This window comes from Myotis myotis, unplaced genomic scaffold (genome assembly GCF_014108235.1).
Source record: "Myotis myotis isolate mMyoMyo1 unplaced genomic scaffold, mMyoMyo1.p scaffold_m19_p_17, whole genome shotgun sequence".
Classification (NCBI taxonomy): domain Eukaryota; kingdom Metazoa; phylum Chordata; class Mammalia; order Chiroptera; family Vespertilionidae; genus Myotis; species Myotis myotis.
Window position 1 is genome coordinate 1,592,656 of NW_023416321.1, and position 135,357 is coordinate 1,728,012.

The 135,357-nt window shown below is 58.0% G+C and overlaps 8 protein-coding genes and 1 long non-coding RNA gene across 27 annotated transcripts in view; 2 read left to right on the forward strand and 7 right to left on the reverse strand.

Annotated features, from left to right (window-relative positions):
* Positions 1 to 4,494: 4,494 nt before the first annotated feature.
* BIRC5 (baculoviral IAP repeat containing 5) lies at positions 4,495 to 10,301 on the reverse strand. The gene is made up of 4 exons (XM_036338854.1): positions 10,114 to 10,301; positions 9,590 to 9,699; positions 7,846 to 7,963; positions 4,495 to 4,824 (listed from the first exon to the last, which is right to left on the reverse strand). The coding sequence occupies exons 1-4, from the start codon at positions 10,222 to 10,224 to the stop codon at positions 4,735 to 4,737; spliced, it is 429 nt and encodes a 142-aa protein (XP_036194747.1). The 5' UTR covers positions 10,225 to 10,301; the 3' UTR covers positions 4,495 to 4,734.
* Positions 10,302 to 11,655: 1,354 nt separating this feature from the next.
* On the reverse strand, positions 11,656 to 24,192 carry AFMID (arylformamidase). The gene is made up of 11 exons (XM_036338847.1): positions 24,059 to 24,192; positions 22,443 to 22,533; positions 15,385 to 15,489; positions 15,224 to 15,272; positions 14,177 to 14,262; positions 14,018 to 14,090; positions 13,757 to 13,854; positions 13,421 to 13,499; positions 13,160 to 13,301; positions 12,846 to 12,950; positions 11,656 to 12,104 (listed from the first exon to the last, which is right to left on the reverse strand). Exons 1-11 carry the CDS (start codon positions 24,116 to 24,118, stop codon positions 12,072 to 12,074), a joined length of 921 nt encoding a protein of 306 aa, XP_036194740.1. The 5' UTR covers positions 24,119 to 24,192; the 3' UTR covers positions 11,656 to 12,071.
* Positions 24,193 to 24,272: 80 nt separating this feature from the next.
* TK1 (thymidine kinase 1) lies at positions 24,273 to 30,901 on the forward strand. 2 transcript variants are annotated; one of them, XM_036338849.1, is made up of 7 exons: positions 24,273 to 24,517; positions 24,627 to 24,658; positions 26,144 to 26,254; positions 27,329 to 27,422; positions 29,466 to 29,555; positions 29,891 to 30,010; positions 30,087 to 30,901. In XM_036338849.1, exons 1-7 carry the CDS (start codon positions 24,455 to 24,457, stop codon positions 30,282 to 30,284), a joined length of 708 nt encoding a protein of 235 aa, XP_036194742.1. In that variant the 5' UTR covers positions 24,273 to 24,454; the 3' UTR covers positions 30,285 to 30,901. The 2 variants fall into 2 exon arrangements, with proteins under 2 accessions (XP_036194742.1, XP_036194743.1); XM_036338850.1 differs by lacking the exons at positions 24,273 to 24,517; positions 24,627 to 24,658 and adding an exon at positions 25,859 to 25,877.
* A 1,869-nt stretch (positions 30,902 to 32,770) lies between these two features.
* On the reverse strand, positions 32,771 to 35,626 carry SYNGR2 (synaptogyrin 2). The gene is made up of 4 exons (XM_036338851.1): positions 35,462 to 35,626; positions 33,586 to 33,823; positions 33,112 to 33,251; positions 32,771 to 33,008 (listed from the first exon to the last, which is right to left on the reverse strand). The coding sequence occupies exons 1-4, from the start codon at positions 35,558 to 35,560 to the stop codon at positions 32,811 to 32,813; spliced, it is 675 nt and encodes a 224-aa protein (XP_036194744.1). The 5' UTR covers positions 35,561 to 35,626; the 3' UTR covers positions 32,771 to 32,810.
* A 962-nt stretch (positions 35,627 to 36,588) lies between these two features.
* Positions 36,589 to 45,143, reverse strand: CUNH17orf99 (chromosome unknown C17orf99 homolog). The gene is made up of 6 exons (XM_036338848.1): positions 44,664 to 45,143; positions 44,264 to 44,296; positions 40,055 to 40,351; positions 38,271 to 38,540; positions 38,047 to 38,143; positions 36,589 to 36,699 (listed from the first exon to the last, which is right to left on the reverse strand). Exons 1-6 carry the CDS (start codon positions 44,698 to 44,700, stop codon positions 36,693 to 36,695), a joined length of 741 nt encoding a protein of 246 aa, XP_036194741.1. The 5' UTR covers positions 44,701 to 45,143; the 3' UTR covers positions 36,589 to 36,692.
* Positions 45,144 to 46,889: 1,746 nt separating this feature from the next.
* TMC8 (transmembrane channel like 8) lies at positions 46,890 to 56,802 on the reverse strand. 8 transcript variants are annotated; one of them, XM_036338837.1, is made up of 17 exons: positions 56,336 to 56,389; positions 55,035 to 55,096; positions 54,362 to 54,624; positions 53,911 to 54,059; positions 53,419 to 53,568; positions 53,150 to 53,235; positions 52,334 to 52,470; positions 51,863 to 52,010; positions 51,362 to 51,532; positions 50,942 to 51,081; positions 49,824 to 49,947; positions 49,372 to 49,469; positions 49,004 to 49,187; positions 48,699 to 48,829; positions 48,404 to 48,562; positions 47,908 to 47,986; positions 46,890 to 47,413 (listed from the first exon to the last, which is right to left on the reverse strand). In XM_036338837.1, the coding sequence occupies exons 3-17, from the start codon at positions 54,499 to 54,501 to the stop codon at positions 47,165 to 47,167; spliced, it is 2,145 nt and encodes a 714-aa protein (XP_036194730.1). In that variant the 5' UTR covers positions 54,502 to 54,624; positions 55,035 to 55,096; positions 56,336 to 56,389; the 3' UTR covers positions 46,890 to 47,164. The 8 variants fall into 8 exon arrangements, 7 of the variants coding, with proteins under 7 accessions (XP_036194730.1, XP_036194726.1, XP_036194728.1 ...); XM_036338833.1 differs by lacking the exons at positions 53,911 to 54,059; positions 56,336 to 56,389 and adding an exon at positions 56,655 to 56,802 and having other exon boundaries at positions 53,150 to 53,232; positions 54,362 to 54,595; XM_036338835.1 differs by lacking the exons at positions 53,911 to 54,059; positions 56,336 to 56,389 and adding an exon at positions 56,655 to 56,802 and having other exon boundaries at positions 48,699 to 48,757; positions 54,362 to 54,595.
* TMC6 (transmembrane channel like 6) lies at positions 56,712 to 69,179 on the forward strand. 9 transcript variants are annotated; one of them, XM_036338823.1, is made up of 23 exons: positions 56,712 to 56,834; positions 57,051 to 57,120; positions 57,537 to 57,639; positions 58,662 to 58,843; positions 58,938 to 59,080; positions 59,173 to 59,268; positions 59,530 to 59,688; positions 60,064 to 60,169; positions 60,256 to 60,343; positions 60,472 to 60,729; positions 60,995 to 61,185; positions 62,253 to 62,397; positions 63,361 to 63,516; positions 63,921 to 64,072; positions 64,164 to 64,245; positions 64,367 to 64,464; positions 65,504 to 65,596; positions 65,808 to 65,883; positions 66,550 to 66,683; positions 66,956 to 67,132; positions 67,222 to 67,300; positions 68,224 to 68,291; positions 68,862 to 69,179. In XM_036338823.1, exons 4-23 carry the CDS (start codon positions 58,800 to 58,802, stop codon positions 68,923 to 68,925), a joined length of 2,409 nt encoding a protein of 802 aa, XP_036194716.1. In that variant the 5' UTR covers positions 56,712 to 56,834; positions 57,051 to 57,120; positions 57,537 to 57,639; positions 58,662 to 58,799; the 3' UTR covers positions 68,926 to 69,179. The 9 variants fall into 9 exon arrangements, with proteins under 9 accessions (XP_036194716.1, XP_036194720.1, XP_036194721.1 ...); XM_036338827.1 differs by having other exon boundaries at positions 58,725 to 58,843; XM_036338828.1 differs by lacking the exon at positions 57,537 to 57,639 and having other exon boundaries at positions 58,725 to 58,843.
* A 2,415-nt stretch (positions 69,180 to 71,594) lies between these two features.
* Positions 71,595 to 117,200, reverse strand: TNRC6C (trinucleotide repeat containing adaptor 6C). Of its 3 annotated transcripts, XM_036338819.1 has the most exons (21): positions 117,033 to 117,197; positions 116,292 to 116,313; positions 109,679 to 110,005; positions 98,651 to 101,242; positions 93,815 to 94,030; positions 91,401 to 91,567; positions 88,756 to 88,836; positions 87,852 to 87,909; positions 87,274 to 87,416; positions 85,731 to 85,880; positions 84,576 to 84,719; positions 83,356 to 83,475; positions 82,665 to 82,748; positions 82,231 to 82,462; positions 81,474 to 81,641; positions 80,101 to 80,292; positions 79,543 to 79,686; positions 77,897 to 78,091; positions 77,398 to 77,468; positions 76,727 to 76,866; positions 71,595 to 74,359 (listed from the first exon to the last, which is right to left on the reverse strand). In XM_036338819.1, exons 1-21 carry the CDS (start codon positions 117,156 to 117,158, stop codon positions 73,999 to 74,001), a joined length of 5,733 nt encoding a protein of 1,910 aa, XP_036194712.1. In that variant the 5' UTR covers positions 117,159 to 117,197; the 3' UTR covers positions 71,595 to 73,998. The 3 variants fall into 3 exon arrangements, with proteins under 3 accessions (XP_036194712.1, XP_036194714.1, XP_036194713.1); XM_036338821.1 differs by lacking the exon at positions 80,101 to 80,292 and having other exon boundaries at positions 117,033 to 117,200; XM_036338820.1 differs by lacking the exon at positions 84,576 to 84,719.
* An 11,904-nt stretch (positions 117,201 to 129,104) lies between these two features.
* LOC118671124 overlaps positions 129,105 to 135,357 on the reverse strand; it is a 9,349-nt gene continuing 3,096 nt past the window's right edge. The window contains exons 1-2 of the long non-coding RNA XR_004972618.1: positions 132,759 to 135,357; positions 129,105 to 129,298 (exon numbers count right to left, since the gene is read on the reverse strand). The exon at positions 132,759 to 135,357 is cut by the window's right edge and continues 3,096 nt beyond it. This is a non-coding gene — a long non-coding RNA (uncharacterized LOC118671124). The remainder of the gene's footprint in view (positions 129,299 to 132,758) is intronic.

A 135,357-nucleotide genomic window follows, 5' to 3' on the forward strand; every position in this document is an offset into this window, starting at 1 on the left:
GATGGTCAGTCACACGGGGCCTCGGGAGCCCCTGCCACTGGAGTGGGAGCTCATTGGCCTGGAGAACACCCACAGCAGCGGGGCCGAGGGGAGGCAGAAGTGAGGCCTCAGAAGCGAGAGACCTGCCTCAAAGCCAGGCCCTGGATCTGACAGGGGGACACTCCCCTGGGTCCCCCGACCCCTCGTAGCCCGCCTGTGCCCACCTGGAATAAGGAGCTTGTGTCTGCAGAAGACGTCTCTGGATGGATGGACACGCACGCACACACGCACGCACACAGCTGTGACGGTGCGGCCCTTGCACTGCTTGTGAGCCACAGGTGCTCATTATCGATTCTGAAAACTTTTTTGTTTTTAGGTGAATCCTCACCTGAGGATATTTTTCCATTGATTTTTAGAGAGTGGAAGGGAGGGGGAGAGACAGAGAAACATGACCAGGACCGGAATCAAGCCTGCAATGAGGTACGTGCCCTTGACCGGAATCAAACCCAGGACCCTGTAGTCTGAAGGCCAGCGCTCTAACCACTGAGCACACCACTAGGGCCTGGGAACTTGAGAGAGAAAAGGCAATTTGCACCCGCGCAAGCTGACTCATCCAGGACGACGGCAGGGCTGCTACAGGGAGTATAATGCTAACTCAGCGACAGGACAGAGCCCCTCAGCCCCCCATTTGGCCCAGTCCCGTGCCCCGGAACTTCCTGTAACCTCTAAAGCAACAGGGGAGACGGGGAGGGGAGACCAAGGCAAGAGAGGCTGCCGTCGCCCCAGCACACACCAGGCTCAGGTAGCCCTGGAACGGGGCGGCTGGGGGCTTCTCCTACCGCACAGTCCCTGGGACCCTTCTCCTCGGTCACCCCGACTTCTCCACCTCCAGGAAAGTGAGCGTCTCAGTCTCTGACCACGCAGCCCAGTGTGGGCTGGCCGCCCATCTCCCGTCCGGCCCTCCAAGCGGCCTCTTCTGCGCCTGCGGCCCGGGAACCAATGCGCCCCACAGCCTCCACTCAATACACCTGCGGCCCAACCCGGCCCCTGCGTGCTAAGCAGCCCCTTCGCCTTCCCCCGCCTCTTCCACACCTGCCGTGCGGGTGCCCACCGGGCCCTGGACATTGCAGACACGCCCAGGGAGCCGCCACACGAGGACAGGACAGGGAGGAGCACGCGTGCACCTCGCCCAGTGCCAGCCTGCACCGCGGACCCAGGCCCTCAGGCCCTCCCGCCCCACCAAGGCCTGGGGGCCCACGAGTCCCGCCAGCAGCGAGGGCCTCTGGCTCTGCCATTTGCTCTGCGGGGAGCTGGGCCTTAGTCTCCCTGTCTGTGAAATGGGTGGGTGGTTAGTATTGTTAAGGCGACTGGCGGATGGGATAAACAGCCACACCTGCCTCTCTCCAATTCCCCCCTCCCCCAAACGGGCAGCTGCTCCACCTGACCCAGGCCCCTAGGACTGGGCAGTGGTGGCCACCAGGGCCGATGGCAGAGGGGCCGCTGAGCACCCCTCCCCACTCCACCACACTCCCCCTCGGGTGCCTGCTGCCTTTGGGACTCACTTTCTGGTCTCCGTTTCCCCAGGAGGCAACCAGTTAGCGCTGACGGACGGCCTACACAGGGCAGGGGAGCCCCACGTCTCCTTGGCCCAGCAAGAGCAGCCTGATTCCTGTCCCATCCCTGCCCAACCAGGACCCCGCCCCAGGATGGGGTGGGAAACCCAGCCCCTCCCCTGCTGGCGGGACTCAGATGACCACAGAGTGCAGGCCGCCAGCTCAGGCTGAGGGCCCGGGCGGCCGCGAGCAGGAGGACCCCGCTGAGCCCCAGGCCCGGGCAAGGGGCCAGCCGAAGCAGATGCCCACGTCCCGCACGTGCCGGGCGCCGTACTGGCAGACCGCTGCCGTGAAGGCCAGGTGCGAGAGGCCGACAGCCTGCCAGCGTCAGGGCGCCTGGGGAGGGGCAGGTGACCACTTGTGTCTGCCAGGCGCCGTCCCTTCCTGCAGGAGGCGGGGCTCAGTCCTCCAACCCCAGGACCTCATCCCACAGAGCCCTGAGCAAACAGCACCCCATACCCGTCCCCCCCCCCCCCCGCGCATGTCCCCTCACATCCCTGCCCCACATCAGCACCCTCCAATATCCCTGCCAGGGTGGGGGACCGGGCCTGCCTTGGAGCCCTGTCTGCCTGGAGGCCACCTTCACAGGACACCGGCCGCCTTGGCCGGGGCTGGAGGAGCTGGACCACCTGCCTCCCTCTGATGCCTGTCCCCATGGTAACCACCCAGTCCTCCCAGTGGCTACTTGTCTGGCGAAGGCTTCCTGACGCCCAGGGTGAGGGGCTCCCCCAGCACCGTCCCAGCCTCCCAGGCTGCTCTGGGGCAGTAGACACGTGCCCCCAGGTGGCCCATGGAGACACAAAGGCGAACCCAAAGGGCACGAGGTAGGCTGGGCGCTGGGTCCCTCGCTCAGGAGCCACCAGCGAACAGGGGCCATGGCGGGTCGAGGCGGTTTCCATGTACGTGTGGGCCCGGTGGGTCAGCTGGTGAGTTCCGGGGACTGAAGGAGGGGGACTGCGCCTAGGACTCACACAGGAGGTCCCACTCCGAGGCGGAGACGTCCAGATTCTTGACGGCAAAGGGGCCGACCAGGGGATGCGCTGTTCCACAGCAGGACACAGCCTGGTGGGCGGGCCTGCCAGGGCCAGAGGGCTGACCGCCCCGAGGCCGCCAGATCCTCTCCTGCTCTCGGAGCTGGGGCTGCCTGGCCTTGGGCCCTCGGGCCCTTTACTCATGTGAGGTACAGGGCGCCCTCAGGACACTCACAGGCTGGGACCCAAAAAGCGTGCGCGTGATGTGGGCTCTCTGACCCCCCCACATGTGCACGCCCACCCACATATGCACACCCACGGCCCACCTGCACACACACACACACGTGCGTGCACACGCACACGTGTGCACACATGCATACACACACGCACAAGTCTGTCTGGTGGATGAAGAGCTGGGTCCTTCCTCCCCAGGCGCTCAGAGGAAGCCACCTCTCTCACACTCATTCACAGCCACAGGCACGAGGGAGAGGGAAGGGGAGGGGGAGGCGGAAGGGAGGGGGAAATGGAGGGCAGGGCCCAGCTGTCTGTCCTCAAGGGGCTGGGGCTGAAGGAGCAGGTGGGGGTGGGAGGCCCCGATGTGGGGAGGCTCACACACTTCTCACAGACACACACACACCTCACTCACCTCTGCACACTCATATTGTCACCTGCACACGTGCTCACAGTCTTAGTCACATACTCACACTGACAGGTGCACGTACACACACTCAGGCCCAGGCTGGCCCCGTGTGTGAGGAGGGCGGCAGTGGGCAGCCCTCCCGCCTGCTGCCTGGGCCGTAGCCACTGCGTGTGGGACCCAGGTGGCCGTCCTACTGCCCGCCTGTGTCAGGCCCTTGCCCCCAGCCCTGGCTGTGCCTGATGGGGTGCAGGGGTGGGAGGCCCGCCTGACCCCCCTGAGAGAAGCCACTTGAGGGCCTCAGCTCCCCACACCTGCCACCTCCACCTGCTCCCACCTCACCCCCAGCCCCTTCTTGAAGACAGACAGTGGCCTGAGCACCGTGCAGTTGCGGGTGGCTGCCACCTCCGGAAGTACCAGTAGTCGCTGCCCACCACGGCCGCCAGCAGTGCACCCAGGGAGGCGGCCAGCCGGGTCATGGAAGGGTGTCAGTGATTAACTCCTGGCTCCCTCTACTCCCTGACACCCCCTCTCCACCTCACCCCCCATCGCTGCTGCTGGCTCTGCAGCGGCCAGGGCGTGGAGAGGGGGCGCTTGCCAGGTGGCCCACTGGGGGTTTGGGCTCTGGGCAACAGGGGCATGAGCAGTGAGAGGAGGGGTCATTCCCACAGCGGCGAGGGTGTGCTGCGGGTCCCTCTCAAGGGAAGGGGACAGTGGACAAGGCCAGGAGCTGCTCCGTAGGTCTCCTCCTGCCCAGCCGTGGGCGGAGCCGCGCAGGGCAGGGACAGCCCACTGCACTCCTCCCGCTGGAGAGGGCCGGGCACTGGGCGGCCCTGGAAATGCTGTGTCGGGCACTGAGGACCTTTTCCTTGTCTGTTTTGGGGAAATGTTGTAACCTTGTCATGTGCCCATCGGAGGGGACCTTCAACCGACCTCAAAGCAAGAGGCTGGCTTTACCCAAGACGCCAGTCCTCGCATCCCTCCCAGCCCCTCGGGGATCCACTACAGCCCCTCTGCAGCCTTGAAGGTCCTGATGACCAGGTGGGGAGACCCCGAACATACACAGCACAGCCAGGCCTGGCAGGTGAGGGGTCACAGGACTCGCGAAGGGAGAGAAGAGAGCACTGGGACACGGAAATGCACGCCACAGCTTATGATGCAAAAGCATGTGAATCCTCTACTCGTCCAGCAGCAAAGACCTATGATGCGCTCGTATAAATCTCAGGCTGTGAGCCAGAAACCCACGTGCCCACACCCGCCCCCCCCCGCCGCCCCCCCCCCCCCCCCCCCCGGCACCTCCAGGATCCATAAGCCGTGGCGACCAAAGAAAGAGAATCAGCACGGCCCTCAGAACGCCTGGTGCAGACAGGACGCCGTGGCCCCGCTTTCACGAGAAAACACGGCGGCTTCAGTTCTCACTCCACATGGCCAGTGCCTCCTTCCCAAGTCACTGCCACGGCCCACAGGCAGCGGCGACACTGGGGGCCGAGCCTTGGCGACGACGCCCTCCGCGGGACCAGGAGCGCGCGGGGCCTCACTCCATGGCTGCCAGCTGCTCGATGGCACTGCGGACTTTCTTTGCGATTTCTTCAAACTCTTTCTGCTTGTGGTTGGCTTCCTTTGCCTGGAAATAAAGGACAGACTCAGGAGAGTGAAACAGCAGCTTCCAAACCGCACCGTGTGGCTGAGGTCAGCGAGACTGGGGTCCGAGCAGCACCGGCCGGGCTGCCCCGCGAGCCTGGCAGAGCCTCCTCTCGAACACTAGCTTCCCCCGAACACAGCACCTCCGCCTCCCGCCGCCCAGGGCTAGCTTCCAGCCTTCCGCCTGCTCAGCGCTCCCTCCGGAGAGCAAGTGACAACCACATTAGCCCCACCTTAATTTTTTTTTTTAAATATATTTTATTGATTTTTTACAGAGAGGAAGGGAGAGAGATAAAGAGTTAGAAACATCGATGAGAGAGAAACATCGATCAGCTGCCTCCTGCACATCTCCTACTGGGGATGTGCCCGCAACCCAGGTACATGCCCTTGACCGGAATCGAACCTGGGACCTTTCAGTCTGCAGGCCGACGCTCTATCCACTGAGCCAAACCGGTTTCGGCATCCCACCTTAATTTTTAAAAAATGTTTTTATTGATTTCAGAGAGGAAGGGAGGGAGAGAGAGAGAAGCATCAATGATGAAAGAGAATCATTGACTGGCTGCCTCCTGCACGCCCCCTACTGGGGACCGAGCCCACAACCCAGAATTGAACCCGGGACCTTTCAGTCCACAGGCCCACACTCTATCCACTGAGCCAAACCAGCTAGGGCTGCCCTACCTTAATTTTTATTCTCCTTGATTTGTCACATTAAAAAACAAACTCTAACATTTAGAAATTACTTTCTATATGTACTTTTTAAAAAAATGAACTTTAGAGAGGAAGGGAGAGAGGGAGAGAGAGAAAAATAGAGGGAGAGAAAGAGAGAAACACATCAATTGGCTGCCTCCCGAACTCAAACCCGAAGCCTGACCAGGAAGTGAACTGCTCATCTTCTGCTGTACAGGACGAGGCCCCAACTAACTGAGCCACACCAGCTGTGAGGCCCCAACTAACTGAGCCATACCAGCCGTGAGGCCCCAACTAACTGAGCCACACCAGCCGTGTGGCCCCAACTGAGCCACACCAGCCGTGAGGCCCCAACTAACTGAGCCACACCAGCCGTGAGGCCCCAACTAACTGAGCCATACCAGCCGTGAGGCCCCAACTAACTGAGCCACACCAGCCGTGTGGCCCCAACTGAGCCACACCAGCCGTGAGGCCCCAACTAACTGAGCCACACCAGCCGTGAGGCCCCAACTAACTGAGCCACACCAGCCGTGAGGCCCCAACTAACTGAGCCACACCAGCCGTGTGGCTTACTTACTTTAAAATTAAAAGAAAATTTAATTGTGCCCTGGCCTATGTGGCTCAGTTAGTTGGAGTGCCATCTGTCCTTGCACCAAAAGGTCGCAGGTTTGATTCCCAGTGGGGATATACCCTGGTTTCAGGTTCAAACCCCGATCTGGGTGCGTTCAGGAGGCAACCCATCGATGTTTCTCTCTCCCTCTCCCTTCTTTTCTCTCTCTGAAATCAGTGAAAACATATCCTTGAGTAAAGATTAAAAAATAGTAATAATAAACATTCTTTTTAAAGAAAATTTGATTTTAACAATAATACATTGACAAGAACAAGAGAAAACGGCCAATGGTGAGCCTGGTAAGGGACCCGCGCCTGAGCCCTCGCAGACCCTGTGCACACAGGCTGCCATGTCAGCACCACCACACGGAGGCCAGCGCCGTCCGCACACGCTTCCTACCAAAGGGGCGGAAGAAACAACAAGAACCTCCTGTGAGAAACAGTGAAACTGGCCGAGCAACCTGTGCGGCAGCTCCCGCCTGCCCCCCCCCAACCCCTCGCCCCCCCAAAACCCCCCCCCGGGTTTAGGGACCCGAGTCCGCAGAGAAGCAGTTGGTCCGGTGCCCCCGCCTGAAGGTCACCCCCCACGGGCTTGTTCACACTGGCTCCCCTCACGCCACTTCCCCCAAACGGCGGGGGCAGCGAGGCACACGCAGGGCTGTGGGCTGGCCTCGCAGTGACCTGTCCGCCCACCGGCAGCGGCACCTCGTTTAACCGGGTCTCAGGCGCACGGCACCACCAGCACCCGCCCCGCAGCCTGCATCGGTGCAGCGCAGCACAGCGTGTTCTCTGGTTCTCAATAAAACGTCTGATAAACGACTGCCCTGCACTGTGGGGCGCTCACATAACAGGCTTCACACCTGGGTCCAAACAGCCTACAAGGCAGATGAGCCTTAGGGAGCCAGCCCACGTGCGGGCGCACGTACAGCGCAATTGAAACTTCGTGGCCACGCGCAGAAGTCGGTATTTGTGGAGGAGCCGGTATTTTGTGGAAGAGCCACACTCAAGGGGCCAAAGAGCCGCATGTGGCTCGCGAGCCACGGTTTGCCGACCACGGGCCTAGGACATCACAGACTTGAGGGCCGCGGCTTAGCTTAAACTTTCCATCTCTCTTTAAAATATGTAAATTTTAAATGACCCGGAAAGGAATACACCGGCTGGCAGTGGCCACCCCTTATAGGAGCTCATACCGTTTATGACTGAACAGACATAAAACCTCCTGCATCACGGGAAGTGTTCTGCATGACTCGGGAGAACAAACACCCGATGCCCAATAAATGCCGCCCACCCCGCCGGTGCCGACAGCGCCCCCTGGTGGCTTCCTGCTGGGCAGGGCTGTCACCTCCACAACAGCCCCAGCTCTGCCTCTCTCCCGCCTGCGGTCCCTTCAGCCTCACTGGCCGCCCGTCTTCCTCCCGTCTGCTCAGCCACAGCTTTCTCTCGCCTGTCCCCTAACGCCTGTCCCCTAACGCCTGTCCCCTAACGACAAACAAGGCTGGTCTGTCACCGAGAGCCGCCGGCCACCTTCAGCCCGTGCCTGTGTCTGTGCAGCCACCGGGCTAGTGGGCTTTACATCTGTAAACGGGCGTGGAAACAGGGACAACAGAGATGCCATCTCACAGACGCGCTGCCGAGAGGGTGTGGGGCTGGAGGGCTCGGCGTTGCAGACGCCCAGCAGGCCGCTCGGGGCTCTCACCATCACACGTACCACTTTGTTCTTGGCTCTTTCCTTGTCCAGTTTCAGGAATTCACCGAGGGTCAGCTCCTCGAACTGCTTCCTGACGGAAAGGAAGGCGCAGCCCGACGAATGCTTCTTGTGCTCCTCCCTGGGGAGTGACACAGGAGCGGGTCACCGAGGCGGCAGCTCGTCGCCACCGCCTCCCACCCCTCCGTCTGCAGACGCCCCGCTCGCTGGAGAGCAGTGACGTCCCAAGTAGACGGAACCAGGACTAGGTCCCCGGCCACCTCCCCACGCGGCTCAGCGCAGCGCCTTCCCTCTGTGGACGCCCCCTCCCCGCCTCCCCCTTCCCTGATGGAGTCACCCGGAGCCCGGAGCGGTGAGTAGGAAGTGCTACGTGAGTCCAGAGCTGTTACACGTCAGATCCCCGAAAACCCTCAAGGTGTTTTTTGTTTTGTTAATCCTCCCCCGAGACTGCAACGGAGGGATGTGCCTCTGACCGGAATGGAGCCTGTGGCCCTGCAGTCTGGGCTGGTGCCTGCTACCCACTGAGCCAAACGGGCCCAGGGCCTCTAGGGATGCTGTGAAGCAGCCTCATACCCCGGGAACTGTCACATAATCTACAGGTTTGGAATAAGGCCCGCGGGCCAGGCTTCTCCAGGGAAGCAGGCGGGCAGAGCGCCCAGCCCCGAGCCAGGGCCCTGCGGACGAACACACGGCCACAGGAAGTCCAGAGGGTCAGCCCACACTGACAAGGGCATGAAACATCGCCGCGCGTAGGAGACCCACTCCCAGAGCACGCTGGCATTTCCCAGGGCTCCCGGTGTGCCCGCCACGCCACCCCGTCAACACTGGGCCGCGGCCGCAAACACAGTCCCCGGCTCGTCTCCACGGGAAAGGAAAGTGGCGGAAACAGGCGACTCTGCGGGGGAGGTGAGCGCGTGCACTGGCCGGCAGGAGACACTGGGGGCCCCTGAATGCAGACACGGGGTCCCGTCCCCTGCAGAGCGAGCCCCAGCGGGCACGGAGCCCCTCGGAAAGGCTGGTTGGTGGTGTGGGGACCGTAGCACAGTAAGGCTTGAGGTTTAAAACTGAAACAGGCCCTAGCTGGTTTGGCTCAGCGGACAGAGCGTGGGCCTGTGGATTGAAGGGCTCTGGGCTCGATTCCAGTCAAGGGCACATGCCTGGGTTGCAGGCTTGATTCTCTCTCATCATTGATGCTTCTCTCTCTCTCTTTCCCTCTCCCTTCCTCTCTAAAATCAATAAAAACATATTTAAAAAAAGCTCTTGCCCTGACCAGTTTGGCTCAGTGGCTAGAGCCTGTGGACTGAAGAGTCCCAGGTTCCATTCCGGTCAAGGGCACATCGCCAGCAGGGGGCGTGCAGGAGGCAGCTGATCCATGTTTCTCTCACGGATGTTTCTAACTCTCTATCCCTCTCCCTTCCTCTCCGTAAAAAAAATCAATAAAATATATATTTTTTTAAAAAAACTCTGAAACCAGAAAGGCACCTGGGCACCCTGGTCACAACAGGGGCTGCTCCCGGTTCTGTCCAACCTCCAAGGCCTCGGGACCGACGGGAAAAAGCCTCTTCAACACGCACCGAGGGCACCGGCCCCATCAGGCTGCGAGGCGGAGGCGCACAGAGGTTCGTCCACTTGCAACAGCTGCTTGGGCGCAAAATGAGGCCGGAACCGCTCCCGCCCCAAGCGTCCTTCCTGGAAAGGCGGTTTCCCGGCTCCGCGCAGAGCGCAGGGGCGGGCGGCCGGCACTCACAGCGGGTCGTCGTCCGGCTCCCAGCCTTCCAGCTCCTTGAAGCAGAAGAAGCACTGGGCCAGGTCGGGCTCGTTCTCGGTGGGGCAGTGGATGAAGCCGGCCGCGGCCATCTGCAAGGGAAGGCAGGATCGGACCCGCGGCGCGTGCCCTCCGGGAGCCCAGAGGGGTGCCGAGCCCGCGGGGGGGACACCCCGGGAGCCCAGGGGGGGCCGAACCCGCGGGGGAGACACCCCGGGAGCCCAGAGAGGGGCCGAGCCCGCGGGAGGGACACCCCGGGTCCTGGGAGCCCAGAGGGGGGCCGAGCTCGCGGGAGGGACACCCCGAGCCCGGGAGCCCAGGGGGGGCCGAGCCCGCGGGGGGGGACACCCCGGGAGCCCAGGGGGGGCCGAGCCCGCGGGGAGGACACCCCGGGAGCCCAGAGGGGGGCCGAGCCCGCGAGGGGGACACCCCGGGTCCTGGGAGCCCAGAGGGGGGCCGAGCCCGCGGGAGGGGACGGGCCTGGGCCCCCGGGGCCCCCGTCTCACCCGTTCCGGGGTGCAGGCGCAGCCCTCCAGGAAGGGCCAGTTCCTGAACGTGGAGACGCGGTGGTCCTTGAGGTAGAGCTGCCAGGCCGCGGGCAACGACGGGGCACCCATCCCACCGCCACCCCGAGCGGTGCCGCGATTCAAATCGAGCGGTTGGCGTCCGCCGTGAGGCCTGTCGGGAACGCCCAGCTCGGGAGCGGCCCTCGCGGCCTTCTGGGAGTGCGCGGGGCATGCTGGGAGTTGTAGTCCTCCCTCTGCGTGGATTGGCTTCTGCGCCCCGTGCACCTAGCGACCTCGGTCCCGCGTTTGCCGCTTCCCACGCTTAGCAGACTGGTGCGAGCGGAGCTACGGTGGGCTGCAGTCCTCCTAATGGATTTAAGGAGGCGCCGGTCGAGTACATCTGTATGAAGCCCTTTCAGCCTGCAAACTCTGGTTGTCCTTGTGGGTGCCCCACTCCTGGGGCCCCCTAGTGCCAGCTCCCCCTGCCCCCAAGCCAGCTGAGTTGGAATGTGTGCTGAGACCGAGCATCCTCCAGGGAAAAGATGTCCCAGGTGAAATCCAGGGCTCCGCCTCCGCCCTGGCTCAGGGAGCTATGAACTCGGCTCTTACCACGTCTTTTCACTGCGGCTTCTTGGAAGTCTCGAAATGGACCCTTGGAACTGGGTTCCTGCCTTCCCATCAGAAACCCTCCGGAACCAGACATCCCTCCAGGTCCATAGCGGTCCATGCTGCAGCACAGATACTTATTCAGTCAGGCCCCTATGGACGGGCCCTCAGGTTGCTAATTCTGTACCATTATATATAACTAGAGGCTTGGTGCACAAAATTCGTGCACGGGTAGGGTCCTTAGGTCTGGCTGGTGATCAGGGCTGATTGGGGCCTTCCTTCCCCAGCTGCCGGCTGGGGGTGGGGGCCTTCCTTTGTTCTGTGCCGCCCCCTGGTGGTCAGTGCTCGTCATAGTGAGCAGTTGAACTTCCAAGGGGACAGTTTGCATATTAGCCTTTTATTATATAGGATACTGCAGTAAACACTTTGTATGAATAACCTTGTGTTCTGGTACTTTTGCTTCCAGGGGCTAGATTTCTAAAAGTGGATTTTTAGGTCAAATGTGAATTTAAATTTTTAACAAACTCATTGAGCACCACCGGCCAGAGCTAATCAATCATTCTTGAACTGCGAGCTATTCAGAGTGGGGCAGAGAGGTGGTGGGGTGCAGTGGGGGACAGCTGGTTCCCAGGGGACTGCACACTCTCCTGGGGTGGGAGGGTGGGGAGGCAGCGGAAGCTTGTCGACCTGTGGGTGTCACTGTCCTGTCATGGTCAAGGGGTTATCCCGAGGCTAACATTCCAGGGTTTTCAGGGCAGACCCAAATGTCTGGTGGAGCCCAGGACAGAGTGGACAAAGAGTGAAGCAAAAGGCAGACCTGGTGTGGGAATTGCTTGCAAAAGAGCCAGATGGTAATCAATTTAGCTCTGGGGCCATCCAGTCTCTGACCCCACCCAGCTCTGCCCTTGTAGCTCAGACACCACCACGGACAATTCGTAGATGAATGAAGGTATGAATGTACTTATGGATACGGACATTTGAATTTTATATCACTTTTACATGTGACAAAAGACTATTCTTTTCTGATTTGTTTTGAAAGGTGTGTGTCCGGGCATGCAGGGTCGGAGCTGTCGTTTCTGTCTCCTTTCTCAGCAGGCGGTGGGCTCAGACTTGGCATCACGCAGCGTTGCCCTGGGCTGGCCTGTCCCTGCAGCGGCTTGATTCCGACCAGGGCGCGGCCACGGAGACGGGGATCCTGCTCAGAGCAGGGGGAAGACGGGGCTCTTGCCAGGGCAGGTGGACATATGGAGGCTACAGGGCTCCCGGGAAGCGGAGGCTGGTTGGGGGGAGCGGTCCGGCCCTTTGCAGAAGACTCGCAGGTCGGGTGCACGGCGGCTGGGGCTTGGGGCCCATCAGGACTCTTGGAAGATTGTTTTCAGAATAATCTGCAGCAGGAGGAAAAGACAAAGCCCTCGCACGGGAGAGGCTCGGGAGGACGCGATGAGGGAGAGGGCTGCTCAGTGAGTTCCCCACCTCCCGTCGGAAATGTGCTAATGAGGCTCCCGCCTCAAGCCGACTTACCCCCGGGTGTGACCCAGGGGCCAAGAAAGGCTTTGTTTGTAAACCATTGAAAAGAAATCCATAAACATTATTTCGGGATATGTAAACATTATAAAATTTAACAGGGGGATCACTTTGTAAAGTATATTCTTGTCTAACCACTATGCTGTACACCTGACACTAACATAAAGTAATATTGGATGCAACTCTAACTGGAAAATACAATTAAGCCCCGCTGGTGTGGCTCAGTGGTTGAGCATTGACCTATGAACTAGGAGGTCACGGTTCAATCTGGTCAAGGACACAGGCCTGGGTTGTAGCCTCGATCCCAGTAGGGGGTGTGCAGGAGGCAGCCGATCCATAATTCTCTCTCAATCACTGATGTTTCTCTCTCCCTCTTTCTTCCTCTCAGAAATCAATTAAAAATTAAAAATCGAAAGAAAAGAAAATTAAGTGAAGGAGGCAAGTGTGGCACTTGATTCCTATCGCCAGGTCTCCCAGCCTCCTGGGCGACAACCAGCCAGCAGCTGCTCTGCGCTCCCCGCTGCACTCACGCGTAGGGGCTACGGCAGGGGCAGGGGCCACGCACCCCCCCAGCCCCCCACCCGTGAAGGGACACGCCCCACCTGGGTGAGTGCGTAGTCCTGCTGGGTCAGCTTCCAGACCATCTCAAAGTGATCCACGTCCTGGAGGTCTTCGAAGGAGGCTCGCCACCCCGCTCGGCACAGGGTCTGGTGGGAGGAGGGAGCAGGGGAGCGTGTGGCACGGGAGAGCAGAGGGGGGCTCTCACCCCGTGCCTGGCACAGAGCAGGTGCTCACCACGCATCTGCCGAATCGGCGAATTGGCGATGGATGGTCTGGGGCCATTGGGGTGAAATACAGGGCAGGATAGGAGACCGCATGGCCCCGACCTCCAGCCCACGGCAGGCTGCTGGGGTACCTGGTAAAACTCCCTGGACTGCCTGTGGAACTCAGGGCTGTCATGTTGGCCCACGATCACCAGCATGGGGCAGGCTGGACCCCTGGGCTTCGCGGAGGCCGCCTCCAGGTGCCACTGTGGGCTGTTCCTCAGAGCATCCTCCCTGTGCGGGAGGTGGGGGGGGGGGGGTCAGGAGGAGAGGAACCTCACGCTCACCTCACACCCTCCCTGCCTCACCCTGCACCCCTCCTGGGCTCCAGCCAGCGGGGAGCGGGGACTCACGGGGTCAGGTGCAGAGGGGCGTTCACAGAGGTGTTCACGATGGGCTCCAGGTCGTAGATCCCACTCAGCAGGAAGCAGGCTGGGAGGGAGGAACCGCCAGAGGGCCCGTGGCAGCGGGGCCACCCACCCAGACCAAGTCTTGTGCAGGCGCAGTGTGGGCCAGCCCAGGATGGGGGGGCGGGGGGTGGAGATAGAGGGGGAAGGACCAGAATAGGAAACCAAGAAGCAGCAAGCAGGCCCGCTCACAGACTCAAAGCCCCCGGGTCACAGCCAGTGCAGGCCCCCAGCTCAGGCCCCGTGGGGGAGGGGAGGCCAGGCTGCAGGCCCCACGGAAACCTTTGAGGTTGGGCGTGACTCCCCGCTCGGTCCAGTTCACCAGGAGCATCATGGCGGCCAGGTGGGCCCCGGCCGAGTGTCCGCACAGGTACATCCCCCTGGGAGGGCCAGAGCGGAGGCCGCGTCGCTGCTTGTCCTCCGCTCCACGGGCCAGAGGGCAGCTGGGCTGCACGAAGGGGCTGAATGGCTGGACCCAGTGCCCCCCCAGCCCCTCCAGCCCCCCAGCATCATCAGCCAAAGGACACCTGCGGCGACACCCACTCGTTGCACGGAAACCGCTTCTGCACGAAGGCGAGGCTCCGGGCCACCTGGTCCACCATCTGGTCCAGGGTCCCTGTGGGAGACGCGCAGGGCAGGTGCTGTGAGGGCTCCCTCCCCGCAAAGCCCCCCGGCCCCACCCCTGCAGGGCCACCGCCTTACCTTTGGGGGCCAAGGTGTAACCCACTACCACCACCGCCGCTCCCCGCACGGTCAGGGGGCCCGCCATGTAGGCCGACTCCTCTTTACTGCAGAGAGACCAAGAGTGACCCGGGGAGCTCGGCCACCACTGCCCCTGCCCCTCTGAGCCGTGTGGCAGGAGGAGGCAGGCTCTGGGCCTCGTTCCTACAGCGCGACCTAACGCGATTTTCGCCGTAAGTCAGAACCCACCTATGTAAGCACCTACGTCACTCACGTGGAGCACAGACACAGCAGTAATGAAGTGAAACAGGAAAAAAAATGTCAAAGAATGAGAACAATTCCTGACCTTTACTTGTGGTAAATAAATAATACAAAAACATAAAGCACATATGTGCATGCGTTGAAATGACGGAACTTTTTCTTTTTTATAAATAAACTAGAGGCCCGGTGCATGAAAATTCATGCACTGGAGGGGGGTCCCTCAACCCAGCCTGCCCCCTCTCACAGTCTGGGAGCCCTCAGGGGTGGGAGGCAACCCAGCCATCACGGGAAGGCGACGCCCCATCACACCTCTGCTGCTGCCCCTGCCGGCAGTGCAAGCCTCGGCCAGCCCTGGTTACCTGAGCCTTGGGCAGCCCTGGGCGGCTAGGGGGCTGAGGGGACTGGGCACCACCATCTTTGAGGGTGGGGCAGTCAATTAGCATATTCCCTCCTTATTGGCTGTGGGCACCACCATCTTTGTGACGGCACGAGGGTCAATTAGCATATTCCCTCTTATTAGATAGGATGGGAGATAGTGACGTAGTCCGAAGCGATGTACACTGAGTCCGACGTAACCCGAGGACTGTCTATGTGTATATACTCGAGGCCCGAAGCATGAAACTCGTGCAAGAGCAGGCCCTCCTTCCCCCGGCTGCCCGCACCGGCTTCCCTCTGGCACCTGGGACCCGGGCTTCCCTCGCAGCCCCAGCTCCGTCTATTCTAATTGGCATATTACTCCTTTATTATTGTAGTTTTTTTAAAGGTGCCTCTCCCTTTGCCTCTGCTCCTCCCACTCTGCAGACCCACCTTCCGCTCTGCCAGTATCCGCCATGAAGGAACACGAAGAGCGGCAGGGCTGTAAGACAAAGCACGGCGGCTGAGGCCGGCTCCCACCGGCTCCGCGAGACGCCCGGCCCTGCTCACCTTCGGACGCCCCCGCGGGGAAGTAGACGCCCGGCCCTGCTCACCTTCGGACGCCGCCGCGGGGAAGTAGACGTCCAGCGTCTCCCCTTCGCCGGCTCCGTAGGGGATATCCAGCAGGCTCCTCCGTGTGGCCCGGGCCCTCCTGGTGGCTGTCCCGGGAGACGGACAGGGCTGTCAGCGCAGCTCGGGCAGCAGCCGCTCCTATCTTATTTCAGGTGGAAACCTTTTTGCTAAAAGCCTCTTTGCTGCCTGGCCAGTGTGGCTCAGTGGTTGAGCGTCACCCTATGAACCAGGAGGTCACAGTTCAATTCCCAGTCAGGGCACATGACCGGGTTGCGGGCTGGATCCCCAGTAGGGGGTGTGCAGAAGGCAGCCAATCAATGATTCTCTCATCATTGATATTTCTCTCTTTCTCCCTCTCCTTTCCTCTCTGAAATCAATAAAAATATATTTTAATAAAATAAAGCTTCAAGCAACCATTGCTCAGAGAGCCTGCAGGGATCTAACCACTAGAACCAAACCGGCTCCCGGATGTCCACGCGCAGCAGGACATGCCGAGCAGAACGGATGTATTGGGAATTAAGCGCATTTTTTTTTTTAAATATATTTTATTGATTTTTTACAGAGAGGAAGGGAGAGAGATAGAGAGTTAGAAACATCGATGAGAGAGAAACATCTATCAGCTGCCTCCTGCACATCTCCTACTGGGGATGTGCCCGCAACCCAGGTACATGCCCTTGACCGGAATCGAACCCGGGACCTTTCAGTCCGCAGGCTGACGCGCAGGCTGACGCTCTATCCACTGAGCCAAACCGGTTTCGGCGAATTAAGCGCATGTTAATGGATTAGAACCAGGAGGCTTTGTTGAGTGAAGCAATTAGGCTGCACCGAGGCTGAGCTGACCCTGAGAACGTTAGCGCACTCTGCACACGGTTTACATCTGAGAGGGTTTAATGTGTGACCCTCTGCGCTGACTGGGCGTCCGTTTCCAAGATCAGTGGATGCCGTCATTTTTTCCTATGAAGAAATAACAGCCCTTAACCGGTGTGGCTCAGTGGACAGAGCGTCGGCCTGCGGACTCAAGGGTCCCAGGTTCGATTCCGGTCAAGGGCATGTACCTTGGTTGCGGGCACATCCCCAGTGGGGGGTGTGCAGGAGGCAGCTGGTCGATGTTTCTCTCTCATCGATGTTTCTAACTCTCTATCCCTCTCCCTTCCTCTCTGTAAAAAATTCAATAAAATATATTAAAAAAATAATAATAAATAATAATAAAAATAAAAAACAGAGTTTTTTTAAAAAAAGAAAAGAAATAACAGTGATACCATTAAAAAGCACACAAAGGGCTTGTGAGCGAAATGTCCCCGCCCGCCGCCAGGGTGACCATGGTATGAACACAGATATAGGATCTCACTGCCCTTAATCCAAATGGCAGCGTATTAAGTACGTGCTGCCCTGCCTGTTTCACTTAAGATCCCTTGGAGAGCCTGCCCAGTCAGTACACAGAGAGCTTCCTCATTCTTTTCTTTATAAAAAACACACACACAGTTAGTGTCTCGTCCTATGGCTGCCCATTAATTTACCTACACAAGTCACGCCAGCTGCTGGACAAAACCCACATCCTGGTCCATCCTCCTGGCTCCTCCTCCCCCAGCTCATCCTGAATCCCGAGCCGAGCCTCCTCCCCACCCCACTGAGAGCCGCTGGGTCCCCCAGAGTGTGAATGCCCGAGGGCAGGAACACGGGGGGGGGGGGGGGGGCTTCGAGCAAAGGCTTATGACAAACTTCCTCTTGTGAAAAAGCAAAAGTGGGGCTTCTGTTAGTCACACCCAAAGCTGTCTTACAGACAAGCTCCAGGGCCTGGAATCGGGGTCTGTTTGCTGCTGGTCCATGAGTCGGCTTCAGCGTAAGGCGAGAGCCAGCATTTAGAGTAAATGCGTTTTGCGCGCGCATTGGTGGTTCAGTGGTAGAATTCTCTAGAGTAAATGCGTTTTGCTAGAATGGCTTTATCTAGTGAGAGGAAGTAGGGCTTTCAAGCTAAACCTTGTACAGGAATGTTCATAGCAGCACGATTCACAACAGCCAAACGGCGGAACCAGCCCAAACGTCCATCCGTGGCTAAACACGTGCAAAGGGAATGCTCCAGTATGGGGGGACTCCGAAACACCAGACCCAGAATTCCACCTTGTGACTCGATTTGTAAGAACTGCCCGGAACAGGCAAACCCGTAGGGACAGGAAGCAGTTAGTGGTTGCCAGGGGCGAGAGGGGGGGAGGAGATTGGGGAGTAACTGTTTGACAGGTAGGGTTTTTCTTTCCAGAATAATGAAACTGTTTTGGAACTAGAAGTGACTATACTAAGTCTGCTGAAGTGTTAAAATGGTTAAATAGTAAAAATTCTTTAAAATATATTTTTATTGATTTCAAAGAGGAAAGGAGAGGGAGAGAGAGAAACATCAATGATGAGAGAGAATCGTCGATTGGCTGCTCCTGCACGCCCCTGACTGGGGATGGAGCCCACAAGCCAGGCGTATGCTCTGGCCGGGAATCCAAGCGTGACCTCCTGGTCACAGGTCAACGGCAGCCTGGCTAGAAGAGTCAGTTTTATCTGATACGTATTTTACCACAATAACACGACATTAGGGCTTGTGTTGTGCATTCCTTTGTTTTCTTCCCTTCATTTTTCTGGTGCAGAGTAACAAGCCCAGTCTGTAGCCAGTGAAGGCAGGAGGGCTCTGGGAAAACCGGCCAGTTGCGGAGGCTGTCAATCACAAGGCCCCTCCCACCTCGCTGGCGATTGGTCCTCCTGTGGGGAGGCATGGTCTTGGAAGCAGAAGTTTGGAATTCCCATAAGTAGGTTGAGCTTGCTGGAGGAGACAGAGCAGCAGGAATCAGTTCTAACTTATGTATATCATACACACACACACACACACACACACACACACACACACACACACACATACACTAGAGGCCCGGTGCATGAAATTCGTGCGGGGAGAGGGTTGTCCCTCAGCCTGGCCTGTACCCTCTTGCAATCTGGGGGAACATCCCCTTGGAGGATGTTCGACTGCTGGTTTAGGCCCAATCCCGCAGGCATCGGGCCTAAACCAGCAGTTGGACATCCCTCTCACAATCTGGGACCACTGGCTCCTAACTGCTTGCCTGCCTGCCTGCCTGCCTGATCACCCTTAACCACTCTGCCTACCTGCCTGATGCCCCTAACCACTCTGCCTGCCTGGTTGCCCCTAACCACTTGCCTGCCTGCCTGATCACCCCTAACCACTCTGCCTGCCTGCCTGATCGCCCCTAACTGCTCACCTGCCTGCCTGATCTCCCCTAACCACTTGCGTGCCTGCCTGATCTCCCCTAACCACTTGCGTGCCTGCCTGCCTGATCACCCCTAACTGCTCACCTGCCTGCCTGATCGCCCCTAACTGCCTCTGCCTCAGCCCCCGCTGCCGTGGCTTCGTCCGGAAGGATGTCTGAAATGACGTTCAGAAGGTCATTAGGCTGTCCAGTCTAATTAGCATATTATGCTTTTATTATTATAGACTAGAGGCCTGGTGCACAAAATTGTGCACGGGTGGGGTCCCTCAGCCTGGCCTGCGATTGGGACCAATCGGAGCCAGCCAGCGGAGGGGAGGGACCACAAGAGGTTGGCCAGCTGCAGGAGGTTGGCTGTGGGAGCGCACTGACCACCAGGGGGCAGCTCCTGTGTTGAGCATCTGCCCTTTGGTGGTCAGTGCGCATCATAACTACCGGCTGGTCATCTGGTCGTAACAGTTGCTTAGGCTTTTATATATAGAGATTACATGTGTATGGCAGTCTCGGTAAAACAAGTTTAAGATAAATAGTTCTTGCCGAAACCGGTTTGGCTCAGTGGATAGAGCGTCAGCCTGCGGACTGAAAGGTCCCAGGTTCGATTCCGGTCAAGGGCATGTGCCTGGGTTGTGGGCACATCCCCAGTGGGGGATGTGCAGGAGGCAGCTGATCAATGTTTCTCTCTCATCGATGTTTCTAGCTCTCTATCTCTCTCCCTTCCTCTCTGTGGAATATCAATAAAATATATTTAAAAAAAAAAAGATAAATAGTTCTTAAAGCCTCCCTCTGCTCTCTGCCCAGGCTCGCCCGGCCCCAGCGTGGGGGCAGCCAGCCTTTGATGGGGAACGAGGTGACCTACTCATTAGAAGAAACCACCCCCCACTGCCAGCTAATAGGGCGACGCCGTCAGGGTGAATACAGATCAAAAATAAGAAAAAATGAATGAATTCTCCCGGCTGCAAAAGAGGAAAACAGAGTTCACCTCCCTCCCCGTCCTTAGAGCGTTACTTTAGGAACCTTCTGCGGAATTGTAAATCGTTTCTCTACCCCTTTGAGACGTATGGCAGTATTTTAAAAGCTAAGCCAGTCTCCAGCCGGCTTTACAACCTGGGAAACTGTTTCTCAAAGACCCGGGAGGCGTCCCTTTGAAATATCATCACCCGGAAGGACAGCGCCCAGCCTGTGGGTCGCCTGGGGGCAGGAGCCTACCTTCTGCGGGTGCCTGGCTCCAGGTTGCAAAACTACCTCTGGTCATAACGTCACGGGGTGAAGGCAATGCCGGTGCCTCCTTTATCACAGGTGGGTTTTGGCGGGACCAGCGTGCCCTCCGGCTTGAGCACAGCCCCTCCACCTTGAGCACAGGTATGTATGCTCCGGGCGCGGCTGCCTGGCTGTACCTGAGGGTGAGGTTTCCTCTGGCTTTGCAGTCCCCAGCGCTTGCCTGTGATGGGCATCTGCACCCAGCAAAGCGTGCTTTCCTTCTCTTTGTGGGAGGTTTTTCCGGCCCGGCAGGACATTTTCCCTGTCATTTTTCCTGCTTTACATCCCTTTGCTATGTTTTGCTGTCTCCCGTCAGCTTGATTCCAATGAGGCGATCTCCAAGGTTACAGGCGGCACTGATGAGCGTGGGGCACGAAGGCCAGCTGGTGGGCACTCACGGTGCCTTCTGACTGTCATCACGACCGCCCCCCATACACCGCCTGCTCCACTCTGACCCGGAAGCTGTGTTCAGGGGGTCACACACCACCTGCTCTGAGCCTGGGGACCTTTTTTAACCTCGTCATTCAGGGGCTGGCCGGGGGAGGTTACCCTCTTGGGGCGCAGCGTTGGGAGGTGGCACCAAAACACTCAGCAATGGCCCTGGCCGGTGTTGCTCAGAGGGTAGAGCGTCAGCCTGCAGACTGAAGGGTCCCGGGTTCGATTCCCGGTCAAGGGCACATGCCCAGGTTGCGGGATTGATCCCCTGTAGGGGGCGTGCAGGAGGCAGCCGGTCCATGATTCTCTCTCATCATGGATGTTTCTCTCTCTCCTTCTCCCTTCCTCTCTGAAATCAGTAAAAATATATTAAAAAAACAAAAACAAAAAAACACTCAGCAATGAAGACCGTTATGGGCTGAATGTGGGTGCCTCCCCCAAACCCCCCAAATTCATGTTGAAGCCTACCCCCTAATGTGAGGGTATTTGGAGGCGGCCCCTTTGGGAGGTGGTTAGGGTTAGATGAGGGCATGAGGGTGGAGGCCCTGTGATGGGATAAGAGGCCTTATAAGAAGAGAAAGAAAGACGGGAAGTCTCTCTCTCTTTCCTTCTCTCTCTCTCTCTCTCTCTCTCTCTCTCTCTCTCTCCCCCCCCCCCCCCCCATGTGAGGACACATAGCAGGAGGCTGCCTGCAAGCCAGGAAGAGGCCCCTCCCCCGGGAACCAAATTGTCTGGCCCCTGATCGGGGACTTGTCAGCGTCCAGAGCTGCGAGAAATCGATTTCTGCTGTTTAAGCCTCACCAGCCGATGGCACTGTGTTATGGCAGCTTGAGCTGACCAATCATAAGACAAATGATATTTAAATGCAAGATATTTTTTAAATTAAAATTATTTTTTTAAAAAAAATATATTTTATTGATTTTTTACAGAGCGGAAGGGAGAGAGATAGAGCCAGAAACATCGATGAGAGAGAAACATCCATCAGCCACCTCCTGCACATCCCCCACTGGGGATGTGCCCGCAACCCAGGTACATGCCCTTGACCGGAATGGAACCTGGGACCCTTCAGTCCGCAGGCCGACGCTCTATCCACTGAGCCAAACCAGTTTCGGCTTAAATTAAAATTAATACCCAAAGTCCACGATGAACAAAATGTCAGCATTTTAAACAGCAACAGGTTCCACCCCACTCGCCTGGCCTGGCCCGAAGGGAGTGCTCCCCATCTCGGGGCACCTCCAGGCCGGCTGGTGCGTGGGAGCGGGAGGGAGAGGGACACGGGCTGCAAGCTGACCCGGGGCCACGGAGCACGGGGACTAAGGACAGTGTCTGCGGCCACGGCAGCACCGTCGTCTCAGCTCCTGCTACTTATGAGACGACCAGTGACCCCCTCTCCCCCTCGGACGAGTAAGATAGACAAACAGGTTTTCTCCAAACTCAGGCAGGTGGCACTGCGCCCTCAAATATTTACTGAGCAAATAGGAGTATTTGGCTCCCAGCTGGGCTCAGCAGGCAGCTCTGAAGAGCCCAGGACTCAGCTCCACCCGGCTCTGTGGGGACGGAACCAGCCCCCAGCCTGCGCCTCCAGCTGGCACCTCAGGTGGGACAGCCACCACCCAGCTTGGAGGAGTCTGCGCCAACAGCCCATTTTCCCGCGGAGGGAGGTGCTGCCCTTTGCTCACGCTTCCCGCGAAGCCCGCCTCCCCGGAGCGTTGAAACCACAGCCAGCGCTCCGCAAGCCCAGGCCGAGGGGGGACCCAGCTTGGCGTTCACTAGCTTGCAGGTCCCCAAGCCCCGATGTCTTTGACGAAAACAAGACCTTCCTTTGTTCACTCCATCGCCCTGTGCCACCGGGCGTGTGGCCTTAAGGCCTGGCATGGCTGGCAGGGCAGAGGGGCAAGGGGCACGGTTGGCTGGGCCTCCCGCGCTCCCCTGGCACCGGGCCTGGGCGCACCAGGAGGCTTAGGCAGTGCCCGGGCCTTGGGAACTGCCCTGAGCGCTGGCTGGGCAGCGGCTCCACCCCCAGCCCCAGGTTCTGAACCGCTGCCACACGCTAAAGTCCACCCAAGCGGCCGAGAAGCGGTGCCCTGTACCCTCGCTTCCTATCTGTGAGTAGGTCCTCAGGGCTTCCTCTGCTCCGCGGCGGACAGTCCATCTGCTGGGGCTGTACTGCTTCTCCAGCTCCTACGGGACACGACGGGTTCCATTAGACCTCCGGCCGCCACCGTGTGCCCGCCTCCCTCCCGCCTGGGGGCTCCTCTGCCCCAGAACCCCCCCCCCCATCTCAGGCTCCCACAGCGGCCCTCCGCTGCCTGGCTAGCCCTGCCCACCCTACCTCCCCCATCCACCCACCAAATAATCAGGAGCTTCAGATACAGCAAACGGCCATAAAGGGAAGATGAGGCCCCATAAATGTGACCCGATTAACCCCAGCGGCTCAGACCCAGGGAGGCCGGGGAGCTGGGGTGGCCGCCGCAGAGAAAGGGACGTGGAGTTGACCTCCCCCGAGGGTGGGATCTGACGCAGGAGGACACTGCACAGCCGCAAGCACGGAGGTGACAAGGGAGGAAGGAACTGAAGGTCAGCTGTGAGCCGCTGACCGGCCAGCCCGCTAAACGCAGAGGGAGGCCGGGAGCCTGGGGCTGAGGGCCGCGGGCCTTGAACGCCAGGCGAAGATGTTCGGACTCAATCCAGAAAGTAGGAGGAACAGGGGTTTGGGACAAAGGCACAGGGGGACGGGGAAAGGCCGGGCTGGGAAATTCATGGCGAGGCCGTGGGCTCTGGAGTCGGCTGGGTCGGGTGCCCTCCACGCTCCATCACTGACAGGCCGTCTTCCCCTGGACAGTCCTCTGGGGTAAGACTTCACGGGCTCTGGGCCTCAGCTCCCTCATCCCGGTAACGGGCATAGCAACAGCAGCCTCACACGGTCAGAAGTCGTAAGGCGTGTGAACCAATAAGGCGACCACTCAGCTGCGGTGACCGCCTCTTGCTGCTGACAGGGCTGCTGGCCAGGGGTCTTGGGGTCTGAACCCTCTCACCTGCACATGCTATTGTCGAGGGGTGTCTGCAGCCGGCCCGGCACAGCCTGTGACTGCCGCCAGCATCCTCATGGCTATCTTCACGATGGTGACAGTGCAATGGGTTTCTGATGGGCCTCTGATATTGTAGGGGTGTGTGTGTGTGTGACAGAGAGACAGGCACACAGTGGGATTTCGTAGGGGCAGGATCCACACTTATAACTCATCAGATTCTCAGAGGCCTCCCTGGCCAGAAAAAGGGACACTGCCTACCTCACACACGGGAAAGCCAGTTAGGAAATCACAGTCGAATGGTGACCTGACAAGGCCCTGCGCACTGGTAGGTGGTTCTGGCCCGCGCGCACCGCCCTGCACACGGCCTCTCGCACCCTCGGGCGCCTGGCACATCCTTCACTCGCGTTGCATAACCTCAGACTCCGGCGGGACTTCGGCCCGGACTCCGGGGGCTCATGGCTATTCGCGTAGCCAGGGCTTCAGCGATCCCCACCCTTCAAGGGAGGCTCCCCGGCTCACAGAGGCCTGCGGGGGGCGGGGGCGAGAGCCCGGTGCCGGCGCACAGTAGGCCCTCAATGGCGCCCCGGGATGGCCTCGAGGGCTTCTCAGCTCCTGCTGAGAACCTCCACCTGACCATCCTCAGCCCTCAGCCCCGGCCTCTCCTGCCACCCGCCTACCTCTCCCGACATCTTCCTCCAGGGAGCCTCGCCCTTGCGCTCCTCCTGCGGCGCATCCATCCCGTCTCCGCTCGCACCCGCTAGTGCCCGGCGCACCGCTCACCCGGGCGGACGGGGCGGGCGAGGTCAGGAAGGCCACGCCCACCCCGCCCGCCCCGCCCCGCCCCCCACCCCCACCCCCCACCCCACCCCCACCCCCCCCCCCCCCCACCCCGGGACCCGAGCCCCGCGGCACGGCCCGGACCGCCCTGGGGGCGTCTGGCTGCGGATAAATCTCCCGCCAGCTCCGGCCGCGGTGATTGGCCCGGGCGCCGGCGATAAAGGCGGGAGCGCGGGCCCGGCGCGAGTTTCTGCAGCGGCGGCCGGGGCTTCCCTCCCGCGAGCTCCCGCGGCGCCATGAGCTTCAACCTGCCCACCGTGCTGCCCGGCGCCCCCAGCCAGGCCCGCGGGCAGATCCAGGTGCGGGCGCGGCGGGCCTGGCGCGGGGTCCGGGGCGGGAGCGGGGGCGAGATCGGTGCCCCAGCGCCCGTGCGCGGCGGCCCCGAGCTCACCTCTCCTCCTCTCCTAGGTGATTCTCGGACCCATGTTCTCAGGGAAAAGGTAACGGCCTCGCGGGGTGGGGGGTGGTCAGGACCTCCTCCTCCTCTCCCTCCTTCCTCCTCCCCCACCCGGAACACGCCCTCCTCCCCTCCACCCTCCCTGGCCGGTCGCCCTGGCAGGCCCCACCACCGCCAGACCCCGCGAGCCCGCCGGGATGCCTGCCCCTCCCATGCCTCCCTCCCCAGCCCCCCGCCAGATGCCTGCCCCTCCCATGCCTGCCCGCCCCACCCCACCCCCCCGGGATGCCTGCCCCTCCCATGCCTGCCCGCCCCACCCCACCCCCCGGGATGCCTGCCCCTCCCATGCCTCCCGCCCCCCCCCATGCCTGCCCCTCCCATGCCTCCCCCCCCATGCCTGCCCCTCCCATGCCTCCCGCCCCCCCCATGCCTGCCCCTCCCATGCCTCCCCCCCCATGCCTGCCCCTCCCATGCCTCCCGCCCCCCCCATGCCTGCCCCTCCCATGCCTCCCGCCCCCCCATGCCTGCCCCTCCCATGCCTCCCCCCCATGCCTGCCCCTCCCATGCCTCCCCCCCCCATGCCTGCCCCTCCCATGCCTCCCCCCCCATGCCTGCCCCTCCCATGCCTCCCCCCCCCCATGCCTGCCCCTCCCATGCCTCCCTCCCCACCCCACCCCCCGGGATGCCTGCCCCTCCCATGCCTCCCCCCCCCATGCCTGCCCCTCCCATGCCTCCCCCCCCCATGCCTGCCCCTCCCATGCCTCCCGCCCCCCCTCCATGCCTGCCCCTCCCATGCCTCCCTCCCCCCCATGCCTGCCCCTCCCATGCCTCCCGCCCCCCCCATGCCTGCTCGCCCCATGCCTGCTCCCCCCCATGCCCCCCCCTAAAACGTAGTCCTGGAGGAGGCCCTCCTCCCCTGCCCGACAGGCCACCCCTCCTTCCTGAGCCCCGCACTCAGAAGGGGGCGCCAAGTCTTAAAAGCTGCGCCTCTGGGCCTCCTTCCAGGGAGATTTCCTTGGACGCCGAGCGCACTGAGCCTGAGCCCCAAGCCTGCGTCTGCTCCCCCGGGCCCGCTGTGATAGGACCGGAGGAGGTGGGGCTCCTGAGCCCCTCAAAACTCCCTGGCTCTTTTTTTTTTAATGATTTCATTGGTTTTTAGATAGAGGAAGGCAGAGGGAGAGGTAGAAGCATCAATCAGCTGCCTCCTGCACGCCTCCTACTGGGGACCTAGCCGAAACCCGGCATGTGCCCTGACAGACACAGTGGGTGTCTGTGAGCCCAGGGAGGTGGCGGGGCCTGGCCTGGCTGGCGGGTCCTCCCCACTGCCCTCGCCGGTGGGCCTCACTGCCCCCTGCCCGCGGGCCTCACTGCCCCCCTGCCCGCGGGCCTCACTGCCCCCCTGCCCCCGGGCCTCACTGCCCCCCTGCCCGCGGGCCTCACTGCCCCCCTGCCCGCGGGCCTCACTGCCCCCCTGCCCGCGGGCCTCACTGCCCTCGCCGGTGGGCCTCACTGCCCCCTGCCTTTGCAGCACTGAGCTGATGCGGCGGGTCCAGCGCTTCCAGATCGCCCAGTACAAGTGCTTGGTGATCAAATACGCCAAGGACACGCGGTACAGCAGCCAGTTCTCCACGCACGACCGGTCAGTCCGCCCCCTCCTGACACCTCACCTGAGAAGCCCCGTGAAGTTTCACGGCACAGAACATGCTGTCAGAGCCTTCGGTGGGCGGTGGAGCAGGCTGACGCCTGGCATGGAGTGTTCCAGTCGGCAAACTTCTTAGGTTGCCTGGCACGGGAGCCTGGGACGAGGCCTTTCCCGGGGCTCTAGCCCCGTGGTTCTCCACCGGGGGCGATTCTGCCCCCCAGAGTCCATTCAGCAACGCCTGGGAATGTGTTTAGTTTTCACAACTGGAGGGGGGTGCGTGCCTCTGGCATCTGGAGGGCAGAGGGCAGGGGTGCTGCTGGGCATCCTGCAATGCTCAGGGCATAGGGCGGCCCCCACGCCACAAGGACCCGCCACTGTCGCCTGTAGCGCCTGCCAAGGTTGAGAGCCCTGCAGAGGCTGCCAGCTGGTTTTGTTTGGCCTACATTTTGGTTTTTGTTGTTGTTTTTCTTTCTTTTTTTTTTTTTTTAAATATATTTTATTGATTTTTTTACAGAGAGAAAGGGAGAGAGATAGAGAGTTAGAAACATCGATGAGAGAGAGACATCGATCAGCTGCCTCCTGCACACCTCCTACTGGGGATGTGCCCGCAACCCAGGTACATGCCCTTGACCGGAACCGAACCCGGGACCCTTCAGTCCGCAGGCCGACGCTCCATCCACTGAGCCACACCGGCCTCGGCTCTTCCGATTTTTAAATGAAATGAAAACGTTTTGTTGGCTCCTAATGGCACCGTGGGGCCCAGACACTGCCCGAGAGTCATCATGTGCACCCAGGGGCCCCGGGGAGAAGCAGAGAAGCGCTTTACGTGGTTGGCATCGCTAATTTCTAGTCCTGAGCGTGCGGTGAAACGGCGTGTGTAGAATAACCGGTTTTCCGCACACGGGCCTTTCCTCTCCCCAGAGGGCTTTGCGTGGGTGCGGACGTCGCCAAGCTGTAGGCAAACATGGCAGCCTGCCCTGCCAGCAGAGCTGGTGCCAGCGCCGGCCCCTGGTCCTGCCTCTGGTTTGGGTCTCCGGGTGCCCTGGCCTGTTCACCTGCCTCTCTCCCCAGGAACACCATGGAGGCCCTGCCGGCCTGCCTGCTGCGGGACGTGGCCCAGGAGGCCATGGGCGTGGCTGTCATCGGCATCGACGAGGGGCAGTTTGTAAGTTGGCTCGTCCGGGCTCGGCCTTCCTGTGACCCCCCTGACCGCCCCCCTTTCTCATCTTTATCTTGTTCTCTGGGTTCAGCTGGGCAGCGAGTGGTAGGCTTACCCCTTCGCCTTGCTCCTTTGGAGACGCGCCTGCAGGCCTGTAGCCGCTGGGAGGGTTGCGGCCGCCCTGCCTGCAGCTCCCTCTCCCGCCGGCCAGCGGCCAGCGGCTGCCCTCCGCACAGCCTGCCGCAGGGCTTTCGTGTCCATTCCTCCTGGTTTGTTTGGTGTGTCTGACTGTGGGCGCTCGTGGCGTGGTTTCTGGCCGGGAGCCGACTGCCTGTGAGGTTCTCCGGGCACTGAGTCCCCATGTGCTGGGTTTGAAGACTATTTTCCATTTCTGGGATTTCCGGTCAGCTCCTCTTTTATTTTTATTTATTTTTTAAAATATGTTTTTGTTGATTTCAGAGGGAGAGAGAGAATCACTGAGCATTGATCGGCTGCCTCCTGCACGCCCCCCACTGGGGATGGAGCCCGCAACCCGCACATGTGCCCTGACCGGGAATTGAACCGTGACTTCTGGTTCATAGGTCCACCTCAACCCCTGAGCCACGCCGGCTGGGCCAGCTCCTCTTTTATATCTGCTGTGCGTCTGCGTGTAAGAACCTGCATTTCTTTCTAATCGGTGCTGTGCGTGCATCCTGTCCTGACTGCGTTTCTCTTTCGTTCGCATCTCCGTTTAAGGCCTGCCCCGTTTTTCTCTCGGTTTGTCCTACATCTAGCAGATGTGACATACGTGGTGCTGCTCGGTCATGTGCTGTAAATACTTCTTTTTTGTTTAATTTTCACCTGAGGATATTTTCCCATTGATTTTTAGAGAGAGTGGAAGGAAGGAGGGGGGGAGAGAGAGAGAGAGAGAGAGAGAGAGAGAGAGAGAGACATCGATGTGAGAGAGACACATCAATGATGACAGAGAATCATTGCCTGCAACCAAGGTATGTGCCCTTGACCGGCATCGAACTTGGGACCCTTCAGTCTGAGGACTGACGCTCTATCCACTGAGCAACACCGGCCAGGGCTGTCACATCCTTCATTCCTGCCCCTGGTGGCCTTCGTGCCTCGGTGCCAGCATGAGGGCCAGGACGCGGAGCCAGAGGTCGTCAGCTGCCACCTGAGCCAGCCGGCTCTGGGCAAGCTGATGACGGGGTGCACACCTACCTCCTGGCATCCTGGTTTCCCCTTTGGGTTCTCCCCCATTGGACCTTGCTCAGGAGGCAGCTCGCTGCAGGTGGGGGCGGCGGCGGAACCGTACCCGGAACCCCAGTGGGCAAACGCGCCACCATCCTCCTTTCCTACCTTGTCCCTGTACTGCAATTACTTTACAACGAAGCCCCAAATTTACTCAGTACTTTGAAATCCCATTTGAAATGTAACCTGTAGCCTGGCCCGTGTTGAGTGTCCACCTGTGAACCAAGAGGTCACCGGTTTAATTCCCCGGCGAGGGCACAGGCCCTGTTGCAGACTCGATCCCCAGAAGGGGGCGTGCAGGAGGCAGCCGGTCAATGAGTCTCTTATCATTGATGTTTCTATCTCTCTCTCCCTCTCCTTTCCTCTCTGAAATAAAAAAATATATATATATTTTTTAAAATGTAAATCCTTAAAAAAAAAATCAATGGACAAAATATGCTCGCTCCTTGAGTGACGATTAGTTAAAATCCAAACAAAACTAACGGCCATAAGTGAGGTTCCCGGTGGGGGAATGCAACCGACACCTGGGTGCTCCGTCCTTACCTTGGACAGTGGGGAAGTCTTTCCTGGGGCCCAGGGGCGGCGTGTGAGCGGGACAAAGCTTCAGGCAGAAGCACCTGCTCTTCGTGGGCACCAGTGTCGCGAGTGGGGGGCCGAGGTCCCTCTGAGCGTCCTCGGGTGAGGAAGGGCTGTCCTGACGTGTCGGTGTGGACGGCGATGCTGGCCAGTGGCAGGCCTTTCCCGTGGCTCCCGGCAGCTGCTGCTCAGGTAGCATCACTGGGCGCTCACTCCTCCGCCCGTGCTTTCCAGTTCCCGGACATCGTGGAGTTCAGCGAGACCATGGCCAACGCCGGGAAGACGGTCATCGTGGCTGCGCTGGACGGGACCTTCCAGAGGAAGGTAAGGCCCAGGTCTGGGTCCTGGGGTGGGACCCGGAGGGAGGAAGAGGCCTGGCAGGCACAGGTGTGCATGGAGACCGGCAGCCCCGCGAGCCTCCCCTTCTCAGCGGGCGCTCCCTGGATGCCGGCTCTCGCCCGAGCCCAGGCCCTCAGACAAGCCAGCCCAGCTCCCTGGTGTGCCCGGGCATGAGTCCGCCCCAGACTGGGTGCCCTCACGGCAGGGGCTGGCAGGGGGGGGGCGGGGGAGGTCCAGGCAGCTTCCTGGCTCCAGGGCTTGTGAGTCAGAGGATCTGAAAGCCGAGCCGGCCAGGTGAGCACCCCTGCCGCCCCGGCCAGGCCTTCGGGACCGTCCTGCACCTGGTGCCGCTGGCCGAGAGCGTGGTGAAGCTGAACGCCGTGTGCATGGAGTGCTTCCGCGAGGCCGCCTACACCAAGAGGCTGGGCCTGGAGAAGGAGGTAGCCGCCCGCTGTGCCCAGGGGTGGGGGCCCGGGGTGCTGTGCCCGCTCAGTCCAGGACCCTTTGTGTCCCCAGGTCGAGGTGATTGGAGGAGCCGACAAATACCACGCCGTGTGCCGCCTCTGCTACTTCCGGAAGGCGTCGAGTCCGCCCGCCGCGCTGGACGGGGAGGACAAGGAGAACTGCCCGGCGCCGGGGAAGCCGGGGGAGGCTGTGGGCGCCAGGAAGCCCCTGGCCCCTCATCAGACCCTGCAGTGCAGCCCCGCCAACTGAGCCCGGGGTGGCGACCCCTAGCGGACACCTGCCCCGCGTGAGCCGCCTGTCGGAGGAGGAAGCGGGCGGGCGGCTCACGGGCTGTGGAAGCTGTCTGCAGGCCCTTGCCCGCGGTGGTCCGCAGCCCGTTTCCCCCTCTGCCTGCCCACCGGCCTTTCTCAGTTCCCTCCCGGCGGCTGGAGCCGGCCCTGCGCTGCGGCTCTGGTTCTGGCCTGGCAGCCGCGGCTCCTTCTCCTTTGGGGTGCGGAGCAGGCCACAGGCTGTGGTGACATCGGCGGCGCTGGCTTCTTCCCTCTCTGTGGCTTTCGCTGTTGAGTTTCTGTTCTCACCGGCAAGTCCCGGGGCAGCAGCGCGGAGTCTCGCTCCATCCCTGTGCCGGGACCGGGGACGCCGGCTGTGCCTTCTGGCTTCTCCCCGCCGCGAGCCCTCCCTATTCTGGGATCACTTTCTCAGAAGTACAGCATCTGTCACGTGGGTGGCGCTCACCCGGCTGGGGCTCGGGCCCAGGGCTTTGCTGTCTTTTCGGTGGGGGGGGGGGGGCCAGAGGCAGGCCCCTGGGTCTGCTGTTGCCGTGTGTGAAGTTAATGACTAACATTAAAATGTGCTGGTTGCTGGGAGCGCATTTCTCTCGAACCACCTGGAATTCCCCGGGTGCACAGCAGACACTGATGTGATCTGTTGGGGATTTCTTTCCAGATCTTTCTCTAGTTCTGCTGCTCTCAGCCACAGCCTTTCCTGACAGACATGGTGGTGGAGCAGGTCCTACAAGGAACGTTCCCTGTTCTCTCCAGATGGGGTTCGGGACAGAATGGGGTTCGGGACAGAATGGTGAACAGAGGCGCCCGGCCCGAGTTAAAAGAGGAGGCGGCTGCTCAGTGCTGCCAGCTGGGGCTGTGGGGTCAGGTTTTGTTTGTGAAACAGACACTTGGCAATTCAGGAGCCAAGAAAACGAGCTCAGCTGCCCCTGGCGCGCGCCGTGGGTGGGGCGGGGCGGGGGGGGGGTGGGGCGGGCCTGGCTGCAGGGCTGCCCGGGCACGTGGGCTGGGGTCCCGGTTACACTGAGGAGTTGCACACAGCGAGGCTGTAACTCAGAACCCTGTATGTTGTTACTCGGGTTTTGAAATGACTGGGGCCCACTTCTGACAGCTGCCTCTGTCATTGCTCAAGGGGAGCTGCTGCAGGCCCTGGCCTCCCGGGGGCGGGGTGCTGGGTGCCAAGCCTGCCTCTGCCACCTCCTGCCTGGGAAGGGCCTGGAGGGGCTGAGTGCTGTCTGCTGGAGTGGAGGACCCCGGACCCAACCAGGGCGCCCCCCCCCCCGCCACACACACACACACACACACAGGGGAAGGGGCACTGGGAGGGCCAGCTCCTGTGCCTCCACCACAGCTAGCAAGGGCGCAGGCAGCCTGGCCTGGTCCTGTTTGCCAGCTGAGCGCAGCCGCTATTTTAAGGTGCTGATGGAAGGCAGTGTGAGGAATGCGACCCCAGATGGGGAGAGGGCAGGCGCTGGGCGCGCTGGAGGGGCAGCTGGCCACAACCTTGTTCAAAATGCAGGTTCCAGGCCCCCCCCCCCCCCCAGTGGAACTTCTCCCCCTACTGAGGCCAGCCAATGACAGTGGAGATTATGAATGAGAAAAACATTTATTTCATCTCAGAACCAGCCTATCAATCTGGGGGGGTGGGGGGGGGGTGTCTTCCCCAAAAGCTTTCTAATACCTTCAGCACAGCCTGGGGCTGTGGGGACACCCACACCTCCTACCTAAGGCAGAATATTTACATAAAGCTGGGTGTTGTCAGGCAAAGCCCCTCCCTGCTGTGGGGAGGGGCGGGGGGGGGGTGGTAGGAGCAGGGGCAGGAAGTGCTGCCCAGTGGCCCCTGGGTGGGCACCAGCCCTGCCCCATGGCTGGCAGGAGGAAGACCCAGAGGCACTGGCACAGGGGAGTGACCCCAGCCAAGCGAGCAGACCCCATAGCAGCCAGAGGGCTGCCGCCTCAGGGCAGGCAGGGGAGGGTGCCAGCAAGGGACAGTTCCCAGAAGCCTCTGGGAGCGGAGAGGGCACTGAGGTGGGCACTGAGGCAGAGGCGGGCAGACCTGAGTGAGGAGGAAGGGAGAGCCAGCCCCACACCAGCACCAGCAAGTGGGAGCCCCCCGGCCTCATCTTTGGCAGAGAACCCCAACTCCCTGGGGCCCGGCTCCCTGTGGGCTTGGGAAAACGAAGGCACTTATCAGAACAGCATGGCGGCACTTCTAGCTACCGGGCGGGGCTGGGGACCATTAGAAGCAGTGACAAGTGTCTAGCTAAAAACTCTTCTTTAAAAATGCCCTGAGGAGGTGGGTGCTGCCTGGGGCCTGGGCACTCTGGCACGGGAGGCAGGGGCTGTCCAGCTTTGCCTGGGCTCCCACAGGCCCAGTGGGACCAGAGGGGCCGGCAGCCCCTGGAGGCACGCCTTGCGGGCGAGAGGAGTCCAGGACCCAGGGTGGCCCTCCAGGCACCCTCCCGGCCCCGTTACCATCCCCTGCGGCGGCTCAGTACACAACGGGAGGCTGGTAACCCTCGGTGGCCTCCGAGTTCTGAGTGAACGGAGGCTGCTGGTAGCTGTCCACCGGCGGGCCCGGGTAGGAGGCGTAGGCTGTGCTGGGGTCGGGGGTGGGGTCCGCGTAGTTCTGCATAAAGTCGTCCACCCCGGCCTTGTAGCGCTGGTAGGCCAGGGCGGCCAGCAGGCCCTGCAGGGAGGCTGAGGTTGGCTCCTCCACGCCCTCCCCAAGCCCTCCCCTGCCCTTCCCCGAAGACCCCAGGAGCCCGGCCCGCCCCGCCCGGCCCACCTACCCAGGAGAAGATGGAAAAGAAGCTGAAGGTGATGGCCGCTCGGGCTGAGTCCGCTCCCAGCAGCACATCCTTCGGGTTGGTGGCTGCCCACTGGTTGGTAAGGAAGCAGAAACCCACGAACCACAGGAAGGTCCAGAGAGCTGGGGAGGGGCGGGAGGCAGGGTCAGCTCCACAGACCGGGCAGGCAGCTCCCAGAAGCCTCTGGGAGTGGAAAGGGCGCTGAGGCAGACGCCGGGTGGGCACTGGGTGCCATCTCAGGAGGCCTGGCTCCAAGGCCCCATGCTCATCACAGCACCAGCGGGCTTCCGACGGTTAGAAATCTGTGCACGAGCCTGTCTGCTCCAGGGGGACCTCGCGCCTCTTCCTGCCCCTCCTGCAGCTCCAAGCCGCCCTCCCCCCCCCGCCCCACCAGCAATCAGAGACCCCTAGAGCGCCTGGGAACACGGCCGCTTCCATCCACCTCCCGGGAGATACCTGAGAAGAGCAGGTCGCCGATGACCAGGTACTTGCGGTCCACGGCGTTGCTGATCTGGGGGAAGTAGACGTCGACCACGAAGAAGAAGGCGCAGGCCAGGAAGGCCAGCACGCCGATGGCGCTGCCGTAGCGGCAGGCGTCTTCGTTGCGGTTGAAGACGCAGTACCTCTGGTGCGACTCGTGTGTGTTGCTGTAGCCCTCGCCGAAGATGCAGGAGAACACTATCAGGGCGAAGACCTGGGGGCAGGGCGGAGGGCTGAGCGGCGGGCCAGCCCCCAGGGCCACGTGGGGTGGGGGACCCTGTCCTCGCTCCTTAAGGGGGTCAGCATCCAAGCCCCTCTGAACATGGGGGTGAGCTGGTGAGCCAGTTGCCTCCTGAGGCGCGGCCTTCATTCTCACTTCTCCCTTCTCCCCGCCTCTCCAGACCAGAGGACAACACTGCTGCCACCAAGGGGCATGGCGGGTGGCTCCTGGCGGGGGATTCCTGGACCGTGGGCGCAGAAAGGACGGGGAACTCCTGGGAGGGGACCACCCTGCCCCGCTGCCTGTGGGATGGGGATTAGGGGCCATCTGGCCACTTCCACATTCAATGAGTGTTAAACACGACAGGCCACACAACCACAGAAGCTCAGGCCTGGAATCTCACCCCCTGATCACCTGCCTGTCACCCCCCCAGCGCCCACCCGCTGCCTGATGCCCTGAAGGAAGACTCCCCACCTCTCAGCAAAGCCAGGCCACCCCGGCCCCTCCCACTCCCCTCCGCAGGCCGCAGGCCGACCTCCCCGTGTGTCCAGCTTTCTCTCTACAAGAACTTCCTGCCTCTGGCGTCCTGGCCACACCCCCCCAAGAGTGGGTGCTGACCACAGGGTGCTCCAGGCTGGCCTGCACTCAGAGCCCGGAGGTCCTGGGTCCTGGGTGAGCTCCCCAAGGGGTTCCAGTGGGAACAGCCTCCTGTCACCTGGTCTCCGCCCCAAACTTCAAGGCCACCCACCGCCCATCTCGGCAGACGCAGGGCTGTGTGGACACCTGGCTCCCTCTGGGCCGGGCCAGGCCTCCCGCCCCGCCGGCCTGCCTGCCTGCACCGGCCTCTCCGGCTGGTGTCACAAGCCCCGCCCAGGCTGGAGATGAAGCCGGAACTCCGGGATGCTGGGAGCGGGCTGCCAGGCCCGACTCCTGGCACTGCCCTCCGGACCCGCGGGCACCTGCTCCCGGGCTCAGACCCTACCGCCAGGCAGGGAGGGGGCCCGGGCGCCACCAGGGCACCCCAGAAGGTTCCAGTGCCAGACAGATGTGAGCAGGGAGGGCCCGGCCTGCTGCCCGCCCACCTGGCTTCGGGTGCCCGGTGCCCGGGAACAGGGACCCACCCCCACCTTCCACCCCCACTTTCCTGGTGCTGGGGGCTCGCCCGGCTCGGGGGGAAGAGGCACCTGAAGTCACCCGACCGCGGGTGGGGACACAGACCCGCAGGCTCCCCGGCGTGGAAAGGAGATCCTGTTTCGGGGCATCGGGCGCCCCCCCCCCCCCCCGCCCCACGTGGCTCGGGAAAGCCCCTTCCAGGTGAATCCCAGGCGGGAGCCGCGCGGCCCGCCGGCCACCTGTCCTGGAGCTGCCCAGGATCCTCCCGCCGCCAGCGGGGCACCGCCTGCTCCCCAGGCCTCCGGGGAGGGCGCCCGGGCCCCGGGGTGCGGTTGGGGCGGCCGAACCCGGGGATCGGGGGGGTGGGGGGAGGTGGCGGGTCCCGGTCCCCGCGCGCCGCCCTCCGCGCGCCGCCTCCCACCCCGCGGCTCCGGGCCGCTGCCACCTGTCGCGCCGGGGCTCGCGGGCGCCGGGCCGGGCGGAGGGGGCCCCGGTGCCCGGTCCCCCGCCCCGACTCACCAGGCTCACGGCGCGCGCCACCACCTGCGGCTGCGCCAGGAAGCGCCGCAGGTCGAAGGAGCCGCCCGCCTTGGCCGCGCCGTAGGCCCCGCTCTCCATGTCGCCGCTGCTGTCGCCGTCGCCGTCGCCGTCGCCCGCGGACGCCGAGGAGCCAGCGGGGCCCCGCCCCGCCGTTCGCCCCGCCCCGCCGTTCGCCCCGCCCCGCCCCGCCGTTCGCCCCGCCCCGCCCCGCCGTTCGCCCCGCCCCGGGGCGTGGCCAGCGCGGCCCAGGGACCGAGCGCAAAGTGCAGGCGGCGGCGGCGGCGGGACGCCCGGCTGCCGGGCCCTGGGCTGCGGCGACACCGTCTAGCCCCCGCGCTCGGCCCGGCGGGGTCTCGTCCCCGCTACGCTGGCCCGCGGCGCGACCCGAGGGGGGCAGGGGGGCCCCAGGGGCAGAGGGACTCACGGGGGACCCCGCCTTCCTTGGCGCCTGCTCTCCCGCCGCCTCCTCCAGGAAGCCCGACCGGACGCCTCTGGGCCGCACCTGCGGGGCCCAGGTCGCCGTGCACACCCACCCCCGCTCCCACCTCCCCCCCCGAACCCCAGGCCACCGCCTGGACCCGCCCTGCCTGGCCGGTCCTTCCCCCCTCCTCTCCGGAGGGAGCCTGGGGTGGGGTGGAGACACCCCAGTTCTTCCCCTGCTGCGCCCCCTAACCCCCTCCCCATGGTGAAAGGCGGCGGGACTTCAGACGGCCAGGCTCCAGGATGGGGTGCGGACAGAAACGGGGTTCCAGAGCGACAGGGGGGGCAGAGTTTAATCCAGTTCTTTCCTGAGCTGGTTCAGAGCAATGAACAGGGAAGGCGGTGAGGGGAGGGGTGCAGGCTGAGGACGGGGACCCAGACAGCCCTCCTTTGCCCGTCAGGTCAATGAGGGGGTGCTCGCCAGGTGGGCCAGAGGACTGGCCACCAGGAGATGGGGTGCCCTCGGGGAAGAGGGGAGCGGCGAGGGGAAGAGGCCCTGGGTGGGGGTGCAGCTGGGCCTTTTCAGTCCCCCCACCTCCTTCCTGGACCTGCATGGATGGTGACAGGCAGCCTCCCGGGACCTCTTCTTCCCCCCACCCCCCAACCCCCATCTTGACATCCTCGTGCAGAGCAGCAGGGCCCGGGCTGGCGGCTGTTCTTCAGTCCCAGGGGCTCCTCCTGTCCGGCCGGGATGGGCTCGTGGGGGCTCTGCTGACCCTGCACCTGCTGGTCACAACCTGGACACAAAGGAGGCGAGACTCCAGGTGAGGGAGCCCTCCTCCCAGCCCCCCTCCCAGGCCTCTGGGAGTTTTATGGCGCCAGGGTCATCAGTGCCTGGGGGGGGGGGGGCGGGAGGCTTTGTCACCCCACTAAGTGAAGGGGGCACCGAATCACCCTGGGGGGAGTGCTGGCCCAGGTCACATGGCGAGTGGGGATCTGGTCTCTACACCCCATTTTGTAGAAGGAAAACTGAGGCTCAGAGAGGTGACATGGGTCTGGCCTCTGGGAAGGAGGAAGGGACCCCCAGAGAAGACAAGGGGCCTAGGATAGACCCCTGGGGCAAAAGGGGGGGAGAGGCAGGGCCAGGAGACCAGTGTCAGGAAGCAGGGGAGGCGGGAGCTGATGGGGCCTGTGGTCGCACAACACAGAGGCCCAGGTCCAGGGGTTCCCCACCTTTTCTTGCCCACGCCCCCCTAAGCATCTCTAACATCCTGATGCCCCCCGCTCCCTGTGACATAGAATTCTTCAAACAGTGACTCCTCGTCACGGGGAGGAAGCCCAAAAGGCCATTCACTCAGTCTAAACAAGCTTCCCAAGAACATGGCATCCACGAAAGAGGAAAACAAAAGAACGGAAGGACAGTTGAAGTCCTGAGAAGGAAGTCACTGAGAAATTGTTAATAATAATAATATGAAGTGATAGGAAAAAATAGCAAATAAAATTTCAAAACATAATAGAGACCTGAAATGCCTAAATACGTCACAATATGTATTTCTATACTGTCTATGAGGCCCCTCAAACCAAAAGAAATGCAAAAAATTCACTGTTAATAACTCATTCTCAAATTGCCCCCCTTAAAAATCAAATTGCCCCCCTGTGGGGCATGTGCCCCACGCCGCTGGGAACCACTGCCCTGGTCACTTTACAAGTCATTGAAATGATGACCTGGGAGAGGGGACCCCAGGAGGCCCCATTCCTGACTCCGAGGTTCCCATGGAGGTCAGAAGCCCCTGGTCCCAGGAGGCATGTCCCCCATCCCAGCATCCCTCCTCAGACCTGTAGGACCACAGGGCAGTGTGCCACCCAGAGGCGAGCTGACTGCATTGCAGGGCGGGCAGCTGGGACCAGTGGTCATGGTCGTATAAAGCCACGAAGCAGCAAGCCCTCAGCAGGCACCTGGCGCCCAGTAGGTCCTCCGTCAACTCCTGCAAGCACCCACTGCGATACGGATACGGTCCTTTCCTTGCCCTGGTGGCGGCCCTGTCCTAAAGCCCAGCACCCTCTGCTCTCCAGCGGGTCCTCTGCTGGGCCACACAGCCCACCAGCTCTTCTCACTCCTCCCGCATCCGGCACCTGCCTCCTACCTGCTCCGCGCGGTCCAGCCCAACATCCCGGAGGTGATGGCTGCGATGGAGGTGAGGCTGGCAGCCAGCACGAAGGTGGCGGCCTTGGGCAGCTGGCCTGGGAGGGAGGCAGGTAGGGCCAGGGTCGGCATGGCTGCTTCTGGATGCCCTGCCCTGCCCGTGGCACCTCCCACCCACCTACCCAGCAGTGCCAGCTGCCCTCTGGAAACCAGGGGCCCTCTCACCTGGGGGCACCAGCGTGAGTGGGCTGCTCTGGACTCCAACGCCATTTTGGGCCTGGCACTGCAGCCAGGCCGGTGTCTGGGTCAGCGGGACGGAGAAGTTGGCGGGTTGCCCGTACGGCGGCGTCTGCCGCATGTGGACGTGCCCGTCCTTCCCGACCAGGCTGTAGGTGATGGGTGGGCTGCCCGAGGCCGCCTGGCAGGACATCTCCAACCTTGGCCCTGCCCCTCTGTCCAGTAGGGTGAGGCCAGTTTGCAGCTGGGACACAGGCTCTGGGGGGCGGTGGGGGGCGGACAGGAAGCACAGGCATGACTGGGAGACTCCAACACCCTCTCCCCAGCAAGTTCCCCTGTTCCCAAAATAATCAGCTGGAGGCCTGACTGTGATTGCGCCTCCTCCAGGCAGCCGTCTGGATTACTCCCTCCGCCTTGTGCCTGGGCTTCTACCCTACTTGCAGTGTGTACCTCACAATTTCTCATTCGGTGTTAGTTCATGTAGTATATTCTGGGTTGCCAGGCTTAGCAAACAGAAATGCAGGACGCCCAGTTAAATTTGAATTTCATGGAAACGATGAATAATTTTTTTTTTAAATCTTCATCTGAGGATCCTTTTTCCATTGATTTTTAGAGAGAGTGGAAGCGGTAGAGACAGAGAGAAATACATTGATGTCAGAGACACATCGATCAGCTGCCTCCTGCACACTCCCTACTGAGGATCGAGCCCACAAGCTGGGCAGGTGCCTGACCGGGAATCGAACTGGTGACCTCTCTGTGCACGGGACAATGTCCAACCGACTGAGCCATACCGGCCAGGGCAACAACAAATCATTTGTTAGTATGAGCATGTCCTATGCAAAATCTATCTGGCAACCCTGCTTCTAATCTTCCAGTCTTGACTCTTCTGCTGAAATACAAGCTCCTTCAGGACAAGAACTGCTACTTAGAAGAGTCCAGATTCTAGAATCCCCAGGCCTTCCGCCTGATGCTCTGAACAGCCCCATGCCTGGTCCAATCCTGACTACTGACTGAGAGCCCCCACTACCCCTCGGTACCCCTGGAGTAGGTGCTGCCATCTTTGTTTTGTAGGTGAAGCAGCCGAGGCTCAGAGAGGTTGAGTGACTTGCCCAAGAACCCACAGCCTGGAAGTGTGGGGGTTTGAACCCTCCACCTAAAGTGCTCCAGACACAGGGCTCTCCTCCCAGGCCGCCTCCAGGTTCGGGCCACAGGGTCACTGTCCCAGCCCCGGTCCGCAACGCTTCCGGCTGCCACCCCATGCCCCCCACCAGGAAGGACCCCTGGGGGAAGCTCAGGGTAGCACGGGAAGGACGCAGGACTTGGAGCTCCGTGCAGTGGGGCTGAGAACCACCCATTGCCACTTGCAGGCCGGGGCCTGGGACAACCGTCTTAATCTCCTAGAGCGTGAGCTTCCTCCCGTGCCTGCGGCTGCTGCGAAGACGAAACCTGATAAAACCCCGCATGCGCCCTTCAGCAGCTTGAGGTCGGAGCTCAGCCCCAGGGCTGTTTCACTCTCCCTTCAGCCCCCTGGGGGCCCAGCCAGGATCTAAACCTGGTGCTGTTTCACTCTCCCTTCAGCCCCCTGGGGGCCCAGCCAGGATCTATACCCTGCCTGTGACGCCTGTGACCAGGCCCCAAGGGACTGGGAGAGGCCCTGGAAGGTGGACAACCCTTGCCCAGCCCCCGGCCCCCAGCCCCCCAGGCTTCCACTCCCAGCCCCTGCTCCCCGCACCGCCCGCCCGCCCGCCCGCCCCCACTCCCCCTGCACTCACTGGCCCACAGCTCCCAGTACATCTGCAGCGTGGTGCTGGCCTGGCGCAGGCCCCAGGAGGTGCTGGCCTGGCAGGTGTAGGTGAGCAGGTCTGGCCTGGACTTGAGCGTGACGTTGATGTGGAAGGAGACGGGGTCGTGGGTGCTCACCATCTTCTTGGAAACTTCAATGTCCCGGCTCCCCCAGAGGGAGTAGGTGACGGGCGGGGGCATCTGCGAGTGGCAGGTGACGACCACGCGGCGGCCTTGGGGGAAGACCTCCAGGACTTGGTAGGCGATGGAGACCTCCGGGGTGAGTGCTGGAAGGTGAACGCAGGAGGAGGAAGGAAGCCAACATTTATCAGCGCGGGAAGAAAATGCTGGTTTGCCGGCGCTTCAAAAAGTTACACCGCGAATCACCATCTGACCCAGCAACGCTGCTCGTAGATATGCACCGAGAGGGCTGGCAACAACCCGGCCGGCAGGGCACAGGGGCTGAGCATCGACCTAGGAACCAGGAGGTCACGGTTCCATTCCCGGTCAGGGCACAGGCCCGGGTGGTGGGCTCCATCCCCAGTGGTGGGGTGTGCAGGGGGCAGCCGGTCCATGATTCTCTCTCATCATTGATGTTTCTCTCTCCCTTCCTCTCTGAAATCAATAAAGAGATTTTTTTTAATAAAACGACCAAGCTTTAATATTAAGAAAACATACAACCCCCCTCCCCCCAAACCCCTCACTCAGCCGCTCCCAGAGGGCGCCTCCGTCCAGACCTCCTCTCTGCTTGGAGGTGACTTTCTGTTTTGTCGGCAGGGCCTGGACCGGACTGGGACGCACACGACATCTCCAAGACCTTCCTGTGGAGCCTCTGGGGCTGCCCATGGAGAATTTTCCAAGCCACGATCGATGGATCGTTCGGATCAAACAACGCTGCCTTCTGAGTGCGGTTGGGGAGAGGGGTGTGTTCTTAATGGTGCATTTTCAAGACTAGTGTGTAGGGGCAGTGCAGAGGGAAGCGTCTATGAGACCCAGATGTCAGCCCGCGGGCATCCTCCATGCCCTGCTGGGCACGATGCCCTGGACACCACTGCGGTCAGCATACCACTCGCTGAGCAGAAACTTAGAACCAAGGGAGGGGGGTGGGGGGGGCGGGGGGGTCTCCGGAGACGCTTCCCAGTAGCCCGAGTCTCTGAGCACGAAGCCTCCTTCTCTCTAGACCAGGGGTCCTCAGCCAGGGCCCATCTCTCCAGGGGACCTTTGTGTGTCCGCGGGCGTTTCTGGTTGTCACCAGTGGGGGGCGCTCTCTCGGTGCCTCTTGCTGGACTTCAGGAGAGCCCCCGTTTTTATGGCTTGTTTTCCCACAGGGTCCCCGCAGACTCTTCCAACTGAAGTACGTTAAGCTGTATGTGGAGCTGGAGCTCGCTCTGGGGCACCGCTTTGCAAATCACTGCTAATAATTTCATCAGCGCGAGCCTGGGGCCAAAGCCCACCTCAGGCCAGCCTCCTAGGCCAGCCTCCTCCTCCCGGGGAGGGAGGCGGGAGGGAGGGAGGGGGGAGGGGTGCAGGGCAGCGGCACCCACACCTCTCGCTGCTCCTTCACCATGAATCAAAGCGACAGGAGAGCGGGCCCACCTTCACTTCCCGGACGGCTATTAGTGGAGCCTGGTTTACATACGTTTCCTCCCCGCTCACCTGCTCCCCGCCCAGGACGCCCACCCGCGGCGGCCTCCTGGGATGATTTGGTCTCTGCACCAGCCCGTTAAGGAGTGGCCGCGCATGTAATTTACATCGCACCACGGGCGTCAGAACCACGGAACGACGGGATGGCACACTCGGCATCACGGGGTGACCACGGGGCCCCCGGGACCTGGAGCGGAGCCCGCGGGGGCTGGGCTGGTGTTGCTGTGGCAGCAGCCCCGTCCCTCTCGCGTTTACCGCGTGTCCTGATGGCCTCGCTCTCGCCTGCGCTTGACTCGGTCTCGGGCGTTGTGCGCAGGGGCGTGCGGTCCAGGCCCAACGCCCGGAGCGGTGCGCGCCGCCTGCGGCCCAGGTGGTGCAGTGGCCGCCCCATCCCCGTGCCGCGCGCACTGCGCCTCCCTCGGCGGGATGGCCTCGCCTAGGCGCACAGCTCTCCGCGTCTCCCCAGCACCTAGGCGCACAGCTCTCCGCGTCTCCCCAGCACCTAGGCGCACAGCTCTCCGCGTCTCCCCAGCACCTAGGCGCACAGCTCTCCGCGTCTCCCCAGCACCTAGGCGCACAGCTCTCCGCGTCTCCCCAGCACCTAGGCGCACAGCTCTCCGCGTCTCCCCAGCACCTAGGCGCACAGCTCTCCGCGTCTCCCCAGCACCTAGGCGCACAGCTCTCCGAGTCTCCCCAGCACCGAGCGGCGCAGTCTCCCGGACCACACTTGCCCTAGTTCTTGGGGATTTCGAAACACAGAGATCACCTTCCAGGGCCCGGCGCTCAGCTCCTCCGCATGCGGTTCCTTTGCCGGCTTCTCGCTCCCCGAGGCCGGCCCAGCGGCGCCTCACCGATCCCAGCAGGTGCTCAAGCCAACACCTTGGGGTCATCCTCAGGGCTCTGCCGGGCCCCATCCGCAGCAGGTCGACCGGCCTGGCCTTCAGCCTAACCCCTCCGCTTCCGTGTTATCACCAGCTCTGGACCCGGGAGCAGCCCGGTGCCCTTGCGGTTGCACCCTGGATCCCTCCCTGCCCCCCGCCCGTCTCTCCTCAACACAGCATCGAAGGCCCCAGATCCAACCTCTCACAGCTGCGCCCACAGGCCTCCCTGCCCTCACCCCACCCCCACCCCCTGTCCTCTGACCTCCCCAGCGGCCCTCCCCTCTTGCTTCCTGTGCTCTGGCTACCAGGCCCTTCTCCAGGCACGGCCTGCTCCACATGTCTTTGCTTGGAAGGCTGGGGGGTCCCCTTCTCAGTGCCAACTTCCCAGAAGGTGCGCCCCCTTCCCTCCCATCACTTGCTTTCCTCTGGGAGAATCACAATCGAGCACACCTGTCCCCCAGCCGGCGGGCGTGTGAGCTCCCCGAGGCAGGGCTCTATTATTTCTGCACCTCGTGCATCCCTTCTGGGCCTAAAGCAGGCCCAGCACCAAGCAGGGGTACAGCCAGCATTTGCTGAGTGAACGAATGAATGAATGAATGAATGATTTTCCTGTTGGTCTCTTAGCAGCTCAGTGAGCAGACTTGTGGGGACTGAGCGAGGGACCCGCCCTGCCAGGTACTCCCCAGAGGCCAGGCCTGCAGAGCTCTGCTCTCCTTTTAGCGAAAACACCACAACGGGTTTGTTTTTAAAGCAAATGAGGAAATGGCCTTTCAGCCTGTGCTGGGCGAGACCGGGGACCTGCCCGCATGACCCCAGGCGGATGCCTGCTCAGTGACCCCGTGACCTGATGGAAGAGCAGCTCCCTGCCATGGGAACCAGCAGGGGAGGTGACCCACCACCTTCACCTTGACCTTAAGGGTCACAGGGCTAGACATGAGCTAGGAGAGAGGGGCGGGGAGGGAGGTGAGTGGAAAAGCGGAGGCAAAGCCTTACAGCAGTTCTCAACCTGTGGGTCGCGAACAATGAAAATACATCCTGCATACCAGATATTTACATGACGATTCATAACAGTAGCAAAGTTACAGTGATGAAGTAGCAACGAAAATAATTTTATGGTTGGGGGTCACCACAACATGAGGGACTGTATTAAAAGGTCGCGGCATCAGGAAGGTTGAGAACCACTGGAGGTGTCTGGACCAGGGTCTCCCCTCCCCCTGCTCTGTGCCCACCCCCTTAGAGCAGAGACCAGGTCCCCAGGCAGCCTCCCATTGGTGCACCTGGGAGCGGGGGCTGGCCTTCCCCTTCGCTCCCTGCCTCCCCCCTACTCCTCCCCCAACCCATCCCGCGCCCTCTCTGGGGTCACGCCCACCCCACAGAGCTGTGAGGCTTCTGGAGTGGCTTCTGCTCCATACATGGCACCCCGGGGCAGAGTGATGGGGCTACACCTGCCCAGGGATCCCCCCAACACACACACAGCCCCATGTCCTTTGGAGGCCCCCTTCCTAGCCTCCTCCTCTCTCCCCCTCCCCCCAGAGCTCTGCAGGGGTTGGGGCCAGGTTTTAGGATTGTCTGATTGTCCATCAGCAGGCACCCTCTCACCCAGCCACACCCTCCCCGCAGCCAAGTCCCTTCCTGGGTGGGGCCCTTGTCCTGCCCGCCTGCTGGGCTGCTCACCTGTCTCTGGCTCCGTGGAGAAGCTGCTGGTGGCTGTGAGAGAGGGAGGTGCAGAGGGGTGAGAGGGAGGGTTGGGGAGGCTGCAGGCCACCAGGGAGCCTCCTCGGGAGCCCCGAGGGAGGCCCAGGGGTATCAAGTGTCCTCACTCAGGAAGCTGCTCTGAGCCCAGGGTGAGCTCATCAGCCGTTTCTCGGGTGTATGAACAGTGGGCTGGAGAAGCGGATGGAGAAGCAGCGACTGGGCCACACCTGCTGTGCGGGCTGGTCTGAGACTCAAGCCCATGTCTCTGCCTCTGCGTCCTGTGCTTCCGGGGTGTCCATACCCGCGGTCCCACCTCCTCTGTGCCCCCCGCACCCACCTCAGTGCAGGGGCCCCTCCCAACATGTCCCCGGGGGCTCACCCAGCGCGGCCAAGCCGAACAGCAGCGGGAGCCTCATGCCTGTCGGTGTGGGCCTCTGCCCAGCTCAGAGAGCCTCCCCTAGTGGGGCCTCCTCCCGCCTGGACTCCCAGGAAGCTCCCTGGGAGGGACCTGCATTGGGGAGATAACCCGAGGCCCTGGGGGCCCTGGGTCCCCAGCACCAGGGCTGGGCCCCCCACAGCAGCCTCCACCACACCCCACAGGGAACTCGCCGCCTCTGCTGGGCTGTGGCCCTGCGCTTGCTGGGCGGGTGGGTGTCCAGTCCTGAGCCCTGGAGTCCGCCTGTTCCTAGGATGAGGCTCGAGTTGGTTAATCTGGTGACTTCGGGGCGGGGGATTACCCTGGATGACTGGGGAGGACCTGGTGTGACCCTAGGGGCCCCGCCCAGGCCCCACGGGGGGTCTGACACAGGCTGGAGAGCCCATGGGCTGGACCCATCAGAGAAGCAGGCAGGAGGGGCAACTTCTGGCATCCCACCCTGGTTCATTCGTGACCACCTTCGGGCGCCTGTTAGGTGCCAATGCTGGGCTCAGCCCTGAGTAACCTCAGGCTGGGTGAGGCCGGGCAGGTGCTGGGCTGGAGCCCGCCCTGAGCGCGGACCGGGGAGGGACCGCACTCCTCAGAAGGGCAAGGCACCCGGACCCGGGACACTGTGTAACCGCTATTTAACCCTCACAGTCACTCCGAGGGCGGTGAGGCCCAGGCTACTGACTCCCCCACGGCTCCCAGCTCCGGGAGGCTGCCTGGCGCCTGGCCGGCTCTCAGGAAGTGCTCCCTGGAGGGACAGAGGTGGTAGTAAAGGACCTCCATGGCGCTGTGCTGCGGTTCTCACGTGAGCGCCACCCTCACCCAGGGGCTCACCCACTGGGCCCCACCCTTACAGCTCGCTCTCTTTTTTAATTTATTGATTTTAGAGAGAAAGGTAGAGGGAGAGATAGGAACATCAATGATGAGAGAGAATCATTGATAGGCTGCCTCCTGCAAGTGCCCCGCTGGGGTTTAAGCCTGCAGCCGGGCCTGTGCCCTGACCGGGAATCCAACCATGGCCTCCTGGCTCACAGGTCAGCACTCCACCCCTGAGCCCCGCGGCCGGGCGCCTTCAGAGCCCTCCTGAGTCAGGAGCCGCGTGGGCCTGAGAGTTTGCATTTCTAGCAAGTTTGCAGAGGACGCGGAGGCTGCTGGCGGGAGCACAGGTTGGCCCCGAGATGTTTGTGAGCACGCGTCACTTTGGCGTGGGCCGGGCTGGGGCCGCCCTGAGCCGCGCTGTTCCCTGCAGGCTCTCTGCCAGCCTGGAGGGCCCAGCGCGTGCCCACAGCCGATGGTCTTGTGACGCTGGGTGAGTGAGAGGACGGGGCAGCCAGCCAGCCGCGCCTTAATGACCGCAGGAAGCCTGTGGCCTGAGGGCACCGGGTCAGAGCTGCCCAGGCCTGGAACCCAGCCAGGCGGGGCCCCTGGTGGAGGCGGGGGCTTTGCAAGCAGGTCCTGGGTTTCTCCTGACCTTCGGTCCTGGGGGTCTGTGGACCAGGCGTTGTCACCCTGTGGGTAAGTGGCCCTGGTGGGGTGCGTCACCGGGGCTTTAGGCCGCTGGGCCAGGCGCATGTCGCTGCGCGGCTGAGCAGTGGATTTAGAGCTGTTGCAGCCTCCGGCTTCGGAAAGGAACCTTCGACAGGCTCGGGAATCACAAACCCAGCCTCGGGCAGATCCTAACGCCTGGGCCCTGGGGGGGCCTCTTCACCCCACCATTCCCGGAGGTCAGCTCCCTGGGGGACGCAGAGAGGGTGGGCGACCAGGTGCTGCCGATGGCAGGCAGGGTCCTGAGGAACCCCCTTCATGGAGGGGGGTCGCCCACTTAGAATGCAGGGGTGAGAAACTGCTAGGGAGAGGCCGCCTTCAGACCCTGTTCGGACGCGGGTGAGCCCTGGAGGCCTGGGGTCAGGGGGGCAATGACCGCTGGGCCCCTCGCTGGGGGGGTCTGGCTCAGGAACCGGGTGTCGGGGTTCTGGGCCGTGTGCCCTGTGGGTTTGCTCCAACTGTGCCAGGTTGACCCTCCCCATGGGCAGAGAGCCTCAAATTTTATGATGGTGCTTCCCGCGGTAGACAGTTTCTGAGCACTGCCAGTGGGTGTGTATTTATAAACTACTCATGGGTTATTATACTAACGTATTATGCAATCATACAACAACCAACAAAATACAAAATTTAAAGAAATAAGATAAAAATACCAACTATAATACTTCAAGAAATAAAAATTATTTAAAAAAGAAAAAAAAATACCAACTATACAAAGAAATAAAAAAAAGAAAAAATACAGACTATAAACACAAGTTTCCATGTTTTCTTCCTGCTGCCTGGGTGTGTGAACCCCGCTTTGGGGCGTCACCGGGGAGCAGGAGCGTGGGGCAAGGGGGACTCTGGGGTGGCGGTGGGGCTGCAGGGCGGCCGGGAGGCTCCAGACGGAGTGGGGGTCGGAGTGGGGGTCGGTGCTACAGCTCCGCGCCGCTGGGGAAGCGGAATCTACAGGTGGGATCCACGTGGGAGGGGGAGGGCCTGGGGGACCTGAGGGCCTTGGGGGACCTGGGCCCCGGGGAGCCTGGGCAAGGGAATCCAGGGCAGAAGGACCGCGGGCGCGAAGATGGAGAATGAGGTGATTGGGGCCCCGGCGAGTCACCGAGGCCCAGTTCTGGCAGCAGCCGGGACAGGTCCTCCACCAGGTGCCACTTCTCCTGGACTTGCTGCGGGGGAGCAACCAGCCGGTTGGTTACAAAGGCACCGTCCCCCAGGAGCAGCCCAGCGCAGGAGCAGCCCAGGCCCCCCAGGAGCAGCCCAGGCCCCCAGGAGCAGCCCCCCAGGAGCAGCCCAGGCCCCCAGGAGCAGCCCAGGCCCAGAGCAATCAGCCAGTCTCCCAGCTGCGGATCCGCAGCCCACCGCCCGCCCCGGAGGCCCCGCCCCCACAAGCCCCGCCCCCGGCCCGCCTCCCCGAGCGAGGCCACGCCTCCTAAGGCTCCGTTCCCGCCCAAGAAAGCCCTTCAGGGTCCCGCCTTAGTCCGGTCCGAGACCACGCCCCCAACAGCGTCCCGGCCCCGCCCTCAGCCGCACTCCCGTTAGACACTAGTCTCCAAGGCTAAGGCCACAGTCCTGCGTGGCTCCTGGCACCGCCTGGCCCTTTCCCCGCCTCCATTCCCAGCCCGAGACCACCCTGCTCGGATGGGGTCTCGCCCGCTCTCACCCACACCAGCTGCTTCCGGAGCCCCTGGATGGCCCTGGCGTTGGCCTGGGACTGGGAGACGCACACGGTCAGGACGAGGCTTTGGATAGAGGGGGATCCAAGGTGAGTCACCCCCACACTTCCGCCCCACCTCCTGGGGTCTTCTCTCTGCCTGGGTTTGCAGACCCGGCTTCCTCTCACCTCCCCTTCCTCCCACCGTGCTCAGCCCTCGCCCCAAATGACAAATGACCCCGAATGACAAATGACCAAATGACGGCAATAACCCGGCTTTCAGCGCTAAGTCAGGCACTTGCTCCTCCCGGGGGTCAGGTGAGGTGCCTGGGTACAGGCGAGGCTCCAGGGGCTGCCCAGGGGCACAGGAGGCACCCCCAGGCCACCTGCCTCCCTGGGCTCTCCCTGTCCTGCTCCCAGATCCCATGAGACTGGCTGGAGGTGCCCATGGAAGGACCCCCCCTCCCAGGGCCCCCTCCCCTGACCCCTGCTGCCCTAGAGGTACCTGAGCAGGATGAGGAGGGGAAAGCTGAACGCCTGGGAGCCCAGGTAGTGGAGGGCCTGCTGGACAGGGGGTGGCAGCCGGAGGGCCACCAGCTCAGGGACCACCTGCCAGGGGGCTGAGTAGTTGGCGAAGAGGCCGCAACCCCGAGAGGAGTGGATGCTGCGGAGAGACCAGCGTCAGGGCCCAGTGAGGAGCTGCCGGCCCCTCCCTCCGCCTCCCGCCCTCGCCCTCTCCTCCCCGCACCTGCGGACCGGCCAGCCCTCCGCCTCCCGCCCTCGCCCTCCCCTCCCCGCACCTGCTGACCACGTAGCCCAGCGGCACGGTGGCCAGGAGCAGGCCCAGGATGAGCACCAGCTGGAAGAAGAAGGTGGAGCTCGAGGCTCGGAACCGCCGCAGGGACGCCCGGGAGTTCCTCAGGAGGGTGTACTGGGGGGCGAGCGGCAACGGGGGGCTGTCAGCTCCCATGTGCAGACTCCCAGGAGCCTGGGCCCCGGGAAGTGAGGCCGGGGGGCGGGGGTGAGGGCAGAGGCAGGACGGGAGCCCCACTCAAGGTGCCCACCAGGGCACCCTGCTCTCTCCCACCCCAACCGCGAGCCGCACCTTCTTGATGTAGAAGGTGAGGAATATGAAGACGCTGTGGAGCAGGGGCAGCAGGGGGCAGTAGAAGAGGCCCATCCAGATGACCGTCTGCCCCGCCACGATGTCCAGCACGTTCGTGGGCACGAGGAACTCCTCCCGGCCCAGCCAGGTCCAGAACCGGCCTGAGAACCGCTCCACCAGCATCCTGGGAACAGGGCATGCCCAGCATCACCACGTCCATCATGGTCACGGCCACGGACCATCCCACACTCAGTCACAGGGACACACACATGTAGAACTGCTCACCCCTGGCTGCAGCCACTGGCCACCCTCAGACATGCCCAGGTCCCCCCCCCCCCACCGCCCCATGGTGTCCCCACGTGGCTGACCTCCTAGGCAGGCTGACCAGGAAGGCGAAGGCCACGGTGAGCAGGAAGTTGAAGGTGCTCAGCTTGTACAGCTCCTCCCCCACCGAGTTCTCCCAGCACTGGGCAGAATGGTTCCGGTCACCACCCACGGGCCCAGCCACCACTCACCCACCCGTGGGGGGGTATCTCCGTGGACAGGAGCCTTGCCTGGAGCCTGATACGATTGCTAAGGTAAAGCCCCGGCCCCAAGGATACGATTCATGCAGGGAAAACCGACTGCCCGGGCTGCCACCCTGCACTGTGCTGTGTGGTGCAAACAGCACCCCCTGGAGGTGTGCCCAGGTGTGGGAAGCTCTATCCCCAGCCTCTCGCAAAGGTGAGACCTGGAGAGGAACCAGGAGATGAAAGGGGCAGGGAGGTCACAGAGGTGGGGAGACGCCCAAAGGGACAGGCCCCGCCGGAGCCCCAGCCACCTGGTAGTCACAGGCGTTGTAGCCGTGGGACTCACAGCTGGTCTTGTTGCGGCCGAGGCACAGCATGGTCTGGCCCAGCGAGAAGGAGAACATGCCCAGGCTGGCCAGCTTCAGCACCACGCACCTGCGGGCCGGGATGTGGGTGAGGCTGCTACCTCCAGAGCCCCGCCTCCTTCCCACCTGCCCCCGTGTGGCCACGGTCCCCAAAGTGTGTTCCCCAGCACTTGGGTCTCCGGATGATTCACGGGAGAAGGGCTCTGTCCTTCCCCGACCCCCAGCTTGGAGAGGCACAGGCCCCGATGGGCCGTCACCATCCTTATTCATTGCAGGTGAGAGCGTCCCTCCGCCTGCCGCCGGTTAATACCCGCCCACTCCACTGCCTGTGTACCCACACACGTGCGTGCACCCGCCTGAGCCGTTGTCACTGGGCCTCACAGGGAGACGGCCAGCCCCAGCCACCCCTGGTGCGTTAGAGCTAAGTGAGGGCTCTGCAGGCTGACCGTGGCAGGCTGGGGACAGCGGTTCTTCTGCTGAGGGAGGCTGGGGGGTGGGGGGTGGGGTGGAGATGGGGCTCAGGTGGGGGAGGTTCACAGAAGGGCTGTGGGTCCACGCAGGACCCCAGCCTGGAGCGGGCAGAGGGGGCTTGTGTCTGAGCCTGCACCGGGCCAGCATGCGAGCTTGACCTTGGCCAGCACGCTCGGTCCCTGTGAACCAGTTTCCCCGTCTGTTCAAAGGGGAGACGAGGGGGGCTCTGACTTCACGGGTCACGTGAGGGTTGTTGAGGGAAGGGTGTAAGCCCCCGGGCGCGTGGGAACCGTGAGTCCCATGTCCCTGGTTTCCCTACGTGTGTGACGCTGGTTCCCAACACCCTCTGGCAAACCAGCCGCGGGCCCCTTGGCATGGCTTGGTCCAGGCTGCGGTCTGGTCTGGGCAGAGGGGATGGGAACGCCTCCCACCAGGGCTCCCTGGGACGGAGCGTTCTGGAAGCACCTTCCTGCCTTCCCTGCTTGGGACTCTGGTGCCAGGAGACCACCAGGACGGGCAGGAGCGCCCAGCCGCTCCCGTGCCTCAGCGCCCCGCCTCCCCTCGGTCCCGCCTGGCACTGGGGCCTCGCTCACCAGACGAGGATGAGGTTGACCTCGGTGTTGGGAGGGTAGCTCTCCAGCTGCACCAGGAAGACGAACAGCAGGGGGCCCAGGAAGTTGACCAGGGCGATGACCCCAGGGGGCAGGTACTGCAGCAGCACAAACAGGGTCTCCTGCCAGGAAAGCAGGGAGGGGGTGCCATGGGCCGGGGTGCCCGGTAGCTCCCCTCCCCTACACCCCCTCCAGGGTAACTCTGGGGCAGGCCCCCCCGCGCCTGGAAGGCCCCGGGCGATGGCAACCTGGCGGCCGAGGGCTGTCCACAGGGTGTGCCAGTCGGATGGGGCCCTGACTGGGCGCGTCGCTTTAACCACTCTGAACTCAGCTTCCTCAGCCACCACCCGCCTCCTCCCGCAGTCTGGCCAGGACTAAACCAACATGTCAGCTGCCTGGCACCTCCTTGTTGTCCTGCGAGTACTTGGTGGCCCAGAAGATGGCGCTGATGGCCCCGACCACCAGGAGCCCGATGAGGAAGTTGACCCGCAGGTAGGAGAGCAGATGGCAGGCTCTCTGGGCCCGCGTCTGCTGCTGCGCCAGCTGGAACCGATGCCCCTCCTCCAGCTCCACCTGCGAGGGGTGGGTGGGGGGTGGAAGCAGAGGCAGGTGGGGCGGCCAGGGTCTAGGCAGGGTTGGGGTGACACTGGGGCAGGGACAGGCCCAGGAGTGGCAGCTGCTTTTACCTCCCCTCCTTGTACTGTGCAGGTGAGCAGGCGAGCGCTCACACCTACACCCGCACGGCCTCTGCCTCCAGGTGTAACATCTGTGTGCACGCATGTACACACTCACACACATACACTCTCATATACATACCACATGCTCTCTCTCTCTCTCTCATACACACACATACACATACACACACACACACTCGCCCACATACACTCGCACGCCCTCACTCACCTTGAACTCGTTGCTGATCTCATGCTGTTTGATGGTGGCTGCCTCCCGGCCGCGGATACAGAAGTCCCAGGAGGAGAAGACCTTGGCGCTGAGCGGCGACCGGTAGTCCTGGCCCAGGAACAGCTTCTGGGGCAGCCCCTTCACCATCCTGGGTGGGCAGGAGGCAGGGCCTGTGGGAGGGCGCCTCCAGGCTGCCAGCCTGGGCTGTGGCTCTGGGTCTGGGAAGCCCTGGCAGCCCCAGGGCCAGGCATTGGCCTCGGCCTGGGTCGGGGAGGGGACACAGGCAGTGGCCTGGGGCCCTGAGGGCTGCAGCCGGGGACCCAGAGATTGTACCTAGGAGGCACCTATGAGCTGACTGGACGAGACAGGACCGTCCTGCCAGCTGGAGGCGGGACTATGCCAAGGGAAGGTGAGTGAGGGTGGGTGGGGGGGGTACCCCGGCCTGTGAGGAGGTGAGGGCAGGACGCTCACCGTCGCAGGGTCCCGCAGAAGCAGAGCAGGAGGCAGGCCAGCGGGCTCAGGAGGTAAGCCAGGCGGATGCTGTAGGCGGAGCTGCCCTCGGGCCCCGCCCGGTAGGCGCCATAGAAGAGGTAGGTGTTGTTGAAGGCCTGGGACGCGGGGGGAGGACGAGGGTGAGGACCACTGAGCTCAGTCCCTGCCGGGCTGGGTGCTAAGTGCTCGCTGACTCTCACAATGACCCCGTCACTCACAGAGGCTCCCAGGGGCCGGGCGCCTGCCCGGGGCCGCACAGTGATGGGGAAGAGAAAGGCCCAGGTGGCTTTCAGGGACGGGTGCGGTGGTGCTGACCTCAGAGGCCTGCACGCGTGCCCCCGCCTGTCCCCCGCGCTCCAGGCCAGCTGGGCCCCGAGGGCTGTGGGTGCTTCTCCCAAGCCCGGCTGGGGCCCAGTGGCCTCCGCTCTCTCTGACCCCATCACTGGCCTGGCCAGGCTGTCTACGTAAGACTATCCCCCTAAGAGCCAAAATGTCTCACAGCAGGCGTGGCTCAGCGGTTGAGCGTGGGCCTCTGAACCAGGAGGTCATGGTTCGATTCCCGGTCAGGGCACATGCCCAGGTTGCGGGCTCTGTCCCCAGGAGGGGGAGTGCAAGAGGCAGCCGATCAGTGATTCTCACCATGGATGTTTTCTCTCCCTCTTCCTTCCTCTCTGAAATCAATGAGCAAATAAATAAGTCAGTGCCAAAACGTGCTTAGAGAGGTGAGTGTCCACTTCGACTGGGGTCCCCTGAGGCCAGCTCCCTCCGGAGCCATCGCTGGGATGGGCCACTTACCCGGCCAGTGAGCACATTCCAAAGTCGGGAGTGGAGACCGGGGGCAGCAGCCGCGGGCTGGGGGTCACCAGGGCACTGGAGGGCTGCTGAGGAGGGAGAGGGCCCACAGGAAAGGGTCCCCAAGGCATAAGGGAGGATGTGCCCCCACCCACCCCATAGCCCTCAGCCCGGAGGCCTTGCCGTGCAACAGGCTGGTCAGGTCGAGTCCCTGGCTGGACCCCAGCGAGGATGCCCAGAGGCCCAGAGGGTGGGGCTGCCCAGGCACTCACTGAGGTTAAGGGCGGGGCCTGGGTCCGGTGGGCGGAGCCAGACCAGGGGCAGCAGCACGAAGCTGGAGGTCAGAAGCACGGTCAGCAGGTTGAGCATCAGCAGGAAGCGGAGGAAGGTGAAGTAGGACTGGATTCCGGTGCCAAAGAGGCCTATGGGAGAACAGCGGGTGGGGCACGGGGCCCCGAACCAGGCTCAGCGGGGATCCCAGGGCCCTGCCACACAGCGGAGTGGGCTCGGCCTCCTGGGACCTCTGGTGAGTGGTCCCCCAACTGGAGGCCCCTCGCAGTACCTCTGACATCCACCAGGGGGTGCTGCCGCCCAGCAAGGTTGGGGCCCACTCAGGTGTGGAGGGGTGTGTGGAGGGGTGTGAGGACAGGGGGCTGCTTGGTGGGGCCGAGGGGAGCGATGGCAAGCCTGGGGCCCTCCTCCTGTTTCTAAACTGGACATTCAGACTCCAGACCGGGGAGGCGGGAGGCGGGTGCAGGCCTTACCCCCGATCTCGTAGAGGGGCCCCTCCCAGAGCCCGAAGCCCTGGGCCAGCCGCTGCGCTGCCTCCCTCAGGCGCCGTCCCGTGGTCCCCCACCTTCGCTGCCACCGCTGCCAGCACGACGCCTTGGCCCCCTCGGGCTCCCACAGTTGCCTGGGATGGGGGGGGGGGTGATGGGAGCACCCGGAGTCACCCACCGTGCCCTCCCGGGCCAGGCAGAGCTGCTAAACAGGCGATTCCCACCCCCATTCTCTACTCCCACCTCGGGCCTGGCTGTGTCCTGACCCCCATTCCCACCTCGGGCCTGGCTGTGTCCTGACCCCCATTCCCACCTCGGGCCTGGCTGTGTCCTGACCCCCATTCCCACCTCGGGTCTGGCTGTGTCCTGGCCCCCCACTCCCACCTCGGGCCTGGCTGTGTCCTGGCCCCGGACCCACCACCCACCGAGCACCCACCGGAGGAAGCGCTTGTCCGCCATGGCGTAGGGCAGCGTCCGCACGGGCGCCCAGGAGGACCACAGCCGCTCCATCTCCTGCTCCCACAGCTCCTCGCCCTGGGGCTCGGGCTCCGGCTGGTGGGGCCCCGGCCGCCGCATCTGGGCTGGGGGGTGGCTGAGGTCGGGGCGCGGGGCTGCAACTCCGTCTCAGGAGGGAGGTGGGCGCCTGTTGCCCGAGCCTCAAGGTCTGGGCCTTGACCGCGCAGAAGGGAAGGGAAAGACCTGCTGGAAGAGGCCAGCCTGGTCCCCCCCACCTCCCACGGCAACACCGGCCAGGGCCTCGCCCGCGGCCAAATGGGGGGAGAAAGATCCGAAAGGAAGAGGGACCCTCAGGGCCCAGGCCCCTCTCCTCCCACGGCTGCCGGCCTTGCCGGTCACCCGCCACCCGGTCTCCACGTGCTGACTTCCCACGGGAAGCCGTCCCTGTCCCCGGGACCTGGTGCCCTGCAGCACCCCGGATCTGAGCGTGTGGGGACCCCCTATGTCTTCTATCTGTGGCTACTGCCCCCAAAGGAGGAGGCGTGGCTACCGCCCCAGCCACGGAGGGGCCAAAGGGACCCCCACCCAGCACCCCTGGGCCCCGATCTCTCCCCCCAGCCCCTGTGCCCTCCCTCCCCCTGCGCCCCGCGCACCTGGGGGCAGGAGCAGTGACCTGGGAGACCTCTGGGCCCGGCTCCTTTCACTCCAGGCGGGACTGTGAGAGCAGAAAGGAGGGTCACATGACAGGAACCCCAGCTCCCGCCGCGGTCTCCCCGCCCCCACCTCCCGCAGTTTCCTCCCTCTCCACCGGGCAGGGCGGCCCTTCCTGCGGGCGGGCGAGGGGCGCAGGCGGCAGGTGAGGCGCGCGGCTCAGCCTCCCCAGCGCGGGTGCGTGCGGGGCAGGGTGGGCGCTCCCCTCCTGCGTGGTACCCCAGTCGGCCCCCCCCCCGACTCTGGGGACCCCAGCCCCCAGGGGCGCACGGGGCAGATCAGAGCCCGCTCACCCCGCCCGCTCCCTTCCTGGGGAGCTGGAGTCTGACCCCGCTGCGGGCTGCGGGCTGGGGGGGTGGTGGTGGGGGGAGGCCCGTCCCTGTGTAGCCGGTGAGGTGGCCCCGGCCGCCCTCAGAGGGCGCGATAGAGACTTAGCGGTGGTCCCATCCCAGACGCCAGTTGTTTGGTAACTTCCCACCTCGGTGGCTGCCACTCCGCGCAGGCCTGGGCCTAGGCTAGGGATGGCTCCATCGTGCCCGCTGCCTGCCCGTGAGGGTGTAAGAGGCACCCTGGCCGTTTCTCTCTCCTGGGACCTGGGAGGCCTCGAGGTGCTGCCCTCCCTCCCTGCTCCCTCCCCACACCTTTAGGGCCCAGTCATCTCAGCGAGCTGCCAGTGGCTCCCCCGCCTCCCGACCTGGCCCTCCAGTCCCGCCTAGAGCGAAAGGCCCTCCTCTGTGCCAGTCCCCGGTGGGGCCGGTGCTGGGCACACAGTGGGATGGCGAGTGGGGAGAGTGGAGACAGACGGGCAAGTGTGCATGGCAAGTACTCCACTGGGCTCAACCCAGGGAGGCTCCCCAGAGGAGGTGACCTTCAAGGTGGGCCTGAGGTCATGCACGAAGCAGAGGCTGGGGCACGGGTGTGCAGGGAGGAGGAGAGGCGGGGGCTGCACGCTGAGCTGCCTGGTGCCTAGATCCTGCCTGAGACCACCCACCGAGGACCACACTGCCGGCTGCATGACAGCCCGGACCGCCCTCGTCTGCCCCACCTCAGTCCCAGGACGCCTTTCCCATCGAGTGTTTTCATTGTGGGTCCTGGCTTTGCCCACCTGTTCTTCTCTCCTGGGGGCCTCCTTCCGTGTCTCCCTCCAGCTCACTTTCTCCCTGCCCGCCTCCCAAGGCTTCTCGGACCAAATCCCCCCCCCCCCATCCCCCCCCCCCTCCGTCCACTGTCCAGATCCGCTCACTTTCTCAGACACCCGGGAGCCTGTCGTCTGGCCTCCTGCCCGGCTGCCTCAGGCCAGGCTGCTCGGGAGAGCTCGGTGGACAAGACCCAGAGCTGTTTCCTCATCTGCGAACTGGGGACGGTAGTGCTGACGGGCCTGGCCTGTGCGGAACAGCCGGGAGCTGTGGGGACTGGCCCCCTCCTCCCCAGGCAGCACACAGGAAGCGCCACCGGCTCTAGCCTGATCCCCAGTCGAGCCACGCCCACACCCAGATGGGGCGAGGGAGATAACGGGTCTGCCAGCCGCCGCCTGGGGCTGTTTGTCAAAAGGAAGGACTTACCCAACCTGGTGTTGCAAGGCGCTGGGTGCGGCTCTGGGCACCCGGTTGTTTTGATAACCGTCCTGGGAAGGGGACGGGTTTGCAGTTACTGTCCCCAAATGAGACGTGGGGACACGGAATTCCATAGAAAGTGAGGACTTTAGCCAGAGATGGGTGCAGACTAGACACTCGGACCTCAGGGTATGGTGTGAGGAGGGGCCGAGGCTGGCAGGGAGGGGGCACCGTTGCTGGACGAGCGTATAGTAGGGTGGGGTGCACCCCAGGGCCACGCCGGGTTCTGTGATGCCGGAGGCCGGCCACCACGTGCGCTGGCGGGCGGGCGGGCGGTGCAGCGGCCCCAGGTCCGCCCCTGGGCCTTCGTCACTCCCTCCCCCTGACCCGAGGTCCCTCCCCCAGGTGGCAGAGCCCCAACCACCACACCCAGCGGCCCTTCCCGGGACAGGCCCCTCCTCCGGCCGCCTCCCAGGTAAGAGCGCGGTCTGGGGCTTGGGGTTGGTGGCCGTGCCCCCCAGCCCTAGCGTCCGGTTCCGCGGCTGGGCAGCTCCACCCCTTCCCAATTCCTTTGGGCCCCTGGGCGCTGGGCCGAGAGTTCCTCCCCCGTCCTCCCGGGTGTGGGGGCTGGGGACTGCAGCTCCCAGCCCACCCCAGGCACCCGCAGCCCCGGGAGGGTGTGATGGGCCGGGCGTGATGGGCCGGGCGGGAGGCGGGTCACGAAGGCTGGCACCGCTGACCTCCAGCAGGGAGTGGGGAGTGGCAGGTGGGCAGCTGCTCAGGCCCCTGGGCAAAGAGGCCAGGCTGCGGCTGGTCCTGGGCACTGGGCGCTGCGCTCAGCAGACTGGCTGCCTGAAAGGCCGCACCCTGCCCCTCCCTGGCCTGGCTCAGGGCTCAGGAATGGTGCACCCGGAAACTCACCGGACCTGCCCCGCCTGAAGTAGGGTGCCAGGGCGCCGCGTGCCCGCCAAAGTCAGTCCTGGCCAGTGCCCAGGTGAGCCCCCTCCCCCGGGGGAAGGCTGCTGGGCCCAGGCCTTAGCTTCTCGCTTCTCCCACCTCCCACCTCCCACCTCCCTGCTCCTCCCATCCCACTCCCACGGCTGTCCTGTCTGGAGAAGGGGTGTGGGGAGGCCCGTGGCGCTGGGCGTGGGAGGGTCTGGCTGAAGGACCATCTGTGCCCTCCACCCCTTTCCAGGCTGAGGGTGGAACCCCTCCCACCCTGTGCTGTGAGGGGGAAGGGGCTGGGATTGCGTGGGGGCCTGGACACCCCCAGGGAGGACCCTGTCTGGGCACAGTCCCCACCGGACCTGCTCTGCCTGGGCACCGCCCCCCCCCACCCCAGGAAGCCCCTGAGCTGAGTTCCCCCGGGAGGAGAGGGGGCGGGGACAGGGCAGAGTCCTGCAGGGAGCGTGCTGTCCCCGCCCCACGCCCACGGGGGGGGGGGGGGGGGGCAGAGCCTGGACAAGGCCGCCCTGGTTCGTTGTCCTGGGTGACAGCAGAGCCCTCTGCCCGCACACAGGCTGGACAAAGGCAGCCTGTTTAACGCCTGGCACCCTCCCCCGCCGGCTGCCCGGCCTGCCTGCTCCCGGGGCAGACTGTGGGGTCGCCTCCTGAGAGCTGCGCCTGGCCGCTGTGTGTGTGTTGGGGGGTTGCTGGCTCGGTGGGTGGGGACCCAGCTGGAGGCGGTAGCTCACACTGTTTTGCCTGGGCTGAGGCAGGGTGGGGGCGGGGTGGGGCGGGAGGATTTCCTGTGAGAGGAAGCACGCTGTGGGGGTGCAGGGGTTACAGGGCGGGCACAGTGAAGGCCTCAGAGCTGCCCTGAACTTCTCACCCCGGGACTGGGACGGAGAACTGTGCCCGCAGCACCCTCCCTCCCGTTCCCAGGGACTGGCGCCGGGACTCCCTTCTGTCCGCCCCTCCTTTCCGGGCACTGGGAGGGTGTCCCTCTGTCCACTCTGGGCTTATTTGGGGCCGCTCACCTGACCACGTGCTTGGCGGTGGGTGGGGCCGGGGCAGGGGTGCCGCCCACCGTCGCCAGGGCCCGGCTGGGAGGCCGAGTGGGGACTGCTCCCTTCGCAGCAGATGGACAGCGGGCGGCTCCGGCGGCTCTGAGCGGCTCCAGGGCCGCAGCCTGGCAGCGCGTGGGCGGCAGCCATGGCCTCTGTCCTCGATGTCCCCGAGACCCCCGAGGACCAGGGGTAAGTGCTCTGGGCTGGACGGACCACCCCAGGGAGAGGCAGGCTGCGGGGTGAGACCTGGTCAGCCCAGCCTGGGCCCCCCCCTCTCCCCCAGCAGCCGGGAGCCCAGCCCCTACGATGAGAGCGAGATGCACCAGTCCTTCCACCTGCTCATCCAGGAGCAGAGCCAGGGGGCCGCGGAGGAGGGGCTGGAGCTGCAGCCCCAGGCGCCGGGGGCCGGAGCCGCGGGGGCCTCAGGTGAGCCCGCCTGGCCCAGGCCCGGGAGGGGATGGGGCTGGGGGTTTGGTGGGGAGGTGGCCGTCGTCTGGACCAGGCTCTCTGCTCCTCAGCCGGCAACCAGCAGGCCCTGCTGGGGCCCGAGGGCGCCACTGCGCACAGCATGGCCACGCTCCGCATCCTGGCCAGCATGCCCAGCCGCACCATCGGTGAGTGGGGCCCTCGGCCCTCCACCCTGGCATGGACCGCAGCCCCTGGGCCGGGTGGGGCCGTCGGGGCATCTGTGTCCCGCAGAGCAGGCCCTTTCAGCCCCCCTCCGCCCCCCAGTCCGCTGCCCCGAGCCCAGCCAGACCGCAGCCTCCTGGGTTGTCCCAGGGATAAAAATAGGCTCCCGGGGGGCCAGCAGCTGAGGTCTCCCGGGAAGGGCAGCGGGGGTCCGGCCTGGCCGCCTGACCGCCCGGTGCCCGCAGGCCGCAGCCGCGGCGCCATCATCTCGCAGTACTACAGCCGCACGGTGCGGCTGCGGCGCAGGGCCAGCCGGCCGCAGCTCCGGGGCCTGGGGCGCTCGGCGCGGCCCAGCCTCCGCCTGTACGACCTGGAGCTGGACTCCACGGCCCTTGCCGAGGAGGGTGAGTGGGGCCGGGGCTCGGGGGTGAGCCGGCGGGGGGGGGCAGGTCTGGCCGGCCAGGGTGAGGGGTGGGTGGGGCCCAGGTCACTGGGGATCAGAGCGAGGGGGGGGGGGCGGGAGGAGAGGGGGGTCCAGGAGAGGGGCAGTGGGAGGAGGCGGAGAACTTAGGGAGGGACTCGGGGTGTGTGGGGGGGACAGGCGGGTCTCTTCATGGCCGTGACAGAGAGCCGTCCAGGCCTGAGTCTGTGGGCAGGGGCCTAGGGTGGGCAGCAGGCAGGCCTGTCCAGGGGCAAGGCCACGGCGGTGGGAGGGCAGGAGGGCGGGTGGGCGGGAGGGGTGCTCGGGGACCCACGGGCGCCCCGGTTCTTTCCTGCAGAAAAGCGGGTGCTCCTGGTGAAGGAGTTGCAGGGCCTGCCGGTGGCCCAGCGGGACCACGTGCTCCGGGGGATGCCGCTCAGCCTGGCCGAGAAGCGCTGCCTGCGGTCAGTGCCCGCCTGGGCCAAGGGTGGTCCTGGGAGGGCGTGGGGCCCCACCCTGGTCCGGCCCTGACCCGCCGCCTCTGCTGCAGAGAGGAGATGCGGTCCCCGAGCAGGAGGCCGCGGGGCCGCCCCGGGCTCCTGGGCTGCTGCAGCCGCCTCCGATACGCCTGCGCGCTGGTAGGGGCCTCCGCGGGGCTCCCCTGAGGGAGGGGCCCTGGGCAGCTGGGCTGGGGTCCACCTGCCTGTCCTGGGCTGTCCTGCTCGTGGGGACCCGCCTGCAGGACCTCCCGGTGCTGTCCCCACAGGCCTCGCACGACCTGGGGCTGGGGCTGCTGTCGGGGCTGCAGGCCCTGGTGCCCTGGCACTACGCCCTGAAGCGCATCGGCGGCCAGTTCGGCTCCAGCGTGCTGTCCTACTTCCTGTTCCTCAAGACCTTGCTGGCCTTCAACGCGCTGCTGCTGCTCCCCCTGCTGGCCTTCCTCGTGGGCGTGCAGACCGCCTTCCCGCCCGCCCCCCAGGGCCCCGTCCCCACCTTCACTGGCCTGGAGCTCCTCACCGGAGGGGTGAGGGTTAGGGGCATCGGGCCAGAGGGGAGACCCCCCGCCCTCCACTGTGACTCCAGGGGGTGCGTAGACAGCTCTCCTTGTTGTCCCAACATCTGTGGGGCCTGGGAAGCCCCGGATGGCCGAGGCCTGTTGTCTGCCTCCGTGCCGTCCTTGTGGCCCTGCCCTGGCCTCCCTGATGGGTGCCCTCCCTCTGCCCCTGGAAGCCATGGGCGGGTCAGGCGTGGGGAGGGGAGTCCCTGACGCGGCTGGGCCTCCAACGCAGGGCCGCTTCACGGACACCGTCATGTACTACGGCTACTACAGCAACGCCACCCTGAACCAGCCGTGTGCCGACCCACCCGACGGCGGCCAGTGCACCCCCGAGGCAGCCAGCCTGCCCTACAACATGCCCCTGGCCTACCTCTTCACCATCGGCGCAGCCTTCTTCATCACCTGCTTCACCCTGGTCTACAGGTAACGGCCTCCACCACATGACCCTGGCTCTGAGCACCATTGATCCAGCCACCCATCCATCCACCCACCCATCCACCCACCCATCCATTCATCCATCCACCCACCCATCCACCCACCCATCCATTCATCCATCCACCCCCACCCATCCCACCCACCCATCCATTCATCCATCCATCCATCCATCCATCCATCCATCCATCCACCCACCCACCCACCCACCCATCCACCCACCCACCCATCCCACCCACCCATCCATCCACCCACCCATCCACCCACCCATCCACCCACCCATCCATTCATCCATCCATTCACCCGCCCATCCACCCACTCATCCACCCACCCATCCATCCACCCACCCATCCATTCATCCATCCCACCCACCCACCACCGACCCTCACCACCCATCCATCCATCCATCCACCCACCCACCCACCCACCCATCCACCCACCCATCCACCCACCCATCCATTCATCCATCCATTCACCCACCCATCCACCCACCCATCCATTCATCCATCCATCCATTAACCCATCAACCCATCCATCTATCCACCCATCCATTCATTATCCACCCATCACTCCATCCACACAACACTTACTGTGCTTGGGGCAGGAAGATAAGTGAGGAGCTTGCTGTCCAGGGGAGGAGGCAGACCAGTGAGAGGCTGGGTGTGTGCCCAGGAGTCATGGAGCACTGGGGGAGGAGTCAGGCTGGCTTCCTAGGGGAGATGGCACTGGCCTCAGGGCAGGCTCAGGGAAGGAAGGAAGGTGTTTTGGTTTTGGGAGCCAGCGCAAAGCCCTGGGGGTGAGCCCACAGCTACTGCCCTGTCCCGGCAGGAGCAGCGGCCCTGTCTGGGGTCGAGTCCGACCCTTCTAGCCTCGAGGCGCTGGTGGGCACCGGGTTTGCACAGGGCTGGCCTAGAGTGGCCACAGGCCCACACCAGGCGCCGAGAGCTGGGCGGGAGGAGGGGGCTCCTCTCCGAGGGGTGGGCTTTGGCTGTAGGGAGTGTCCTGCTGCCTTCTGGCCTCCGCTCCCCGCCCTCACCCTCCCCACCCCGTCCTCACAGCATGTCCCACTCTTTCGGGGAGAGCTACCGGGTGGGCAGCGCCTTGGGGGCCCATGCCATCACTGTCTTCTGCTCCTGGGACCACAAGGTGACTCAGAAACGGGCCTCCCGCCTCCAGTGTGACAACATCCGGACCCAGCTGAAGGTGCGCCACCCGGGCCGGGGCCACCCCACCCTGAGCCCTGCAACCCCGTCCCAGCCACTCAGCTCTCCTAGACCTGGACGTGGGTGGGGGTGGGGGTCCTCGTCTTGCCCTCAGTGCCCGGCAGTGCCTCCCCGGCCGAGGCTGGTCAGTACTCCCCCCCTGGCCGGTCTCCTGTGCGCCTCCGCCCTGGGCTGCCCGTCTGTTAGCGCCACGGCCCTTGGACGTGGAGAGGCCATGTCAACGGCAACATCTCCTCACAGCGGGTGTGCGTGCTGGGGGCTTTGATGGAACCTGTCCCCGCCCTGCGAGGCCGCCGAGTGTCCCCCCCCCCCCGCCCAGCAGGAGGACCAGGGGCCGGCGCTGCGGAGGGAGAGGGTTAGGTTGGCTTTGGGGTCTCTCCGGGGTCCTTACGTCCTCTGGTCCCCCGCCCAAGGGGCTCCTGCTGGGATGCACCCCGGCTCCCCCCAGCCGCCTCGGGCGAGAGCCGCTGTCTCTCTGAGCCACGGCAGGAAACAGGCACAGAGGTTCAGTCCCTTGCCCCAGGCACAGGGCCAGAGGGTGGTGGAGCTGGGCCTTGTGGAAACTTCTCTGCCCTTCTGGGGCTTGTGCGGCAGGATTGGGCTTCGCTGCCCTCGGGGAGCTTCCGGTGTGTGTGGGGGGACCCCACAGCAGCAGGACAGCCCAGGAGGCGGAGCTGGGAGGGAGGGGGGACGGGTGGGAGAGGCTGGGGTGCAGCATGAGCCTGGATGGGAGCAGGCTGACGCGGGGCTAGTGGGATGGGGCAGGGCACAGCCTGGGGGAGTTCTGTGCCCTGTCTGTGCCGGGAGGCGGGCCGGGAGCTGGGGAGGGACAGGCGGTGGCATTGGGGGTGGGCGCCCCTCGGTCCGGCTCAGCCTCCCTGGTGCCCCGCGTGCCCCGTGTGCCACGCGGCTGTGCCGTGGGACTGAGCCCCGCCGCCCGCAGGAGCTGCTGGCCGAGTGGCAGCTGCGGCGTGGCCACCGGAGCGCGTGCGGGAGGCTGCGCCGGGCGGCCGTGCTGGCGCTCGTGTGGCTGCTGTGTCTGGGCATCACGCTGGGCTGCACCGTGGCCGTCTACACCTTCTCCGAGCACATGATCGAGGTGAGGGGCGGGTGGGCAGCCTCAGGGGCAGACCTCCCTGCGCTGGGAAGGGTCCCCGTGACCCGCACCCGCCCAGCCAGGAGTCAGCGGGCCCCGCCCCCTGGACGCCGGGAGCCAGAACCCCTCCCTCAGGGCCCACCCTCAGGGCCCCCCTGTCTCACACTCTCCCCTTTCCTCCTTCCTTTTCTCTTCTCCTTCCCCTTCTCTTTTTCTCACAGCTGGGCCCAGCCCCTCCCTGGGTGGTTTGAACATGAGGCCTGGGGTGGACGTATCTTGGGGGCGGGGTGCTCCCTGCCAGTTCCTCCCCCTCCTGCTGTAGAACCCAGCCCCCCAGGCCCATAGGTGGACCTGCCACCCCCAGTGGCAGAGGCACCTGTGGTGACCACTGCCCCTCCGCCCAGCAGAGCCCTGTGCCTGCTGACCGGGAGGGGGCGCTGCTGGCCCTGCCCCTGGTGGTCTGCCTCCTCAACCTGGGGGCCCCCTACCTGTACCGCGGTCTGGCCGCCCTGGAGCGGCACGACTCCCCGGTGCTGGAGGTGTACGTGGCCGTTTGCAGGTAGGCGGCCGGGGGTCAGGCAGGGCTTCCTGGGGGGCGACCTCTCCCGCCAGGCGCCCCTCCCTCAGCCTCCGTGCCCCTCGCCTCGCAGGAACCTCATCCTCAAGATGGTCACCTTGGGGATCCTCTGCTACCACTGGCTGGGCCGCAGGGTGGCCGCGCTGCAGGACCAGGTGCGGGGGGTGTGGGGGGGGGAGGTGCTGGGGGGGGAGGCCCTGGTCTGCGGGTGGCTGGAGGCCCGGGGGGCTGGGCCAGGGGGGCGGGCGGGCCGGCTGACCCTGTCCCCCATGTCAGTGCTGGGAGAACTTCGTGGGCCAAGAGCTGTACCGCCTCATGGTGCTGGACTTCATCTTCACGCTGCTGGACACGCTCTGCGGGGAGCTGGTGTGGAGGTGAGTTCCCGGCGTGGCCCTGTGCTGCCTCCGGCTCCCCATCCGGCTCCCCCTTCGGAGAGCTGAGCATCTTCACCTGCACCCGCGGGCTCTCGGGCCGCAGACCTCCCCCCGGCTCTCGGGCCGCAGACCTCCCCCCGGCTCTCGGGCCGCAGGCCTCCCCCCGCTCTCGGGCGGCCGGCCTCCCCCTGGCTCTCGGGCCGCAGACCTCCCCTGGCTCTTGGGCGGCAGGCCTCCCCCCGGCTCTCGGGCGGCCGGCCTCCCCCCGGCTCTCGGGCCGCAGACCTCCCCCCGGCTCTCGGGCGGCCGGCCTCCCCCTGGCTCTCGGGCCGCAGACCTCCCCCCGGCTCTCGGGCCGCAGACCTCCCAGAGAGGGACACGTCTCCACCCACAGCAGCTTTTGTGAGAGACGTTAAATGGGGGAAACATGAGCAGGATGGGACCTATTTTTAGGTCGGAAAGGAAAGGGGTTTCGCCCTGATCTGGACAGTCTAACCCAGCGGTTCTCAACCTGTGGGTCGCGGCCCCTTTGGCGGTGGAACGACCCTTTCACAGGGGTCGCCTAAGACCATCCTGCATATCAGATATTTACATGACGATTCATAACAGCGGCAACATGACAGCTATGTAGTAGCAACGAGAATAATGTTATGGCTGGGCCGCAACATGAACTGTATTTAAAGGGCCAGAAGGTGGAGAACCGCTGGCCTAACCGCAGTCCAGCGCAGAGACAGACAGGGTGGGAGAGAGACAGGAAGGACATTTCCAAGTGCCCAGGCCCGTGTGGGCAGGTCCCAGCTCTCCTTCCTGTGTTTCCTTCGAGCACCCTGGGCCTCGTAGCCGCGCAGCTTCAAGGGCTGGGCCCACGCCTGGGTGCGGGGTTAGAAAAAGGCTGAGGCAGGGACCCCGGTGCCCTCCCCTCGGCACCGGCTGGGCCTGCGGTGGGCGGGCAGGGACGGAGCCGGGTGGGCAGGTGCCCCTGGGGTGGGGGGAAGCGGCGTCCAGGGCAGGTCCCGTGTGTGACCGGCTCCTCTGCCAGGCTCATCTCCGAGAGGAGGCTGGGATGGGGCAAGCCCGAGTTCGACATCGCCCGGAACGTGCTGGAGCTGATTTACGGGCAGACCCTGACCTGGTGAGCAGCGGCCAGCGCCCTCCCGGCCTGGGGACCTCCAGCCCCTTTCCCCGGGACCACAGCGAGGCCGCCCCCCAGGCACCTAGTTGTGCAGCGTCCTTCCTGGCCTTGGGGGAGAGGGGCGGGAGCCAGGCGGGCGGCAGCTCTGGCGCTGGGGTAGCAGGGGCTCAGGACCGCCCCCAGCCTCCGGTCTGCACCCACCGCTCCCCAGGCTGGGCGTCCTCTTCTCGCCCCTCCTGCCGGCCGTGCAGATCATCAAGCTGCTGCTGCTCTTCTACGTGAAGAAGGTAGAGGCGATGGCGGGGCCCCGGGAGGCGGGGGGGCACGTGGGTAGCCCGGGCGGGCTGCTCAGCTGGCAGGCAGACGCCCGGGACGTGGGAACATTCCCTGACCCAAGTGGCAGGCTGGCAGCCAGGGCCCCCCCACCCCCCATCGCCGCCTTAGGCAGGCTGGGAGCACCCGCTGCCATGGCCATTGCTGGGGACTGTGCCAGGCTCCGGGGCAGGGCTCTGGGCAGGGCGCTAGGAGCCGCTCTCAGCCTCAGGCCACGGCCGTGGGAAGCGACCTTGGTCCCGTGTCCTCAGGAGGGCTGCTCGGTGGCGAGGACCAGCCCTGGCCCTCCCTGGGCCGCCTTCTCATCTGTGCACTGGGCAGTGCCCAGGGGACAGCCGGGGACCGGGAGGCAGCGGAGGTGGCTGGTGGCAGCAGCCCTTCTGTATATAGTGACCTGGCAAGCCAGTGCCCCCCCCCCCCCAAGCCTGGACTCCCTCTGCACCAGGGTCCGGCGGTCGCTGCCTCCCTCTTGGGCTCAGGCCCTGAGTGCCTGCCTCTCGGCCGCCTGTCCTGTCCTGGGGCCTCGCTCAGGCCCCACCGGCCCCGCCTCTCCTCCCCCATGAAGGCCTGGGGGGTTGGGGGGTGTCAGGGCAGTGGACGAGCGCAGCCTTTGTCCCCAGGCTAGCCTGCTGGCCAACTGCCAGGCGCCCCGCAGGCCCTGGCTGGCCTCCCACATGCGCACCGTCTTCATCTCGCTGCTCTGCTTCCCCTGCTTCCTGGGCGCCGCCATCTTCCTCTGCTACGCCGTCTGGCAGTGAGTGGGCACGGCCTTGGGCGGGCGGGTCACCCCAGGGTTTGGGAGGTGCTGCTGGGGCCACAGCGTGGGGTGGAGGTGGCCTGGGCCCAGCCAGGGCTCCGGCCACCCTGCCCTCCCCCTCACCTCCTCCCCTTCTTCCCCTCTCCCTCCCCCTCCTCCCTTCCTTTCTCCCTTTCTCCCCTCCTCCCCCTCCCCTCCTCCTCCCCTCCCCCTCCCTTCCCCCTCTCCCTCTCCCTCCCCCTCCCCCTCCCCCTCTCCCTCTCCCACAGGGTGAAGCCCTCAAGCCTCTGCGGGCCCTTCCGGAGCCTGGACAGCATGTACGAGGCGGGCAAGGTGTGGGTGCGCCGCCTGGAGAGAGCGGGCCCCCAGGTCTCCTGGCTGCCCTGGGTGCACCGCTACCTGGTGGAGAACACCTTCCCCGTCTACCTGCTGTCAGCCCTGCTGCTGTGAGTGCCCGGGCCCCGCCCCGCCCTCCCCCCTCCCCCCTCCCCCCTCTCCCCCCTGCAGGCCCAGCCTGACCCCTGCCCTCCCACAGGGCCGTCATCTACCTCAACATCCAGGTGGTGAAGGGCCAGCGGAAGGTCATCCGCCTCCTCAAGGAGCAGATCAGCAATGTGGGTGCCCCCTCTGGCCCCCCCTCCTGCCCCTGCCCCCTGCCCCCCTCCTGCCCCCTGCCCCCTGGGGGTGGGTTCTTCAGGGCCTGGGGCCAGGTAGGGGGCGGAGCGTGGGGGGTGCAGAGCAGCCAGGAAGAGAGCCCAGCTCCGCCCCCATTGCTCTGGGAGCTGGGACCCTGGGCTGGGCCAGGCCAGGCCCTGCTGCCGGTCCGCAAGGCCGAGCCCTGCCCGGGTCCCAGCTTTGGGGGCTGCAGGTCTGAGCCCAGGTCTGAGCCCCACCTTCCTGGTGGGGCCGCGGCTCACTCAGCGAGGCCGTGCTGCCTTCTGCTCTCCAGACTGAGGTGGTGGGTTGCGATGTGTAAGCCACTGGCTCTGTGGTGATTGGTTAGAGCAACAGGGGGAACGGACACCAGCCCCATGACAGGCGTTCTTACCCCTTTCACACGGTGACACGGTGACACGGTGACACGGTGACGGGCGGCGAGGAGGTTTGCCGGCAGCTCCTCAGTGGTGGGGCCTGGGCCCTTCCCCTCCCCTGGGCCACTGGGAGCACAGGCCTGTGAGCACCCCGCTGCCCGGCTCTGGGGGCGCAGGCCTGTGAGCACCCCGCTGCCCGGCTCTGGGGGCGCAGGCCTGTGAGCACCCCGCTGCCCGGCTCTGGGGGCGCAGGCCTGTGAGCACCCCGCTGCCCGGCTCTGGGGGCGCAGGCCTGTGAGCACCCCGCTGCCCGGCTCTGGGGGCGCAGGCCTGTGAGCACCCCGCTGCCCGGCTCTGGGTTGGTCGTCCTCCTTGTCATGGTGCCTCTTTCCCCTTCTTTGCACTTTTCTCACCTGCGAGCTTCCCTGGGGCTGTCTGGATGGGGCGGTTCTGGACGGACAGACGGACATGTCTGCTCTCTCGCCTTCACGTTCCGGCGTTTCTAGGAGGGGGAAGACAAAATCTTCTTGATCAACAAGCTTCACTCCGTCTACGAGAGGAAGGAGAGGAGCGGGTGAGGGCTTCGGGGGCGGCTCTGGTGGGCGTGAGTGGGAAGGACGGCCGGGCGCCTTCCCCAGGGGCAGCGCGTGGCGGGTGGGAGGGAGGTGGCTGCTGGCTCCCGGTGGGGCATTTGGGGGAGGGGCAAGGTGGTTACATTGGTGAGAAAGTGAAGGCGCGGCCTGCAGGGGGCGGGGTGGAGCTGGGCCTCTCAGCCCTTTCCCTCCTTCCTCCCGCCACGCCCTCTCTGGGTAAGTTGGGGGCAGCCTCACTGGCCGTTCTCCCCGTGGGGTCAGCACAGATTCAGCCTCATTGCCCTGGCCCCGCAGGAAGCAGCCCGCCTCACCCCTCAGCACAGTTACTTGTGGTTAAGCCCAGGGAGCGGGAGATGAGGTCAGACAGACAGACAGGCAGATGCCTTGGGCGGGGGGTGCAGGCTGAGCTCCGTGGGCCGAGGTCCCTGGCTCCTCCCGGCCTCCTCCAGCCCCTCATGTCTCTCCGGAGCCTCGACTCTCTGGGTGGCCAGGCGGCCAGGCGCTGCCTCCGCGGGTGCAGAGCCCCTCACCCCCCCCCCCCCCTCCCGCAGGGCTGGCAGAACCCAGGAGGGAGCGGCGCCCCCGGCCCGGCCTGCAGACCATCGGGCAGCCTAGCAGGACCAGGATGGGCCTGGCAGCCCTGCGCCTGCTCACCCACCGGGCTCAGTTCCCACGGCTCTGCAGACCCTGACGCACCCGAGACTGTGTGGCCCCTCAGGCGGCCCTGCTGGGACCCCAGGAAGGTGATGGGACTCACAGCGCATCCAGGGCGGGAGCTGGAGGGTGGCCGAGGGGCTGCGGCGCCCCCAGAGGACCCTGGCCTGCCTGAGCCTCTATTTATTCTGATTAAATATGTTTTGCAAAACGGGCTTGTCTTGTGGGAGTCTGTGCTCAAGCCCCGCTGCCCAGGTGTGTGGGGCCTGCCCCCCTTCCTCCTCCCTGCCCCGGAGTCACCTGCAGGCCTCCCCCCCCCCCCCCCCCCCGCCCCCCGGCCCTGGCGATGACCTGCAGGCCTCCTGCACGTGCCCCTTCAGCTCCTCCTCCTGGCTCTCTCCTTGCCACAGCGGGTCCCCACTGCCTCACCAAGTGCCCGGGTGCTGCATGGGCATCTCAAAGTGCCCAGGCTGTTTCAATACCGACAAACTGGGCTCCAGGGATCAGTGAGGGCGCCCTCTGGTGGCCAAGCTCCAGATGGCAGGACCGGTGCGGCCCAGCTTGAGGGATCCTAGGATCAGCCTGAGCCAGGGGTGCACCAGGCAGGCAGGGACAAGGGGGCGGGGAGGCGAGCCAGGGTGACAAGGCCAGCAGCAGGAGTGCTTTTGTGGTGATGGGGTGGGGGCGAATTTAGGAAGGGGCTGGGGTGACATTTCACTTGTGAATGAGCCATGGGGAGAGGAGCCGGCCAGGCCGAGGGGCAGCGGGCGCCCAGGCCCGAGGCAGGAGGGAGTGACGGGATCCTGCCAGGCTGTTTGCAGAGCCTGTGGGAAGCCATGTGCCGAGGCTGTCACAGCCGCAGCGTCCCGGGACTGCAGGAGCTGGGCAGGGCCCTGGGAGGGGAGCCGGCCGAGTGGCACTGGGGACCACCGTCCCGCATCTCAGGGACCTGAAGAGCCATGCTCGGGCCTGGGAGAGGCGGGAGCCGGTCAGACCCATAGTGATGGCACCCCACATCAGGAGGGCTGGGCTGGCCCCTCCCCAGCGCGTCCCTGGGGGAGCTCTGTGTTTGCAGATGTCCAGGGGCAGAGGCTGTCTGTCGAGGGGGCCCTGAGGCCTACCCAGCGTCACCCCGAGCTCTGAGGGTGGGGACAGCACCGGGTGTCCCTGGCACAGCTGGATCCTGGCTTGTGGCCGCTGCCAGCCAGAGGGTCCCCTGCTAGTATGTGGCACTGATCCCGGGTGGCAGCTCTGGGCGGGCGGGCGGTCCAGAAGGGCCGCGACTGGCCTGGGGTCTCCGGGCCCAGCCCCCAGATGCCTTCCCGCCGGGCGCACTGTTGGTGGGTGGACCTAAGTGACCACGGCCAGCTTCCCGTGCGTCAGCACCGGGCAGACCGACGCCGAGCCACCTCCCTGCCTCGCATCCGCTCCCGCCGGACAAGGGTGCGAGCACGGCAGCTTGTGAGGCCGGCGGGAGGCGGCCGGGCACTCCCTAGAGCGACCGTGTGAGGCCGCTGTTTCCCGGCGCATCCAGGGGCCTCGGGACGGTCCTTTCTAAGCCATCACGCGGCCACCACCCAGCACCCCGCCTGCCTCTCCACGGTGATGCCAGCTAGGAGGTGCAGCTCTGACCATTTCGGCTCCAGACAGCAAGCGGCCCTGTCATGGTGGCTACCAGGCCCCTCCGGTCACGTGGCTGGCACTTCGGACCTCAGCTTTGTCCATGTCCCCCCGACCCCTTGCCCAGTCTTTCCCAATCCCTTCCGGCCTCCCAGGCCCGCGGTGAATGCCTCCTCCTCCGTGAAGCCTGCCGTGTGCGCTGGACGTTCCCTTGGCAGCGACTGTTCTCCCAGAGCCGGGCACTGGCTGTTTGCTCCGTGGGAACCGTGCACGCGCTTGCGGAGGGCGGCTGGTGGCGCTGGAGTGGCCGCGCCAGGCCCATCCCGGGCGAGCAGGTCCAGTGCACTGTCCGGCTGTGTTCCTTCTTCCTCTGGCCTTTCCTCTCCTGATGCCGCCCTCAGTGCTTCCTCCTCAGCTTTCTCGAGCCAGGAGTTCGCCACCTTCCCTCAGGGGCAACGGCCGGGCTCCCGATAGAACCAGGACTGACCCCTGGAGTGGACAGAAGGGGTGCTCCGCCTCTGGCCTCTGAGCGAGGCCCCAGAGGCCCTGGCTTGTGGTCGTGTGTCCAGGGCCGCGCATTCTGGGCCGACAGGCGCTGCGTGAAGGAGTAAGACGTGGGAAACGCAGAAGGCCGTCCTCATGCTCTTCTCCCCAACATTTCTGATGCCCATCGGGGTCCCAGGTAATGTGGGCGGTGGCCCTCGGCGGCCCGTGCCCCGCTGTAGACACAGGCGGGTGTGGAGCTGCTTCCGGTCCTCAGGGTGCCCGGAGCCGGACTGGAGGCCAGGCCTGCTGCACGTGGTCAGGGCCTGGCGGACGATGGCGGGCGCGGGGCTCGAGCACTGCTGCACCCCCGCGGGTCCTGCCTGGGGCTCAGCGCTGACGGCAGAGCCACAGAGCCAGCGGGAAGGTGACAGGCCACCGGGCCCCGGCGTGCCGCTCGCCCCGGTGCAGTCAGAGTGAAACCGCTGACATCCGTCTTTGAGAAAGAAAACACACACTGATTTCAATAGCCAAGAAAGAAATTGCCATTTATTAAGATTCAACAAAGCGTTGTACTTTTGAAAGCAACTTTCGGTGCGTATTCTTCAACAATCACATTCTATGAGGAAAAACATTAAAAGCCACAAACTTGTTTCTTAATCTGTTACAAACATCTTCAAAATAAAAGGTCAAAACAACACCACCCCCCCCCCCCCAACGGAAAACAGAAACAGACAGATTCTTTACTTCCATCCGCGCTGTTCAAACCTCGGCGTTTTCTACAACTCGGCTTGGTGGACGCGGCCGGGCTGTCGGCGCACGTATATTTGATATACATATGCGGGGACACATACATCAAATACAGAGGGTGCGGGGCGGCGCCCCGAGGAAGGCTGTTTCGCTGACACTCCTGGGCCGACAGGCCTGGCCCCAGTCTGTGCATAGTTCGTGATCCGCTAGGAAACCAGCTCTGTGGGCCTGCGACTTCACAGGACCTGCTTCTTCCTTTTTTTTTTTTCTTTTGTTGTTTTGTTTTGATAAAACCATTAAAAAGCGAATTAAAAAAAATGTAATGCACGTTTCCTGACCGAGCAGGAGGGAGCACAATGTTCGTATGTTTTAAACATACTTGAGGGTATGTTACTCCATTGTCTTTCTTTCTTGCAAAACAATGAAAACATTGATCATTTTTAAAACATAAAGCGATTTTTAATATATAAAGCACTCTTCAAACACCTATGTCTTCTGAGTCCGTTATTTGGTAAATATGTAACTGCTACACATTAGAGATTAGGTATTTTTCTTCTTTGAGTTTTTTTCCTCTTTTTTCTTTTTTTCTTATTTTTTTGTTTTTTATAACATCTTCAGTGCTAGGAGTTGGGTTACAAAATACATGGAACGGTGTGGAGCTGCCCCTCGGAACCCTGGCTTCCTGAGAGCGCTTCCGCATGTGCAAGACAGTGAGCACAGCGCCCCGTCCCGGGAGGGGCGCGACAGAGTCCGCGACGATGCCGGAGGGAGAACACTGCCAATCCCAGAGCTCTGAAGTAGCGCGTCCGCATCGGAAAATAGGCGTCTTACGACGGAAGTCTTTTTTTTTTCTTTTTTTTTTTTTAAATTCCTTTTTAAAATTTTTTTACTTTAAAGTCTGAAGGAGAAAAAAGGTCTGTAAACAGGTGGGAGCCCCCGCCATGGGCTCCTCCGAAGCAGTCACCACCCAGTCCAAGTGCTTGTCTCCGTTCCTGCGCGGAACCCACCCTCACAAGTATCTATGGCCACAGTCCACACGTTTGCTTGTTCACGTTCTATTCCCAATGGAAAACGGTGCAATGCTCTGGTAATAGTTCTCTCGCAGTATTAGTCCACAACAGCTGCTAAAGGTAGGTGCACATATTATTTCTCCAGAGATACACACTGTAGCTTTAAACGCGGTAACAGAGTCCTTGAGTAAACATTTACACGTGAATTGTCGCCGGCCCTGTCCCACGAGTTCTCGTTAACGTGTAGGATGAGCTGAGGAAGGGCGGGGACACTCAGTGCAAAGTTAGAAGCTAATAGTAACGAACATTTGACCAATGCGCCAACAAACGCATATACTGAATAAAAGGAAACCCACAGTGAAGTCCCTCACGCGCGGCACGCCAACACAGGAGGGGCGCACACACGCTGGTTCCGACGCGCGCCGGCCGTGGCTGTGACCGTGGCAGCTCCGGAGCCGGTGCGCCCGCCGCCGACCTGGGTGTGGGTTACACTGAGTGTTCACATTGCGTATTGGCCTGCTGGATTCAAGTATTTGCATGTTTGATATGTCTTTTTTTTCAACTTTTAAAAAATATTTTTTGGGATAAAAAAAATGACATGAAAAAGTAATGGAACAAGGGTAATGTGCATAGGCGGATCCGTGGGGACAGAGGACTTCGCAGACCGGCCTGCCGCTCGGCTCGCCGTGGGGCCGCCCGGAGGCCGCGGCCGCTCGCCCGTGAACGCCAGCTCCCCTGATTACGGGGTCCGCCTCTGGTAATGTGCATAATCGTCACAGGCTCGTTAAATAGGCTTTCTCGTCTCCCTCCCTCCCGCCCCCCTTGATAAAATAACCCTTTCCAGCCCACAATCTGAAAAGTGCCCTTCATGATAGAACTATTCTAAGCAGCTTTTATACTTAAAAAATCAAAATGACAACACACCGTACAAATATAAGACAACACAAAATAAAAAGCTATGAGAACATCCTGTCATTAGCATGTGACACTGGGCGCAGCCCGCACTGTCTCGGGAACAGTTCGCAAGGGCTGCGCAGGGTTCGTCTTCAGTACTGGACAGAGGTACATGGAAGGGCTGCGGGCTGCGGGGCCAGCGGCCCGCACGCCGCCGGGCTGGAGAGGGCCAGCTTTGCTTCCTAGTGCTGATGACTGGTGCCCACGGTCCTCGGGCCTAGATGGACTCCCCACTAAGGAGGTCGCCGGGGAGCAGAGTGTTCAGCGGGGTGGGGCTCCCGATCACCCTGGCGTCGTCGCTGCTGGGCGGGCCCCACAGGCTGCTGGAGTACTGGGGAACCCCGCCCCACAGCAGGTCGCTGCTCCCCTTGCTGGCCAGGCACGGGGCGGTCCAGTGGCCGGCGTCGCTCCGCACCAGGCCGTGGGCGCTGCCCGAGGCCCCCAGCCGCGCCTGGCTGGTCCCGCTGCTGGACTGCCAGCTGGAGGTGGGCGGCAGCGCCTGGCCTTGCGCTAGGAAACGGTTCACTTCTTCTTCGCCAGCAAACTCGGCCAAGATGGTAGTGTTTCCCAGAACACACCTGAGAGAGAGAACAGAAACAAAACTGAGATCCAGAGTTCTGAAAAGATAAACAAACCCAACAAACCTTGCATGAGACTAACTAAGAAAAAAAGAGCGAAGACTCAAATAAATACAATCAGAAACGAAAGAGGAGGCATTACAGCTGACACCACAGAAATACAGGATCTGCGAGACGGCTGTGGACAACCATATGCCAACCAATTGATGACCTGGAAGAAATGGGTAAATGCCGAGAAACACACGACCTACCAGGGCTGAATCATGAAGGAACAGGAAACCTAAACAGACCAATAACCAGAACTGGCACCGAAAAGCCCAGGACCAGCTGGTGTCATTGGTAAGTTAAGGAGAATTAACGCCCATCCTCTTCAAGCTCCTCCAGAACTGAAGAGGAGCTAATGCTCCCAAACTCATTTTATGAGGCCAGAATATCCTGATACCAAAGGCAGACAGACACCAGAAGAAAACTACCCCTGGTTACGGAACGTGGATGCAAAATTCTTCATCAAGTATGAGCACACCCCACCCAACAGCACATTGGAGGGTCAAACCCCATGCAAGTCAATAAATGTGACATCACAACAGAATGAAAGGTCAACATCACACCATCATCTGAGTAGATTTAGAAATGGCATTTGACAAAACACACCATTCTTTCATGATAAATGTCCTCAACACACAGGGTATAGAAGGACATCACCAAGGCCACAGGACACAACGAGCAGAGGTGGAAAACTTTCCTCCAACATCAGGAACAAGACAAGGGTGCCCACTCTCACCACTTCTATTCAACACAGCACAGGAAGTCTTAGAGCAATCAGGCAAGAGAAAGAAATAAAAGGCATCCAAATTGGAAAGGCAGAAGTAAGACTATCATTGTTTACGGATGACATGATCTTATACATAGAAAATCCTAAAGACTCAACCAAAAGACTATTGGAACCAACCAATGAATTTATTAAAGTTGCAGGATATAAAATCAATAAACAGAAAACAGTTGCGTTTCTATGTCCTAATAATGAAATTCTGATAAAAAACAAAAACCAAACAAAAAAACCCCACCCCATTTACAATCGCTAAAAACAATAAAAACATTTAGGAATAAATTTAACCAAGGAAGTAATAGATCTGTACAATGAAAACGGCAAGACTTTGATGAATAAAATCGAAGAAGATACAAATGGAAAGATATCCCATGTTCATGGATCAGAAGAATTAAAAGAGTTAAAATGTTTATACAATCCACAGCCATCTATGGATTCAATGAAATCCCCATAAAGGACCAATGGCATTCTGCACAGAAATAGTAAAAACAATCCTAGCGCTTGTATGGAACTACCAAGACGCTGAATAGCCAACGCGATACCGATAAAGAAAAACCAACCTGGAGCCATCACATTTCCTGATTTCAAATACACTCCAAAGCTCTAGCCAGCAAAACAGCATGCTCCCGGCACAGAAATGGACGGACCAATGGAGCAGAACAGAAAGCCCAGAAACAGACCCCACATCTGCAGTCAACTAATACTCGACAAGGGCGCCAAGGGTGTTCTGGAGAAGTCAGTCTCTTCAGTGAGCGGTGCTGGGGAACTGAATCGCCGCATGTAGAAAGATGGAGCTGGATCTCTCGTTCAGATCACCCATAAAAATTAATTCTAAATGAGTTAAAGGCTTAACACTAAGACCTGAAGCCATAAACTCCAAGAAGAAAACATAGGAAAAAGCTCCTTGACATTGACCTTGGCAGTGATTTGTTTTGTACGTGACAACCAAAACACTAGCAACAAAAGCAAAAATCAACAAGTCAGACTATGTAAAACTAAAATCTTCTCAAAGCAAAGGAAACCATCAAGAAAGTGAAAGGACAACCCATGGAATGAGGAAAAGGACTTGCAAACCATCTGATAAGGGCTGCCGGGCTGTACACGCTCTCCGGGGGCCTTTCCCGAGTGGAGGGCGTGGCCACAGCAACTCGGCAGGCGACACGGACACAGCGCAAGACACCTGCTCAGGGTGGATTGTCTCCTCAAAGCACATGCTGAAGACCTAACCTCCAGGACCTGCAGGTGTCCCTGTATTTGGAGAAAGGTCTTTGAAGGACAATGAAGGTGGAATGAGGACATCAGGGTGGCCCTTGCCCACTGTGGCTGCTGTCTTTGTAAGAGGAGGTATTTAGGACACGGTCATCCTCAGACAACCCCGTGGGGACACAGGGAGAGGGTGGCCATCTGCTCGCCAAGGAGAGTGCCTCGGAAGGAACCAGCCCTGCTGATGCCTTGACCTGACTTCCAGCCTCCAGACCACAAGACCGTCAACGTCTGCGCGTGTGGTGCTGACACGGGGCGGCGAGGGCGGGAGGACGTACATGTGCAGGGACTTCTGGGCCTTGGCGGCTTCCTCCTTGGAGCTGTACCGGACCACGGCGTTGCCTTGCGTCAGGTTCAGGTGGAATGTGATGAGCGGCCCGTGCTGCAGGCACAGCGTCCGGAGGGTGGAGCCATCGATCTGAGGGGGAGCAGAGGGGACGGTAACGAGCTTCCCAGGACTTCTCCCATTACGTTCTCCACAGAAAACGTGCCTGAATCCCGGCCACTGAGCGCCGGGACCATGCTGTTCTCCACGGGGCTTACTTCCCTTCTGCTGCGCTGGGCTGTGGGATGTAAACCCCTGGGGCCTGGCGGTGGTTTGATGGCACCACCCAGAGGGAGCAAGCCGTTCTGGCTCTGGCCCCTCCGCAGAGCGTGCCACACAGGCCCGCGGGTCCCGGCAGCCTGGGCCCGAGACCCGGGAGGGGCACAGGCCAAGTCCCCCGTGGGTGGGTACAGTGAAGGCGAGCATCTCTGTTTACAGAGGTACAGTTCCCAAGCCTCCAAAGAATAAAAAGTGAACACCTTCCCAGGAACACGGCCACAGGGCTCCGGGCACGCCCCCTCCTTGCTGCCCACACCCCCTCCTTGCTGCCCACGCCCCCTCCGGGCCTGAGGGCGGGCGCCCAGCACCGAGACTGTGCCAGGGACACCGTGCCCCCCACGGTACCTGGGGCGTGAGGTTGCGGAGAACGAGCCAGCTGCTGGTCCTTCCTGAGGTGTCGGTGCTCCAAGCAGAACCTGCACAGATCGGGGCAGAATCGGTCAACTCCTCCCCAGTTGTTTCTCACCCCGCGGCGGCGGCAGAGGGCGCCTGCTAGAGCCACAGCGCGCCTGTCTTTGGCCAGAGCCGGGGTTCCGGGGCAGTGTGGTGGGGCAGCACGTGTCAAGGTGGAACGGAGACCCTGTGCTGGTTGACAGACATGCCCGGGACCCTGTGTGGCCCTGGATGTGCTGCGACGCCCACCTCCCACGCCCTGTGGGTGACCCCCAGGGCCACGCTGACAGCACTGGCAGCTGGAGCCGGGCCTGGAGAGTCTGGGGCACCCTGACCCCTGAAAGCCCTCAGGGTCCAGGGGGCGGGACCGGGCTCCTCAAAGCTGCAGGCTGTTTCCTGGAGGGTGAGCAGAGCAGGAGGGAGCCCCCCCGGCGCGGGAACCCATGCGTACCCGAGGAGTAAGAGCTGGTCCAGCCGAGGGGGCTGGCTCCCCAGGTGGAGGAAGGCTTGGGGTTGGTCAGCCCTGGAGGTGGCCTTGTGGGTGCAGTAGTGTTTCTGGGCACCTTCCACAGCTCGTGAGACAGAGAGGCTTGCGTGTGGGAGGCGGGGCCGGAGGACCACGTCGATTTCATGTCTGATAGTTTACCTAGAAGGACAGGAGGACAGGCACCTTAGAGAGGTCAGTGCAGCACGTGGGACTCTCGCAAGGGGCTCTGGTGTTGCCAACTGTGGGGAAGAGAAGCACCGAGGAGAGCCCACGCGAACCCCGGCGCTGCTCTCTCCACGCCCTGTCTGGACGCAGGGTGCCTCCGACCAGCGCTCCTGAGACTTAACCAGTTTGCTAATGTGCTCACCAGCCGCCTTGCCTCGTCACAGCATGCGCGTGCACATGCAGAGGCCACCCACAATGCCCCAGGGCTCCGGCGACCAGGCAGCACCAGACGGTCCTGCAAGCACCTGGCAGGAAGCTCTGCTCTGCACCCAGCAATCCCGCTTCTTTCCGACGTCTTTTATCTCAGGACGGGCAGTCGTCCACTTCTCCACAGCCCTCCAAACCCCTGGCACAACCCTGCTGCCACACCGACGAGATGGGCAGCGAGGGCCGGGTCCTGTCTCCACTGTGCCTCCCCCGCGCACCCCTCCCCTCCAGCCCCGCCCCGCCCCCGCCAGAAGCCGCTGCATGGAGCCGGAGGAGGGCGGGGCACTGCACAGGGAGGGTGGCTGTATCCACACCGGCACTCTCCCAACCCAGACACACTCAGAGGCCATCCCGGTAAAGAACAGGCCGCATCTCTCCCGCGTGTCACAGTTGCCGGGAGGGAAGTGGGAGACCTAACCCCATGTGTTGGGGACGGTCTGAGTGTTCTTGTGAGTGACGAGCACCCGGGGGAACCTGGCTGTCCTTCACCTGGAGTGTGAGTGTGAACATCAGCCTCCACAAGCAATGACCCCTGCGGCCAGCAGGGAGCCGTCTGCGCCGCCCCCCTCCCGTTCCCCCCGCCCCCCGCTGCACTGGAAAGCCACACGGATGTTCCGTAATCACAGCCCTGCCCACTGCCTTCCACGGGAGCCCGAGTCTGACAGGTGGGCCCAAACCTGGGATCAGGGTTTGCCCAGGAAGAGGTGCTGGGACGGAAAACCAGACTGAGACGAATGAGTGAAGGGTTGGTTGTTCATTTTAACTTAAAAATATTTCAAGTGGAAATCTTTTCACTGAAAAGCTTAGTGGTTAACATTGTGATTTTATGACACCACGCTTATAAAACACGCGTGTTCATAACCCAGCGAAACATCCAGCTCCAGGCCCCTCCGCTTCACTGGAAGCACGACCTGACTGTGCTGCCCCCTGGCTGGAGAAGCGGCTGCCACGCCTGCCCGGAGCCACGCTGCCCGCCCCACAGCGCAGGCCCCCACCGCCCGCCCCACAGCGCGGCCCCCACCGCCCGCCCCACAGCGCGGCCCCCACCGCCCGCCCCACAGCGCGGCCCCCACCGCCCGCCCCACAGCGCAGGCCCCCACCGCCCGCCCCACAGCGCGGCCCCCACCGCCCGCCCCACAGCGCGGCCCCCACCGCCCGCCCCACAGCGCGGCCCTCACCGCCGCTCTTGAGGAGGTAGCGGTTGACGTCCTGAATGGTGGTGTTGATGGTCGGCCCAGTGGGGACACTTCCAGGCGTGACGTCAGGGTCATTCTCGGGATCTATGTTCTGAAGTCCTTTCCACGGAACTCCAGGATGAAATTCTGGGAAGTTTCAAGCAAAATGAAGATCAAAACATGAGTATTAGGTACCTTCACACTGCTTCACGGTAATTTAGGGGAATTTTAATAGTTTGCTAATTAAACCAAAGGGACCATTTTAGACTTCCCTTCAGTAACTCATCAATCCCCTGAACGGGCGGGAAGCAGCGGGACAGTCCACATTAACCTGCTCAGCTGTGAGCTAGCCCGATGATGGCTGGATGGAATGCAGGGCCACAGCCGTCGCTCTCACTGAACTAAGGGGCCACTGGGCCACTGAACCAGGCGCCACACTGCCTACCCCCCACGCTGACCTGACCCAGGCTCTCCAGTGAACAAGGCCAGGCTACGGGGCCACGTGCTCTCCTGGGCGGAGCGCAGGCTGACCTGCTGCTACAGGATGTCGCCCGCTCTTACCTGGGGGCCAGTTGATGCTGGAGCCATTTGAGATTTTGTCACTGTCGGATTTGGCACGTGACCAGCTATGGGGGACCGCTACTGGAGGACTGGCTGGTGACTCGCTGTTCTGGATTAAATCGTACCGGCCATAGGAGTCGTCAATGGAGGACTTAGCTGGAGGCCCAATGCTCAGACCTCCAGGGATAGCACCTGCCGGCACAGCAGGAGAGAGTGAACAGGGAGTCCGGCCTCCCGCCAGGCACCTGTCTTGTCCTCCCAGGGGTGTGAGCTGCCCGGCTGGGCTGGCCCCTTCTCTGTGAGGGAGTGACCTCGTCCTTGGAAGACAAACTCCTCAGGAACTGCACCCGTCTGTCTAGTTTAGTGGTTCTCAACCTTCCTCACGCCGCGGCCCTTTAATACGGTTCCTCATGTTGTGGTGACCCCCAACCATAACATTATTTTCGTTGTTACTTCATCACTGTAATGTTGCTACTGTGATGAATCGTCATGTAAATATCTGATATGCAGGATGTATTTTCATTGTTGCAAATTGAACATAATGAAAGCATAGCGATTAATCACAAAAACAATATGTAATTATACATGTGTTTTCCGATGGTCTTAGGCGGCCCCTGTGAAAGGGTCCTTCGACTCCCAAAGGGGTCGCGACCCACAGCCTGAGAACCGCTGGTCTAGCTGGACAGCTTGATAAAACGCACCCGTACCCCAGGAAGCTGGCCCAGCGAGACTTTCCAGGGACCAAGTCCGAGTGTCTGTCCTCGGCTCCCTCCAGATGCTGCCCTCACCGCAGAAGGACAAACTGACGCGTAAACTCAGAGCCCTAAGCACGCACCCCCCCACCTCGCCGCGGCCACTGAGCTCCCTCGTGCCAAGGGCAGTGGCAGAGAGCGCGATGCTTCTCTTGGAGTGTTGACATCATACAGCATTTTCTTCTCTGTAGGATGCTTCCTACCGAGAGGGCATTACATACCTGATGACATTTTCTTTGCCGTCTATGCTTCCAGGATGTTTAGAGCTAAGTTCAAAGCTACTAGTGTGACCCTCTCGGACGGGTATTAGCATGTGTGCTCCTCCCCTTCCTAAGCACCGGGTCCTCGTGTTTTATCCTTTCCTTGGAAACAACGTGTGGTCAGGACACTCGAACACTTTGCTGAGGAACAGACGTAACTAGGGCAGCGGCTGGGACCTGGCGTTGCTGCCCTGGGGTTTCCAGTTCCTTCTAGGGTTGCAGCTAAGACCTGGGGCTTGAGGCATCAGGCAGTCTGACCCCTGACTGGCGGGGCCGTGCGCTCTGCGAGGGCGCGGGGTATTCTGACTCAGCTCTCAGCACTGAGCTCTCAGACTGGGTGCCGGGCGAGGGCGTGGCCTACCGTGCTTGCCGGGGTTCTGGTCGAGAGGAGAAGCAGCACCGGAGACGTTATCCATCGGGTTGGGGTGTGTCCACTGCGGGAGGCGCGACTGGGACTGAGACGGGTCCTTCACCGCCAGGCCGCCCGTCATGTCCATGCTGCTGACATTCACGTTTGGGTTCAGTCCAGCTGAGAGGGAAAACACTGTGAGAGAGGCCCACTGGCCTCAAAATGGCCGCCTTCTCCGGCTCTCCAGACAGAGGCTCAGAGGACAGGCCGCTGCCAGGACGCTGAAGTCAGGGCATCCTAGGGCCATGATGGAACTGAATTTGTTCCTAAAACAACTATTCTTAAAAAAAAAGTGCTGCCACGAACAGCTAGCACTTCACAAAGGACTCGTTCCATGCTGGGCGCTATCCTTGGAACGTTCCATATTAACTCATAAAGAACTCTCGGAGGGAAGCATTCCCACTTTACAGATGGGCAAACGGAGGCAAAGAGCTGCCAAGGAAGTTGCACAAGTGGTGAGCCCCTCGGTAGTGGAGGTGGGACTCAACTGCTAGGCTCTTCCGCTTCCTGAACAGAGGGCCGCGATGGGCTTGCGCGGTGCTGCCTTGAAAGATTCCAGGCTGGAAGTATTTACAGCAAAGCTCCCGTCCCTCAGAGGGAAGAAGCCGAGGCGGCCGCTCTCAGGCTGCTGGGAACGGTGTGTCCCCCGCGACCCCTCCGTGGTGACCCCAGGCACCTGAGCCGGGTGGTGGCTGACGTGGAGACTCACCGAGAGGGTAAGGAGCAAAGGTGTTGGGCGAAGACTGCTGCTCTTTGGTCTGCAGGTCGGGCAGGCCGGGGGCCTGGGGGTGCGGGGGGAAGCTGTCCATGGCCGATTTGCCTGCAGAGGGGTGCAGAGACAGGTGCGGCGGGGGCGGCGGGGGCTTCACGAGCAGGGCCTGGGCCAGCTGGCGCTGCTGCTGCTGGATCTGCTGCTGCAGGTTAGTGATTGTACGCGCGACCTGGCGGCAGACACATGCATGTTAGGGGGGAAGTGACGCCGCCCGTCACCTGTGTGCCAGTCTCCACTGCATTTACGCCTGGGTCGACCTCCCCCCAAATCTAGGTGACCCCGAGATTATAAAAGGGAGGCTTAACCCATCAATTAGTGCCCCTGGAGCAGGGGGACTAGAGCTCAGGGACCCACAAGCCGGCGACACCCACTTGCTGCTCCTGCTGTCTCATGGGTCCGGACACATTCCGCTGGGCCTGTAGCATCTGCTGCTGGATTTGTAAACGTTGGTATGCCTGCAACAGAGGTCAGAGCACCGTGAGGAAGCCGAGGGTCCTGCACACTTGCTGAACAGCACAGGGAGAGCGGCCCAGTCTGTCCCTCGCACTGATGTTTCTCTCTATTCCTCTCTGAAACTAATGAAAACGTGTCCCGGCGAGGCTAGAAAAACAATGATGAGGCTCCACCAGCCTCCCTCCGCAGGGACCCCGAGAGAACTGAGTCCTCATTACTCTGTAATAAAGTAGCTGTAACTTCTCTCTTGCTTCTGGGATATGTGTGTATCCCATCCTCAGAACGGTCACTGCAGTGCCTCTTCTGTGTCTGTGGCTGAGACGGGGAAGGGGTTGAAAGCTCAGGCTTCTACATGCCTGAGAGATCAGGGAGGTGCTGTGCGCAGGCAGGAGCCAGAGTTGGCTATTTATACAACACCTGTAAGTGAAAACCTTTCTGATTCTCCTCACAGTTCATAATGGAGCTGCCTCAATGATCAAGCAGGGCCTGCTGACGGCTTCTCAGGCAGGCGCACGCTGCGGCCGCTCCCCGCGCTGCCTGCCACCTGGTGAGCACCAGGGGGCGCGCTTCCTCGTCCCCGAGCATGGCCGAGGCGGGGTTGTCACTCACCAGCTGCAGCTGATAGAGCTGGTTCAACATCGTCATATGCTGAGGGTTAATTGGCGAGGTTAATAGTGCAGGGTTGAGACCAATGTTTTTTGCTGCAAACTGCAAAAGCTGTGCTTGAACCTGTGCAAACAAACACACCGCGAGGCACCGTGTCACTTTTAAAACGTTTCCGTGTCTGTGTAGTTCCCGATTAATTAAATGACAATTATATTTGTCTCTCGAGTGAACTTCAAAAGCCACTGAAACATTTGAGGACCTTTCAATATTAGTTAACAGGCGTTTGTGAAGAATAAGGAAGGAGGGAAGGAGAGGAGGGAGGGAAAGAAAGAGGGAAAGAGAGCTCTCCCTTCAAGTACGTATTCTAGTCATGAGCTAACTTCCTAATTTCTTCCCTAGGAGTGACTCTAGGTCGTCCACCGAGTGAGTCTATGGGCCAATGGAGGGCGCAGGGGAGGCGCAGGGAGGAGGGCGGCTTCCCTCCCCACCGCACCACGCCCCCCCCCCCAAGAGGGTCTCGTCCCAGGGTGGGCAGCAGCCCCTTCTCAAGTGGGTGTCCTTGGGAAGTGGTGCCCCTGCTCACGGGAGCAGACACCCCTCGGTGGGCACATGTCCCTCAGCCTCCCCTGTGGCACCTGCACCTGTGTGACTCTGCCAGCCTGACCTTGTCTGTCAAGGGCGCCTCTGCGCCTGTAATTTGACAGATCGGGGCTGGGCAGTGGCTGCTGCCCTGCTCCCCACGGCATGCCCTGCCCACAGGGCACGGGTGCAGGACGGTTTTAGGCACAACGTGGCGAGTGGTTTTTACGTTACGAGTTGCTGAATGTGCACGAGAAACATGGCTTTCTCTATTAATGGTAGGGAGGTAACGTTTACTTGAAGAATAAATCTACTGAAAGGAAGAGGCAAGTTGACTGACGGGAAACATTCCGAGTGGGGTGGTGGGCAGCCGTGTCTGGGCGTGGAGGAGTCTGCCGCCCGTCCCTGGGCCCTCCCTCCCCTGCAGGCTGGAGTGGCCGTGTCACCAGACCGGGGTTGTCCCAGCATGCTGCTTGGCAGGGGCCTGGCCTGCCCGGCAGCTGAGGCACCCCGAGGTGGCTCTGAGACCCTCGGGGTGCGGGAAGCCGGCTGTGGAGGAACAGGGCAGGGCCTGCTCTCCCTGCAGTGCTGCCTCCATAGCGCAGGACCCCGCGGGGCTCCCCGAGACCGCACTCGGGCCTGACCTGAGGGGATAGAAACTGAGGCACTTGCGCACGGAGACTGGGCTGGGAGGGGTTCAGCGGCGGCCCGGGCGGCGGCGGCGGCTGCAGGGTCCTGGCTTGTGCTGCTCCGCTGCTGCCAAACACGCCCAGATTGCCACTCGGTATCTGCGGGGACGAGGGACGAGGGACGGGGTCAGAGCCGCCGCGCAGCAGCACGTGAGCGAGTGACCTGTTTCCTACGCAGAACGCCACGCGGCGTCGACTCCTGGCAGTGTGCAGCCGTGGCTGTGTTAGCGCTGCTCCCACGGTCACGGGTGGTGGGGAACCAGCCTGGGGAGCGGGCCTGTGTTTAACCACAGAAGCACCGAGACGAGACTATCACGGGAGAAGCAGCGGGTAATCCAGGGCTCGGGGTGAGGCTAGCGCACACGGCCCGCTCCCAAGGGCAGCGGACAGGGAGCATGAGGGAGGCGCCTGTGTTCACAGCGAATGGAACTACGATTCCACAACAAGCGGTGAACGGGCACCGCCAGGCGGTTCACGTGGACACTGCACTTCCCGCTGCGACAGGCGCTGGGCAGGACCCCCCACCCCCCTGCGGGCATCCCACTGAGCCACGGTCGGCTATGTCAGACCCCGAGGGTCAGGCAGATAGTGGGAGACACACTGCTGATCATCAGCCTGACAACAGGCAGGCGGGGGGCTGCTCGCCCCCCCTAAATGTCACAGCATCTACTGAAGAGAAGTCGTGAAGGTGTGTGTGTGGCAGCCTCATCAGGAGGACAGGCACAAGAGGGACGCCCTCCAGATGGGACAGGTCCTCCCTCCAGCGACGGTAACAGCGATTCACCTCCCGAGGCTGTCACCTCTGGTTCTGGGACAAGGGGAGGTGGTGGTCCCGGGACCAGCGTAGCGAAGGCTCGGTGCGCGCCCAGGTCTGGCCGCGGAGGCTGCTTGGCAACGTGCTCCATTGGAAGAGCAGCGAGCGAGCCCCGAGGGCTGAGCTCTGGTGCATCTCAGTTCCGGGAAAAACATACAGGCGTGCAGCACCCCCACATGACCACCGAGGCCTGATCCCCAAAGGCACTCCTTCCAGCACTCCGACCCGCACGCTCACCGCCTCAGAGCACGGAGCGGTGCTAGTTAAAGTAAGAGGGACAGGCTCCCCCGCCTTACCTGTCGAGAAGAATTCAAGTTTTGCATGCCCAGCCCTGAGGCAATCCCGCCCAGGGCCTGATTGGGGAGTGCACTGTTTGAAAGGGGGGGCTTCAGGCTTGGCGAAGGCAAAAATGGTGAAGTCGTGGGCTCTTCCACGAGGCCGCCGTCCTGGTTGGAGAGAAAGGGTGAGCTGTGCAGTGCCCGTCGCACGGAGTGCAAAGCCGTTTCCCAAGGACACACAGGCACGCGCGTGAGAAAGAATTCAAAGAGAAGGAAAGCGGACAACGGAGTGAAGACCGTGGGCAAGAGGAGGGAAGAGCAAAGAGAACCAGGGTCAAGATGCTGTTTTCACGCCCACAATTATTTTACAAACACATACGTTAGCGCCTCCCCTGCACCCGCTCTGAGCCTGCCCAGGGAATCAGGAGACAGAGCAGAAATGGGTTTGGAAACCCTTTGCAACCATTTCCACTGAGCAGCTCCTTCCAAAGGTGCTGCCCAGGCTCTGGGTGGGCTCGGGGCGTTCTGCTGACAGCCCGTGGCTTTAGACCGACACACACAGCACCTCGTGTGGGCCAATCTAATAAACGGGGAGCTAGACAACAGACAGGATCCTATAGGGTTTTTACAGTCACTGAGGTGATGCTGTGTCAGACCCTTTGCAAATTCCACTCATCTATTCTCCCAACCAGCCTGCAGTATTACCCACCAGGTAAAGGTAAGGAAACCAGACAGGCTCCCACACTCAGCAAATGAAAATACAGGATGCCGAGCTGACTTGGAATTTCAGACAAAGAACAAACAACATTTTAGAATCCAGTACGCTCCAAAAATTGTCTATCTGAGATCCCAGCATCACTGGGCACTGTGGCGCGGAGCCCCGGCCACTGATGCAGGGCCGGGCCACAGGCCTCACCCCTCTCTCCACGGGGGCGCGTGGGGCCAAGGACCCCGCTTCTTTGAGAACAGAGAGGAGCCCCCTCTCCTCCTGTGAGCCTTTCCTTCTTTCCTCGTGTGTCCTTTCTGCCTTCCAGCTTCTCTCCCAGGCTCTGCACTGGACTGAACCAAAGGGGAGGCCTTGTGGTCACACCCTCGCAGGGGGGACGTCGCTCAAAGGACTGACCAGGGAAGACCGCACAGACACCAGCACGCGGTCTGACGTGGCCGAGCCAAGCCAGGGCCAGCAGCCTGAGCCCCCTCTGCCCCTTTCTCAGGTTCACATGCAGCACGGCACCTCCGCTCGGAAGCAGTGTGCACGCCCACGGACGGGACGCTAGGAGGGGATGCCCCTTGTCTGCTGGACAAGTGGAGGCAGGTAACCCAGCAAGTTCACCCAACACAATGGCAATCAGTTGTCAAATTTAGTACTTTTTACTCCTCGTCACATCACAGAACACGCAGCGCTCCCTCTCTTGGGTTAAACATTTATATCTACTAGAGAGACTGGGAAGTCACTGAAACATCACTGTCCAGCCAGCTCTTCATCTGGCTTCCCTTAAGGACACAGATAAAATGAAAAATGCCACCTCTCACACAGACAGACGAAAGCCCGCCTTCCTACCTTATCAAGAAAGGCGGGGCGGTCCACGGAAGACTCTTTGGAGATTGGTGGGCGGCAGCCAAGGGGCTTGGTGACCATCCCATTGTAGTCGGTCACCCCCAGTCCACGCTTGTCCATGTCCACCTTCTTTTCCAGCAGAGCACCTGCAGCGCACACACAGCCTGAGGCACCGCCCTCGGTCCGCAAACAGAGGCGCTGCTCCCAGCCCTCGCTCCGATGGTGCACCCGCTCCGTCTGGCCACAGTCCCTCAGGGCTCAGCCGTCCTCTCCCCTGGGACCGACCCCTTTGGTGGCCACTTCTCCGAGGGGCCTTCCCTTGTCCCACCCACAGCCACCGATGTCCACGGGCTGGGCCTCCTGGTTGCCAGGACTCTTCTAGCTGCTGGGGACACACCACCACGCAGGAGCGCACTGAACCACGTGCTTCCTGAGGGGCACATCACACACTTCCTCCTCCGCGGGGCCCGCCCTGTCCACCCAACACGTACCCAACCCTCACCCACGACTACACGCACGCGCTGGAAATCAGAACCCCACGCCCGGCGCCTTTCAGCAGCGACTGTCCGTGTGTGACTTACTCATGGCCTGGTCAAGGTTCATGTGATTACTCTTCAAGGCCTCTTCAGCTGGCTCTCTCTGCGGGAAGACGGCTGTCATTAGAGTGGGCGCTGGCACAGGAACGCTTACCAAGAGCTCTAGCAGCCACTCGGGCAGGCCCGCTGCTACCCAGCATGACCGGCTTGGCACGGACGCACCTTTCTTGCCTGTTGACGTTAGAGTTAAATGTCTCACAATAAGACACCTGCCTGAGAAAATGCCCCGTGAAAGGGACTTGCGAGAGCAAAGACTGTGCTGACACTGGAGCCGCACGCGGCTCGGGGCCAGGACTGCGACTGCTCCTGAGCGCCGGCCATCCACAGCCACCGAAAGGGAAGCGCCGTCTGACTACAGACGTGGAGACAGTTGGCGGGACTGCTGGGCGGACGCAGGGGTACCCCTCGCTCTCTGAGCTCCCACCCTTCGATCTGAGCCACCGAACAGATTGTGACACGTTTTCAGAGGAATAGCCAGCGACCTTGAACTCTCCCTACACATCACCTGGAACTAAACGGGTTTGGTTAGGGTTCTTTTCCTGCAGTTTCCCTTTATACTAAGTTCTCTCCTGGGGTCTCTGTCAATCTATTGCGTACATTAATAAAAACTCACTTTTAATTGTAAATTAAATATAAGCGTATAAGCCACTGAAAATTAAAAACCATAGGACTTTTAATTCTAGAGAAAGGCTCTCGCGCCCTTTCTCATAGAAAGGACACGGCTCTTCGCTGTGGCTCAGAGCACTGCTCCGTAAACAGGGCCCGGGAAGGGGCTTTCCCAGGCAGGTCATGCCAACCATCTCATCCCTTCCTGCTACACAAGTGTGGGCAGGGCAGAGGCCATGCAGGGGCCCCCCGGAGAGGGGCGGGCAGAACAAGACGCAGTCACCGGGAAGCCCATGTCGGTGAGTTGTTTGATGAGCCGGTTCATGATCCAGGCCTCGTCCTGTTTGCCAGATGTCTTCATGCCCTGGAACGAAGCGAGGGCGAGGGGGTCTGTGAGTCACGTTTCCAGGACTTTCTTCTAGACATGGGGAGACCTACACTCGGGGCCTCTAAAGCCACAGAAGCCTTTTGTATTAATGTTGAGCTTTGGGGTGCATTTGAGGTGGGCATGTGTGAAGTTCATGGACTTAAAAAAGCATGATCATCTCTTCCCCGAGGATGGATTCAGTTCAGCATAAGTGCGTGTCACTTCCACTACAAGTATCGCAGTGAGTGCTCCCTGGGAGCCTGCCCTCTGCTAGCACTGCACCCACTGCCAAGTTTACTAAAGCCACAAGCTTTGCCCTTTTATAAGCTTTACCCTAAAAGGCAGCAGAACTCAGGGGGCTCCTTCCAACAGAACAAAACACCTCTTAATTCTATTAACTATTCACTGCTTACAGCCCCAAGGGGAGGGAAAACAGCGGAGGAAGGAGGGAGAGGAAGGAGGGAGGCAGATGCGGGGCAGAGGGGTTCCCTCCCTCTGGGACTGCAGGCTCACCCCACATGCCACCTAACCACGGGAGGCTGCTCTGCCCTCGCAATGCCCCGGCTCGCCGGGGCCCAGTCTCAGGGACCAGGGTGGCATTCCTGGGGCCCCAGAACTGGATGATTTGCCAGCCTGCTCGTGGAAGGACTGCTGTGCGATGCCTGCAGTCCCATCTACTCCTTGTCTTGCTGACCACTGAATGCTCTTTCAAACTTTTGGCAACAGTTACTACATTGATATGCTTTGAAAGTAGAAAAAACGGACACACGAAAGCACCTTCTTGCACCCCCTCCCACCCGTTCTCGTTCTCTCCAAGGGCAAAGCACTCTGAGCAGTGTCTTACCTACCCCCGTGGAGACCTTCCAATTCCACAGAAGCTGCAAGTGTGCACGCACGCATGCACACACACACACACCCCTTTCTCTTCTCTTCCCCTCCCCACCCTAAAGTGATATGAGCCTATAGTACTATACACAAAGGTATTATACTCGCTTTCCTGTATCTTACCTTTTTTATTTAACAACATATATTGGTGATCTTTTCATATCAATATATAGAATTTCTTTTAAAATATCTGTTTAACTTTCTATAATACGGATGTGGCATAATTTAACTAGTTACCCCATCAATGTACATCTAAGTTATGTTTTTTCTTTTTTAACCAAAAAAAAAGCCACAATAGAAGACTGTGTACAAATGCCATTCGCTAGCCCCATGACCACGGGAAGCACTGCGCCCGGCCTGTCACGTGGACTCAGTACCCCTGGCCTCTGCTGGGTGGCGCTAGTCCACACCCACCGGCCGGCCGGCGGAGACAGCTCTGAGGGCTCTGCAGGCAGAGCGTTTATTCCGTTCCGCATCTCCGCTGGTTGGAGATGAACAGTGGCACCTCTCACACTGTTTTAAACTGAACTTCCCGCAGGTCAGGCTGCTGTCCTCCCCTCTGTTTAAGGGCTATTTGTATCCTTTTCTAGAAATTACCTATTCACATTCTTTTCATTTTTCTATTGGGTTACTGGTTGACTTAAAAAAATCAGCCCTAGCCGGCTTGGCTCAGTGGATAGCATCAGCCTGTGGACTGAAGGGTCCCAGGTTCAATTCTGGTCAAGGGCACATGCCTGGGTTGCAGGCGCGATCCCCATTAGGGGGCGTGCAGGAGGCAGCCGATCAATGATTCTCTCTCATCACTGATATTTCCATCTCTCTCTTCCTGTCTGAAATCAATAAAACATATACATATATATTACAAAACCAATGTCTAGGGCCCCTTTTACACTTGATCTTAGCCAAAAGGCCGAGAAGCGACAGGACCCTTTTTGAGAGACCAGGGCCATGGTCGGCAAACCGCGGCTTGTGAGCCACATGCGGCTCTTTGGTCCCTTGAGTGTGGCTCTTCCACAAAATAGCACGTGCGGACGAGCACATATAGTGTGATTGAAACTTCGTGGCCCATGCACAGAAGTCGGTATTTTGCGGAAGAGCCGGTAGTTTGTGGAAGAGCCACACCGAAGGGGCCAAAGAGCCACATGTGGCTTGCGAGCCGTGGTTTGCCGACCACTGGACTAGGGCGATCCCAGCTCTGTGACCTGAGTCACAGATAACTTTCCTAGTGGTTGTTTCCTGCTTTGAATGTGGTGTTGTATGTCACGCAGCTCTATCTTTACCAATCCCGGTTTGCCAGCTTCCCTTTCTGGCTTTAGAAAGGCCTCCCTCTCCGAGACTATCCTACGCCTCCTTCCCGTCTTCCCTTCCCGCCTTAGACTGAGATCTACGTGGCAGTCTCCTGTGCACACATGGCTTCGGCTTTTCCAGAGGCTGCCTGCTGGGGGCAGCCCCGGGCCCACCGCCCTCTCTCTTAAAGAGGAAGGAGCCTAACAGGTCAGCGGCACCGCACCCGCCTCTGCTCCGCGGGGAGAGCAACCCCGCGCTCAGGAGAGGCCGGGAAGGGCCTCAGGACTTGGCAGGGCTCAGGCCCACCCCCCTTCGCTGCAGTGACGCTGCTGGATTGCTGGATGGGAGTGTGTTAGGCGACTGTTAGACCCTCTTTGGGGTGCGCACACCTTTTGGAGTCCTTTTTTGGGGGCGTTCCCCCAGGAGCTGCAGGAGGAGGAGCTTTCCTGGGAGGCAGCACTGTTCCACATGCCCCCTTCTTCGTCATCCCACTGACTGGGGCCGAGGCTCATGTCGTCCCCACCACTGCCCCAGCCTTCTTGCATAGATTTTGAAGCTAGAAAGAGAGTGAACAGGAACTTGTCAAATTCCCCATTCCCGCGGCAGACAATGCTCGCCGCAGCGCCACCTCCCCTCCCCACACCTGAGCGCGGAGCCCCCACGGGCCGCGTCCTCTCCAGGCCGGCTCTGAGCAGCCTGTGCGTCTAGCTCCCGGGACTGACCACAGACCACGCTGGAGCCTGAGCTTCTACACTGGACCCTGCGGCCCAGGGGAAGGCAGCGGCCTCCACACGGCAGGAATGGCCACTGACAGGCAGAGTCTTCCAACGCCACTGCCCTCCGGGGGGCTAGCCCCCGCCTGCCCCCACCGCAGCAGGCCGCTGTGTGGACGGCCAGTGCCCCCCACGTGCCCACCGCGCCGTGGGACCCCGAGGCCTGCGGAGGCCCAGGAGCGCCTGCTGCGGACCGGCTCCCGGAGTAACCGGGAGGAGGCAGCCAGGCCTCAGGCAGGTGGCCCAGGCTGAGCGCCGCCTCCACTTCAGGGTCTATGTCTTCTCCTCGCTTAAAATACAGTGACTTTTGTATAAAATTTATGTAACATTCTCACTTCCTGGGAAAGCTGGAAGCCACAGATGAGGCGGCCCACCGCACAGTCCTGGAGACGGTCAGTCAGGCCATGAGATGTGAGGCTTACCAGGCAGACAGGCACCTGACAAGTGTGCCGCCTGCCACCGGTCTGTGACCCTGAACCCCGGAAGCTGCCTGCTCCCTCAGGTTCGAACAAGGAGGAACACGGGTGCAGTGAAGAGCCCAGCAGGGTCTGTGCCGGCGAAGGAACAAACTCTAAGCTAGTCAAGCTGTATTTTTTTTAGTCAAATTGCAATTTAAGAGCTAAGACACGTAATGATGTCCAAGGAAAATGTGCAGCCTCTGCAGCCATGTGGACAATTTTACCATCAGGCTTCAGCCAGCAATCACACCAGTGGTAGAAACCGCACTGCCACACCCGCCCTGAGAGAGGCCCTGGTTAAGCTGCTCTGAGCATCTGTAAGCTGTGTACTTTATACGGGCACTTCTTACACTTCAGTCAATGGGTGGGAAATGCAGGACATTTTTTCTTCCCTTTAAAAAACACACCACAAAACAAAAACCACACACACACACACACACACACACTCACACACACTCACACACACACACACACACACACACACACACTCACACTCTCACACACACACTCTCACTCACATGCTCAGTCACACTCACACACACTCTCACCCACACACACTCTCACCCACACACACACTCTCACCCACACACACTCTCACTCACATACACTCTCACCCACACACACTCTCACCCACACACACTCTCACCCACACACACACTCTCACCCACACACACACACACACTCACATACACTCACTCACACTCTCACACTCACACACACTCTCACTCACACACACACACACACACTCACACACACTCACTCACACTCTCACCCACACACACACACTCTCACACACACTCTCTCACACACACACACACACACTCACACACACACTCACACACACACACTCACTCACACATACACTCACACACACACTCACACACACTCACACACACACTCACATACACTCACTCACACTCTCACCCACACACACACACTCTCTCACACACACTCTCACACACACACACATACACTCACACACACACTCACACACACTCACACACACACTCACATACACTCACTCACACTCTCACCCACACACACACACTCTCTCACACACACTCTCACACACACACACTCACTCACACTCTCACACACACACACACACACTCACACACACTCACACATACACTCACACATACACTCACACACACACTCACACACACACACACACTCACACATTCACACTCACACTCTCACAAAGAACAAAAAGAGAGAAAGATAAAAAGCACGGGCCTGGAGTGCCCACAGAATTTGTTGCAGGCCCAAGGCCAGGCAGTGAGGTGGCGCAGTGCCGTGCGCTTCAGAGCCGGGCTGAGCGGGGAGGGCTGCCACGAGCCGTGTGCCAGGCACACCGCCGATATTGTTCTGGTTCTTTCATGGGTTGATTTTTTAAAGGAAAGCTGGGCTTCTGTTGAAGCTCCGTGGTGCTCACGTATCGGACATGGCCAGTATTTCTTTCCAGTCTGATGTGTAAATAATGTTGGAGTGTAAATAAAATGAGCAAAGTGGCCTGAAGGTTAATTGTTAAAATTCAATGGAAAGCACCCCTCTAAATAAAACACTCGGTACCTGGTTTGCACAGGGCTGGGGTGGCGGCAGGCACCCCGGCTCTCCCGAACGGCACGGCCGGCTCGGCGGGCTGGTCTCCCCATCCGCTGCCGCTGCTGGGCGGCTTGCCCCACGCTGCGGTGCCGTTATCCACCAGGGTGGACGGGGAGGCAGGCTCTCCCCAGGAGTTCTCAGCCTTGGAGTGAATGTTGGGCATCTCTCCCCAGCCCGAGGAAACTGAAAGGACGCCATGGGGGAGAGAAAAAGAATGAAAGTGAAACAGAGGCCGGAAACACGGTCATTTCAAATCCAAAACAGTGTGAGACCATCTGTCTTAAAGAGCTTTTAGAAACGAAAAGGAGACATTATGTCTAATCAGGTTTGTTTAGCTTCTTAAAGTTGCAGTTGCCTCACTCCCGATCCTATCCACTTAGAACTCTACGTCCATACTTTCAACAATAAAGATAAATAAAAAATAAAAAACAAAACTGCAAGTCCATTAAACATTAAAGACCATTACATTCACAGTATTTGCAACACAACAGGATCTGAAAGAACCGTTTAAAACAAATAATTCAGAAGTCGCTTGTTTACTTCTGGTATTCTATGTAACAACCTAAAAGAAATTTTGTTACATTATTTTCTTATAAGAAAAGTTTACAAGTTGCAAACCCATACTGAAAGTTATTTTTGCTTATCTTTGACCAACGCTCAGACACAGATCCAGGCAGAAAAATGGGAAGATGGCAGATTCAGGCACAGGTGAGACAGGGACCGAGTACACAGGTCATCCCCAGGGACCGCCCGGCGGGCTGAGGGAGAGCCCGGCACTTGTCTGACAGACGGGAACCGAGTGGAGGACTGGGGGCCAGGGTGGCTCCGGAGGCACATGGATCGCCGGGGTTTCCCGGGAATTCTCCCTCGTTCCCCTGCTCAGTGCTGTGGCCAAGCATTCTGTTACAACCTCACTCTTCCCAAGCAACACAACTTCTGGCCATTGTGCTCCTGCCCGAGCTCACGAGAGAGACGCTGTGGCTAGTTCCGCTTTCAGACAGGGACTCTCAGGTGGAATGAGAATGTTTTAACTACTAACTGAATAGAAGAACAGAAGGCATGACATGCAAGCAGTTAACCACAGATTTTCAATCATTTGGTTGCAACATGGATATTACCATCTCAATTAGCAAATATTAATTCTCTGACTAAAATTGCATGGAATCACTCCCCGTGCCACTCTTTATTCTAATAAAATACAGTAATATAGATTAATGACCAAAGGACATGCAACTATGAGTCATTTTAAATTACAAGCTCTATGTTGAGCAATATATTATGTAAATTATCACCAATAACAGGGAAGTTAGCTCTAATCAGTTACTGTCAGCAACTGTCAACTAGAATATTACCTGTAATTACACAGAAAACAATAGTGTATGTATATTTGGAAAAGCAGTTTTACAAATTGAAGGGACAAAATTAAATCAGGAAAATTAACATAGCTGATAAAATGATGTGTGCTGTGGAATGATAAGATAACTTAGGGGTTGCTAATGGCCAATCAGTTGTAAGAATACTGATTTATCATAGGTAATTAAATGAAGAATTCACCTAAAACTTGTCATCCTCTACTTCCGTATCTTTAAAAGGCAATACTACAACTCCAAACTACATGTAAACATTTAAGACAATGGTAATTGTAGTTAGTTAATTTTTGCAGAGTTTTTAATTCCTATTAAAGCAGCAGAAATGTCTACAGAGTATCTTTATATAGAAGGCAAATGGTTTGCAAAAGCAGCATGTTTCAAAATCTTAAAAATAAATGGAAAACTAACTGCCTACTAAAAAGTAAAACTCCCAGCATTTCCATCTGAGGTTGATGTCCGGAAAGAACAGAATTTACCTACAGCGCCAAACTAACACCGTCAGAATGTGTGCATCGCCAAGCGTGCCGAAGGCTCTGGAAGAAATGCTAAAAGCAGCAGACTAGATAATTTTGATGCAAAGCAACTATTTCCAGTAGACAGAAAATTACCCTAAATACATGCTGCTAAAATAAAAGAGTAAATGTAATCTCCACTGCTCAGTGGTGGCTGCTGGGGTGACTTGGTGCCCTTGCTAATGATTTTATAGAGGTTGTTTAAAGTTGGGCTTAATGATGTGGGACAAATTACTACTTTATACTTAAATTTTTAGAACATGGGAATTAAAATTTAAAAATGGTCCTTCAAATACAGGGTGGGTGAAAGTAGGTGCACAGTTGTTCACATGCAAAGACAATAATTAATAAACAATACAAAGATGAATGGTGTTTGCATCCTCTGCCCCACCCTGTCCTACTGCTCTGGGCAAAACTTTTCTGCACCGAGTCGTTGCCTCCCTTCTCCAACTGGACAAATACAGTGCTGGGAATAAAACAATAGCAACGAGACGCCCCGCGCATGCCATTGTATTCCATCTCAAATCTACATTTTCACCCTCCTATGAGCACAGGGAAGACGAGAACCTAAGAGGAGGGCACCCAGCAGACCGACATGAAACAGAGCACCAGGCAGCCAGGAGGCCGGGAGCCAGAGCCGGGCGGTCCCCGACTCAGGCTATCATCTCAGGAGAACAGCTAAGTCGGTGGATGGCATTCTTTCTCCGGGGAAAGAAAAAAATCAATTCTAGTTTGTTCCAGGGATGGGATGCTACTTACATCATTTTCTAAGTGTGGCAGGCAGTCCTTTTTGGGAAGATGGTTCAGTTAAGAAGTGGCCAATGATAATTAAGGGGGGGAAGGATAAAGGGCTAATTCAATTGGTGAAGCATCTGAGCGCCTGCTGCGTGCTCAGCATTGCAGGGACTTAAATATTAACGAGGCGGGCTCTGCTCACAGCCAGGGCCTTACGTGCAATGTGGGTTTATTATAGTGCTTGGCTGGCTACTGGCCTGTGCAGACAGAGCAGAACTGGTAGCTGCAGAACTCTCTCATGTCTGACATCAAGATGGGTGTAGAGTGGAGCTCGATACAGAGGGGTCTGCTCAGTCAGGCGGCGAAGGGCGCTGCTTTTCGGCCGCCTGGTTTTGTGCCATTTGTTGGACCCTCTGTCCCACTCAGGGGACTCTAGTTGAAGGCTGCCGATAAGGATCTTTTCCAAAAGCCGGCCACGTGGCCTTGAGCGGCACACGCCTCTCACAAGAGCTTCTGTCTGCCTTACTGTGTCATCAGAAACAAAATTCTTTAGATTTTATTTTAGTGCATTAATGCGGGTTTGGATGTGCTAAGTCTGTCACACTGACACCTGGGGGCCACACTGTATTTTTAACTGTTATGGGTCCATCATTTTGAACTGAGTGTGTGTCCCAGGACTTGCACGGAGGGGAACCTCCCCTCCTTTAGCCTAGTCCCTGTTCCTGCTCGCACCTACCAAGTCCCCCAAACACAGAAAGGTAGAAACACCCTAACCAAACCCAAGCCAAGAAAACCCCGTGGCCACAAAAACACAGCCCGCTGAGCGCATTCCTCGATGGCAACGACTGCATGTGCTTAAAATAGCGTCTTCTGGTGGGGAGGCAGCGGGACCTATTTCTGCAGCACAGCGCGAACACAGCTGAGCTCGAACAGCACCCTGCTGATCAGCCCACCTGCGGCGGCTCTTGTCTGTCTTACACCGAGGATGAAGGAGTGGCGAGCGTGTAGGACAACATTCCCGGCTTCTTCAGGGAAACGACATACCTGTTTACCCACCTCGGTACGCATAACCCTGTTCCTTCCTAGCTTTAGTTTAGGATATGGCTGACCTGCCTCTTCTGTGATTACTGCACATGTCCTCTGCCTGTGGTTACGCTATCTGAGCCAGAACACCAAGTGGTAAGCAAACAGAATGTCACTAGGTTAAGTACCCCAACGCAAAGGCACGTCTCACGCTGCCTGGAGCACAGAGCTCCCGTGAGGATCACAGCTGAAGTGCCCGGACGGCCAGCTGACACTCCTGGGACTGAGCAAGGCAGGGACCAGATGGAAAAGGCCCCGAGCAGGGGCAATGAGCAGTGAGCATGGACTTCGGCTTTTCTGATCAGCACACGCACTAATACTTCACTCCCACCCGCTGCTGCAAGAGGCAACCCCAGGCGAGAGCTCATGCCCTCACTCCACGGTCCCTGGGGTCGCTCAGATCAAGTCCATAATGGCCTCCTATTCGATTCTACTCCACCCCCCAATCCCTTTCACATTATACATGTTTTGGTGAAACCCGAGTTCAGGGATAAAAGCATCCATTTCTGGAGACGCTCCCTCAACCTCATTGCTAGACCGAGTCTCTACTACGAGGATTTGTTATTCACCAAAAATGTTCTTAGTTCGCATTCAGTGTTCTCCCTTGTCTGCAAGTGGATTTCAAGTGTCCAGAATGTTCCTTCCTAAGGGCACTGGATAATGACCTGCTCAGGCCTTCAGGGGCTTTATTTCAGTGCTGACCACACAACAGAACCCCCGTGGAAATCTGCAGTGACCAGTGAACGGGCTTCCCTCCACACTAAGGCACTAGAAATCTGGGGTGGGCTCCCCAGCTCCCCGCTGCCAGGAGCTTCTACTGAGCGGGGGTGGAGGCTGTGTGTACAGAGGACATGGTGGCCAGCTCTCCCGAGAGGACGCGTTCCCTCCGTGCTCCCCCTGCCACTGGCAGTGCTGCAGGGACTCCTCTCGGACAGAAAGCTGCCTGAGCCCCGCTGTAGGTATCGTCTTTGGATGCCACTTAAACACAACGCTAGTTGCAGGGCGTCCATGCCACTGGCTGTAAAAACACGGTTGGAGGACGCATGCCTATGTGGTGAGAATGAGCGTGTTTTACTCTTAAAGAACGCAAGCCCCTTCCATACCTGGGCCGAGCAGCGGCGATCGGGTCAGCGGGGCGCTGGCGGGGTGCGGCGCTGGCATGTCGCCCGCGTTGGCACTGCTGCTGGCGGCGGTGCTGGCGGCCGTGGCGCTGCCCTGGAGGCCCGGGTTGTTTCTGTCCCACATGTTGACAGCTTTGTTGTTGTAGCTGCTCGGGTCTCCCCAAGCTGAGGTACCATCATCAATCTCCATTTTGCGTCGAATGGACGGGGGAGAAGGTTCTTCCCAGCCCGTGGCCTCGCTGCCGTCCTTCTGTCTGACAGGGACGGGCCCCCCGATCCACCCCGTCCCTGTCTGTTTAACGGAAGCGGCCCCTCCCCAGTTACTCATGCTGCTGTCCTGGGGCTTGCTTGCCCAGTTCTGTTGGGGGCCGGGTTTCAAAGACTCTCCCCAGTTTGCCCCTGGATTCGCCTTTGTATTCGTGCCGTTGCCCCAGCCCCCGGTCCCAGGCCGGGGAGCATCACTCCAGCCGGACCCTGACCGGCTCCCGTCAGCATCCCACCCAGAGCCAGTTTTCTTCCCATCCCCCAGGTGCCCAAGGACGGAAGACGGGTCGGCCCAGTCCCCGCCTCCTGCGCTCCAGGCTGGACTGGGCTTCTGTCCGTCCCCCCAGTTCTGAGACTTGGGCTTGAGGGGCTCACCCCAGGTGGGTGACTTGTCCTCCTGCCTCGCGGTCCCACTCCAAGCGTGGCCACTCTTGGCAGCAGCAGCGTTAGGAACAGCAGCAGAGCTGATGGAGTCCCCCCAAACCCCGGGGCCATTTGGCGCTCTGGCGCTGCTGTCCCCCCAGCCTGTGTTTGCTGGCCCAGCAGCAGGCGGCGAGCTGACCCACCCCGATACTGAAGAGGTATTTGTACTGTTCATGACGGGCCCATCGTTCTTCCCCCCTGAGTGTGAAGGCTGCGGAGCCGCACAGCCCCAGGCCTCCGTGCCGTTGTCATTCTTTCGCTCCGACCTCGGGGACTCTTCAAATTCCCAGGCAGTGTTTTGCTTCACAGGAGTCTGTCCCCAGCCAGTATTGGACAGCACTCTCGGGTCAAGGTCGTTCCTTGGCAACTGGATGTGCCCTTGGTCTAGAACCCCTTTCTCTCGCCTCCGGCCTTCGGCCCCTTCCCTCCCGGCACCTCCTTCACTGTGGCCGCCAGAGCCCTCGCTGCTGCCTTCGCTCGCCGGGGCTCCGGAAGGGGCGGCCTTGGCCCACGAGCTCCCGTGCTCACCGCCAGGCTGCAGGGCCGGGTTCTGGCTGCCGACACCGGGACTGTCCCACCCTGTTGATGCTTTCCCACTGACGTCACCACTGGAATGCTGGTTTGGGGGCTTTCCCCACTCCCCATTCACACCGTTGGCGGTGCTGCGGCTGGGGTGGCCCCACGCTCCTGAATGGATACCCCCCACGCTGTTATTGCCACGGCCCCTCCCCCAGGCGAGGATCCCAGGGCCAGCGGGAGGCCCCGAGTCCCAGGCGGTCCCCCCATTCCCTTCCTTTTGCACAGCACTGCTGGATCCATTCTGTTTAGCACTTAATGCTGAGTTCACAGTGTCTGCATTCCCCTGACTGAACCCAGAATTGCTATTTCCGGTGGCAGGGCTGCCTGGGGACAGTCCCCACACAGAACTGCCGATTCCTTCACCGCCCCCACCGACTTGAGAGACTGACGACCCGTTAGCACCAGGAAGGCCTTGCAGGTGGGGCGGGATGACAGCCCCCATGCCGACGGCCAGGCCCCAGGTGGGCAGCCCGTTGGTCTGCATTGCATTGGCAGGGTTTGGCGAGGGGCTCGCGGGGTTAGTGTTGTTTGGTCCATCAGTGGTAAGGTTCTGAGGCTGTGCGCTCAAAGATACATTCTGCGAAGTGGGCGTTTGTGGCTCTGAGCTCTCCGGCGGCAGCAAGCTCCCCCACGCACCCAGCGTGCCCGGCGGGTTCCCGTTCTGGTTGCCCACGCCGTGACCTATGGCACTGACTGGACTGCAAATACTGGAAGGGGTGCCTGTGGCCACCGTTCCTTCATGTCCGAGCACAGGCCAGGCAGCTGGGTTGGCGCTCGGGTTGAGGTTGAGGTTCATGCCAGCGTTGGGGCTGGAAGCGCCCCAGCAGTTCTGACTTCTCCCCTCGGCAAGCACGCTGTCCATTTTCCCTTCCGCGGCGCCCAGCGCGCAGTGGGCGAGGCCGGAGCTGGAGCCCGCGGCTACGCCCCACACTCTGGCCGCACTGCTGCTGCCGTTGCTGCCCCCTGCGCCCAGGGCACTGGGGTTCGGAGGGCTCTGGACCAGTGCGCCGTTGGTGCTGTTATTGCCATTGGTCTTCTTGGCGTGCCCGGTGAAGCTGCCTGGGGCGCTCCCTGTCGCCATGCTGCTGTTCTCCGAGCCGCCGTGGGGGGCGTGGGGGGCAGCGTCAGCGTCCACAGTGCATTCTGAGGCCGCCTCCGGCTCGGCCCCGGGGATGGAAGGCCACGCCTCCTGGTCAGTCCTGTCTATGATCACTTGATCCCAGGGGCAGCTGGCTTCACTCCGGAAAGCAGGCTGCGGTGCCCAGTGCGGACTTTCATAATGCTCTGCCAACCCGCCGCGGCTGAGATCTGCAGAGGATGAAACAAACCCCAGGTTAGATTTTCCTCCCGTTTGTCAACGAGTCAACTGTCAGCTAGTCTTTGGGGGAAGCTCATTATTTCAAGTTTTCAGATCTGAATGACAAACGCTAAAAATATGACTTAAAGAAAAAAGTTGTTTGTCTTCTTAATAGCTCCCATTTAAAAATGAGTTCGTGTTGCTACAATTATATTAGTTCCTACCACTGCACCATCCTCTCCTTCCTCTTGAGAAGGCGCCCTGTGCCCGCATGCACACAGGCATCTCGGAGAGCATTTGTATGAAAGGAAGCTGCTTCGCTTAAGTCTAGCAACTTGGAAAGGCGTGTCACTCGGCAACACCAGAGCCAGCCCTCGGGGAGACGGCATCAGCAAGGGCTCCTGCATCTGGGTACGCTCTGCTGTTTTCCGGGAGACTCTAGGGTTACAGTATCATCCAGAGGCTGGCAGCTCATTTAGTAGAAAAGAACTGTAAGTGCCTGGCCAGTGCGGCTCAGTGGTTGAGCACTGACCTATGAACCAGGAGGTCACGGTTAAATTCTCGGTCAGGGCACATGCCTGGGTTGTGGGCTTCATCCCCAGTGGGGGGCATGTAGGAGGCAGCTGATCAATGATTCTCCCTCATCACTGATATCTCTCTCTCTCTTTCCTTCTCCCTTCCTCTCTGGAGCCCTATCTCACAGCATACACAGAAATAAACTCTAGATGGACTAAAGACCGAATTAGGAAAAGCAAAACTTTTAAAGTTTAATGAGGAAACAGAGGAGGCCATCTCATCTCCGGGGCCTTGGACACTCCCTGTGTCTTCCTACGGGAGACATAAAGATCCAACTGTCACATCAGAACACGGGGGTGACAGGCATCACCACGCAGAGGAAGCTGAAAGCAAGCCGCAGACAGGAAGGAGGGAGCAGACGGAAGATGACAACCAGAACAAAGAACCAAACCAAGAGCAAGGCCAAGAGTCCAGCGAAAGTAGGAAACGGACAGGAAACCCATAGGAAACAATCACCAGCCATCGCTGCGAGAGATGCACTTTAACCAGAGGCGACGCCGCACCGCGCTTACGTGGCCACTGCCACACGGACCCGAGTGAGGATCGCGGTGCCTTCTGGGGGACAGGAACGGGGTTGAGGGCGCTATCTGTGACATCTCTGAAACAGAGATCTGAAGGAAATAGGGCAAAATATCAGGCCAAATCTGTATTGTGAGTGTAGTTTTATTTACTGTGTACTTTCTTCTATTTTAAAAACATTTAAAAAAATTGAAAACGCTTAAATATGATACCAAATGAGGTAACAGATAGAATCCCAAACGGTACCCAAGGTGAGTGCCCAATGCTCCGAGGTGGTGGGAATGTAATTCAAAGCGCACATCTTTATTAGAAAAACGTGATGACTTGACAAGAACGAAGAGATTAGTGTGATTATAAAAACCTGATCCCTGCACCAAGAGCCTAATTTTTGAAGGTGAGTTTCTTAAGGACATGGATGGGATCTTTTTAGTTTTATATCCATAATGCTTGCCACATATCAGGAACCAATAAATGTGCCTGCGCAAACAAAAGAATAAACATGTAGAACCGAATCGGAGTTCCAGCTGAAGCAACCACAGTGAGCGACCTGGCCATTCCTCAGCTCTAAAAAGATGACGAGGAACTAACGGTACAATCCCGAAGGCTCTTGGCTCTAAACTTATGATTCCTAGAGCCTCCCTCTACTGCACATTACCATGAGAATCAACACAAACACCAAGCAACCTTTCTGGCATACTGAATCTCAACCACACTATTCAAGCAAATGTATTTTTATTGCAGTAAAATATACAAAATATAAACTTTCCATTTTAACTATTTTTGAGTGACTCCAAGTACATTCATATTGTGCAACTATCGCCACTTTCCATCACCCTAAACTGAAACTCTCTACCCTTAAGCACTAACTCTCTGCGCCCCCGCCTCCTCCCCGACGCTGGTCCCCACCACTCTCCGTCCTTTCTCCAGGCTCTGACTACTCCAGGGCCCTTCTACAAATGGAGTGCACAACATCTGTCCTTTTGTGACGGGCTGATTTCACTTAGCATGTTCTAGCACGTGTCAGAATGCCCTTCCTTTTCAACGCCGAATACCATGCCACTGTGTGCCTAGACCACGGCGGTTTATTTCTTCACCTGCCCACGGGCCATCGGGCGGCTTCCACACGCTGGCTATTGTGGCTAATGCTGCGTAACCTGAGGACAGGCACATCTGCTCCAGCCCCTCTCTCAGTTCTTTTGGGTCCATGCCCGGAAGTGGCGGTACCGGGTCACACGGCAGTCCTATGTGTAAGTTCCTGAGGAACCACACCATTTTACTTTATTTTTTTAAATTATTATTATTTTTTGTTAATCCTCACCCAAGGATATTTTTCCATTGATTTTTAAAAAATAATAGTTTAGCCTGACCGGTTTGGCTCAGTGGATAGAGTGTCGGCCTGCGGACTGAAAGGTCCCAGGTTCGATTCCAGTTGGGGGCATGTACCTTGGTTGCGGGCACATCCCCAACAGGAGGTGTGCAGGAGAAAAAATCAATAAAATATATTTTAAAAAATAGTTTAAACATAATATGTATTTATTTAAAAGCTGGAAAGATCTTAAAAACCAGAAAGCCAAAGTTATGATTTTAATGCAGTATTTATGGTTCTCACAGACTCCATTTGATTTGCAAATACCACTCCCCACTGTTTGCTCAGCACAGCGGCAAAAGCAAAGCCAGCCACAGGAGCAAACCGCAGGACCTGCATCCCGACACCGCACAGAGTGATTCCCATTTTAAACTTCTTGAGATGGAGAAATGATAAAGTGACAAAGTGAGAGGAGGAAAAACAAAAGCCAGGCGTGGTGCCTACGAGGACACGCCCGTGTCTCCACAGCATGGACCGTCCTCTGACAGGCCTGGTTCATCTGTGAGCTCAGCAGGTCTCAGTTCCGAGCCAGAGCCCACGTCCGTGAGACTCAGACCACAGCACACACGGCGGACGGCCTGGACCTCTCCCATTACCCCTCCTTACGGGCGGCAAGCAGGGTCAGAGAGGCAGGCTTGGAAGAGGGGTGATGACTAATAACCAGCAGGACTGAACCAAAGCTGGCATTTTCAGAGTAAAATTCTTATTCCTTAAAGAATTTTAAAAAGCAGCCTTAAAGAGAAAAAAGTAATGAAGTTTGTGTATAATATTGTCCTTTCCTCTGCTGTTTAACTGCCTTAAGTGATTAAATTAAAAAGGATTACATGATAGCATCGTTTAAAGAGAAAAGCTTTTTTTTTACTTCCAAATTCTAAAATGTTAATGACATAAAGATCAATTTTTTCAAGGAAAAGTATTTAACAAAGAGCTTCCAAAAGCTACAATAAGCAAAACCTTAATTAGGTATCGGATTAATCAGATAGGGAGCGTGCACAAGATTCACTCAGAAGTGTGCAGAATGCTTAATTAGTCGTAACACTGACAAATAGGACATAATTCATTCTTTATCACTACAGCCTTCCAACGGAAATGACAAAATAATAAACTATATATTATAAGACATAATTCCGAAGGCTTCCTTCCATAGCTGTGAACACGTTTTACTAAGGCGTAGTGGTAACAGATTCCTTGCCACAGATTCCTGTTTGGAGCTTTTGAGAACCCCAAACACCTTACCCTCGACAGCATTTACTGTGTAAAAATCTCAGGGAGGCCCTAGCCAGTTTGGCTCAGTGGGGAGAGCATTGGCCTGCGGACTGAAGGGTCCCAGGTTCAATTCCGGTCAAGGGCACATACCTTGGCTGCAGACTCAATCCCCGACCCTGGTCAGGTCACGTGTGGGAGGCAGCCAATCGACGCCTCTCTCTCACATTGATGTTTTCCTTTCTCTATCTCTCCCCTCCCTTCCACTCTCTCTAAAAAAAGAGTCCATGGGAAAATATCCTCGGGTGAGGATTAACAGCAGCAACAACCAAGTCTCAGGGAGATCTGAATTCAGAATTCCGTTGCTGGACAGAGTCCGGGACACCTGATCCAATCTCCCTAGTGAAGATCCAAGCATGCTGACCCAAGTACCGGCTTGAAGCAAAAGGTTTACGGAAACAACAATGGGAGCTCACTGCCTGGTCTTACTTCAAACGAGCAATGAAGGGAGTTTGCTGCCTCCAGGTTGACAGCCTGTCAGACGCCGATGAACGTGGGGGCACAAGCCGCATCCTCCTCTGGGAGGCCGGCCAGCGCCGAGGGCGCGGGGGAGGCCGGCGGGAAGGCCCTGCCGCCGCCCTGGGCCAGCAGCTGCCTGAGACGCCATCTTATCAGTGTGACCGGCACGGGAGCCAGGGCTCCGGGCTGCTCTCTGGATGGCACGTCACAGGCTGATGTGGGACAAGCACACGCTCTGCTCGTGTGCGTTCGTCTCTCCTCCTCGGCCAGGGCCGCTGGGGGCAGACATGCCTGCAGCAGAAATACCTGCAGAAAGGGGCCTCCACCCCCGAGACGCTACCTTGCAAGCCAGCTGCTGGTTCGCCTGCATCTGGGGTCACCTGGGCTGACTCCACCATGTCGGCTGTGCACAGCGACAGCCTCATCCTGTCGCGCTGCCAGGAAAGTCCCCGGCACTGGCGGGTGCCCTGGGCGGCCAGCGGGCAGGGTTGGCAGCCCTGCCCCTCCGGGAGGCCCCGCTCCACCCCTGCAGCGGGGGGGAGGCGCCCACGGTGGGGACTGGAAAGCTTTGATTATCTAATTGCAGCTGACACTAAACCCATCTTCCCTCCTCTTTCAATTCTCTCAATTGTCACAACATTTTTATTCAGGCCCCAGTCACAGGAGCGCCGCTGCCGGTTTGCTTGTTTGTTGAAAGTCAGCCAAGAGAATAACGGCGCCCCGCCTGCCGGCTGCGCAGATAAACCGCCTCTCGCTCTCGCTGCCTTTGTTTCCACTCCCGCTTCTTTCTCACTCTTCCTCACCCCCAAACATTTGGCATACCAACACTAGCTCCAACATCCCAAACGAGCGCCATATGCAAACTGGCAAGTGTCCAACTTCTTAATTACTTTCTTCCTCCATCTAAAACCCATCTAAGTGGCAAACACAGCCGCGCAGCCACCAAAGCCTGTTTATACCCGTACAAAGCAGCCCCCGAAACAATCCATTGTTCCGCCTTTAGCACAACAGAAAGGAGGTTCTTAAACCCTGATGAAAGCTCTCAAGTGCTGGGAGCTGGGGTTCTGCTTCAGACACAGTCTGGAGAGAAAACAACAGGATAAAATGACACTCCTACCCCATGCACAGGCTAACACTGACCTTACAGCAGCGGTTCTCAGCCTGTGGGTCGCAGCCCCTGTGGCGGTCGAAGGACCCTTTCACAGGGGTCGCCTAAGGCCATCCTGCAGATCAGATATTTACATGACGATTCATCACAGTAGCAACATTACAGTTATGAAGTAGCAACGAAAATAATTTTATGGTTGGGTCACAACATGAGGAGCTGTATTTAAAGGGCCAGAAGGTGGAGAACCACTGCCTTACGGGTAAAGCATCTGCCAACTCAGCACATGAATAGAAGACCCCCGTTTCTCCGCATGGCTTTATTAGAGGCCACGTTTTACGTCAGGACAAATGGTTGTCATTTGAAGGGAGAGCCTGGAACCGGGGCTGGCAGGAACCCTGGCCTCCACACGGCGCACGAGTCCTTCCACGCCTGACGACATGTGACTGCGTGTCTGGATCCCGCCAGTCGGAGAAAGGACGCAGGTCCTCCCAGGGCTCACGCTGCCCAGCTCAGCCCTCTGCCCCACTAGCTCTGCCTCTACCCTGAGCTGGGCTGGCCAGTTGGTTGCCTCCTGGCTCTTAGCAGTTAGGCTGGACTCCAGTTTGGATGTCTGCCGGGGGGTGGCACCCTCATGGAAATCGCAGGCCCTTGAGCAGGACCCTGGAGCAGCCGGGGAGAAAGGCCTAGGAACGCCTGTGAGGACCGGAGGGAACCGAGGGAGCCTGAGAACGTGGGGGCTCTGCCCTCCGCCGACAAGCCAGACAAGCTCTTTGTGGGAAGGGACTTAGAGAGGAGGTCGTGAGGGGCTCAGGCCTGCCATTTCCTGTGGAGGAGGTTCGGACACCTCAGCCAGCAAGCACACAGGTTGCACCGCAGAGTGCGAACTTACATGCTGCACCGAGCAGTGAGGGCGACACTGAGGGGGTCCTGGGGGCGGGGAGGCAGTGATGCGGAGAGAAGGGTGGGCGGCCACCGTGTGCACGCGCTGGGAAGACACGCTGAGCGGGCCCGTGTGAGACCGTGAGGAAGGGGCCCGTGCGAGGGGAAAGCAGCGCCGGCCAGACAGGCTGCGCAGGGGGAGCCCAGAGACCCCTCCGGCAGAGGGACCCTGAGCCGATGCAAGGGGGCGAGTTCAAGGGTTTGTCTGGCTCTGACCCCAGAGGCTGCTGGGAACGATGAAATTGGTATAAAACCAAGACTTTTGTTTGCGAGCTGAAAATTAATCATTTATTTTATTAATATCATGTAGATTAATGGCATTTTCTGAGATGTTTAGACATAAAATGATCTAGTCATTATATACGAGTGTATATATATATATATACATATATATATATATATAAAATAAACTAGGAATAACTTTCTAGAAATATACTTACAGAGACAAATGTTTTATTAAAAAATATTTTCATAAAAAATTTTACTGAAAAAATTTATTTTATTCTTATTTGAGTAGATACCAGCAAAATTTTGTACCAACAGCAGTTGATGAAAACACGGATGCAATACTGGCATCGAATCATATAACGAGACAAGCCCAGGAAAAAGCAGGCTGGTACATTTCTTTTGCTGTTTTTTTAAAAATGCGCACCCTATTTCGGTGTGACTGTGACTGCACAGCTTCTGTCTCTGTGAGGCTGTCCTGAGGACCGTATTCCAGTGCAGAAAGTAACCATATGCTTTTGAAAAAGTATGTTCTTATTGATTTTAGAGAGAGAGGAAGGGAGAGGGAGAGAAATACCCAACAGCTGCCTCCTTCGTGCCCCCCTGCTGGGGATCAAGCCTGCAACCTGGGCATGTGCCCTGATTGGGAATTGAACCAGTGACCTTTCGGTGCACATGAGGACGCTCAACCAACTGAGCCACACCACCAGGAGTGACCATCTGTCTGATTACCAACTGCTTGCAGTGAAGTAGGGGAGTTATATTCTTGTTAAATGAGTATGTTTGACCATTTCTTTTCTCTCTTGACCTACATCCCCTTGACCAGGAACTTAGCAAGGAGAGTCAAGATTATTTGAAGAGACATAGCAAAGCTGTCTAAAAATATTTGTTCCGAATATACCACAAAGTCTCGGTTTTGAGAAATACACTATAAATACTTTTGTGTCATGTTGCAATTATTCCCCATATTAAGTCAGTGTATGAAAGAGAAACATATTAATATGATCTGTGACATGTTTCTTTTAAATTCCAGTCTAATACGAGAAGCCTCCTTGCTTCTCCAATTACAGACCTGAATTTCACTGCCATCAGCAAGCCTGGTTCCCATGCCAGGACTGTGCCAACTGTTAAAGCGGAGAGACTTAAGGGCACCACAGAAATGTGGCGGTTCCCACAGGTACTCTGCTCTCCCAAAACCTTCTCTACAACTCCAGGAAAGCGTTTTTAAATCTAAATCCCTGAGGTCAAGAAGCCAGGAACAGGCGACAGAGGAGATGTCACCTCTGGAAGCTGGAAAGCGAGGGGGCAAGCGGCAGTTCTCCTGGAGCCAAGAGCCGCTGGAGGTGGCTGCAGGCAGAGACGCCAGCAGAAGCAGGTGGGTCAGAACCCGAGACACTGCACGCCAAGCTGTCGGCAGGTTTGGCTTTAAGGTTAGACATTACAGTTAGAAGCACCCACTTCCCATTCAATGCCATCACCTCCCTGCAAAGAACGTGTGCGGCCCTGCGCCCGTCTAGTGACCCAGCGAGGGCCTCGCTGCGAAGTCTCCTGCGGGGCTCTGTCCACTGCCGACCGTCACTGGCCTGCTGACAGACCTTTGCTTTCTGTGAGCAACAAAGTCGCTAATGCCTCTGACAACATGAGAAAGAACTCATATGAATAAGTAGGGGGAAGCAGAATGAAACTTCAAAATCCAACTGAAATGAATTCTATCTATCTTCTACTTATTGTCTATCAATTAGCTACCTATCTATTATCTATCTATCTATCTATCTATCTATCTATCTATCTATCTATCTATCATCTATCTATCTATCTATCTATCATCTATCTATCTATCTATCATCTATCTATGTATCTATCATCTAGCTAGCTAGCTCTATCATATATATATACTGGCTATGGACCCAAAGTTGTCCATTTCTATTCCTGGGCCGCCGAGTGGGAAACAGCACACAAGCCCCAGATGAGAAGCCGCCCTCCGTGGCTCACCTGGCTGGAGCTTGCTGGGCTGCTGCTGTGCTCCGGCTCCAGGGAGGGGAGGAGGGCTCACCCCGGCAGGCCCAGCGCCCTGGGTGGGGCTCGCACTGGTCAGAGCCCCCGTGGGCAATGGCTGGCCTCGCTTCAGTAGCTGCTTCTGTTCCTGCTGGCGGAAGCGTGGAGGCACCTCACGAGGCAGGTAGCGGGACACAGCTGGCTGCTGGCCGCCGGCAGGTGCGCGCTTGCCATTGCTGCTGCTGGAGAGAGTGCTGGTGGGAGTACTGGTCCCGGTACCGGCAGGCTGGGGCTGGCTGGAACAGGTCTTGGTAGGTTCTGGCACTGTAAGGACAAAATGAAAAGACCCCAACACTTCAGTAACACCTCCTAAACCCAACCCAAACCGAAGAAAACAAAACAAAAACAAAATAACTGAGAGAGATGACAATGAGGCGCTTTGGGAAGAGAACTGGACTGAAGTCAGACTCCGGGTTGAGAGCCAGTTTCTATAAAGTAACCATAATCTTGGCTGTGGCTCCTGAACCAGCTTCCTCATCTGGGAGATGAGTGCTTAGTCGGAGAGCAGTTCTCATGTGCCCTTGACTAGAATTGAACCCAGGACCTTTCAGTTCGCAGGCCGATGCTCTATCCACTGAGCCAAATTGGCCAGGGCCCTCTAGTGATTTTATAAGCACCCAAGTTTCTGTACTTAAACTGTACTCATTTCTGCGTAAAGTAGCTAGAGTGGTTTCTATACTCATTGGCTGAGCTGTGGTGAGGAACACAGGTTTTTTTTTTTTAGCAACTAGTCCATTTAAATCTTTCATCCACCAGATCACCCACATCAGGGTATGTGGAATGAGCCAGGGTATTCCACTGTGTTTTCCTCCTAATGGCATTAACAATACTGGGACACCCCTCAATTAGAATGTCAGAGGCCACCACCGTTAGCCTCACGTATGCTGGCAGGAAGGCCTGCAATGGGTTAGAGCAGTGGTTTTCAACCTTCTGGCACTTTAAATACAGTTCCTCATGTTGTGACCCAACCATAAAATTATTTTCGTTGCTACTTCATAACTGTAATGTTGCTACTGTTATGAATTGTAATGTACATATCTGATATGCAGGATGGTCTTAGGTGACCCCTGTGAAAGGGTCGTTCGACCACCAAAGGGGTCGCGACCCACAGGTTGAGAACTGCTGGGCTAGAGGGACACTCTAAAAGTAGCTGTTTATTGGTGAACTAGAGGCCCGGTGCACAAAAATTTGTGCACTGGGGGTAGGGGGGGTCCCTCAGCCCGGCCTATGACCTCTTGTAGTCTGGGACCCCTCGGAGGATGTCCACCTGCTGGCTTAGGCCCGCTCCCTGGGGGATCGGGCCCCTGGCAGTCAGACATCCCTCTGGCAGCCCGGCAGCCCTCGGAGGATGTCCACTTGCCAGCGGGGAGCAGGCCTAAGCTGCAGTCAGACATCCTTAGCACTGCTGAGGAGGCGGGAGAGGCTCCTACCACCACTGCTGTACTGGCAGCCATCAGCCTGGCTTGTGGTTGAGCAGAGCTCCCCCTATGGGAGCACACTGACCACCAGGGGGCAGCTCCTGCATTGAGCGTCTGCCCCCTGGTGGTCAGTGTGTGTCATAGTGACCAGTCTTTCCCAGTTGTTCTGCTGTTAGGGTCAGTTTGCATATTACCCTTTTATTATATAGGATAGAGGCCTGGTGCATGGGGGGGCCCGGCTGGTTTGCCCTGGATCAGGGTGGGGGTCCCGGTGGGGTGCCTGGCCAGCCTGGGTGAGGGGCTGATGGGTGTTTGCAGACTGGTCACACCCCCTTCAGGGTGGGAGTCCCCACTGGGGTGCCTGGCCAGCCTGGGTGAGGGGCTGATGGCTGTTTGCAGGCTGGTCAAGCCCCCTACCCCCAGTGGGGACCCTCACCCCATGGAGGTTTGGCCAGCCTGGGTGAGGGGCTGATGGCTATTTTCAGGCTGGCCACACCCCCTTTAGGGTGGGGGGTCCCCACTGGGGTGCCTGGCCAGTCTGGGTGAGGGGCTGAGGGCCGTTTTCAGGCTGGCCAAGCCCCCCAGCAACAGAAGCTCCCAGCCTCTCCTTTTTTTCTTTTTTTATTCTGGGATTTATTTACCTTCTATAATTGAAACTTTGTAGCCTTGAGAGGAGCTCAGAGCCGGCCAGGGCAGGCGGGAGGGAAGCTTGGTTTCCTCCATCGCCAGGGGCAACCCACTCCTGCTCACTCCAGCTCTGTGGCCATGGCCGGCTGAAAGCAGGTATCTGTGGTTTATTTATCTTCTATAATTGAAACTTTGTTGCTTTGAGTGGAGCTTAGAGCCGCTGCAGTAGGCAGGAAGGGCAACCAAGCCTCCTGCTGGCTTCAGCACTGTGGCTGCCGGCCGCCATCTTGGTTGGGTTAATTTGCATATAGTCACTGATTGGCTGGTGGGTGTGGCTTAAGGCATAGCAAAGGTATGGTCAATTTGCATGTTTGTCTTTTATTAGTGTAGATGTTACCCTAGAGGGACCCACACATCTTCACATGTCTTATTTCTGAAATTTGGATACATCTTACAATTGGTACATGAATTTAATATAGTTTCCTCATTCACCTTCAAACTCTATCAATAGAACATTACTAAATCAATGGTATGTCCTATAATTGATGGCATCTTAGGACTTAAGAAGTTTTGTATGTAAAGCATGGAATTTCTCTTATGCAGATACAACACAAGACAATGAAAGAAAAAATGTTTAAAAATCTTGCATTAATTTCATCCATTTCAGAATATATACTCAAAGATACGGAGTTTCTTAAAATTGTAAATTTACATGTAATCAGACATATATGACTGACTGCGAATGTGACTATCAGAGAGAACTGCTCTCCTGCTAAAGCAGCCAGGGATCCCGAGGCATATCCCCACTCCTCCACTGTCTCCGCAACCTGCCTCACTGCTGGACGGGGAAATCTCCTTAGAATGAGACGCAGGCAGGACAACTCTGAGCGACAAGCATTTGCCGGGCTTCTCGGCAGTCCCAGAGGGTACAGCAGTGGCCTTCTGTTTGTTCTCTTGACAACTTCTGGCTGATCTGTCACCATGGCAACTTTTGGAGCACAACTCAAAATGAGCAGGAACTCATTCACTACTAACTACATTAACTTAGTGTCTGTTGCTAATGGGAAACGCTGTTTAGAGACATTTCCTATCTACTGTATTACAGTTACTTCTCCAAAAGGTATTACAACGTGCCGACCATCACATGAGCCACGTTTCTGAACAACAGCCGCTGACTGAGATTAAAACAGAAAACTCTCGTAACAGCCTATGTTAAAGCCACGGGGCCAACAGAGCATTAGTGTGGGCTTCCCATGACCTTTCAGTCTGTGACGTCACCTGGGATGCCTGCGACGAGAGCACAGGGACAGTCATGAGGGGAAGTCCGCTGAGCAACAGCTGCAGTCCCCCCGCCGCAGGCTCCTGAACCGACAAGCTCTGCAAACAGCAAACCCAGCTCTCAAGAAACAAGGACGCTGATGGGGAATTAAGCGCCCAGGGCTTGTCCTCTCGGGACGCGTGCACCGCCCCTGCAGAAGGATCGTGTGTGTTCCTTAAGAAAATGTGAATAGCAATAATCCTGGGATGATGTCCCCCCAAAAGTGTGGACTCCAGTACCTGCCAAAAGAGGGAGCCGGGTTTGCCGACTGCAACACTGAGGAGAGAAGGCTGGGGATCGGGGGAAAGCGGACAAGCCCTCGTCCTGCCCTTAGGAAGAGGCGCCTTCCCCTGCCCAGGCTGTCCCAGCCCCCCAGCCTCTGACACCGCTCACACTGTGCCGGCTGCAGTGGTCTTGGCCTGAAATGCCCCCTCCAGCCAGCCGGCCTTGTCCAGTGCTGTTCCCTGTGTGGGGAGCCGCAGCCCTCCCTGCTCCCAGGCCACTATGTTTTCCTCATCCCTCAGACCCTCAAGCATCACTCAGGACGCCTGCCCACATGTGGCCTCGCTCAGGTCCCCTCCTCCACAGCAGCATCTCGGGCTGTGACAGGCGCTGTGGCCATTCCCGTCAGTCGCTAGGTTCCATGAGCGTGGGGAGCACGTCTCTTTTCCTGCATCTTCCCCCCCAGCTCGAGCAGCACAGGGCCGGGCAAACAGCAGGTGTTCCGCAGGCACCTGCAGATGAAATGATTAGCCCAGTCTCTTCCATCTACCGACCTGACCTTCCTGTCACCCGGCCCCGTGGCTTAGGCATCTGGGTCTGAGCTGGGCTCCACGAGCCAGGGCTCTCTCCAACCGTCACTCTCATTCAGCCTGGCCCTCAGCGGCCTGAGATGTAGCCTTGTGCTGTCCCTCGCCCGCTGGGAGCTCTCCTGGCCCCCCTGGTCTAAAAGGTCAACTCTCAAGTCCTCAAGGGGCTCTAAGGACTCCAGGCGCTGGCCTCCCTGCCCTCGCCTCTCTATTTCAGCCTCTTCTTTCAGTAGGACAGGCGGTCTGAGTGCTCAATTCCAGTGGCCTCGCGGGCAGGCAGGTCTGAACGAGTGTCCTCTGGCCTGTTCCCACAGGAGGACAGCCCCAGCAGGCACTGTCTCAGTCCTCACAGCCATCGCCTCCGATTCATCAGAGGAAACGAGCACGCACCCAGAGATCGCCCACAGCCAGGCGGGTGGCACCGCAAACGGTGATGTATCCAGACAGCGGCTACTGCTCAGCGATAGAAGCAATGACTTCCTCACACACAACAGGGATGGCTCTCCAAAGTGCCAGCGCTGAAGGGAGCCCAGGCCCTGTTGTGTGACACTGTCTATGCGACAGTCTAGGAAAGAAGCTTCCACAGTGCGGGAAGATCAGGGTTGGCACACCTGTGGGGGGGAGGGGCCTTCACCCTGGGGGGGGGGGAGGGGAGGAGCCTGCACACAGATGGGGAAGGGAGGGGTGTGTGGAAACTTCCAGGGCTTATGGGCATTGTCTTGATTGCTAGGATGTTTCACAGGTGTGCACAGGCCAAAATGTATAAATTGTTCTCTTTAAGTTTAATGTTCAGTTTACTGCAAGCATGTCAAACTCGCAGCCCACAAAGAATATTTTTGCGGCTCAGCAAAAATACAATATAACGGTATGTAAAAAACATTTCAATAAAAATTTTGTGACTTAATTTTTACAATATCCTGTTATACATAATTATTAATAACGAACTACAACGTTCGCTAATGACTGATTACTATAATCGTGCTGCATTCATTTCCCTTATGCGTATTATGCACCTTACGTGCAGGTGCACCATTTCTCTCCACTAATACTAGCAGTGAATGTTTCAGCAGCCGATGGCCACACCAGTAGTTCTGGACTGACCTGTTTGGCTTGCGCAACAGGAAATATTTCGCTTTCGGAGAACAAGAAAAATAGGTTTATTTGCGTTACACTTAATTTGTGCAGTTATTCAGTGTCTGGTAAGTGAATGTTCAAGAAAAAATATTCATTTTTATTAAAATGTTCTATTATTTTATGTTAATGATGACTCATTTATTTCAGCCCTTTGTATTCAGCATGTCTCTACTGAAATAAACCTACTTTTCTAAGAAAATTGACGCTTTTGTTTTTTTTGCGGCCCACATAAAGTTAAACCTTGTTTATTTGGCCCGTGTTAGCCTTTGAGTTTGACATGCTTGGTTTACTGTATGTCAATTATAACTCAATAAGCTATTAAAAGGAAAGCAGGTAATCTGATCCATTTTTTCTCAGAAAGGTCAGCTTCCTTTAGAGCAGTGGTTCTCAACCTGTGGGTCGCAACCCCTTTGGGGGTCGAACGACCCTTTCACAGGGGTCGCCTAAGACCATCAGAAAACACATCTATAATTACATATTGTTTTTGTGATGAATCACTATGCTTTAATGATGTTCAATTTGTAACAATGAAATTGGGGGTCCCCACAACACGAGGAGCTGTGTTAAAGGGTCGCGGCGTGAGGCAGGCTGAGAACCACTGCTGTAGAGCCATAAACTATAACTTCCTCTAGTGGGAAACTGCCTGTATGTGAACGAACAATAATGGCACAAACGAGGAGGCTCGAGTGGTGCTTCCAACTGGCTCACTGTGAGCGAACCACAGGGACGGGGCCACTGCGAGCATCACGCGCTGCCAGGACCCACCGAGACAGTGATGCGCACATTCCGGACTCGGAGAACAAAAAGAAATCTCACACATTCATAAGCAAAGAGGGAACACATAAAAAGCATCTCTCTCTTTGTTATAAATAGCTGGCAAAGACAAATTAGAAGCTTTAGAAGAGTTCAGTATCCCTTAGTTGTTCTTAAATGGAAGCAATTGATCAGTTTAATCCTGTTTGGTGGAAATTAAACCAAAGGAAAATTAGAAAGCAATGCTTACAAAGCTAACATGACATTCTTTAGGCGTTTAGGTTAAACAAATGCCAATGAGATGTAGATGTAAACCCAGTGATAAAGGAAGAATTTCACGGTGAATAATGTAAAGTAGATTCAAAGGCAAGGTTGGAGTCTTTGTTTTTAACCATCAATTAAAGAAAAAGTCATCTTCATCATAAAAAGTTTGGTACTGCCATAAAATTGCCACCCCCCCCCCCCGCCCCCCGCAAATAAAATAAACTTACCTTTGGTTTTTTGATCAGCAGCCTGAAAAAAAAAATCAGAAACTCTTTAGGAATAACGTGTAGGATATACACATCTATGAAAGTTTATAAACAGACTTTAATACTGGGAATTTTAAAAAACAGTATTTTCCCAGTTCATTTATTAAAAGTGTCTAGTTGTTGACTATATGCCAATATTGGTTGAAAGGCAACCACATCTGTCTGGGAGCTCATTGGAGCTCTGTGTTTTAATACAATCTATAGGCATACAGTTTAAACTATAAGCTAGGCAAAAACAAAAATGAATGGCATCACTTGGTATATTAAATGCCATAAATTCAAGCATGACTCAGGGCTTTTAATTTTTAATGTTTACTAATAGGGTTTGTAAAAGAACATTTACCAAAGCTGCAAAAATTATTTCTAACTTTTCTAAAAAAATCGGTTGAATGGCCCTTTTCTCATCTCTTAGGCTTGTTCTGGACAGTTTATTCCAAGGAGAATAGTATGAACATTCTTTACTTCCGATAACTGAAATCAAACTTCTTTGAAACACAGCTCTTATACTTCTAGGTCCTTAAGATAGACATGCTATGGCTGTCACTCTATACTTATTCCATAGCACAATAACTATTTTTTGCTAATTACAGATTTAGCACCTGACTCTACAAGAGAATGCAATTCTGTAACGTGATGGCCATGACAATGCAAATGCGACATGGGATGATCGTAAAGACAAGGAGGCAGCGACTCCAGCCAAACCTTTTTCTGAGCACCTTCCTTCTTTTTCTTTTCTTCCTGCTTTTTCTTTTTCTTTTCTTCCATCAAACGTTCCTCTTTTTGTGTTTCTGGTTCTTTCTCCCTATTAAGTAGAAAGAAAAGTGGCATCAGCACAATGTCCACCTTAAATCTATCTATATAAAACCCTAATATGCAAATAGACCGAATGGCAGAACTGAACAACTGGTCGCTATGAGGTTTGCTGACCACCAGGGGGTGCGCGCGGAACATGGCGGGCGTCGGCCACAGTGGGATAGTGGAGCAGGTGAGTGGGTGCGCCAGACCAAGGTGGGACATTGGTCGCTGTCATCAGGGGGAGCCTCTGGTGGTTACTGAAAATTCTTTGCTCCCGTGTACCAGTCCCACCCAGTGCTCACACCTGCTGCTGGCGTGGCACCAGCCTCGATCGCCCCTCAGGGCTTCTCCACCTCCCCCTGCTCCTGAAGGGTGATTGGGGCAGCAGCCGCCGCTCGCACCTGCTGCTGGCGCTGGCTCCAATTGCTCCGTGCCGTCAGCAGGTATGAGTGGGGCCGGCGCTGTCAGCACATGGGAGTGGCGGTGGCAGGAGTGGGGCTGCTGGTAGAGGGGACCGGGGCCATGGCAGGAGGGGCCAGGCGAGGGCATGGAGGATGGGGCCGAGACCTGCCTCTGTGCCCACTGCAGCCTCACAGCCCACAGTTCCTTTCAAGGTGCACGAATTCATGCACTGGGCCCCTAGTCAAAGAATAAACACACATTATCTTCGGAGAGTTGGAGCCAGACAGTGTTTTGCATGTCTAAGGGCCTTGGAGAAGAGGTGGCATGCCTCCATACTGCTGCAAGGCCCTCTGCTTTGGCGGCTCAGCAGCTCATTCACTCAGCCCACACCTGAACACCAGCCTTTTCTTAGGCTAAGGGTACGAAGTGGAGTAAGACACAGTTCCAAACAGTCCAGCCCAGGCCACCACTCCTTCAAGTGTTGTCTCAGGGACCAGTCATCAGAATCCTGGGGTACCTATTAAACACAGATTCCTGGGCTCCACCCAGCCCAACCAAACCAGAATCTCTGGCAGTGGGACCTTCTCAGCACAGACTCTGCACTCCGGCCTCCTGCTGCTGGTCCCACCCTGACACGTGTCTCTCATGGTCCTCTCAAATGACCCTCCCAACCAGGACACCCTGTAGTCCATGCCTGCTGCATTCATGCTCCCACTTCCTCTGCACACGGCATGCTGAGCCATGCAGGTATAGCCGGCCACAAGGAGGGTTGCACCAGGGCCCCCAGTTCCTGTGAGCCAAGCCACTGGTGAGCTGGGCCTGTGCTCCCAGCAGTGCTTCCTGCTGCCCGGCGACTGCAGACCAGCTCTGGCCTGGGCAAACCAGGGGCTGCTCTGTCATCCAGTGCGCTGCAGTGTGCCTTCTTCAGGGAGAGGGACCCCCAGCCTTGGGGCAGGGTGGGGAACGCCCAGCCGAGGGCATGGAAGGCCGCCAAAAAAATTTCGTTCCTCCCTGCCAAGGCTCAGGGTTGAGCTAATTCAATGTTTGACCAGATCGAGCAGGCTAGTTTTTAAGTTGATAATTTTGTATGGCCCTCAAATGTTATAAATATCCAAATGGCCTTTGGCAGAAAAAAAGGTTCCCCACCCGTCTTAGATGATACTTTCCAGGAATATTTTCAAGTTAAAAGGTGTGGAGACACGAAGAAATCTGAATTCACAACACTAAAAAAAAAAAAAATCCTTACCCAAGGATATGTTTTTATTCATTTTAGAGAGAGGACGGGAGAAAGAAACATTGATTGGCTGCCCCCATATGCAATCTTCTGATGTGCGGGACGACGCTCCAAACAAGCCACGCAGCCAGGGCGACATTTACAACATTCTTAGGAGGCCCAGGCAGGCCCCTGAGTGACGGCTGGTCCTATAGCCAGCAAGCTGCACCACACAGCTCCGGAAAAGTAAACAAATAAACACCAGGCATGTGGCGGTCACCCACCCCTATTGCTTCTTTTTTTGTTTTGTTTTATTAATCTTTACCAGCGGATATTTTTTTCCATTGATCTTTTGAGAGAGTAGAAGGGTGAAGAGATAGAGAGACACATCAACTGGTTGCCTGCCACACGCACCCCGACCAGGGTGGGAATGGAACCTGTAATCCAGGTACATGCTCTTGACTGGAATTAAATCTGCGACCCTTCAGTGCTAGGGCTGACGCTCTAACCACTTAGCAACACCGGCCAGGGTCCCATTGCTATATTGTCTTAATCTGCATACAGCACAATGAAAGCCTTAAATTATCTCCAGGTATTAAACTTACAGTAGGCAAGTATAACTACATTATTAAAAGGTACTCAATAGAAAATGGAAAATTGTTTTTGCTTAATTCTATTACTCTGAAAATTAAATTAATTAAAGCCAGCTATTCCCCCCAGCAGTACAGTTAAGGTTTTACTGTAACAGTGAAATAAAATGCTGCAAATAAAGCGTTCATGGCTCATGCAGTGGGAGGTGTCTTACACTTTCCCGCCTGAGCTCGTGTTTATATGACAAAGCACAATTCAAGGTATGCTCTTCAAAACGCTGCATCTAATTCCCCCCAGCAAGCAGTAATTCCTCTTACTTCTAACTCTCAGTGTACAATCCTGCCACTTTTCATTAATAACTGAAAAACCAACATCGGATCACAGTTTCCTCTATAAAGTAATACCTGCTCATGGGAAAACCAACACAACATAAGGGATACACAGCAAGGCAGACCCCTTGCCAGCGCCCACAGGCCCTCCTCGGGCTCCTTACCGCTCTGCCTGCGGCCACACACTGACCCGTCTTGTAAAAAGAACAGTGGGAGCAGGCGGGTTCCTCTCTTCTGCCTTCCTTCCTCACTTAACCCCACGTCCACCATGAAGGGGACACGTCCCTCCACAGCTCCAAATCCTGGCTTGGGTTTGCTCTCTCTTGACTTAACGACTGGAGACATTAGCAACGTAACCCCCATAGTGATGGATATGGATGTGGTCCTTACAATAAACCCATCTCCCACCCCATCACAACCTTCAGTAAAACCCATAAATGTCGTCTGCTTCCTAAAGAATATATAAATGAGCCCTACAGCGCTGGGGAGCATACTGTCATTACATTTTACTTCTTGTGTAGCTGTTCCTTCTAGAGTTCCTACTGTTTTCCTTCTCCTCTTGTACTAATTTCCTGACAAAATTCTTGTTTTTTACCCCCCACCTTCCTCCAGTTAAGAACATGGGCCCCTTCTCCCACTGCCTTCCCGAGTTCTCCCGCCCTCACTCAGCCTGCTCACTCTAGACTGGGAGCACCCTGCCAGAGTGCTCTAATACCCTCTGCTTCGTTTATATTTTAAAGTTTTTAATTGCGATCAAATGCACATAAAGTTTACCATCTCAACCATCCGTAAGCGAGCAGTTCAGGAATGCACACTCACACCATTACACAGCCCAGAACGCGTTTCATCTTGCAAAACGGTCCCACACTGCCTGTTGCCCTCTCCCCAGCCCCTGGCAACCACCGTTCTATTCTCATTAATTTGACGACTTATTGTGGGGTTGCTTTGCATTTCCCTAATGACTAGTGATGTTGAGCGTCTTTTCCCATGCTTGTTGGGCATTTGTGGAGCTTTCTGGAGCCGGATTGCTCTTTCATCTTTAAATAAAACTTGTTTGTGTCACTGCACCATTTCTATCAACCCAGACTGTTACAGTGGGAAGGAGGACTTGCAGACTGAGCAGAAGGAACCACACATGCAAACTCCTCAGCCAAACGTCACGCCCACCCAGTGATGCCGGCTGCAACCTATCAGCTCGGGCGCCCGGTACGCCCTTGTCCTCCTCCTTGAGTTATGCCCTCGATTTGCTGTAAACCCTCAAGTCCCTTGTCTGGAAGGCGTGTCTGGGAGGGTGAGTTTTGGTTTCACAAATGACTTGGCTGAAGAGAGTTCTAGGCTGAAAAGGAGCCTGGAAGGCGCCATGCCGCGCATCCTGACACCTGGCACCTACTCGGGGGAAGGCTGGGCCACCGCGCTTTCCGGTCCTTTCTAGGTGACGTTCTAAGCCTCTAACCCTAGAATTCTGAAATGTCATGATGTGCGTGGCGGTATCTTTCCGCTCCGCTATTCGGGCTTAGTATTTGGCTGATGCTTTCACTACAGCATTTTTTCACTTTTTGCACCAGAGACAAAAAGAGGGTTGGTTCTTAACAACTATTTCCTGAACAAGGGCATTATAAGTGCTCTGGGATTTCAGGAGTGAACGTGGCAGAGTTCATATGCTTTCAAGGATAATCATATAAATGAGTCAAACAAATGAGCGCTATTACAACGGCGAGATGCACGAGACGCAGTCAGAGTGCGGCGAGGACATCGCGGCCGGCGTGGGCGAGGCCTCCTGCTGCGTCATCCCCGTTAGTCGGGGCTGCCCCTGGGGCGACCACCTTGGCGGAGATGCCTTCTGCCTCCGTGGCACAGAGAAGCCTGTCATCACCCAGATGTTGCTGGTGCCGATTCCTGGCCCACAAGCTCAGCTGGAAGTTATCCTGGAAACACGCTGTCAGTGCACTTTCTTTCTAGGGAAACACTATTTGTCTGAAATGATCAGTGATATTTAATAAGTTTCTCTCTGTCTTTTCAGGGCTGGCAAAAAGATTATCAACTTAGATTTGGAAACCTTCTTGCCCCATTGAAAGAGGAAAAAACTAATAGGTATTAACTATATAGTCAAGTGGTACTTTTCTATGTGGAGAAATTGTGAGATGGGCTTCTAGTCAGACTGCAAGCGGAATAAAGAAAAGCAATGATCAGGTTGGGATAATTTCATTTTTAAATTTTAATTTCAACTTTTAAAAATTACATTTAGATACACAAGATTTTATATACATTTATATTTAACTTTTCTTCTTTCTCATTTACTTGGCATCCCCTACCCACCTCCCCCACATCCACATCGAAGGTCCACTCTTTGCACCTCCCTTCTAGAGGACCCATGTGAGCCACTACTCCCCAGCCTTTCCCCACGCTCACTGTCAATGTGTGAACACACATACCCACATACCTTTACAAGGCATTTTATTTGATCACTAGAGGCCCGGTGCACGAAATTTGTGCATGGGTAGGGTCCCTAGGCCTGGCTGGCGATCAGGACTAATCAGGGCCTTCCTTCCCCGGGTTGCTGGCCGGGGCCTTCCTTTGTTCTGTACCGCCCCCGCACCCCCCTCCCCCCCTGTGGACAGCGCATGTCATAGCAGGTCGATCGAACTCCGGAGGGGACAATTTGCATATTAGCCTTTTATTATATAGGATTGTTTTGTAAAACTGGGATCATGTTATAAACATTTTTGCATTTTGCTTTACTCATTTGGGGGGCGGGGGCGGGTGGGAATCTCTTTCCGCATCCCTTCCCAATCAATAGATTTAATCTATGATTTCTAATAGCTCCACAGTGTACTGCGGTGTGAATGCCATGTTCTATTCATACACTCCTCTGTCCATGCACATGCAATCCTCCCCAGTTAGCACTCCCAGCAGCTCCTGCTGGAGAGAACAGCATTGCTCTGATTGGTGTCTGTTTCAGAAGCAGTGGAAACGGAGGAAGTAGAAAACCTGATATGGGGTTCAACTCTGGACCCAGAGATCCCTGATAAATACAGCTTCTCAGCTATCTATCTATTTAATTTAGGCGTATTCAGCAAGTGCTGACTGGATTTAGCACTATTTTCTCAAAATCAATCAGCTTCAGTAGACAGTTTTAACCACTATAAAAATTGCTTTAGTATCACTATATTAAAATGTCAACTACAAGCACAGGGGTTATAAGTAATATTTTTTTGAAACAGACTCTTCTTTATTTCATTTCTGAGTTTAACACCACCTCAAATTAAGTCAGAAAATGACACTGTACTTCTTAATGTTGCTCCATTTTCAGTCCGTTTATAGAATGATGCTTGAATATGTGCATTGTAAATATGCTTAAAGCAAGAGAAGTACCTCTCCACGCAGTCTCACATACAGCAGTCCCTGCTGGCCTGCCCTGGGGTGCAAGATAGAGGTTATAAAAAATGAAGATTTCATTGTTTGCTAGAAACATTTTAAACCAATGAAATGATAAGCATGCTTTCCCCAAGTGTCTACTTCCAAGTGCTAAGGAACTTGGAGGTGGGGAAGGGTGCTGTTTATTAATTTCCTGCTTCTCAGCTCCGCACTCAGCTTTTTGGCCGCTCTGTGAAAGCAGATCTGGGCCCCCAAAGCACTTTTTTCTTTGCCAGCTGGCACGATGCTAAGCTTTTCCGGTAGAGGGCGCTACAGAGCCAGTGGGAGCAGAGGCCTGCAGCCCCACCCCCTCCTGGCCTGGCAATCCAACCACTTCCCTGCCACCCCTGCTCAGTGACTTCTCTGCCACCTGGGGGGTCCCAGCTGTGTCCTCCATCCAATAAGCTCTGGACTCAGCCTGGGGCAGTGGTTCCTCCTTTTGCCTGCTGTTCCACATTCTTAAAGCTTTCTTTACTTCAGCCATTTGCCTGAATTTGGCTAATGTCACTTTTTTCAACTCCACAGTATTTCTGTGTCTAAAACTCAGGTGCATTTGGGTAAATTTGGAAAAGGCTCTCCTTCGTAATTACAAGAGAAAGGACCAGTCCCAGGCCGTACAACCGCAGGCGTGCCACTGAGACGATGAAACGCCGCCCGGGCAGTAGCAGTGAGGTCTGGACTGCTGATGATCGCAGGCAGCTTTTTATGAAAAACTTCTATAATTCTGTGAACTACGAGGACTGTTAACTGTAATTCCGTTTCAGGAGCCATTAAATTACCTCGTGCTCAAAGTTCGATTTTGATTTGCAAGGGTAGGCACATGCACAGGCGGGCAGAAGAGCTTTGTGACAACCTGGACGAGGGGACAGTCACTACAGAAAGCGATGCTACCACCTTTCCCCCAGGCCCCACATCTGGAAACGCCCGCCAAGTCCAGGGCTGGCCTGTGAGGCTGTTAGAAAGACGGTCTCAAGGGTATGTGCCAGAGTCAAATGCCTGCCTGAACAGTTTCTATACTGAAACCGAAGAAAAAAATATTACTTTTCTATTTTATTTTTAAACACACAACAGGTTAATATGGATAAAAAACAAAGTGTGGCCAGAGCTCCTAGGGCCGTGGCTGGCAAACCGCGGCTCGCGAGCCACATGCGGCTCTTTGGCCCCTTGAGTGTGGCTCTTCCACAAAATACCACGTGCGACGCGCACGTACAGTGCGATTGAAACTTCGTGGGCCGTGCGCAAAAGTCGGTATTTTGTGGAAGAGCCACACTCAAGGGGCCAAAGAGCCGCATGTGGCTCACGAGCCGCGGTTTGCTGACCACTGTGGGAACTAGCTACCTAATTAAGAAAAACAAGTGCTCTGTAATTTGCAATTCTGTTCTTACATAACCAGGTTTAGCCTTCAGTCATCATCTCAACAAACACAAAGCAGTGAAGTGCTGGATAGCTGGAGACCCTGGCCCGCTTAGTCACATACTCTGTAACTAGTAAGTACTTACTAGTCATAGATTATTGTTTCTGCATCTTAAACTACTGCCTGGGAATCGCCCTCTCACATCAACTCTAATACTCAAAGTACGTAAACTTGTAGAACAGCGTATCCAATATTATATTCATAAAGCAGCTTTAAAAAAACAAATGTTTCCCATTACTTCCCCAACATCAACCTACTGCTAGTTGCCACCATTCTGGCTTTTTGATTAAAAAAAAAAAGTCTAGAAAGGACTTTAACGGGACTGCACCTAGTAACAGGTCAACAACACAGGCACTCAGAGCTAACTACAGTCTGCCCCATGATGAAAGCAATTAACAGATATTTGTTACTACTTTATGTTACTATTTACAGTTCAGTTCCTCTGTCCTAATGGCTTCCCTCGAGAGGTCTCCCTAGCAGGCAGGTCCGGCGCGGGTTTGTACAGGTCCGTCCCCTCACATAGGGACAGAGCCACGTGCTGGGAGAATGCAAAAGGCGAGGCATCAAACCTCCTTCCAGGCAAAAGCACGACAGGAAAACTCAGGGAGCGCTCAAAATCTCCGTGATTCTGGGGAGCCACGGCAACTATCCTCCAGGGGTAACAAGTCCAACGGAAAAACCACCAGGGCCGCGGACAGTGTGAGGTGCAGCCTCAGAGAAACTAATAATAGCAACGGCTGTCATTTACGCAGCACGGGGCTAGCAAGTCTTAAACAGATGACCTCATTCCCTCCTCAAAACAATCTGGTGCCATGGCCATCACCTGCACGTTAGAGGGGGGGCTCTGAAGCTCAGAGGATCCACTGAGCAGCCCACTGTGACAGTCCCTGGCAGAGCTGTCGACCAAGCGGAGGTCTGCACTCTCACACCACACTGCCTCCCTCACTGGAGTGCAAGAGCGAGAGTGTCTGCTCCGGACGGAAGGTGGTAAGAATGACTCCTAATTTGGAAATTAAGCCAAATCAAGACAATCTCTGAGACGATGCATTAGCTACAGTACAGGCAGAGCTGCTGTAACAAAGAGGCCCCAGCCCTACTTGGTTTGGCTCTTGGCCTTCGGACCGAAGGATCCCAGGTTTGATTCTGGTCAAGGGCACGTACCTCGGTTGCAGGCTCCTCCCTGGCCCAGACCCTGGTCAGAGCGTGTGCAGGAGGCAACCAATCGATGTGTTTCTCTCACATGTTTCTGTCTCTCCCTCTCTCTAAAAACCAGTGGAAAATATCCTCAGGTGGATTATAAACAAATGAACGAACGAACAGACCCCGGTCCAGAGGCCGGCCGGGTATCTTTGTTCCACGAGGCCATCCCCACAGCCTCTTCGTTCACTAAGAGGAAAAAGAGGAACTGGAGAGTAAATCTTTCTTTGAGATTAGGCCCTGGGAGGTCAGCTATTTCTGCTCACACCCAATTCGCCAGAGCTTTTCACATGCGCATGGCTAGACACGAGGAAGGCTGCGGGAAGGGTCTCTGCATGTGCCCTTAAGCTTCCTCCAAACGGAAGAAGGGGAGATGCAGTCAGGGAAAACTCAGCCTGTGGAGCCCACGCATGGCCCGCCCCCTGCACAGGGAGAAGCAGCCTTAGAAATGCTTCGTGGAGTGACTGAGCACCACCAGGCCCCAGTACATCTCCCAGAGTGAATTGGTTACAAAAACCAAATTTTATCTAATCTAAGATGCCTTCAAACATAAGACGCACCATCGTTTTATGCACCACAAGAAAGAAAGCTGCTGCCCATAACTCCATGCTATGCCAATGTCTGCAGAGGCACATCCATTTCAGACACGTTAAAGGTGGGACATGTGTTTCTTAGAACAAATAAAACACAGTGTGCCCTTGAAATAACAAACCAAAGCTTATCTACCTTGTGAAATCACTGGGTAAAAACCAATTAAATTTTAGAAGACAAATTTTATAGTTCTTATTAAGCCATTCTTTATGATGACAGAAATAATATATCGAGGCCATACGGAGACTTCATCAAGTTAAAGACCTAACTGGATTCTATGGGAAGGACAGACAGCCGCCTTCATGTGTGACAGGGCAGGGGCTGGCCTGCATGCCGGGAGCCGGTCCATCCTTGCTGTTTCAAGGGACCTGGCATATATGGCATACTGTTCTTAATATGTTTGCTCACCTTCTTGGCACTATGTGTTTTAACCAAAGTCTCTGAGAAAGGTTGTTTCCCCAGGTAGGGATTTTCCCCTGAAGTTAGGGAGGGAATAAAACCTCTTAACTAAGTGCCAGGCGGGTAATTAATCACTTTAACTACGAACAATCATGCTTAAGCTACATAATCTTTACTCCCTGGAATGGAGATAAGAAACGCCCTAACCTTTGTAATAGAGATTGATAGGATTGAATCAACTGGTATAAATACAGATGTAACAAGACAGCAAGACCAGAACCAAGAAGACAGAACCTACACACAGAACTTAGAAGACAGAACTTAGAAGACAGAACCTACACAGAACCTAGAGACAGAAGAACTTCGCTGGAGAGAACATGGCAAAAGATCCTGGACTGAACCTGACTACAGAAATTGGCAAGAGAACCTGACTAGAACCTGGTGAATGAACCTGGCTGGAGAACGTGGACAGAACCTGGCTGGAGAACCTAGCGAGGGAACTTGGCTACAGAACCTCGCTGGAGAACCTGGAGAACCTGGCTGGAGAACCTGGACAGAACCTGGCTGGAGAACCTGGCGAGGGAACATGGCTACAGAACCTGGCTGGAGAACCTGGAGAACCTAGCAAGGGAACATGGACACAGAACCTGGCTGGAGATCCTAAGCAGAACCTCTCTGGAGATCCAGACCAGAACTTGGCTGGAGATCCTGGCTAGGCTGCTGATCAACTGAACACTGTCTCCATGTCATTCCTTCTTCGCCGACTCCGTCTACACCTTTGGGGACCCCTGGACCCGCTGGGGTTGGACCCCAGCACCTGCGCAGGAGCACTCGGAAGGTTTCCAGGGAAGTGAGCTTAGTGCTGAAGGATACTGAGCTGACTGGCAGGGGCACAACAGCACAGCGGAGGGAGTGTGGCCTGTGGGAGGGAGAGCCGGTGAGCAGGGGGCCTAAAGCATGGGAGTGGGGAAGAAATAAATGCCAGAGCAAGTCTAATCAGGGAGACTTCGGTTCAAGTTTTGTTTTTTATCCTCAGAACAATGAGAAGCCCCTGAAGACTTTTAAGCAAGAGAATAATAATCATACTGTGCTTCTATGTGGCCATTCCATGCAGAGAACGGACTATAAGGGGTGTGTGGACCAGTGGAGACCAGTGACTAGCTCCTGTTGTCAATCTAAGAGAGTGTAGACTTGGCAGTTTAGATCTGGGGAGCAGCAGTGGATTTGGGGACAGAAAGCGGGGTTTAGTTAGGAGCTAGAAGGAACTGACCTTGGTGGGAACCTGGCTATGAGCATAAGGGAGAGGGAGGCATCAAGAAGCACCCAGGTTTCTCCCCGGTGGGACTAGGTGGGCGGCATCACTCACGGAGATAGCTGCCGGAGCAGGACGAGTTGAGTCTGAGACGCTGAGCATTAAACTGGGCAGGGAGCTGGCAGCTAGACACCTCCTTCTGGCTCAGACGAAACCAATCAGCTGGAGGAAACCCTCAGAGATGTCAACGTAGAGACAGAAATCAAAGCCACAGTCACAGGGGAAACTGGCAGGGAAGGCGTGAGAATTGACAGAAAAGTGGCTTCAGGAACATCAGCATTTAAAGGTCAGGCTCAGAGGATGAGGCAGCCATTCAAACGTCCATCCGTCACTTCTGCATCAATTATTTATTAACGCCTGGCCACAGTGTGCCAGGTCTCTCTGGCTTAGGAGTCAGGACCTGCAGCGAACCCATTCTGGTTAGAGATATGCCCATGCGGTGGTAATTCACTCTTCATGTGATCTGTGCGTACTGAGGGTTCACGGAGCTTACATATTAGGAAACTGTAGTAAGCACACAATTACCTTACACCCTTGCCTCTCTCAAGTAAAAGTACAAAAGTTTCCTTGAGAACTTAATGTTGCTTCTCCCACTAATGGTTATTCATCTGGAGGCTCATGTACCGTAAGAGATGTAAACATTCAGCTCAAAGAAGAGCGCTCAACACTGAAAAAGCATCCGTGTCATTTCAAATCCCTGGAAGCAGCCTGTGAAGTCTGAGACAGACAGTAGCCCCGACTGGGAAAGGTGCTGGTTATCACCAAGCCCTGTGGAGTCCAAAGATGCTCAGACAAAAGAGAAAGGGGGAGCTGCAAGTTTCTAACCGGAGTCACTGGAGTGCAGGAGCGGCCTCCTGTGAGAGCAGATGGCAGCTGGGCCCTGCAGAGGAGAAGCTGCTTTGGGAAGGAGAGGCAGTGGAGGCGGAAGAGCAGGAAGCGCTGCTGATTGCACAGCACCGCTGGGGGCAGGTGACCACCGTCTAACTTACACCTCGATGAGGCTTGGCTCAGTTCAGGGCATTTGCTAAACTTAGAGATGGTTGAAATAATTCTTTATACAAAACTTCACATTCTGCTTTTTTCATTTATAACAAGGTATTCTCACACTAAACAAATATATTTTCATCAATGTAACTTTTAATGACAACACAATACTGTCATTGTGTGGATAGATAATAATTTTCTTAATAATTCCCATGTTGTTTCTTTGGGGATTCCCATTTTACACTATTTCCGTCACAAATCCCCTTTCGTGTAGTTTGTTCTGTACTTGCGACTATTGTCATGAGCAATTTCCAGCAGCACAGCAGCCTGAATGAAACAAAAGGATGTAATTAAGGGTTTCAGTACTTATAACCAAACTGTTATCCAAAAGCATTTTAATAATCTATATTTTTATTAGCTGAGTACAAGAGTGCTTATTTCAAAATACCCTCCCAAGCACTAAGATTACAATTTGTAATCTTGGTTAATCAGATAGAAAAAGTATCTCACTGGCTTTAATTGGCAATTCTTTGATTATTAATAAACATATTTCCCCATATTTGTTACCCTGAATGAATTTTCTGTGAATTGACTGTTTATATCTCTTAGCCTATCCACTGGGTTCTTAGAGGATTTTTTAAAATCAATTTATAAGAGTTTATATGTTAAATGTTAACCATGTTGTTTATATTTTTTCCCATTTTTAATTTGCTTTGATTATTTGTGGCATTCAGATGTTTTCATTTCTCATAAATCCCACGAAAAACTTTTATAAAATACTTAGTGCAGAAATATTCCCTAAATTTATTTATTTTTATTTCCTAGGTTTCCTTTTTTTTATATACAGATGATGCTTTATTTAAAATTCATTCAGGTGTATGGTAGACACTGGATTTACTCTGGTTTCTTTTGAAATAAACAGTGAACAGAGTGCCTGGGTGCCACTTGCACCTAGGACTAAGCGACCCCTCCTTTCTCCACTCATCTGTGACACTGACTCTTCATATGTCAAAGTCACATACAACAGATGGGCCTGAAGGCCACTCTGCTCCATTAATAACTGTGCGCTTCTGCCAGGGCCACAGGATTCTAATTCTTCCCATTTTTAAAATTTGTGGTTATTTGTTACCACTTGTTTCTCTCGTTACTCTTTTTAAAAATTATTTAAGTACTAGTGTCCCGGTGCACAGATTCGTGCACATTGAAAGGAAATTAATTAGAAGAAATATTTTAATATCACTATTTTCCCTTTCTTTATAATAGAAGTATCAACCAAATTCATGATTGACAATGACAAATCGAAACACACACGTGCAATTGGCACCAGCAAGAGCTTTATATGCATCACGCATGCGCGAGTCAACTTAGCCTTTTATAAATATGGCCCTCAACCCCCCTGGGAAAGGGGCCACGTCTGCTGCTACCCACCCCTGGCTCCCCGTCCCAGCCCGAGGGCCTGGCCCTAATCAGGCAATCAGGGCCTGCAGGCTGGGGGCAGCTCCTGCGTTGAGCGTCTGCCCCCAGTTGTTCCATCCTAACGGTCGCTTAGGCTTTTATATATATAGATAATAAATTTGCTTAATTAGACCTGCTTTCTGATGGAGCTAAACTTTTTCCAGCCCAGTGAAGCACCCCAACTTCACTTTCAGGTAATTGTCAGCAACACAGCAGTAAATATCAACACGAAGCACATTATTATTGTAGATCACGCAGGGAGAACAAAGGGTGAAATATTTAACTGTATCAGTGTTTGACTATATTCTGCACAGTGAGAACACCTGAAGTCATTTTCAAGGTCCACCATTTCTTACTTCTTTTCAGTCGGGTCAAGTTTCTAAACTTTCTAAATCTCATTTTCTGGCTAATGCAAAGAAAATAGGATTCCACCGAGTCTCCTATGCACCTACTCCAGGACTTCTGTGAGGATCAAATGAGATGAGGCATGAGAAAATGCTTCACAGACATCTGGCTAAAGTGTAAAATGTTTGCACCTGGCCATAGAGCAAGTCGTGTTCCTGGGCTGAAGAAACTCCAAGGAGGCTAGTCACTAGGGAGAGGAAGCCGGGCGTTGCTACGTGACGTCATTGCCCGGCGACCACAGCGACCGTTTCCAGGCTGGGCTGGGTTGTGGGCCACATTTTGTGCCATGGGGTCTTGGCAGCGTTGGTTGTGATTTGGTGGGGTGTCACTCTGGGGTGGTGGCGGGGCCTGTGTCCCACTTGGGGGAAGCCGAGTATTGGTTTGTCGGCGCCAGGTCCATGGTGCCACTTATTTTTAAATGGCCAGTGCGTATCATGGAAGCTCCTACGTTGAGCGTCTGCCCCCTGGTGGTCAGTGCGCATCATAGCTACCAGTTAGACAGACACTTAGCCTTTTATATATATAGATATATATTTTTATCCTTCCAGATGAAATTTACAACCATTTTGTCATGTTCCAAAAGAAAAATATGTATTTTTTAAAAATTAGAACTGCTTTAAACCTGCAAATTATTTGAACTGAGAACTGTAGGATTTGATTTTCCTGCTTGAGAAAAATCTGTTTCTTTCTCTCTTCTCAGTGACACTGTCCTTTTCTTCATATTCATTTCCTATATATATTAAGCTCATTTCTAGGGATTTTATACTTTCTTGTTACTATGTATAGCAGTGGTTCTCAACCTTCTGGCCCTTTAAATACAGTTCCTCATGTTGTGACCCAACCATAAAATTATTTTCGTTGCTACTTCATAACTGTAATGTTGCTACTGTTATGAATCGTCATGTAAATATCTGATATGTAGGATGGTCTTAGGTGACCCCTGTGAAAGGGTTGTTCGACCGCCAAAGGGGTTGCGACACACAGGTTGAGAACCGCTGATGTATAGTATCAATATTTCATGCATCACCTAACTGGTTACTGCTGGTAGGTACCTGGCCAGGTTACTGAGTGATCTATATTGCATCAAGTTACTCTTTAGCTCATCATCTTGAGTTTTCTGGGTATACAATCTATAAACAAAACCATCTTCTCACCTTTTATTCCTTATTTCTATTTCATATTGTGGTAGGCAGAATGTTGAGAGTTCCTCTCCACCCCGAGATTCCTGGCCCTTGGCATACACCCCAAACCCCAGCTCCAGTATCACAAGGCTGGGCTTAGACCAGCCGTGGGCAAACTATGGCCCGCTGGCCGGATCCGGCCCGTTCGGCTGTTCTATCCGGCCCACGGAGCCGAAAGAGCGGAGGGTTCTCTTGCTCTCCCCTCCGCTCCTTCACCAGCAGCAGTGTTAACGTGTATTAGTTCACACAAACACTCCATCCATGCTTTTGTTCTGGCCCTCCGGTCCAGTTTAAGAACCCATTGTGGCCCTCAAGTCAAAAAGTTTGCCCACCCCTGGCTTAGACAGACTGGAATTTACACAGATTGGGAATGAGACACTGGCACAGTCTGTTGCTTTGGCACTCAGCTTCCATAGATGCTGTCCCCACACTGAACTACACAGAGCATCAAGACAACAGTTTGCACCCGACAGCATGTACCATCCTTCCCGTAAATGAAGATGCTCTTCCTTCTCCCCAAAGTGAGGAGCCACAGTCCTAAGAGCCATCGTAACCATCACTGCTACACTCCGTACTCTTTACCTTCAGTACAGCCCCACAAAATATTCTGTTCTCAAAGGCTAAACTGTCAAATTAACTCCCAATAATTTGGATGTAAAATAAGGGGAAGAAGGAAAAAGTTAAACATCCAGATATAACAAGCAAAGAAAAAACATGCTAAATTACTCCAGTTCTCACTTCTGTACCTGGTCCTGAGGCCATGATGGTGTCCATGACTTTCTTTTCCACTGTCCATCCCAGATTTTTTTTTTCCTCAATCAGAACCTCAGGCAGGCAGGGTTCTCAGCATGACAGGACCACCTAAACCTTCAATCCTGAAGAATCGGACTCAGCAGCTCTGCCTTGTGGGGCTGGGGGGAGAGGGTCTTACAGATTGTCATTATTCTTTAATGTTGAGCGTAGCAGTCCTTCCTAAGATGCACTTCAGAGAATCCTGCCACAGACATTTACAGCTATGAATTTCCCTCTGAGTACAGTTTAGCTGTATCACATAAATTCTGATACGTTGTGTTTCCTTTTTTAATTCAGTTGAAAATATTTCTAACTTTCCTTGTGATCTCTCCTCTTTTTTTTTTGGGTTATTTAAAAGCCTCCTGTCTAAGTTCCTATGGCTTATGCATGGAGAGAAAGGAGGAGGAAGAGGACTCCCAAGGTTTGATTGGAGTGCCTAGAACAGGGGTTGGCAAACTTTTTGACTCAAGGGCCACAATGGGTTCTTAAACTGGACCGGAGGGCCGGAACAAAAGCATGGATGGAGTGTTTGTGTGAACTAATATAAATTCAAAGTAAACATCATTACATAAAAGGGTACGGTCTTTTTTTTTTTTTTTTTAGTTTTATTCATTTCAAACGGGCTGGATCTGGCCCGCGGGCCATAGTTTGCCCACGGCTGGCCTAGAAGGATGTGGTGCTCTCAGGTGAATGGGGGGGTTGTGCGCCAGAAAGACGTGGGGCCAGAGCAGGCCTGGCGTCCTGGGCCTGTGAGGGGGACATGCTCTTTAAGCGGCATGTAGAGGCGGCAAGCGGAGATGCAAATGCTCCATCTGGGAGCAGTCTAGGCTGGTGACATAGAACTTAGGAGTCTTCAGGTATGTGTGGCATTTAAAGTCACGGGACTGAATGAGGTCACCAAAGGCGTGAGTGTCAATGGCGAAGAGAAAGTTCACATGAGTAAAGGTGGAGAAGGTTCCATGAAGGAGTCTGGTGCTATCCTAGGAATGCTGGGACATTTAGAATTTGACCTGGCAAGGACAGAAGCCAATGTAAGCCCCTTAACCATGGATGTGAAGTAAATGTTATCACAGGATAGCATGTCATACCTGTGACTAATGGAGGTGTTAAAAATTACCAGATAATGATATCAAGAGACCTAGGTGTCCAGAGACATTTAAAAATACGAATATATTAATATTAGGCTTACTGCACATATGTTTACTAAAATGCTAACATCCTTACACTGCCCAAACCCCTAAACAAGATCCGTACCCCCACACCTATTTTTTTCTGTACCCACAAGTCTCTCTACCAATCGTGCACTTAACATCTCTCTCCTGGAAGCTGTGAAATCTAAGTGAGGAGTCAGAGAATGAAAGGAAGAGCGCGCTCCCTCCAAAGGCGGAGCCCGAGCCCCGCCTCCTGAGCCTGCAGGTTTGCAGCTGCACTCTTTCCCATTCTGTGTTGAGGAACCAGAAGAAGACATAATGCAGAAGGAAAATGGGTCAAGTGAGGGAAATTGCTTTCCAACAGAGGTTTTCGATGGAATAGGAAGCAGCTGAATTAGACGGAAGAAAGGCAGCCATCACCCATTCATATGCTGCTCTTCTTTATCAAAGGCAGCGCGCTTCTAGCCTTCCCCAGGAGCTAAAAGGTGACACAGATTTCCAGACATGTCTTCCCACTTGATATCATGTGGCTCAGAACTAGAGCCCCTTTAAGTAGCTTTATTTGTCTCAGTAACATTAATTGTCAGATGATGCTTCAAGAAGACCCGGCTGCTGGGGAAAAACCTGTGAGCGCTCCATGCGTCTGACCCGCGCCTGCCCAGGCTGTTTAGACGCAGAGCGACAGTTAGGGAGAAGAGGGAATTTCACATTTAAATAATGCTTCTTATAAACACATCAAAGTCAGTGTTGCCTTTAGAGTTTTAAAGCCCAAAATTACTCTATTTGGGGCTGTGAACCCATTAGACGCAGGAGATTTATGTAACATTTGATAACTTTTTAATTAAAGCAGATCAGGTCTGGGCCCCAGAGAGCTCTTAGATCTCAGAGTGGGACGGCTCCTCTGTCTGAATGAGCTGATGACAGAGCTCAGGTGCATCGGCTTCCTCACCGACCGATGAGAGTAAGTGAGGTAACACGTGAAGTCCGTACTTGGCACACGGTAAGAACGAAGGCGACAGCTATGATGAAGTTCAGAACCCTTTCTCCAGCTGTGAATCTGTACCTTCAGAGCAAACAGGCTCTAGAACACAATACATGGGAATGAAAGAAAGCAGACCAGATCGTCTCAAACCAGGCCTTAACGCCCATCTATGGAGTTCAAAGTTTCAGGAAAGAAAATGCAAACAAACAAACAAAAAACCTCCCAAAACAAATGAGAAAAGAAACCCCTGAAAAGGTGAAAAGAGCAAATTTTAAAAAGGGGAAGGGAAGGTTATGGGACATGCAAATAAAAGGCTTGAAAACTTTTGAGCAATCCTGAAGTCTGAAATTGATGTCCACTAATTTCAGACTTAGTTGGGAAATCACAAATTAATAAGAAATAGCCATTTTTGTAGGCTGC

Coding starts and splice junctions, on each gene's coding strand:
- BIRC5 (XM_036338854.1), bottom strand. CDS start 10,224: ATGGGTGCCCCGTCGTTGCCCGCGGCCTGGCAGCTCTACCTCAAGGAC. Junction 9,700..10,113: donor GCGCCTGCACCCCGGAACGG/GTGAGACGGGGG, acceptor CTTCCCTTGCAG/ATGGCCGCGGCCGGCTTCAT. Junction 4,825..7,845: donor AAAGAGCCAAGAACAAAGTG/GTACGTGTGATG, acceptor CTTTATTTCCAG/GCAAAGGAAGCCAACCACAA.
- AFMID (XM_036338847.1), bottom strand. CDS start 24,118: ATGGATGCGCCGCAGGAGGAGCGCAAGGGCGAGGCTCCCTGGAGGAAG. Junction 15,490..22,442: donor CTCACAGATAGGAAGCGAGG/GTACAGGGCACC, acceptor CTCCCGGGACAG/CCACCAGGAGGGCCCGGGCC. Junction 12,105..12,845: donor AGGACTACGCACTCACCCAG/GTGGGGCGTGTC, acceptor CTCCTGCTGCAG/ATTATTCTGAAAACAATCTT.
- TK1 (XM_036338849.1), top strand. CDS start 24,455: ATGAGCTTCAACCTGCCCACCGTGCTGCCCGGCGCCCCCAGCCAGGCC. Junction 24,659..26,143: donor CCCATGTTCTCAGGGAAAAG/GTAACGGCCTCG, acceptor CTGCCTTTGCAG/CACTGAGCTGATGCGGCGGG. Junction 26,255..27,328: donor CAGTTCTCCACGCACGACCG/GTCAGTCCGCCC, acceptor CTCTCTCCCCAG/GAACACCATGGAGGCCCTGC.
- SYNGR2 (XM_036338851.1), bottom strand. CDS start 35,560: ATGGAGAGCGGGGCCTACGGCGCGGCCAAGGCGGGCGGCTCCTTCGAC. Junction 33,252..33,585: donor CGGCGACCTGCTCTTCTCAG/GTATCTCCCGGG, acceptor GCCCCTCCCCAG/CTCTCTGGACCTTCCTGTGG. Junction 33,009..33,111: donor TCTTTTCCATCTTCTCCTGG/GTAGGTGGGCCG, acceptor GCCTCCCTGCAG/GGCCTGCTGGCCGCCCTGGC.
- CUNH17orf99 (XM_036338848.1), bottom strand. CDS start 44,700: ATGAGGCTCCCGCTGCTGTTCGGCTTGGCCGCGCTGG. Junction 44,297..44,663: donor GTTCGGCTTGGCCGCGCTGG/GTGAGCCCCCGG, acceptor CCTCTCTCACAG/CCACCAGCAGCTTCTCCACG. Junction 40,352..44,263: donor CTCCACGGAGCCAGAGACAG/GTGAGCAGCCCA, acceptor TTCACCTTCCAG/CACTCACCCCGGAGGTCTCC.
- TMC8 (XM_036338832.1), bottom strand. CDS start 56,779: ATGGAATTCCGTGTCCCCACGTCTCATTTGGGGACAGTAACTGCAAAC. Junction 51,533..51,862: donor AGATCAGCAACGAGTTCAAG/GTGAGTGAGGGC, acceptor CACCCCTCGCAG/GTGGAGCTGGAGGAGGGGCA. Junction 47,414..47,907: donor TCCGGAAGCAGCTGGTGTGG/GTGAGAGCGGGC, acceptor GCTCCCCCGCAG/CAAGTCCAGGAGAAGTGGCA.
- TMC6 (XM_036338823.1), top strand. CDS start 58,800: ATGGCCTCTGTCCTCGATGTCCCCGAGACCCCCGAGGACCAGGG. Junction 60,344..60,471: donor TCCGATACGCCTGCGCGCTG/GTAGGGGCCTCC, acceptor CTGTCCCCACAG/GCCTCGCACGACCTGGGGCT. Junction 62,398..63,360: donor ACATCCGGACCCAGCTGAAG/GTGCGCCACCCG, acceptor CGCCGCCCGCAG/GAGCTGCTGGCCGAGTGGCA.
- TNRC6C (XM_036338819.1), bottom strand. CDS start 117,158: ATGCCACTTTTCTTTCTACTTAATAGGGAGAAAGAACCAGAAACACAA. Junction 80,293..81,473: donor CCAGAACCCCGGCAAGCACG/GTAGGCCACGCC, acceptor CTGTGCCGGCAG/GTGCTATCCCTGGAGGTCTG. Junction 77,469..77,896: donor GACCAGCTCTTACTCCTCGG/GTACGCATGGGT, acceptor CGATCTGTGCAG/GTTCTGCTTGGAGCACCGAC.